The sequence below is a fragment of the Glycine max genome, chromosome 17 (genome assembly GCF_000004515.6).
Source record: "Glycine max cultivar Williams 82 chromosome 17, Glycine_max_v4.0, whole genome shotgun sequence".
NCBI lineage: Eukaryota > Viridiplantae > Streptophyta > Magnoliopsida > Fabales > Fabaceae > Glycine > Glycine max.
This window is the reverse complement of record NC_038253.2, coordinates 4,882,395-4,999,284: the sequence shown is the minus strand read 5'-3', so window position 1 is coordinate 4,999,284 and position 116,890 is coordinate 4,882,395. Positions and strand designations below refer to the sequence as shown.

At 32.2% G+C, this 116,890-nt stretch overlaps 11 protein-coding genes and 1 pseudogene across 16 annotated transcripts; 8 read left to right on the top strand and 4 right to left on the bottom strand.

The window, feature by feature from the left end:
- Positions 1-2,988: 2,988 nt before the first annotated feature.
- 4CL1 (4-coumarate:coenzyme A ligase) lies at positions 2,989-8,751 on the bottom strand. The gene is made up of 5 exons (NM_001250821.2): positions 7,717-8,751; positions 6,741-6,936; positions 4,331-4,544; positions 3,754-3,856; positions 2,989-3,381 (listed from the first exon to the last, which is right to left on the bottom strand). The coding sequence occupies exons 1-5, from the start codon at positions 8,716-8,718 to the stop codon at positions 3,256-3,258; spliced, it is 1,641 nt and encodes a 546-aa protein (NP_001237750.2). The 5' UTR covers positions 8,719-8,751; the 3' UTR covers positions 2,989-3,255.
- Positions 8,752-19,526: 10,775 nt separating this feature from the next.
- On the bottom strand, positions 19,527-22,789 carry LOC100780741 (4-coumarate--CoA ligase 2). The gene is made up of 5 exons (XM_003550612.5): positions 21,600-22,789; positions 21,091-21,289; positions 20,293-20,506; positions 20,097-20,199; positions 19,527-19,821 (listed from the first exon to the last, which is right to left on the bottom strand). The coding sequence occupies exons 1-5, from the start codon at positions 22,590-22,592 to the stop codon at positions 19,720-19,722; spliced, it is 1,611 nt and encodes a 536-aa protein (XP_003550660.1). The 5' UTR covers positions 22,593-22,789; the 3' UTR covers positions 19,527-19,719.
- An 11,315-nt stretch (positions 22,790-34,104) lies between these two features.
- LOC112999965 (4-coumarate--CoA ligase 1-like) lies at positions 34,105-37,409 on the bottom strand (annotated as a pseudogene).
- Positions 37,410-39,478: 2,069 nt separating this feature from the next.
- LOC100779668 (4-coumarate--CoA ligase 2) lies at positions 39,479-44,131 on the bottom strand. Its single transcript, XM_003550610.5, has 5 exons — positions 42,940-44,131; positions 41,335-41,533; positions 40,074-40,287; positions 39,879-39,981; positions 39,479-39,779 (listed from the first exon to the last, which is right to left on the bottom strand). Exons 1-5 carry the CDS (start codon positions 43,945-43,947, stop codon positions 39,660-39,662), a joined length of 1,644 nt encoding a protein of 547 aa, XP_003550658.1. The 5' UTR covers positions 43,948-44,131; the 3' UTR covers positions 39,479-39,659.
- A 4,649-nt stretch (positions 44,132-48,780) lies between these two features.
- LOC100798434 (uncharacterized) lies at positions 48,781-49,558 on the top strand. Its single transcript, XM_003549437.5, has one exon. It carries the CDS (start codon positions 48,810-48,812, stop codon positions 49,212-49,214), a length of 405 nt encoding a protein of 134 aa, XP_003549485.1. The 5' UTR covers positions 48,781-48,809; the 3' UTR covers positions 49,215-49,558.
- Positions 49,559-52,342: 2,784 nt separating this feature from the next.
- Positions 52,343-53,928, top strand: LOC100779142 (uncharacterized). Its single transcript, XM_041011383.1, has one exon. The coding sequence runs from the start codon at positions 52,430-52,432 to the stop codon at positions 53,426-53,428; it is 999 nt and encodes a 332-aa protein (XP_040867317.1). The 5' UTR covers positions 52,343-52,429; the 3' UTR covers positions 53,429-53,928.
- Positions 53,929-59,397: 5,469 nt separating this feature from the next.
- LOC100797369 (mitochondrial outer membrane protein porin of 36 kDa-like) lies at positions 59,398-65,770 on the top strand. 3 transcript variants are annotated; one of them, XM_006600133.4, is made up of 7 exons: positions 59,398-59,653; positions 60,585-60,661; positions 61,359-61,426; positions 62,386-62,496; positions 62,956-63,042; positions 63,706-63,914; positions 65,015-65,770. In XM_006600133.4, the coding sequence occupies exons 2-7, from the start codon at positions 60,613-60,615 to the stop codon at positions 65,322-65,324; spliced, it is 834 nt and encodes a 277-aa protein (XP_006600196.1). In that variant the 5' UTR covers positions 59,398-59,653; positions 60,585-60,612; the 3' UTR covers positions 65,325-65,770.
- An 870-nt stretch (positions 65,771-66,640) lies between these two features.
- Positions 66,641-70,806, top strand: LOC100796840 (protein YIP4a). Its single transcript, XM_003549434.5, has 3 exons — positions 66,641-67,275; positions 70,110-70,184; positions 70,338-70,806. The coding sequence occupies exons 1-3, from the start codon at positions 66,793-66,795 to the stop codon at positions 70,596-70,598; spliced, it is 819 nt and encodes a 272-aa protein (XP_003549482.1). The 5' UTR covers positions 66,641-66,792; the 3' UTR covers positions 70,599-70,806.
- Positions 70,807-81,687: 10,881 nt separating this feature from the next.
- LOC100794195 (AAA-ATPase At5g57480) lies at positions 81,688-83,783 on the top strand. The gene has a single exon (XM_003549430.5). The coding sequence runs from the start codon at positions 81,888-81,890 to the stop codon at positions 83,424-83,426; it is 1,539 nt and encodes a 512-aa protein (XP_003549478.1). The 5' UTR covers positions 81,688-81,887; the 3' UTR covers positions 83,427-83,783.
- A 9,790-nt stretch (positions 83,784-93,573) lies between these two features.
- On the top strand, positions 93,574-100,903 carry LOC100778605 (uncharacterized). Of its 3 annotated transcripts, none has more exons than XR_003265262.2 (13): positions 93,574-93,816; positions 94,239-94,318; positions 94,562-94,690; positions 94,940-95,240; positions 95,384-95,502; positions 95,944-96,076; positions 97,279-97,355; positions 98,552-98,749; positions 99,195-99,384; positions 99,522-99,700; positions 100,131-100,231; positions 100,320-100,590; positions 100,671-100,903. XR_003265262.2 is itself a non-coding variant. In XM_003550609.5 (12 exons), exons 2-12 carry the CDS (start codon positions 94,247-94,249, stop codon positions 100,468-100,470), a joined length of 1,650 nt encoding a protein of 549 aa, XP_003550657.1. In that variant the 5' UTR covers positions 93,574-93,816; positions 94,239-94,246; the 3' UTR covers positions 100,471-100,655. The 3 variants fall into 3 exon arrangements, 1 of the variants encoding a protein (XP_003550657.1); XR_003265261.2 differs by having other exon boundaries at positions 100,657-100,903; XM_003550609.5 differs by lacking the exon at positions 100,671-100,903 and having other exon boundaries at positions 100,320-100,655.
- Positions 100,904-102,743: 1,840 nt separating this feature from the next.
- On the top strand, positions 102,744-106,828 carry LOC100786246 (uncharacterized). 2 transcript variants are annotated; one of them, XM_003549417.4, is made up of 6 exons: positions 102,744-103,516; positions 103,953-104,067; positions 104,244-104,891; positions 104,971-105,088; positions 105,997-106,048; positions 106,546-106,828. In XM_003549417.4, the coding sequence occupies exons 1-5, from the start codon at positions 103,434-103,436 to the stop codon at positions 106,020-106,022; spliced, it is 990 nt and encodes a 329-aa protein (XP_003549465.1). In that variant the 5' UTR covers positions 102,744-103,433; the 3' UTR covers positions 106,023-106,048; positions 106,546-106,828. The 2 variants fall into 2 exon arrangements, with proteins under 2 accessions (XP_003549465.1, XP_040867316.1); XM_041011382.1 differs by lacking the exon at positions 102,744-103,516 and adding an exon at positions 103,726-103,859.
- A 1,578-nt stretch (positions 106,829-108,406) lies between these two features.
- On the top strand, positions 108,407-110,732 carry LOC100781636 (uncharacterized). Its single transcript, XM_003549408.4, has one exon. It carries the CDS (start codon positions 108,695-108,697, stop codon positions 110,585-110,587), a length of 1,893 nt encoding a protein of 630 aa, XP_003549456.1. The 5' UTR covers positions 108,407-108,694; the 3' UTR covers positions 110,588-110,732.
- Positions 110,733-116,890: the final 6,158 nt, after the last annotated feature.

The window sequence follows — 116,890 nt, the reverse complement described above, 5'->3', positions numbered from 1 at the left end:
TATCTATCAGTTTGTGCTAAGAGCTCTAGCTAGCTGTTAGACTAGGTAAGGTGGACGTGTAGGTAGTGGTTATGATAGAATTAAAAAAAAAAACATAAGGACTAACATGTGATGAAACTAGAGTCCCATATGCGGGTCGAATTGAAGATGGAAATATGGCTTTGTAAGTAAGATAATAATAGGTGGCAGACATAAGAGTGAAGCTAGTTGACCATAACAGACATAGCCATCTCATTTGATATTGGAAGATGAGGTGTTACCACTTAACCCTTGCCACTTTGTTGACCTATCTTCCCTAAGTTGGAAGTGGGTATCGGAAATTTATTTGGATTTATATGTATAAGGGGTTAATGGTGAAATTTATTAGGATTTATATGCTAGTCTTAATATCATTATCTTTTTATTGTCTTGAAAACTGTTATTTCGATATTTTAATTATTAAAAGATAAAGATCATATATTGTTGGTAAAAATTGAAAATCAAAGTTGTCAATGATGAAAATTAAAGATAAAGCTATTGACAATAGAGATCGAAGATTAAAATCATCAACAATAAAGATTAAAGATAAAATTATCAATGGGCGAGAATAAATACTAAAATCATTGACGATAAAGATTTAGTAGAAGTTTGTAATGGTTAGGAGAAGTATAATTTGTACTCTATACACATAGAGCTTGTATTTTGTAATAAAGGTTGAAATTTATAAACTCCCTTATATCTCAAGTCTTCGTGACACTTCCGATCGACGAGTTAATGCAATGTTCGCAATCATCTTCTTTTTCTTTAGTAGAATAAATCCTTTCAATGACAAAATCCTCTTTTTTCTATATCAGCTTATTCTTTTGGTATATCTTCTCTTCCTATACCACCTTCCTCATTTGATCTCCTTTTCTTCTTTCTCTAACATCTTTCATTTAATGCATTTTATTAGTTTGTTCAATTATACTTGCAAACATATATTTTAAATCAAACGAAACATTTAAAATTTAACACATTAGTTCATGGTAAGTGATCCATTGAGATGATAGCGGGCCTCTAAAGAAAGAATTATCAGCTTCCTCAAATTTTTATGGAATTATTTTTATTGACAGAAACTGGTGCAAAATTTGCGCCTCTTTTATTTACACTATTCAGTAAGTACTATTAGTGCAGTAATGATTGACCACTTAACCAATCACTATAACAGTAAGCCTTTGTTCTGAACCACATCCTTAACAGTATAGGCCCAATAAAACGTGAGCTGTAGCTATAATGAGCCCAACTATCAAGCCCTTAACACCCACACCTATATATACACATCGAAGATCCTTTCCTAATTTTGTTTTTTTGTGTGAAAGATCCTCTCCTAATTGGACATCATCTTCTATTAGGCTACTTCCTGCACTTTCTATTGCATACTCATACTTTGATGAACCATCCACCCACTTCGGTGTCGGAATGTTTACACTTATGACTTACTACCAACACCAACAACAGAGATTCTCAGCAACAACCAGTAGTCCAAGCACCCTGCACACTCGAACTTTATAATTCGAACGGGAAAAGATTTTAAAAAATTATTTGTCATATTTTCAAGTGTCTTTTTCTTTTTCTAACTGTATGCCATTTTTATGTTAAAAAATTAAGCCAATATTCATTATTATTTTATCAATTATATCCTTATTTTTTTATCTAATTTTCAATTATTTTGCACATTTATCATAAAACAAAAGAGAAATAAATACAATGAAGAATAATAAGTAAAGGGCAATTAATTAATCAAACAGATAACAAGTATAATAAAAATAATGATCAATAGGAGCATGCACTAGTGATAATGCAATCCAATCATTTATTAATTTTTAAAGTTTGCTCGGGGACAAACAAAATTCTAAATTTGGAATATTGACAAATTCATATTTGATTAAAATAAAAGAAAGACTACATAATTGTTCTAAGCCTGGAAAAAAATACAGAGATTAGTATGGATTTTATTTTACACCTAAAAATTGCAAATATTTAATTTTAATTGAATTTTATTGATTATATGAATTATATTTCTTCTTCTCTTGTGTACTAGCTATTATTTTCAGTTTTTTCGGAAAAAAAATATTCTTATCAATTTTCTAAAAAAGTTGAAACGAAAAATATCCCGAAATAGTTACTAGTTTTCGGTTTAATAACAATATTTATACAATATTTTTATATCCATCTTTCACTACTCTTTGGAGGATAAATAAGAAACAAAGTCTTATGTTTTATTTTCTAACAAAAAGTATAAAAATGATATAAATATTTTTATATGCAAATAACAAAATCTTTTGTATATTTTGTTTGAAGTTTTCTTTTGTAGTCCATGAAAAATGAAATGTTGGGCATGGGCTTTTTTGCCTAGAGACTATAGTATTGGGCTATGAAAAATAAAACAGATTAAAAAAATAGTATTGGACAAGTTGCTCCTATTAAAATTCAGAAATAATATTGAAACCTCCGGTTGACTGAAGAGTTGGGTTGATGATTTATCATCAAAGTCACACTATGGTTTATTCCAGTTCTAGAATTGCTTTTACATTTTCATGTTTGGCATGCGTACTATTGTATAGTGTATATATGTGTTGCTCAGCCTTTTGTCTCTGTTTGTTCTCCAGTCTATCCAGGGGTGTTTGTGATCAGTTTGGATTGATTTTGAGTCAAGAAACCATCAATCCAAAGATCAAAAGGACTTGTATTTCCATTCAGTTTGGATGCCTTTTTAAAATAATTCTGTATATCTAATCCAACTTGGTTTAGATTGGATTGGATGATTTTTACCATTAAATACCAACACACCCTTACATGTATCCCTGAAATCAAGCATAAGCATAAATTTCTCTAACGACCTTAGTAGTTGTAGAAATATGAAATTCTTCTTATATAGGTTAGACTAATTAAATTATAGGGTGTGTTATAATATTTTCTCCACAATATGCTGAATTTTAGTTGTAGAAATTTGCTGAATTATATGGAATATGAATTAAATTCTTTTTACTTTAGTACTAATTTAGTATACAGATCGTAACAACTTGCTGAATTTTAATGTGTTCATGCTGTAATTCAGAGTCTGGTCTCCAATATATACAACATTATAAGTTACACAAGAATAAATTCATGCAATACTTGCATATTATATATATATATTGATAACGAGATATAAAATTGGAACAAAAACCACAACAGGAAGGGCCTGTGGTACGGTAAGTAAAACAGCCACGATTTTCCTCTGTCACAATTATGGACCTAATTGGCCACCACCAAACCTTCGTTAAGTCTTGCAGTTAATACCTTTCGCAGAATTTTGCCTGAGGGTGCTTTAGGAATAGAGTCCGTGAAGAAAACTCTACCTATTCTCTTGTAAAAAACCACCTGCAAGAAACACATGCAAATTAGCCCCAATAAAATCAACTACAATCATATAAAATATTAAATGATAGTTCATTTACATGTTCATTAATATTCTATCTCCACTCAGCAATAAAATAAAATATTCTATCTCCTATTTTTAATTACAAGAGGCATATACACCATAAAGCGGGATCACTGAAGCTATTGCTACAATGATGTGAAACAAAAAAAGAAAGATAGATAATAGCTAAACATGTACTGGTGGGATTGTTTTTGCAGGGCATTAACATAAAAAAAATAATTATTAATTATAATGGAAATATTAAACTGATCCTTAAACTCCTCATTTGCCAATAAAAAAGAAAAGAAACCAATTGTGTTGGTAAAGTGAACCTGTTGTGAAATGTATTTCTTGATTTCATCCTCGGCGATCTCAGAACCATTTGACCTTACAACAAATGCAACTGGAATTTCCCCTGCAGCTTCATCTTTCATGCTGAAACCACCAACACCGGTTATATTAGTCATTTTCAGAGATTACTACTAACTATATATATGAAGAATGCAGGTAAAAGAGGATAGAAGACAGTTTCTTCTACCCAAAATTTTTACTGCAAATATTTATAATGAGACAATTAAACAAACAAAAAAGTAAGAAAAAAATAAAGGTTGTTGGGCCTTTTTTATAGAAAAAAAAATGAAGGTTGTTGGCCTTTTTATCATAGGAGGTTGCTTTTCCCCCAAAAAAACTTACTGAAAATATTTATATTTATATAATTAAACATAAAAGTCATAAAAAAATGAAGGTTGTTGGGCCTTCTTTTATAGAAGGTTTTTTCCCCAAAAAAATATTTACTGAAAATATCTATAATGAGACAATTAAACAAACATAAAAGTCAGAAGAAGAAGAAGAAAAAAATGAAAGTTGTTGGACGTTTTTTTATAGAAGGTTGTCAGGTAACGAACTTACCCTACAACGGCAGCATCAGAAATGTTTGGGTGGGCAATCAACAATGCTTCAAGCTCAGCAGGAGCCACTTGGAATCCTTTGTATTTGATCAATTCCTTTAACCGATCAACAATGAAGAGTTCATCATCATCATCAATGAAACCAATATCTCCTGTGTGTAACCATCCTTCTTTGTCTACAGTTCTCTCTGTAGCCTCTGGGTCATTTAGATATCCTGACCAACCACAAATTGAACATATCAAGAAAGTGTAATGGTATTTTTTGTAACATATTACCTTTGACAAGACTTAGTAGGCTAATTAAATTTAGGGTTATAGAGTTTTACATTTATTCTTTTAATCAATTATTACTACACATTTTATAGTCCAGTAATAGGCAGGTGGTCGCTGATCACCTACTTTATAGAACTATCTATTTTCATGCCAAAGTGAAAATGGTGTAACTCTTGGTAGCTGTGGAGCATATATAATGAGTGGCTTACACGTCCTGAATGATTAAATAATTGTATATTGGATCACGTGATGTCGTCATTGTGGGAAAAACAGGTAAATGAGTTAGGTGAGGATGTGGACTTGGTTGAGTGGTGAGCGAATACGACTAGAGACTTCCAAACAAAGCTGGCACAGACCTTCCATGTCAACTATTACTCATAAGTTTTCTCACCTACCAAACTCTTTGGGGAATTGAACCGCTAAGGGTTCATTCGTGGAGTGGAGGAACCAGAATAATCATATGGTCATGGGTGACTGTTACTCATTGCTACTTGTTAGTGCGCACGCGCAATACTTTTTTTGTGTAAGAATAAGAATAAAATCACACTTTTTAAAGATTCTATTCAACACTTTATTTTAATATTGAAACGTATATAAACTGAAAAAAAAACATATATATCTTAAACTAAGCATAACAAATAATTTAAGTAAAAAAAATTTAATAAATAATTTAAATTTGAAACCTAAAAAATTATTGTAATATAATTTAACAAATTAAATTCACTTATTTATATAGTATCATGCACATAATAATTAACCCTCTCTGCCTTTTAAAAAAAAAATAATTAACCCTCTCTAAAATCATTGTCTCCATGGTTTGGTGGCTGATTAAAGCTGCTTCACACATTTGAAGCGCTGAAACTTTGTTGGGTTCACACTTTGAATAACTGTAGCACACATATTTAGCGTCCCCACCACATCTAGAAGCCATATATAAATATCATAATAGTAATTTTTTTAAAAAAAATACTAGCAATGTTTTTAGAGAATTGATTAAGAAACTTAAAATATAAATATTTTTTATTGAAAGGCAAAAAATACGTTATTCATAATATTTTGTTTAATTTCTTAACTAATATCAGACACTAATTATCAACATCATAGGTTAATAACAATAATACTGCTCTAAACTAAAGCAACCAAATCCACGCAATCTTCTGCTCCACCGAGCTCACAATTCACAACAACTCCACTTAGACTTTTAAAAAAGTTAATACAAATTAAAATACTTAAGACTAATACAATCAATATACTTTACAAAGATTAACATAATTTTTGTACATATTATATATCAGTTATCAACTTTCTTGCGAATAAATTAAGAATAATATACTTTACAAAGATTAACATAATTTTTTTACAATATATATCAATTATCAACTTTCTTGCGAATAAATTTAAGAGTGCCCTCTCCTATAAAGATATTTGAATATGAAAATGATAATTATTTTAATTGAAAATTTAAAAAGAGGGAATGACCCTAAGTTCAAAACAAAGAAAGTCTTTTGGGCTCAAAAATTTAAAAATGATATTTGATTAAGATGTTTAAACTTAATACGTATTAAAGAAGACCTTTTGACCCGTAAAAGAACTATCACAATCGATTATTATGATTAATATTACTCGGGAGTCATAAAATGGTTTAGTGATCATAGGAAGAAGCATAAGTATTAGAGTTATAAGAAAATTATTGGTTCGAATCTTTCTATTAACATAACATGCTAACAATTAATATTTGTTGAGAAGAAAAATTAATATTTTTCTCAATTTATACGAAAGCATACATCACCACTAAATAAGAGTGAAAAAAAGTGTAAATTACATAAATTTCTATGAATTTAATGACTTTACCCTATCGGTATATAGCTTATTTCTTAATTCTTGCTGTTTATCCTCTTGTATGTTTCTTGTTTATAATTATTTCTTTGAATATTTCTTGCATAAATTTCAATCTCAAATTAGAAATAATATTGGCCAAATTAGAAATTCTAGATCTATCATATTAAGGCTAAACATAGCTATGAGACGCCACCCATATTGTTCTGTGATATTTAGGATATTCGTTAAAGTAACACAAAGGGTTATATAAGGGATAATAAATGTATGCAATAAACATGTATACGAATACGATGGTATACCTTTCATGACCTTTGTGCCTCTTATGCAAATTTCACCGTGTTTGTTTCTTGGAAGTGAATCACCCGTTTCTGTATCCACGATTTTCATCTCGGCGTTTCTCACAACGGTTCCGCATGCACCTGGTTTAATCTTAGAGGGTACTTTTGCAAATGCCATGCTAATGGCAAGTGGTCCTGCTTCTGTCATCCCATATCCCTGTACGTCAAAATTATAAGCTATCACATTTTATTTTCCCTTTCAGTTTATTAAAATCACAGGAGAACAAATTTGTTTTCATATAACTACTATGGTTTTATTTAAACGGGATAATAATAATAATAATGATCATTATAATAGCAATAATAATATGATATGATGATTACGACAACACGACGCTGATAAGTTTCAATGTTTTTTTCCGATTAAAAAGTTAAAAATTGCACTTTTTTTAGGTGTAAACTTTTACTTATAACTACTTTTTAAAACTAATATTTTTTATAATTATAATCAAGTAAAGAATAACTTTATTTTTCATAAAATCTCTAATTAAATTTTAAAAGGTCAGACGTATACGATAAAGTTTCTATGATATGATATCATGATGACGAACGCTAAAGTCAAAACTAAAACATAATAATAATAACTGATAAAGAAAAGTAATTAATAATATTTAAACTTAAAAAATGACAGATAAATAAATAAAAAAATCGACAATTAAAAAGAAACTGAGGAAACGGTTTATTTTCTTGTAGAGAAGATTCGCACTCCTGTAAATGCTATCCAGAAAGGAAATTTGTACGAAAAAGTTGTCTGGAATTAATAATACGAATGGTTATTATATAATGAATGAAGAAGCGTGTGAAGAAACTGTAGCTTACGTGGCCAAAATCTCACTTGTTATTAACCAATCAAAATTTGTAAAATTAGAAGTTCAATATTGAAAAATGAAAATATCCTTTTTATCAATAAATTTTTCAAAAGTAATGAAAATGAAACCTGTCCAAAAGTAGCGTGTGGTAGCCTAGCCTTAACGGCTTCTTGAAGTTCCCCTCCTAAGGGTGCCGCGCCGGTGACCACAGCGCGAATAGACGACAGGTCGTAGCGATGAGTCTCTCCGCTCTTAACCAACGCCAAAACGATGGGCGGCACAAACGACGCAACCGTCACCTTGTACTTCTCGATGAGCTCCAACAGAGTAGTGATCTCAAACTTCTGCAAAATAAGCACGGCCGCACCGGAACGAATCCCGCAGAGCAAAATGGAATTGAGCGCATAGATATGAAACATAGGCAACACACAGAGTAGCACATCCTCGCTGTGAGTGTATTGGTGCGGGTTTTCGCCGTCAACTAACTGCGCTATCGTGGTGACCAAGTTTTTATGCGATAACATAACGCCCTTGGGGAGCCCAGACGTGCCAGAAGAAAACGGAAGCGCAACGAGCTCGTCAGGGTTAATCTTAACGGCAGGGGCTTCCGTTTCGTCGGCGTTACTGAGCGTTGAGAAATGCAAAACGCCGTCGTTTTCATAAGAAAAATCATCATCAATGCACATCACCATGACATCGCTGCTGCTGTCCGCGAAACTCTTGATTTTCTCAACGTACGCGGATTGCGTTATGACGAGCCTGGTTTTCGTGGCCGTCGCTTGCTTCGCAAGCTCCGCCGGCGTGTAGAAGGGGTTGGCTGTGGTGACGACGGCGCCACGGTGGGTGGCGCCGAGGAAGGCGAGGGCGAACTGCGGGCAGTTGCGTAGGACGAGCATGATGACGTCACCCTGGCGGATGCCGATTTTGTGGAGGCCGGAGGCGATGCGGCGAGCAGCGAGGTCGACGTCGGCGTAGGTGAGGGTCTCGCCGGTGTCGCCGTCGATGAGGCATGGACGGTCATGGAACTTTGACAAGTTTTGGAAGCAGTAAGAGTACAATGGGAGATGTGTGGGGATGGGAATATCGGGGAGTGGGGATCGGAAGATGATTTCTTGTGGAGAAGGTGCCATTTTTGTTGGTGTAGGAGGAGAATTTGCGACTTTGCTTGAAGGTGGTGCTAGCATGTATGCATATATATGGGTGTGTTTGTAAGGCCTCTGGTTACATCAAGAGTTGGTGAGACAGGGACTGCCTGACAATGTTTGAATGGAAGTGTTTGTTGTATGCATGGATGTTTTGGTTTTTGCTTTCTATGGATCAAATATTATTATTGTGGTTTAGCTTGAAACAGTAGAGATATTTTTAATATTAAGGTTGAATTTTATTTGTGTTTACATAATAATTATCGTGTATAGTTTTTTTAAGAAAATTATTATTATTTTAAATTTATAATATAATATTAATTATCTTTTTTTCATGTATTCTTATAATATTAATAATAAAAGAGAGTAATTATTTTATAAAATTAATTTTATTATAATTTATTTTCATTTTTTTATTTCTATTATTAATATTATAAGAGATGTAAGTAAAAAAAATCATTAATGTTTGATTAATTTGGTATAATTCTTTTACACAAAAAAATATTATGGCAAAAAGCGAGAGGGAGTATATATCTAATTAAGTAATTATCCACATTTGACTTCCATTAGTTTGGCATTTATTAGGTAGAGGATTTGTTAACCTATATTCTCTCTCTTGTTTTAGAATGTGGATGTTAGTGACTTATATTCATGAATAACTTAAATATACATTTATTATATAACTTATTAGCATATTTTTTTCAAGAAAAATAAGTAGGCATGTATTGATAAATATTTGTGAGATTTGTTTATATATATATATATATATATATATATATATATATATATATATATATATATATATATATATATATATATTCACTTTTTGTAAAAGGAATATTTTAATATGTTATACTTGTAATATTGATTATCTTTAAATATACTTAATACTCAAATAAAAAATCACCCGATTTATAGTAATTTGCTAATTTACTTCTTTAAAAATTAAATAAGTTTACCGTACAAATCAACAAATCTCATTAAGTATATAATCTTTTTTACATAATTAATTATATAGTCTTAAAGAGAGCAAAACTTGTACGTGATAGCTTTGATGTACTTTTTTTGTCTAAAATAAGAACAGTAAGGAAACTTTGGACAATTTTTTTTTATTTATTTAATGAATTTTATCAAATAGCGGAACACTTAATAAAAAATGAGTTTTGAATGTATATTTGCATTTATTATTAGGTACTGAGAGAAGGATAATATGTATTTTAATGATATTATTAATGATTAATTAAATTTGCAAATTTATTTATTATATATTTATTTACTGATATTAATATGTAAATATGGTTTTATTTATCACATATGCAGTAATTATTTATGGTGTAGAAGTTTGACCGTGTTTAAAAAATTGTTAATATAATGTTTATCAACATTCCGTAGGAGATTGAAAAAAATGTCTTAACTCTTTCTGATGGGATCTAGTAGAAATTCTGGAAAAGGAATTCATTAGTTCAATTGGGATCGTCGTCTGCCAATGAAGAAAGACCATGGTGATATGTGAGCTTTCCATCATCTTTATGGCTTTAACTTAGTTTTAAAAAAAAGGTGAGGTTGGAAGTTTTTTTCTAAGATGCAATAGTATTAATAGTTTTCTAAAAAAAATTGGGAGAATTTGGAGAAACCCATTACATTGTCTTTGCACACTGCTAAAGATTCATGACTCAATGGAGGAACGTTCAACATTTTCTTATGTTCATCGTGTTTGACTGTTTGTCATTTGCCTGCAGTAAATTTAGATGGTCAAAAATTGGTGATCAAGTTTTGAAATGCAATGTTGATGCTAGCTAGGGATGACAATGAGAATAGCATTTGGATAAGATATTATAGTACTCAATCTCATACTTACTAGATACTTACATACTTATATTGGCACCCCTTATTTATACTTTATTTTTATATAAAATTAATAAAAATATTATTTTTAAATATTATTATCAATAAATTAAAAATCACTCTAATAATTCAGCCATAATGTTGAGTTATTCAAATTTAAGTCATAAGCTAAACAACATTATAAACACAATCATTTTTAAACTTAATACATTTGTTTAACAAAATTATTAGAAACTTCAACACCAAATGATGACAGTAGTCTCCGTCTCCGATAATAAACTTATCTTACAGAGATTAGTTAACATAATCATTCAATTTATCTTGTTATGCTATTAGTTAAGGTCAATTAACAAATTTATAATATTACCGATAGTGATATTGGTCGGATAAAACAGATTAGGAGTGTTCAAGGTATGGTTTGATGTGATTTTACTTTAAAATTATTTCAAAATCAAATAATAAAATTAAGTACGATTTGATTTGCTTCGATTTAAATTATTTATCAAATTCAAACCAAATTAAATTAAATCAATCTTTTGTAGTTAAGTTTGGTTTGATTTATTTTACTTCAACTTTTGTAATTTGAAAATTTTGTTAGTAAATATTAAAAAAATACTTAAAAAAATTATTATTTATTGAACAAAACTTTAATAATAATTAATTAAATGAGTGATATACACTCGCGGATGAATGTTGCTTGAATTGCCCCTACAAAGTAATTTTTTATTTAAATATTTGAAAAATTATTGTTTTTGCCCCATAAAAAATAGATATTGCCCATATAAAATAATTTTTCAAATAAAAGAATGTAAACATCAAAAGAAAAAATAAATTGATACTAATTTTACCTATTTTATCATTTTAAATTGTTGAAGTTTAAGCATTTTGGTTTTCTTTTGTATGATGAGATAGTGTGTTTTGTAAAAAAATTATAATATTTTTCGTCTATAAAAATATAAATTATTTCTTTGTCTCCAATGAAAAAATATCTTAAATCTATCATTAACGATATAAATGAACAAGAAAAGTTTCAACAACTGAACCTAAAATAAAATAATAATTATTTTCAAGTTAAATAAATCTTGAATAATATTCATTCAATTTTAAAATAAAAATAATACATAATACTAACTTATATAAAATAGTGAAACAATATTCATAATATTTGTTTTCAATCATGAAAATTTAAAAAGTAAATATTTAACAACAAATTTTTAGGGATGTTTGGAGTATGGTTTTTGCGTATCAAAACGTAAACTCAACAGAATTGCACGATTTAGAAAAGAAAAAAAAATCAAACGAATGTGAATCGATTTTTCGGTGATTTTTAATTTTTTTAATCAATTTTCGGTTTTACGAGTCAGTACAATAGTTGTCTTTTAAGTTTTTCAGACAAGTAAATACAAGAAAGTAAGCCACACTAAATTATGTTGGAACACACACTGTTCCTCACTCAATTGCAAGAGATGCAATTCACTCCCTCACACATTCACTCTTGTATCACTCACTGTTTTCTAAGCACAGAATTGCACAGAATTGCACACCTACTAGGAATAGCACTAGAGACTGAAAATGATAGAATGAAAAACAACACTTTATTAAGATGTATGATTGCCCTTTTATACAAGCAAAACAAAGTAACAACCCTTCACTCTTAGGCTAGCCCTTCTAACAGAATTTTAAAATTCTGTTACTCTCTCTTATATACAAAGCCAAAACAGAATTAAACTCTCACACCCTCCCTTAATTCTGATCTCCTAAGTCCATCAAGCCAATTTTGTCCCTTAACATTTTAAACCTCTCCCCTTTGAGGGGTTTGGTTAAAATATCAGCAAGTTGATCAAATGTGCAGCAGTACTCTACTTTCAATTTCTCTTTGTTCACTTGATCCCTAAGATAGTGAAACCTTGTTTCTATGTGTTTGCTTCTACCATGAGAGGTTGGATTCTTTGACAGGCTTATAGCTGACTTATTATCCACAAAAAGCTTCACTCCATCACCCTCCTTGATTTTTAATTCCTGTAGTAATGTGTCCAACCAGACAGCTTGACAAGCACTCATTGCAGCTGCAACATACTCAGCTTCACATGTTGATAGAGCCACTATGGATTGCTTCTTAGAACACCACGATATTGGTGCTGCACCATACATGAATATGTAACCTGTAGTACTCTTTCTGTCATCTCTGTCTCCTCCCCAATCTGCATCAGTATATCCCATCAATTCCTCTAAGTTGCTATTGTCTTTATTTGGAAATAAAATTCCAGCATTGATGGTCCCTTTTATGAACCTTAGAATCCTCTTGGCAGCTAGGAGATGAGGAATTCTGGGTCCTTTCATATATCTACTTACCAGTCCAACAGCAAATTCCAAATCAGGTCTTGAATGACACAAGTACCTAAGAGAACCAACAATCTGTTTGAACTCAGTTGCATCGACTTTGTCTTCCTTGCCCTCCTTTTCAAGTACAAGACTTGCCTCTGTTGGTGTTGCTGCTGAATTACATTCAACCATGTTGAATCTCTTCAATATTTCTGTTGCATACTTGCTCTGGTGCATCAAAATACCTCTCTCAGTCTTCTTGAATTCAAATCCAAGGAAATAGGATAGAACCCCCATATCAGTCATTTCAAACTCACTCATCAATTCCCTTTTCAGTTCTGCTATCTCACTTTCATTACCACCAGTGATCAACAAATCATCCACATAGAGGCATATAATAATGATATTACCTACTGATTTGGATCTTACATAGACTCCAAACTCACAACTACACTTATCAAAGCCAATTTTCATCATAAAACTGTCAATTTTCTTGTTCCAAGCTCTTGGGGCTTGCTTAAGTCCATAAAGAGCTTTTCTCAACCTGAGAACCTTTGACTCTTGGCCAGCTATAGAGAATCCAGGTGGCTGAGTCACATAGACCTCTTCATCAAGAGGACCATTTAAGAAAGCACACTTCACATCTAGTTGGTGCATTGTCCAATTCTTTAGGCTAGCAATTGCCACTACTGTTCTAATAGTCTCAATTCTAGCAACTGGTGCAAACACCTCTCTGTAGTCAATCCCAGCTTTCTGTAAAAATCCTCTAGCCACAAGTCTAGCTTTATACTTGACCACCTTGCCTTCTGGATTTGTCTTAATCTTATAGATCCACTTCACATCAATGGGCTTCTTCGATTTTGGTTGAGATACCAGCTCCCACACTTGATTTTTCTCAATAGATTTAAGCTCTTCTGTCATAGCTTCAACCCACCTTTGATCAGTCATAGCATCTTCAAAGTTTATTGGTTCTGCTTCAGAAAACAGAGCAAAATGTACAAGATTCACATCTGCACTTACATCAGCATCAGACAACATCTCAAAACCTTGAAATCTAGCTGGTTTGGGTGCATTTCTCTGGGGTCTCACTTCTCTTTGAGTGGTATTACCATTCCCTTCACTTGTTTCTTCCTCTTCTGACCTTATCATTATTAAAGGTCCCTTCATTTCAGTATTCTGCTCCCAGTTCCAGCTTCTAGATTCATCAAATACCACATCCCTACTGATTATTATATGCTTACTCTTCGGATCAAACAACTTATAGCCTCCAGTTGAGTGATATCCGAGTAAGATCATTTGTTCACCTTTATCATCTAGCTTCCTTCTTAACTGATCTGGGATATGCCTAAAACAAAGTGATCCAAAGATTCTGAAATGGCTCACATTTGGTTTAGCACCACTCCAAGCTTCTTCAGGTGTTATTCCTTCCAATCTCTTTGAAGGGCTCATATTCAGGATGAAGACAGCTGTAGACACTGCCTCTCCCCACAAGTACTTGGGCAGACTCTTGCCTTTCAACATGCTCCTTACCATATTCATTATGGTTCTGTTTTTTCTTTCTGCAGCTCCATTATGTTGAGGTGTGTAGGGAGGAGTCACTTCATGAATTATGCCTTCTTGATCACAAAATTCTTGAAATTCTGCAGAAACATATTCACCACCACCATTTGTTCTCAATATCTTGATCAATGAGCCACTTTGCCTTTCTGCCATATTTTTGAACTTCTCAAAGACTTCAAAGACATCACTCTTCCTTCTTATTAGGTAAACCCATACTTTCCTAGTCAATTCATCAATAAAGGATATGAAGTATCTGTTTCCACCCAGAGATTCAGTTTGCATAAGGCCACACACATCAGAGTAAATCACCTCAAGTTTCTCTTTTGCCCTGATTGGTACATTTTGTTTGAAAGTGCTTCTTGATTGCTTACACTGTAAACAGCCATCACATACTTCACTAGGAGGCTTGATCTGAGGCAAACCCAACACCATTTCTCTTGAGTTTAGCTTAATCAGATCTCTAAAATTTAAATGGCCAAATCTGTAATGCCATAACCACTCTTCACTATTTACTGTAGTAGTAAAACACTTCTGTTCTATCACATCAATCTCAATTTTAAATGTTCTATTTTTTGAAAGAGGGGAATTCAAAATGAGCTTGTGATTTCTGTCAAACACTCTCAACATCTTGTTTTCAAGCTTAGTCATAAAGCCCTTTTCTAATAATTGACCTAAGCTGAGTAGATTACTTTTCATACCTGGTACAAAGAGTACATCAGTGATGCAAGACTGACCTCCATCCTTTGTTTTGATAAGGACCTTCCCAATTCCTTCAGCAGTCAAGATTCTATCATCAGCAAATTTGACTTGGCTCTTCACAAATTGATCAAGGTTGAGAAACCACTCTCTTCTTCCTGTCATATGAGTGGAGCAACCTGTGTCTTGGTACCAACAATTATCACTTGCCCCTTCAATTTGAGTAGTTACCATTAGCAGTACCTGTTCAGTGTCATCATCTTCTTCCTGAGCCAATTTTGCATCATCACCTTTAGGTTCTCTTTTGTTATTGGGTTTGCTGTAACACTCATCAGCAAAATGCCCAAACTTTTGACAGTTAAAGCATTGAATACTTCTTTTGTCAAACTTCTTTCTATTTGAAGAGTTTTGGGAATTGGATCCCTCTCCTTTCTTGTGGTCTTTATCACTGTTCTGATTTCCCCTCCATTTATTGCTCTTCCCTTCAGTTTTGTCTTTCTTCCATCTATCACCATGCTTCTTTGGATTAGACCGTGCTTGCAAGGCTTGTTCACTTTTCTTCTCATTTATCCTTTCATTCATTCTCTGTTCATGAGATTCCAAAGATCCCTGCAATTCCTCTAGGCTAAGCTCTTCAAGATTTTTGGATTCCTCGATGGCTACCACAATATGGTCAAACTTGGGTGGCATGGTTCTAAGCACTTTCTCTACAACTGATTGCACAATTATCTTTTCTCCATAGCCCTTCATTGAATTCACCATTGTCTGCACTTTTGTGATGTACTCAGCAACTGATTCATTCTTTTCCATTTGTAGTAGTTCATATTGTCTCCTCAGAGTTTGCAGCTTGATCTTCTTGGTTTTTGTGGCTCCATCATGAGATTTCTGCAGAATGTCCCATGCTTCTTTGGAGGTTTGAGCCATTGCTATCTTTTCAAAGTTAGCAGCATCTACACTTTGGTGCAAAATGAAAAGTGCCTTGCAATCTTTCCTTTCTTTTTCTCTATCAGCAGCCTTTTGTTCCTCTGTTGCTCTCTCTCCCACAGGTATATAACTTTCTTCTACGAACTCCCAAACCCCTTGGAATCGCATCACCACCCTGATCTGAATCTTCCAATTTTCATAGTTCTTTCCTGTGAGAACTGGTAGATTTGCAGGAATTGACCCAGATACTGCAGCCATCAAAGAACTCCTTCAAGAACACCTCCAAGAACCTTTCTTTAGCGATTCTTGCCCCTTCTATCGAAACCAATGCTCTAGATACCAATTGTTGGAACACACATTGTTCCTCACTCAATTGCAAGAGATGCAATTCACTCCCTCACACATTGACTCTTGTATCACTCACTGTTTTTTAAGCACAGAATTGCACACCTACTAGGAATAGCACTAGAGACTGAAAATGATAGAATGAAAAACAACACTTTATTAAGATGTATGATTGCCCTTTTATACAAGCAAAACAAAGTAACAACCCTTCACTCTTAGGCTAGCACTTCTAACAGAATTTTAAAATTCTGTTACTCTCTCTTATATACAAAGCCAAAACAGAATTAAACTCTCACAAATTAATGGCTTAATAGCTAAAAAAATAAACTAAGAACAAAAATTGCGATGCATTAGCTGAATCATTCATGGGAGTGATTTATCAGGAAGCAGTGAATGTGTGCAAGCATATCATATTCTCGAACGTCAGAAAAATCAGTCTGTGGATATTTTCTCATTTTCTGTGATGTTATGGACTTATGGGTATGTTGCAATTTGCGTACGTGTTGCATGCAGCTTCAACTTCCATTTTAAATTTGTAGTGTATAAAATGTAACGTTCTTACCATGCCTGTATCTAGAATTTTTTGGGACATGACAAATTTTTTTGAGACATTCGATATAAATAGTACTATAAATTTCGATTCCTTTATTAATCTCTAAATTTTATGTACAACACAATTATTTATTAAAGTTTTATTATTTGTTGTATGTGCTTGTGTAGTGAATTTTATATCTACAAACAAAAATCATGTTAATTAACCTTTAAAATTATTTCCTCTATTTCGTTTTATTTGTCTATTTAAAAGTATAATACATAAATTAAAGGAATGTTATAAGCTCAGTTCCTCTTAAGTCAAAAGCAAAAATCCTTACACTTTGAGAAATGACTAGGGCTGTTGTTGCTACATTCGATTTTTTGGTTAATCTGTTTTGGTTCTTAAGCTGTTAAAACAATTTGGGATGGGTTTAATTCATGATACTGACCTCAGTAGTAAAATGTTTACTCTGTTTATGTTTTTTTTTCTTCTTATATGATATTTGACCGACAAAAATGCTTTGATCTATTTGTGCTATCATAATTGATTTCATTTCCTCGTTGTAAAAGTATTTCTCATATAGTTTTTATTTATTTTTCCCCATTGTAAAAAATGCTTGCTCTGAAAAATTGTTATTGTTCTGATAACATATAATTATTAAAATATAGATTTTATATTTATATTTTCTTTTTTAGTTTTTCCTCATTGTAAAATCATGTAATATTTTCAACGACAAAATTGGTTTTTTTATCATACAACAAAATAATTTTACTTGCCAAAACAATTATTCCGTGAATTTATAACCATAATGGTTCAAAATGAAAATGAATTAATAATTTAAATTGGTTAGATAATAAAGTATTTATGATATAATTTCTATCACGTACAAATTTTGGAGACATACCTATAAAAGAATATAGGTATGTATCACTCTATCAAATATTTAATATCAATCAAGTGAATGCTAAACACATTTTTAACAATTAAATTTTAAATCACATTTTTACTCAATTTAACATAGTCAAGCTTACTCACTTTATATATATTTTTTCTACAAAAATTAAATTGATCTTCTTTATATCTTATATAAAATAAGAAAAATGAACATAATTATATTTTTTTATTAATATAAATTCAAAAATTTATAATTATGACCACAAAATTTGATTTAAAAAAAATATATGACAGATTAATAAAATAACACTAATAATATTTAAGAAACTATATCTAAGTTTTATCTAAAAAATAATAACATGTTTGATAAATTAATTTAGATTTAACTAAAATAGTGTAAAACTTACGTTAAGAAAAAATATTTTGTTTGTGAGCATATTTTATTTTATTTATCTTTCTATCTTTTATAAGATATATGTTATAGATTGTAATTATTTTTTATTATAAAAATAACATTATTCTTTGTCTATCCCTTTCTCACCAAACTTATGTCTGTTGCTGTTGCCAAGTGATTAGTCGTTCTTTCCGTGAAACAGCCAATATGCATACGCTTGTTGAGACTTGAGAGTATTTTGGGGGAACCTTTTGGCTAAATTGATATAAAATAAGTGTACAATGAACATGTATTATGTAAAATATTTTATATTATCACATAATTGAAAATTTATATAAATTTTAATATATTTATTTTAAAGTTAATAAATTTTATTATATATAATAAATAATTATATAAAATCATTTTACACTATTTTACCTATTCTCATAAAATAAAGTCAAACACAAAAGGCAACTGTTACAGTCAGTCGCAATTTGTCGTTTCCAAGTCCACCTACCTTTGTGATCGTACATTTCAATCTTATAGCCACACTGGCGTCACTTCTTTCGTCACAAAGTTCTTTTTTTGGTATTGAAAGCGGGCTAGCATTATCCAGAGCTCTAGCACGGGCTTACAACTTTAAACATGGGATGCCTAGACTACAAGCCCAATCAATATAAAAGACATGCATGTTATTATTGACTAATGAATTCTCAATAACCAAGAAAAAACATGAAATATCTATAACTATTAATAATAAAAATTATCCGACTTGATGTATATATTTTCTAAACATTTTTACCCTACATGTATTTATTCTTTTTTTTAAAAGCTGTCCCACTACTTTTTAATTAGTTACTTCATTTTCTTACTCTCTTTTTTAAACTTCTAAACCTTTATTCTTTCTTTTATTTTATTTTTATTTTAAACATATAGAAAGGTACAAAGTGTCTTTCTTCTCCTAATATTTATGAAATTAAACATAGGCCCATAAGGTTTATCTTTTGTATATTAAAACATGGTCTCTCGTAATATTTTTTGTAAACATTATACACCTGTAAAAATTAAAATAGTGATATTATACAAAAATAATAAACTTGAATTTATTTATTTTTCGTATATGTAATTTTTTTATTTTCCTTCTATTAAGAAAAATGTTTTTGTTTAATCTTTTTTTTAAATAAGTATCCAAAACAGAAAATTATAAGACTAATACTCACTATATAAATATCACTAAATAAAATACTGAGATGTAATATGAAAAGATGTCCAGGTCAAACTCTTAAAAATGAGGCCTTTTATATTTTTTAACTTAAATATTTTTTTTTTCATTCCATCCAACCAAACCATCCCATGTAATGGATTTGAAAGTACACTTAACTTCATAAAGGAAGAATAAAATAACACAAAAAACAGGCCTTTGAATCTTTTTTAGTTTTACAAAAAAAATTCTTGGTTGTATTGGGCCCTATATTGACAACTAGGGAGGGCCTCAATACCTTGCCCTAAGGTCTTTCCGCAAGATCTTTCCAGAGGGGGCCTTTGGAATTGAGCCCACAAAGAAAACCCTACTGATTCTTTTGTAAAACACAACCTGCCACAAATAATAGCAAAATTAAAACATAACAAAACAAAAAGGAAAGGACATAAAAAGTAGGTTTGGTCAATTTTTTTAACTTCCATTTTGTCAGAATTTTCCAAGTCATTCCAGCTTAAGATTTTCTATAATTGCGTTTAGATATTAATGAAAAAAATTTGCTCGACCAAGTCCTTCTCGCATTAGGGGATTTTTCACCTTAAAAATTTGGTGCGTGAGAATAAATTTAATTTATTCATGTTTGTGTTGAAAGCCAACGAAAATTAAACTACCTGCTTTGAGATGTATCGCATGATTTCATCCTCGGTGACCTTAGAACCATTTGATCGTACAAGAAATGCAATAGGAACCTCTCCCGCAACTTCATCCTTCATGCTGAAATCAATGTGATATCATTAAAGTATATTCTAGAGAAAAATAACTAAACATGATATGATCAAAATATATTATGCTAACTAAAGAACTTACGACACAACAGCAGCATCAGAAATGCTTGGGTGAGCAATTAAAATGGCTTCGAGCTCAGCTGGAGCCACTTGAAATCCTTTGTATTTGATAAGATCCTTTAACCGATCAACTACGAAAAGCTCATCATCATCGTCAATGTATCCAATATCGCCGGTATGCAACCATCCTTCCTTGTCTATAGTTCTTTGTGTGGCCTCTTGATCATTTAGGTAACCTAACCGAACACGATACAACTTATGCATTTGTGGTACACCCTAAATTAATTTGTTATAATATTTTATAACTCTGCATAAAATTAAATTTTGTTTTTACGGTTTCCTGGAAAATATCTTCTTCTTTTTCGGTGTGTCTGTTTGGAACCATATATAAATTAATAAAATTAATTAGCAAATTCATGTCTGTTTGGAATCATATATAAACCAAACTTTTTTCACTCAACGCTTTATACTTTTGTTTTCTATATATTGATTTAATTATGATATTTTATAAGAGAAAAATGATTATGCATTAAAAGATTAATTTTTTTTACATAATTATTCAAATTTGATAAATTAACAATAATAAAAAGAGACAAAAATAATATAACAAAATGATGCTTTATGAATTTATTATATATGAATAATACAATTAAATAATTAAAATGACAGTTAGGTAATAATTAAAATAATTTCCTGAGTTATAGTTCAACCATAATCAGGTCAGTGTTTTTTAGCATTGTTCGATTTAGTTGAACACATTGCAGTTCAGTTCATTTTTTCTTAACAGTCCTGATGATGATGGGAAGACAAAAAAGTTTACCTTTCATGATCTGGTTGCCTCTGATGCAAATCTCACCAGCTTGATTTCTATGAAGCGAAGCACCAGTTCGAGGGTCAACGATCTTCATCTCCGCATTTCTTACGACAGTCCCGCAGGCACCTGATTTCACCTGCATTGGCTCCTTCGCAAACGCTAAGCACATTGATAGCACTGGCCCTGCCTCTGTCATCCCGTAACCCTGCAAGTACACCACGAAATCACGTTTCGTTAAATTCATTTACAGTACTTCTTTTTCATTCACTCTAAAACGTTAGTGAGTGTAATTTCATGAATGCGTAATGGACTTTACGAAACACGCCGAATTTATTGATGTCTACGGCTATTCATGCAATTATGACCTTATTCATTTTTTCTCTTTTCGGTGTTTAGTGAATAAAGCAAGCAAACATACGTGGGTGTATTTCAACCTCGTGCATTAACAGTTAAAAACAGTGAAAAGAAGGAAAAAAATGTGGTAAGACGGGTGGTGGAATACTAATAATAATTACCTGTCCGAGTATGGCGTTGGGAAGTTTGGCCCTGAGAGAATCCTCAAGTTCTTTGCCCATAGGTGCCGCACCCGACATAATCATTCGAATCGACGACAAGTCGTATCGCTCCAAATCGGGACTCTTTGCAACGGTCAATACGATGGGCGGCACAAACGGCGCGATGCTCACCTTGTGTTTCTGGATCAACTCCAGCAACGTAATGATCTCAAATTTCGGCACGATCAAAACGGAAGCCCCTACTCGAAGGGAACACAGCAAAACAGAGTTGAGAGCATAAATGTGGAAAAGTGGAAGCAAGCACAAAACCACATCGCTGCTCCGAAAATACAAATTAGGGTTCTCTCCGTCAACCTGTTGAGCCACGCTCGTAACGAGTCCCTTGTGCGTTAGCATCACTCCCTTCGGAAGCCCCGTCGTGCCAGACGAGTACGGCAGCGCAACCACGTCATCTTGAGATATTTTAACGGCGGGAATGTCTCCCTCGTCGGCCTCCGTTAACTCCGAGAAGGGAAGGTATCCTTCCGGCGCCGAGTCAACGCATATCACTTTGACGTCGTTTTCTCTCGCGAAATCCTTGACTTTATCCACGTAAGATGCTTGCGTTATGATGAGTTTGGAGTTGGACGCTGTGGCTTGTTTCGCTACCTCCGCCGGAGTGTAGAAGGGATTGGCGGTGGTGACAGTGGCACCGCGGTAGGAGGCGCCGAGGAATGCGAGGACGAATTGGGGGCAGTTCTGGAGGAGGAGGAGGATGACGTCGCCTTTTTGGATGCCGAGTTTGTTGAGACCGGAGGCGACTCTGCGGGCGGTGAGTTGGATGGCGTGGTAGGAGAAGGTCTCGCCGGTGGTCCCGTTGATGAGGCAGGGACGGTGTTTGAATTGGGAAAGGTTTTGGAAAATGTAGGTGTGGAGAGGGAGGTGCGATGGGATGTAAATGTCGGGGAGTTTGGAATGGAAAATGAAGTCGTGGTGAGCTTGTTGCTCTTCCATTTTGCTTGCGGGAGTCAAAGATGAGAGAGATAGCTAGGGACTTGGGAGGAAGACTTGTTGTCTGTTACATTACTTATAGTTCTCTCTCATGTCACAAAATATTTTACATTTTAAACATGAAAGGTTATAACTCTTTAAAAAGGTTCTTACCATAAAATGATGATGTGTCTCTATTATTATTTATATATTATATATATTCAACAAAAATATAATTATAACCCTTTTTTAATTATTTACCCTTATCAATTGCATAAATATTTTAATTTTTCACTCGCTGAACATTTTCTCTCTTATCTTCCTTTTATCTTTCTTGTTTTCTATTTATGTTTTTTCTCTTATAATTTTTTTTCCTTTTTACATCTTCTCTTTCTTTATATTTGTATGTTTTTTCTTTATAGTTTATATATTATATATTTTTATTTATTTATTATTATTACTATCTTTGTATAATTATCATAAAATGATATTATAGATATAATAATATTTTTACATTAATATATAATAAATATATTGAAAATAACTTATTAAACATATTTTTATCAAAAAATAACTTTAATTTATTTACTAAATAATATCACAAACTAAATTATTTTAAAAAGTACGATAGAAACCATAATTATTATTCACATAAGACAATCATGTTCAATATCATTTTCTTCAAATATTTGCATTATATTAATTTTTAATGTCTTTTATATATTTAAATTTATGTTTTTAATTTATATTAGCATATATAATCATAATAATAAAAACATATTGTGATTTTATCGACACTATATTTAATTTTTCTTGAATTATTCAATATAATAATATGTTGAGAATTATGTAAAATTGTTAAAGTATGTTATTATTATAGTAATTGAATAATATATTTATATACTTACTTCTTATTTTTTTAAAATAAATAACTAATAATTTAATTTTACTTTGAAATCTTATGAAATTATTTTTCCTTAAAGATAAAAATCATATAAATAAATTTAAATAATTTCATAAATAAATATTTTATTGATTAATCTTTATATTATAAGCTCGTTAGAAACACAAAGCTGGAGGGAGAAAAAGAAAGACATATGTCGTTCAAGTCATGAAAATGAAAAAATAAAAATAAAAAATAGAAACATGTTTAGGAGTTGGCTTAGACATTTTATTGAGGACAAGAAAAACTTATGAATTAAAAATTCACTTTCAAAAGTAATTATACATTAATAATAATGATTCAAATTCTTTCTCTTTTAATTATCAAATTAATCTTATAACTTCTACTTTTATTCTATTTATAATACTTGAACTGAAAATATTAATTAAGAAAATTCAAGCTTTTATTTTTGTAATTTAAATAACAGGCATAACTTAATCACTTATTTTACCAAAAATTAAATGATAAACCTTTTCAATCTTTTTTATATATAACTTAATCTGGTCATCATATATGCTTTTTTATATTTTAATTAACTCAAACAACATGGATGAGCTTTGTTCTCATCAAGTAATAAGTTGTTCTACACAAATTAACATCGATATATTCCATTGAAGTTCTTCTATGCATCATTCGAAAATTTGGGTTTTAAACAATAAAACAATACAACAAAGCAGGATTTCGGGTCTTTCAAGAATCAACTAAAGAAATTATTGATACTAAATGCCCTTTTTCTCTTGCTTGGTGGGGCACTAAATTACATTGAGTACAAAAGTGACTCAATTGGGTTGGCCCCTTATTCACAACGAACAACCTGCCACAAAAATGGCCTTGTGATAGAACATTTAATTAGCCTAAACGGGAAGACTAGCCACAGGCCTTGTCCTGAGGTCTTTCCGGAGGGTGCTTTAGGAATTGAGCCCACAAAGAATACCCTACTAATCTAAATCTATAGAGATATGAGTAAAAGAATAATGGGTCCAAGGTTTAAAATAGACATTCTATTTTGACCACACTTGGTATAAAAAGGGGTATTTGTGACATTTCCACAGCCCCTGTTAGTGTCGTGGCTTAATATTTTCGTCTTCTGCGAACAATTTTTAAGGGGTCATCAAGAACTGGGTTGTACCCTGAGTGAGTTCTCATGTAAGCCCGCCGCTTCTCTTCCCTTTCTCAACTCCTTTCAACTTTTTCATGCTTTTGTTTTTTCAATTTTTTTATATATTTTATTTTAGAGTGTTTTCCCTGGCTTATGATTAGTGGGGATAACTGCTGATCCTTACAGGGTGGCTGATACACCGTTTAGTGCATTGGTTTGTTTGCCAAGTTTTTTTTTTTTTTTGGTTATTATTTTATCTCAAATTGACGTAAAATGCGGGGGAAGTGATTTTCTTGATTTCATTTTTTTCCTTTTAATTTCTTAAGAAATTAAATATTTTTTTTGTTGGATAATTCAAAAATAATAAATAATTTATGTTAATAAAAAATGAAGTAAAAAATTAAATTTTAATTAGTATAAAATATTTCTAAATAACTTATTTTATTTAGAAACATATTCCCAGATTAGGGCTGTTCCAAAGTATTTCTCAGGGGTGCTTTTTTTGCACGTACCCAACATGGGATGCGCCAGTTCTGTTGGCGACTTCGTGCATGGCAGACACGTGTCGAACGGGTGAGGGACGCGCCAGTAGTTCTGGCGACTTCGTGCATGGCGGATAGGTGACTGGACGGACGCGCCAGCACTGCTGGCGATTTCAAGCAGGGACATGTCATTGCTGTCGGCGCTTTCTGCCAGTTCTGCTGTGAAGTCCCGTCAGCCAGTGCAAGTGCAGAGGCTACGTGCAGCAGCTAGGTGAGTGCAGACGAAACGTAACTCCCATTGGCGATTTGCGCCTGCTGAAGTCGCTGATGCCATTGGCGTTTTGGGCTGTTCTGCATTTATAAACTGGTTATGGCCTTCAATTGTTTGCCTGCATTCCTTCCTCTTGCTTTCGATTTTGTTTGTTATCCCAGAGAGTGAATCCTTGTGTGGAGAGAGAACTGCGTGCTTGGTGCTGTTCTTGTTGGTGCTCTTCCATTTTCCTAAAATCTTGTAAGTTATATATTAAATCTTTTGTATGTTTTTATTTATATACATATTTATATTCTGATAATAAAATGGTTTTAGGTAGTGTAAGATAATAATTTTGTATAGTTTAGTTTCAATTGTTAATGTTATAGGTTAGATTATGAATAGTTTTAGGTACCATAATTTAATAATTTAAGATTAGGAATAATTTTAGGTACCATAACTTATTAAGTTTAGATTAGCTTTAGTTTAAATTTTGTATATGGTAGATTACATTTAGGTTAAATATTTGATATCATAGATTAGGAATAATTTTATGTATTTTAAATTATTAATTTAAAAATAGGTTTGAATTAAATTTTTTATATTACGTTAATTTTAATTATTATTAGTTTCATATGTTATGTTTAAATTAGAATAGTTTTATGTATTTTAAATTATTGATTTTGTATGTTAAATTATTTTACTTGTAATTATTTGAAGTCATTAATTTTGTATATGGTAGATTACATTTAGTTTAAATAATTGTTATGATAGATTAAGAATAATTGTATGTAGTGTAAATTAGTAATTTTAAATTAGGTTAGAATTAAATTTTTTATATTACGTTAGTTTTAGTTATTATTATTTTCATATGTTATGTTTAAATTAGAATAGTTTTACGTATTTTAAATTATTGATTTTGTATGTTAAATTATTTTACGTGTAATTATTTGAAGTCATTAATTTATATATTTAAATTTATATTTGTTTGTAATTTAATTTGTTTATAGAATATATATGAATTATCTTATTTGTGTAATATATTTTTGTTATTGAAATTTAAAAAATATAAATTCTTATTTGGAGAGTATATTTTGAATTTATTTTAATTAATTCATTGTAAATATACTTAATTTGTGTATGTATAATTAATGTGTAAATTTTATCGTCAATTAATTGTATTATATTTTATTTTGTAGGATCAATGGCATCTTCGTCGTCATGTTCATCAAGTATACAAACGAGGTCTGGTCCAATTGAGGGTGACGTTTTGTGGATGCAATCCAAGCATGTTTCAGAACATGTTTGGAATGTGGAACCATACAGAAAACTACACATCAGACGAGCAGTGAAAATGTATCAAGGTGAAGAACAAATACCAGAAGAAATTGTTCCTCTGCTTCGGCAATGTGGGTTTTATTGGATAATTAAGATGGGATACCTAAAGATAAATGCGGCCTTAATTAGTGCGTTCATTGAAAGATGAAGGCCCAAAACCCACACGTTTCACCTGAGATGCGGAGAGGCTACCATTACTCTGCAAGATGTGTCAGTTTTGTTAGGTCTTCGTACTAACGGGTCACCACTAATTGGCTCAACAAATCTTGATTAGGCCAACTTATGTGAAGAATTATTAGGAGTCAGACCACAGGAAGGCAAACTTGAAGGCAGTGTTGTCAAATTAAGTTGGTTGGCTCACCATTTTTCTCACATAAATATTGATGAGGGTAACGTTGAATAATTACAAAGGTTTACCCGTGCGTGGATCCTTCGATTCATAGGAGGTGTCCTCTTTGTTAACAAAAGTAGTAGCAGAGTTTTCCTTAAGGTACCTACAATTTTTACGTGATTTTGAACAGTGCAGCACGTAGACGTGGGGACCTGTCGTGCTTTCGTATTTATATAGAGAGATGTGTAGCACCACCGATTACAAAGTTAAATCAATCGGAGGTATGTGCATCTTAATCCAAATGTGGGCATGGGAACGATGCACGACTTTAGCTCCAAAGAGGACGCCTCCCATCATAGATAATAAACCACTCGGACACAGGTTTGTCGTTTAAAAAATTACATTTGAATTAAAAATATTTAATGATGGAACGTGTTGACAATGATGATTTCATTTTTATCGTAGGTGGCTGCGACGAGGAAATCAGCATATTGGCAATGATGATCTTAGAGTTTTCCGTCGCAAATTGGATCTGATGAAACAACATGAGGTAAGAACATCATAATGTAGTACTTAAATGAGATTTTAATATGTTATGCTTGACTGATAATTGACAAGTGTGTTGTTATATGCAGTTTGTCTGGGAGCCATACACAGCAACTGTGATGGCAGCGTTGCCTCCAATTTGTGTGGTTGGAAGTGTAGCCTGGTTTGCGGTGGTGCCACTGATTTGTTTTCATGTTTTAAGTGGCACCAACCCGATAGAGTTTTACGACAATTTAGATTGCAACAACCTATTCCCGGGTTTCCTTCGCAACCGCAGAATCTCCATGGCATAACGCTCAAAGGCAAACAAGATGAGAATTGGTTCCACCTATTGGCCCCAATGATTAGTCAGTAGAACAATGCAGCTGAGTTTAGGGTCGACGTTTATCCTCGACAGGAGGGCCTATTGGGTTTTAACTCGGACTACATGGTGTGGTATAGGCGTAAAACAAAGATGTTTGTCGACCCAAAAAATGCAAACACAGCTGCATTGGTATTTATCTGTTTTTCAATGTTTAACTTCTAATTAATTTCTTAAGCATGAACATTAATTTCTTGACGCTAATAATTGCAGGGTGAAGTTGTGGAGACTTTACAATATATGGTGTCACCACAAGGGAGGAACACATGGACAGTTGATAATCTCGTGCCTTACGTGGATAAGTTAGCGATTATATCTGAAGAGCAAGAGAGAATCATTGAGCCAGTGTCACATGGTCCAGCATCAGAGCGTGAATTCCCAGCACAAGAGTTTCACATTCTTCAGTCAAGTGTTGAAACTCGGGGCATTGGCAGACGAAGGGAGCCTGTTGAAGCGAAATAATATTCCCAACAAATGATAGAGCGTGGTCATGGAATGTATTACACGCCAGTAGCATTTTCCGAATATCCTTCACAGATGTATCAGTATCCTTTTGCAAGTCATCATACTGATACTTTTGAGACCTCACATTCGTTCGGTGGTGTTGCGGAAACACAGCCTCATTTTTCATGGTCTACTATGACTCCTTCACAGTAGCACGATGCCCCCATGGCAACACCTAACGCCCCATTTGCTCCGCAATGGAATGTACCCGGAGCAATACCTGATATGGGCGACTTATTAGGTGTTGATTTGTGTCAGGAGTTTTCTGCAGAGACTGAGCAAGCAAAAGCGGGGAGACAACGCGGCGACAGAAGAAATCCTGATCGTCAAGCGCGAAGATGGGATCGACCATGTGGCACATCCTCACGACATCACGGACACCATAATGACTGATTTTCATGTATTTGTGTAATTTTGTTGTTGTTTGTAAGACATTTGATTTTGACAATTAATCTATCGCATCTCATTTATTATGCCTTACTAATGTATAGAGTTTATGTGGCGCATCAAACTATAATAATAAACTAAGTTTACAAATAAAACTAAAGTTGACAAACGAAAAATAAGTAGTTTCAGTAACTAAAGCCAAACACCAACGCGATATGCTCTCTTTACGGTTATGGGTTTAGAGATTAGAGATTAGGCTTAGGGGTTACAGTTTAAGGATTAGGGATGTGGCTTAGGGCTTGGGGTTAAGGTGTAGGTGTTTGGGGTTAGGGCTTAGGGTTAGGGTTATAGGTTAAGGTTAGGTTTAGGGGTTAGGTTTTATGGAATAGGGTTAGGTTTTATGGAATATGGGTAGTTTAGGGGTTAGGTTATATGTATCAGGGTTAGGTTTTATGGATTAGTGTTAGGTTTTAGGGTTAGGTTTTATGGAATAGGGTTAGGTTATATGTATTAGGGTTAGGTTTAGGGGTTAGGTTATATGGATTAGGGTTAGGTTTAGGGGTTAGGTTATATGGATTAGGGTTAGGTTTTATGGAGTATGGTAAGGTTTTAGGGTTAGGTTGGATGGTTAGGCTTTATGTATTATGGTTAGTGTGGCCTAGGGCTTGGGGTTATGGTTAGGGCTAAGGGGTTATGATTAGGGTTAGAGCTTATGGGTTTAGGGATTAGGGGTTGAGATTATGGGTTAGTGTTAGGATTAGGGTTTAGGGTTAGGGTTAGAGCTTAGGGGTTTAGGGATTAGGGGTTGAGATTAGGTGTTAGGATTAGGATTTGGGTTAGGGTTAGAGATTAGGGGTTTAGGGATTAGGGGTTAGTGTTAGGATTAGGATTAGGGTTAGAGCTTAGGGGTTTAGGGATTAGGGGTTAGTGTTAGGATTATGATTAGGGTTTAGGGTTAGGGTTACGACTTAGGGGTTTAAGGCCTAGGGTTTTGGATTAGGGGTTATGAGTAGGGTTTATGGTTATGTTTTTAACTAATGAATTCATGGAACCCCACAAATAGTTAATGTACACAAACCAAAATAAGTAATGTTTTTAACTAACAAATTGATTCAACCCCAAAAATTCAATACATTCAAGAGAACTTAAACAAATACGAGTCACTCGACTAACATACATAAATCAATGATTTGAACAACTCCCACGCTCAGATTGCATTGGACAGCGACGCCTGTTATGCCCTTCGGCTCCACATCTATTGCATTTTTGTCGGTGCTCAGATGGTTCGACCCAATTCATCTCATTCCTTATCCTTGTTGATTTTGGCCGACCTTTCGCACGAATTGTAGTTGGGTAAGGGATAAGTGTCCATGCGTCATTAGAAGGAGGAATAGTCGCTTCATTCCTAAGAGGCCACCATTGTGGGAATTAAGCTTTTAAGATGTGCTTATTTGTATAAACAACATCTATATATTGATAGTAGTTCAGCCTCACGTAACCACAAGCTGCAATAATATGTGAACATGGATAGTGAAGCGCAGAATACCTTCCGCATTGACAATAATGACCATTCAAGTTAACTGCCCACTTTTGTCTGCCACGTTGCGTAATAGGATTGAAGGTCTCCTCTACTTCAAACCTTGTGGAGTGGATGTCATACATGCGAACGATGTACGAACAAGTTTGTTCTTGATTTTTTCTAAGTTCTTTAACAAGCTTTGAACAATATACTTGCCCTTCATTTAACTGTCTCTAGGCTTGGCGGCCACGCTCAACAAAGTACTTTCGACACCTACTGTACGTTGATTTGACCAATGTTGTTATGGGAATGTTGCGACAATCCTTCAAAACCTTATTGATACATTCTGAGAGGTTGGTTGTCATGTGATCATATCCACGTCATTCTCTATCATAAGTCATCGTCCATTTTTCCTTTGAAATGCGATTAATTCATGTTACTATGGCTGGACTCAGTTCACGAAATTTTTCTAAATTTTGATCAAAAATGTGCTTGCAAGGAGTGTAGGCTGCATAAAATTAGTTATGAATAACAATTTTAAGTATATATGAAAGTTAAATAAACGTGACCATCAAATATGAAATCTTACCCAATTTCTTCAACATTTCTTTTTGTTTTGCATTATTGAATTTCCGATTGAAGTTGCTTGCTATGTGTCGCACGCAGTAGACATGATAATCGTGGGGAGGTTGCCAACCAAGAGCTTCGTTAGCGACAACGGATTTTATACTCGCGTGTCGATCATATATCAGACAAATCCCATTTTTATCTGTGACGTGTTCACGCAAGTGTGCCAAAAACCATGACCACGCTGTCAACGTCTCACCTTCAACAACCGCGAATGCTAGAGGAAGCACACCACCATTTCCATCTTGTGATGTGGCCATTAAGAGGGTCCCACGGTATTTTCCGTACAAATGTGTACCGTCAACTTGTATGATTGGCTTACAGTACTTGAAAGCCTCTTTACATTGCCCAAAAGTCCAAAAAACTCTATGAAACTAACGGTGTTCGCGACTAACCGTATTCCCAACGATAAAATCGTCATGTAGTACTTGAAAATATGATCCAGGAGAATGATTTTGCATGTGTGTTAGCCACGACGAAAGTTTCGCATATGACTCACCCCAATCGCCATATTCAATTGCAATGACTTTCTGTTTCGCCAACCACGCTTTTTTGTACGACACATTGTATGCAAATTCATTGTTAATCCTCTCTTGAATCAAAGATATTTTTATTGATAGATCTTCTCTGACCATGTATGTCAATAACATAACAAAATTTAAATGAGAATTAACAAAAAATGAACATAATATGAACATAAAATACGTACCTACTACACAAGTGGCAATTAAATCTCAATGAAGTTTCTCGTGATCTTGTGTCATGGTCATATTCAGACATGTGTGTGGTTTACCTCATTGTGTAACTTTCCACGTATCTGTTTTTTTGGATAAAATTGCCCTCATATAGAAAGGGCAAGGACACTCTGCACTTTTATTCAAGCAACAAACCACATACTTGTTCGATTTGCTTTCAAGAACTTTAAAACTTTGATGCACCTTCATAACATATTGTTTGACTGCATTTTTTACCGCATCTTTACTATCAAATTCCATGCCAACATATAATTCTTGGTCATCATTAAAGGTCGACGACATCTCCAAACCGCAAATGTCCTCCTCATCAGGATAACTCCAGTTGATATTATTATAATGTAAAGCATCATTCCAAAATGGATTTTCAATTCGTTGTGCACCTAACAATTCAAAATAAAAATTCAAATAATACTTATTTAGCATTAAATTCAATTGTCATCAAATAATAAATGTATTGTCTAATTTTTTAATTCAGCAAATTATCCCTTCTGCTGGATGAACAATTCTTATTGGTTGAGGGATGTCGGTGACTTCATCGTCTGTATCAGATATACCGTCAACACTGTCATCTTCGTCTAAAGACTCTTCAACGTATGAGTTAGACACAAAATAATCATCATCATTATCGTCTTCGTCAATATTTAAATTGCTCATATTTTTTTGCGGTTGTGTGTCATCATTAGATAAATAATTTCCACATGATGTAAGCGAATGTGCAGAATGAAACATTGAACCATCAGTCACATCCTTTTCTATGTACAATTCCAGAACTGACATTTGGTCTTGTTGTTTAAAACTTTCCAACATCGTTTCAACGTCTTCGTCATCACAAATTTGGAAGGCAATCTATTTTCCTGACACTAAAAATCTACAGCTGATAGCAGAAATAATTTCATTATTTTGTAACTTTATCTTATCTCCAATTTTTTTCTTCAAAGCATTGAAACTAATTCCACGTTTAATCTGAATCACTTTTTTACTGCCTTCAAATATGACACCATCATTGTCTTCGTATACCCTTCCATTGAAATACAACACTGTTATAATCGAATTTATCGTTTACCTACAAAAACAATATTTTAACACGTCAAATAAATTATAAAATGGGTATCACAAAAAGTCATTACTGGAACTTCAAAATAAAACTTTATTTTAAAATAAAATTTAACTTCAAATCAATTTCACATTAAGACACTTTAAAAAAATTTACGATTTCAATGTAGTAATTTTAAACTAATCAATATGTAATCAAAATTATTAAGTTTAAATAAATTTCACATCAACACACTTAAATAACACGAACCATTTTATAAAACTTTAAATCCAAACTAATAAAATGTAATCACAAAAGGTCCCTTTATTGGAACTTGACATTCAATTTTTCTTTTAAAAAAATTTAATTAACTTCAAATTAATTTCATGGGACACACTTAAAAAAAATATAATTTCAAGATAGTAATTTTAAAGACAAAATAAAATAATTCATGAACGAAGTTAGTAGTATAAACAATTAATCTTAACAATAATAAATTCAAAATGACAATAGCTAATTACAAAATTACTATAAATATAATAAAATAAATATGATACTAGAAACAACAAAGCATCATCAAATAATACTTTCAACTTGAACAGTTCTAAATTTTTAACACACCAACAAATGGACCTAATCTAATTAAAAAAATACTACACCTTCATATTAAAATTAATTTCGTACTCAAAATACTTCAAATAAATATGATCTACAAATTTTTTTAAATGAAAGATCAAACGTTCATCAATTATTAACACACTAATAAATCATCAATATCAACTTAATCTAATTAAAAAAGTACTACAAATTTCATATTCAAAATATTTTATTTTCAATCATAAAATTTTCTTCAAATAAATAACATTAAACACTTAATTTTTCTTTTATTTTATACATTTAAATACACACTAACAAATCTATGAAAAGTCTATGAAATATAAAACATACTTTAAAGAAATATTTCATACCACAGATATTTTTGATTGCCAAAACCAACAATGGAAAAGAACTTGCAGACGTAAAGTGAAGCCACAGATAATTTTGATTGCCAAAGCCAACAATGGAAAATAACTTGCAGACGTAAAGTGAAGCCACATATATTTTTGATTGCCAAAGCCAACAATGGAAAATAACTTGCAGACGTAAAGTGAAGCGCTGGAAAAATACTGAAAGAGGAGTGGTATTTGAATAGCCTAAAACGTCAAAGGGAGTGGCGTTTTTTTCCTCCTCTTAAAACGCCAAAGGAAGTGGCGTTTTCTTCCTTCTCCTAAATCACCAAAAGGAGTAGCGCCACCATCTGCAAAGGCACTGCACACACTTGCTGCAAAGCTGCCCTAGCTGCTGTAGAAAAGTTGCCTACCCTAGGCTGAATCGCCAAGAGCACTGGCGCTTCCATTGTGGCGCCAATTGGCGTTTCCCACTTCACGTGGGCTGAAATCGCCAGCAGTAATGACGCTTCCTTCCCCCCTTGACACGTGTCCGCCATGCACGAAGTCGCCAGCAGTACTGGCGCATCCCATGCTGGGGACATGCAAAAACAGCACCCCCTGAAAAATACTTTCGAAATAGCCCTAATCTGAGAATATGTTTGTAAAACAACTCCTCGTTGGGAAATTTGCCACAAATGCAACAGGAACCTCTCCTGCAACTTCATCCTTCATGCTGAAATTAATGTGATAATTAGAATCTTTGTTCGAAGAGAAAATTAAGTAGATAATATATATATATCTATATATATATATATATATATATATCGTTCCTGTTTTTTTTATCAGATTAAGAAAAATAATAAATAAATCAAAGAATATATTAACTTTACAATATTAATTTCATTATTATTTTCTTTTCAATATGCATAAAATAATTCTCTTAGTTTCTACCACCTACATCATATCACTCATTTATAGTCACTTAATTGATTCATTTTTAGCAGATTTAATCTTCTTTATTTTGTGGGAAAAAAAACACCTTATTTGCTCGAAACATGCAACACAATAGCATCATTCAAAAAAATATTATTAAGAGCATAAATGAAAAAAAGTACTACATGCATCCATGGTCTTATATGTTTTAAACAATTAATAGTGTTAAAAAAACGAAAATATCATATAATTTTTTTTTAAAAAAAAAACACAAGGAGTGTAAACTACTTATTTTCTACTGTTGACATGTGGAATGACAAAAAAGTTTAGAGTACCTTTCATGATCTGGTTGCCTCTTTGGTAGTGTCAGGGTCAATGATTTTCATCTCCGCATTTCTCACGACGGTCCACACGCACCTGATTTCACCTGCGCGCATTGCCTTCTTTGGCAAACGCTAAGCACATTGACAGCACTGGTCCTGCCTCTGTCATCCCGTAACCCTACTTGCATGTGTACGGTGTACCATACAATCATGCATTGTTTAGATATTTTTAGATAAGCGTCGATCCAATTAACTTAATTTTGAAATGACTTAATTTATATTTAGATATTTTTATTAAAGAATTAAGTTAAAAAAAATTAATATAAATTTTTTGATCCAAAATAAAAATTAACTCAAAATTGTTTCAACCTATAAATAATTTTAAACTTAAAATCAATTTTAAAATCTTTTATAGCATAAAATTAAATACGTAAAATTTAATCAATTTTAGATCCAGAATTAGTTCTCTAAGCCAAACACACTTTTCTTCACCTCTCGCGGACTGCATTATTGATGCTACTGGTGTTTATACTTCATACAATTCAAACATTTTTCCTTTTTCCTTTTTTGCATTTTTAGTTAAGAAAGTATAGTTGCGTCCAAAATGGAGCTGGAGCCTGCATGGAAAATATCAAGATTTTCTACCTTTTATTAAGATAAAAGCTATAAATCTTAACAAATACTTCTAAATTAAAATTAATAAAAAAAATAGAAAACAGAGATAATTTTGATTAAAAGCATGTTAAATTCGAAATAATTTTTTCTAATACTTATTTCCCCTCGTGAGAAGTAATGTCTTCTCTTGTGTTTGACTGTTTGCTGGTTCCGGAATACTATCCAACTGTCCTGCACACACAGTGCCAAAACCGGCCTGTCCTGCATCAAAAAGGCATAAATGAGGTATTGTGAAACTTGTAAAAGAGCTAAGAATATGTTCGATAACATGTTTGAATTAGTTTTTAATTTTTTTTATTAGTTCAAAAATTTATTTGATTATTTGATAAGTAAGTTTTCTTTAATAATTTTTAACATATTTTTTAAAATTCCACTTGATGTAATGTTTTTTAAACATTAAATTTTTTTCATTTTTATCTTTAATATTTATTTATTTTCTTTGTTATCTTTTTTAATTATATAATGATTTTATTATTTTTATTTTATTTTATATTTTTTAATTACTTTAATAGTTAATTTTATTAAGCACTTCTAATTTAATAAGTTTATTTTTCATCTAATTTTTTAGATAATTTTATTAAACATAACGTTGGTCAACGAACTAAAAAGAAGGTAAATTATTAAGATGCATAAAATAAAATTGTTAATATATGATATTTTTTTGCATTTTTTTATAATTTTTGTACTACATACTTTTTTCTCTAATTTTTTTAATTAATGTATTAAGAATACTTATTAATAACACTCATGATAAATTAATACCCACCAAGTCGGCGAAATGGCTCAGTGGTGTTTATCAGTTTGATGAACCCGATCAACTAAGGAATACAAATTCAACTAATTGAATTCGTTAAGATTTTTAGCTTGGTCAAATCTAGTAGTTGATATGAACCAAACCAATCAACGTTTTATGGTGATTAGTTATAGTATTGGATTTGTGATTTGTAAATTCGTTGAACTCAAACTAAATTAATATTAAAATAAAAATAAGAACACTTGTTTTTAGAGTATTGTATTAAAAATAATAATTAATAATAATAAAAATAAAACTTAATTATTCATTCATAGATGAAAAATAATAATTAATATTATATTAAAAACAAAAATAACACTTGTTTTTAGAGTTTTTATATAATACTTTTTTCATACTTAAATATAAATAAAAATAATTAATATCATCTAATTTTATTAATCTTAAATAAAATTAATAATATTTTCTAAAATATTCTTAGCTAAACTTGATATCAAAATAAAAAATCCTTGAAAAGAAAATTGTAATGAAATAAAAGACTTTTTACATTAGTTCTCTTATAATTTTTATGATAAATAATTTCTAGTTTTAATTTCTTAATCAATATTATAAGGAGACTTGTTAGGAAGATCATAAATACATTTATATTTAAATTTATTATACTTTTTTCTTGTATTGAGGAAGCAATTAAGTACTTGTTCATGGGATGGTTTGACTAGTAATCACTTGTCCGAGTGCACATAATCATCCGAATCGACGACAAGTCGTATCGCTCCATATCGGGACTATTTGCAATGGCCAAAAAGATGGGAGGCAAAAACGGTGCGACACTTACCTTGTGTTTCTGCACCAACTCCAGCAACGTAGCGATCTCAAACTTGTGCATGATCAAAATGGTAGCCCCAACTTAAAGGGAACAAAACAAAGTTGAGAGCATAAATGTGGAAAAGTGGGAGCAAGCACACAACCACGTCATCGCTGCGAAAATGCAAATTAGGGTTCTCTCCGTCAACTTGTTGTGCCACGCTCGTAACGAGTCCCTTATGCGTTAGCATCACTCCCTTCGGACGCCTCGTCGTCGTCGGGAGATTTTAACAGCGGGAATGTCTCCCTCTCTTTGGCTTTCGTTAACTACGAGAAGTGAAGGTATCTTTCCGGTGCCGCGTCAATGCACATCACTTTGACGTCGAAATAAGATATGTTGGGCTATGTCTAGGTTGCACCTATAAACAACGTGTTTGGACGGGGTCTTCGTGTACTGATTTAGGTAGGTTTTGTCTAATTTTAGAATATAACTCAACTAAATTTGATTGGTTTGATTTATTTTAATTTTTATAATTTTTTTAAAAAAATTTAATTTAATACAATTTATTTATGGAAGGTTATCCATTTAAATTTGATTTTTTTTTCTTAAAACTAAGATTTTATATCATAATTTATCAAAATATTTAATACAATTAACACAATATTATCAAAAATATTTGAAAGTAATTGATTCATTTAACATCATTAACATAATATTCTAACATAAACTAATACAAATTAAAATAAAATATTTTTCAAGGAGATTTAGTATAATAATCTAAATCATAATTATTTTTTACAAACTAATTCTTGCAATAAACTTTGTTATAATCAAATTTGTTGAAACAAATAAATAAAATATGATCCATTAATATTATAAACATGACAGAAAAAATAAATATGAAAAAAAGTGAAACAAATAATAATATACCTACAAATAATACCTTAAGAAGTTCTAACATTTGAAGTATCAATATTAGTCGTATTTAAAGTCAAACTAAACCACTTTAAAATTTTGAGAGGTTCCGTTCGATTTTGATTGGATAGATAAATCTAAACTTGTGACAAGACATGTGTATAAACGATTTTGATCGGTTCAATTTTATTTAGATCCAAATACATAAATGATCATATCCAAACTATTCTCGAATTGATTCGAGTTAATTCAGATTCACATGTGACCCATATCCATAAACATTCTCATGTTTAGACTTGTAAAAGATTTTAAAAATCACAAAGTTACGTATAAATATCTAGTCAAACGTCTTAAAAACGTAACATTAGTTAAAATTGTTATATCATTAATTATTGTTATATCATTAGTTAAAATTATTACATAAAAGAACTAAAAGAAAAAATGTTAAATTTTATCTAAATTAAAATAAACAAAAATAATAATGATCGTATTTTTTAGAGATTAAGAATATACTTAAATGATTAATTTATAACACCAATGACCATATTTACTAGCGCAATATTAATAATAATTGGCTAACCTTCCCCATTGTTTCTTTACACAATAAAGTCAACATATAGCAAGCTCATTATTTGTAATGTTAAGCCCATGACAATATGTCATGGCTCCTAAATTAATTTCAACCTACTACTTGTTGCAAAGTTTTCTATCATATTTTTGTGGATGCATGTACAACATGTTGTAGAACTTCTAAGATTTTTTTTTAATTTCAACAAAAGACACAAGTTAATCACTCGTTCACCCATCTTACTACAAAGATAAATGAGAGACCTTTCTAATGTCTCCCACCCTCTCTCTCAATATATATGTATATATCGATATACACCAAAATAACTTTAATAATTATTACATTATTTTTATAATTTAATATAAAATGTGATTATTATTGATACAACCATTAGAATATATCTATGTATTATTAAAATTATTTGTGTCAAATTTTATCAAAATTAAACAATAATAAGAATAATGATCCATATTTTATTATATTTTGAAATATTTATATTACGTTGATTTTAATTTATATAAAAGAAAAAATAAATGATTTTAGATTAATATGAAATTTTATATACTAATTTATATGAAAATAATTTTCAATCCAACGATTAATGTTAAAAAAATATTATTCAGTTAAAAATTATAAAATAATATAATAATTATAAAGTTACACTAATCGGTGATTATTGTGTTTTTTAATATTTTAACTCAAACAGCTTGGATGAACTTTGTTCTCGTCGTTTAATAACTTCTTCTACTTTTTACGAATTTACATAGATATATTCCATGGAAGTTCTATATATGCTTCATTTGAACATTTGGGTTTCAAACAAAAGAACAAAATAATACAACAAAAGCAGGATTTTTGGGTCTTTCAATTCAAAAAAACACATTAATAGTATGAAATGTCTTTTCTCTCCTGCTTAGCGGGGCACCATTTAGTACAAAAATGGTGACTTAGTTGGGTTGGGCCCTCATATTTACACCGAAGGTGGGTGACCTTATAATAAAACATTTAAATTAAAGCCTAAATAGCAAGATCGGTTGCAAGCCAGGCCCTGAGGTCTTTTCGAAAGATCTTTCCAGAGGGTGCCTTTGGAATTGAGCCCACAAAGAAAACTCTACTAATTCTTTTGTAAAATACAACCTGTCACAAAAATATTGAAATTTTCGTAGCACAATATAATTAAAATACAAGATGCCACAAACATTGTAACTAATGCTGAAAGCCAACAAAAATAATTACCTGCTTTGAGATGTATTGCTTTATTTCATCCTCAGAAATCATTGAACCATTTGATCGTACAACAAATGCAACTGGAACCTCTCCTGCAACTTCATCCTTCATTCTGAAATCAACGTGATCATTAAAATCTATGTTTGAAGAGAAAATAAACAAGAGAGGATCAAAATAAATTTATATGCTAACTATATAACTTACGATACAACGGCAGCATCAGAGATGTTAGGATGAGCAACTAGCATGGCTTCGAGCTCAGCTGGAGCCACTTGAAATCCTTTATATTTAATCAACTCCTTTAACCGGTCAACGATGAAGAGCTCATCATTATCATCTATGTATCCAATATCACCTGTGTGCAACCATCCTCCTTTGTCTATAGTTCTTTCTGTGGCCTCTTGATCATTTAGGTAACCTAACCAAACATGTCTTAACTAAGTACCACTTAAGCATTTGACATACTCTTTGAATTAACTAGCTTGTTATAGAAACACACACACATATATATATATAACAAAATTTGGTTAAATACACCACAAATTTATATATATGCGTATAACTTTGATTTAGTTTAAATTATATCAATTCCTAAAATTAAAGTTAAGAATTAATTTAATTCATTAACAAATATGTTTTTTTTCTTTTTTTATTCTTGGTTCATTTTTTTAGAAAAATTCACGACAATTTTTTTTTCAATTTATAATACTTCTAATTGTAATAATTTATTTTTGTCAATCATTTGCATCTTATTATTCAAATGTTTGAAACATATATATGAATATGAATATTAAAATATTAATTATTGTGTTCTTTAGAGCTTAGCAAATATTTGAAAAAAGATATACGAAAGCTACTGATTTAAAGTTTGGCGGCGTTTATGTTCAAATTCACTTTTTTTTTTCTCTCCTTTTCTTCCTATTTTATAGAGAAGACTGAAGTTAAGTGTTTCACTCTTTTTTTAATGTTTCCTTTCCCGTTTTTTCATATATATATTTTTTGGTATTCTTCCTTTCCCGCTTTCACTGATCAAAAGAAGACTGGATGATAAATTGAGTGTCTTTCCTTTCTCTCCCACTCTTTCTATCATACCAAATAAAGTAAAAAATAATAATTCCAAGGAACTCAATATGGCTAACCTACCTACCAGCGATGAAGACCACTTTTTAGTGTTCCGTGGCTCGTGGGTAAACTAATCAAATATAGAAGAAATAATAGTTTAACATTAACAGGTAATAAGATGATAGATCATGGGAAACATGTGACAAAAACATTCAATAGTTTGACAACATTAGCAAGAAATTAGACAATCAAATACTGCAACCACCCGCATGGTACCTATGTGTAGTAATTAGCTAATTGCGTTAAGAAAACAAAAAAAAAAAAATCATATAAAATTTGTCCAATACACCGATTTAAGTATTTATTTTCTTGGGTTATGGAAAGAGAGAAAAAGTTTAATTACCTTTCATGATCTGGTTGCCTCTAATGCAAATCTCACCAGCTTGATTCCTATGAAGCGAAGCGCCAGTATCAGGATCAATAATTTTCATCTCCGCATTTCTTACGACGGTCCCGCAGGCACCTGATTTGACCTGCATTGGCTCCTTCGCAAACGCTAAGCACATTGATAGCACTGGTCCTGCCTCCGTCATCCCATAACCCTGCAGCATGTATCATACAATCGTCGCAATGTTTACATTTCTTATGCTTCTTTCATTCTTTGTAATTGTCCTGCTGAGGTTTCTTTCCTAATGCTGCTCCTCATGAATGCGATAAGAACTTTACGAAAAATGCGCCGAACGAATTTATTCATGTCTAGTGCAGTAGTGCTGTTCATACAATTATGACATTATTCACTTTTCTCTTTTGGATTTTTAGTTAAAACTAGAAAAATAATAGTTGTGGAGCCTGGATGGAGCATATCCAATTATGCTGCGTTTCTCTTGGAAATTATTCATTCATACCGCTATTTTTTTTTTCATTAAGATTTTTTTACTTACCGTGCTAAGAAATACTTGTCGTCTAAATTATTGACTAATCTTTAACGAATACAACGAGTATATAAAGATAAATATTTATCTTATAATATAATTTATTTCATATATAAAATTATGATTTAAATCTTAGATCAAACATAAATTATTATATCAACTATTGTTGATACTCTTTTATGAATATATACCCTAATGACATGCTAATAATTACGTAGTACTTTTAAAATATAAGTATATCAAAAGAAATAAAATTATTCATTATATTAAAGTATTAAAGAGGCAGGAGTGTCTCTCATACTGTAGTAGACTATAGTAAAAATAAATGCTAATGACTGTTTTTAGTATTAGTTAAAAATAAAAAAACAACAATTTTTATTGAAAGCATTTTTGAATTAGAAATAAAAAAATTTCATACTTTTTTTTAAATATCAAAATACTGTATTATATACTAATGTATTTAAAAATCTTAACAGAGTCTTTAAAAAGTGTTACGATAGCATTACTTAAAATATATTTAATACACTCAACTTAAGACATTTAATTGCTTAATGATATAAAAAGATGTGGACTATTAAACAGCTTTTATACTTTTAGGTGCAATAAAATACTTTATTTTTCCTTCTTTTTGACGACAATAAATACGTTCTTTCAGGTAGAAATCGTTAACATTTGCACTTTTGAATCCTGGCTTAGCTATAGGGCCCTGACTCAAAACTAAACCATTGGACTGGGAATTAATGTATCCTTTGTTAAATGGTTTTGTACTATCCAAGTGTCAGGCTTAGCTATAGTATGCAGTATGCACCAAAACTTGAAAGAACTGACTCAAAAGTCAAAAGGCAAGACAAGAGTCGGTATGAATAATTTTTTTTCAAGAAATACTTTTAACAGATTGAAAAAAAAAATCATAGATTAAAAATTTTCATATAATTTTTTAAAAAAATATATATAAATTAATTAATATAAAACTTATTTTAACTTATGAAAAAAATGACTTTTTTTTTCCAAAAATACTTGCAAGGAAAACTTACTAAATAGACCCATCATGTCTTCTCCGTTTGAATCATAATTACCTGTCCAAGTGTGGCGTTGGGAAGCTTAGCCCTCACAGAATCCTCAAGTTCCTTTCCCATGGGTGCCGCGCCAGACATGATCATCCGAATCGACGACACGTCGTATCGCTCCACATCAGGACTCTTAGCAATGGCCAAAACGATTGGCGGCACAAACGGCGCGACGCTCACATTGTGTTTCTGCACCAACTCCAGCAACGCAACTATCTCAAACTTCGGAACGATCAAAACGGCAGCCCCAACTCGAAGCGAACACAGCAAAACAGAGTTGAGCGAATAAATGTGGAAAAGTGGCAGAACACACACTACCACATCGTCGCTGCGAAAGTACAAATTAGGGTTCTCTCCGTCAACCTGTTGAGCCACGCTCGTAACGAGTCCCTTGTGCGTTAGCATCACTCCCTTCGGAAGCCCCGTCGTGCCAGACGAGTACGGCAGCGCAACCACGTCATCTTGAGATATTTTAACGGCGGGAATGTCTCCCTCGTCGGCCTCCGTTAACACCGAGAAGTGAAGGTAACCATCCGGCGCCGAGTCAACGCATATCACTTTGACGTCGTTTTCTCTCGCAAAATCCTTTACTTTATCCACGTAAGATGCTTGCGTTATGATGAGTTTGGAGTTGGACGCTGTGGCTTGTTTCGCTACCTCCGCCGGAGTGTAGAAAGGATTGGCGGCGGTGACGGTGGCACCGCGGTAGGAGGCGCCGAGGAATGCGAAGACGAATTGGGGGCAGTTCTGGAGGAGAAGGAGGATGACGTCGCCTTTTTGGATGCCGAGTTTGTTGAAACCGGAGGCAACTTTGCGGGCGGTGAGTTCGACGGCGGCGTAGGTGAAAGTCTCGCCGGTGGCGGCATTGATGAGGCATGGAAGGTCTTTGAATTGTGAGAGGTTTTGGAAAAGGTAAGTGTGGAGAGGGAGGTGCGTTGGGATGTAAATGTCGGGGAGTTTGGAACGGAAAATGAAGTCGTGGTGAGGCTGAGGCTGTGTAGGTTGTTGCTTTTCCATTTTGGGGTGGTGGAGAAGGTGAGGGTCTCGTGGGAGATCGAGGAAAAGAAGGTGGGGAAGTTGTTGACGTATGCCTTTGCTGAATTAAATTGTAGTTTCTTGCGTGACGATGCCTTTGCTGCTTTTGTTGCAGATTTGGATCAGTTGGGTATGTAAACGCAGCAGGTAAGGAAGAAGGGGTAGTACAAATAGAGTTTATTTGCATTTATTGTTTTTTATATTTCTTATACTATTTAATTATTTTTATGTTTATATTTGTGTGAGATCTTCTCAAACGTTAAAAATTAAAGCAACAACTTAACTTCATTTTGTCATCAATGGAGCATTTCATTGTGGTTATCCATAATTTCTGGTGGATAAATAAATCATAATCAGTATCCTTAATTAGGATATTTTTAAAAAATTTAGAAGAAGAAATAATTTTATTTGAATAAGTAAAATTGTGCTGTTTATAACTTTTTTTTTAATTCTCACATATGTTTTACATAATAAATCATTTTTAATTAATACACTAATAATATTGATTAGTAAAATTTATTTTGTTGTACTTATTTATGACTATTTATGTTTGACATTAATAAGAAACTCTTCATTACTTTCTTTTTCTCTCTATATGTATCTTTCACAATTCTCATACTTTATAGTTTTATAATTTATGTTAATCATAACATATTATCAAATGATTATCTGTTTATGTATTGAGTTTGAAAATATGCTATTACATTAAATATTAAACATTATATAGAAAATTTTTGAAGTCCATTAGAATTTCATCCGGTTCGAATATAATTATTTATAGTGAAAAAAATGTGATCTAAAAAAACTTAATTATTATATTTGTTATTATTTATTATCTTTCTTAATTGTCCTCCACCTTGAGCAAAAACAATGCCTATGATTATAATTTAGGACTTCATTAAGATTTTCATCTATTTATGAAATGAACAATTTATGGTAAAGATTTTCTTCATAAGTTTATACCAAGTTGCAACCTGTACTTTATCTGTACACCGGTTTAAAAAAAAGCATGTTTTTTAATCATTGCACGGATGAAAAAAATAGGATAAAAAAGGAGAAAACTTTGAAAATAAGAAACATTAATAACTCAATCATTAATATCTTGAGTTAATTAAGTTTTTAATTCCTAACTTTTTTTTAAATTTAATTTTTAATTCATAAACTTTTGTTTGATTAGTCAAAGTTCTTTAATTTTTTTATTAAAATTTTTAGTTTCTAAATTTTTGTTTGACGGATCAAAATTTTTAAATTTTTAAAAATTTTTAATTTTTAATTCTTGAATAGAAGTTTGAACATATTATTTTTATTTATTTAATTATCACGTGAGCTTTTCATGGAATTTATTAAATTATGTAATTTATACTCATATAATAAAGTAATTAACATAAAATTTAGTAATTATCACGTTTATTCGAAGTTTTGCAACTAACTAGATTGATAAGGAACTCGAATCCGACTAGCATTGAATTATGCGGGCCCTTAAAACTTTTATTTTCCCTGAGCTAATGTTTGGAATATGGGCCAGCTTATTTAAATTAAAAAAAAATATCTTTAAAGGTAATTTTTTTAATACGTAAATAAGATTTACTTCTTTAAACAAAGACAAACATAAATTCAAGATTCTATTTTGGTGCTTTTAAGATTATGTTTTTTATTTTTATTGTTTATAAGTTCATATTTTAGAGACTACATAGAGTAAAATTAAAAATATGTATATAAAATCATAGAAATTAATTTTTTTTTAAAATATCAGAATCAAAATTAAAAAATCATGAATTTATAAAGACTAAATTGATATATTAATAAAGAATAAATTCGCCAAAATGTTTTATAAGACGTAAATGTCAGTGTCACGCTGTTTAGAAATAGGAACAAAACTATAGAAAATTAATTAATAGGATAATGCAGTGTCACCTACCGCTCGCGTCAAGCATATTCACATAAATGGTTTTGTTGTGCGTGGTGTCTCCATGGCCATGTATCAACATGTGATGAAAGCAACACACTGGTCCAATCAATGCATGCATGCAACCACGTTCCACAATTTTCGACCTCTATCCTTCTTTATTTGCTAAAAGGACAGAAATAAATAGATTTAAAAATGATGAAATATTTTTGTAAGAAAAACAAAATTGATGTTGTCGTAATTTAGTAATTAATTACTAAGCCATCATTTGATTCTGAGGAGAGAAAATAAAAGAATGAAAGAGAATAAGTGAAAGAAAATAAAAAATAAATAAGAAAGAAGATGAACATGAAAGTGATTTGATTGAAATAAAATAGAAAAGATAAATATTTAAATTAAATTGATTTGATAAATAAAAAATGATCATTTTAAAAAAAATATTATTTTATCATTGAACTGAGTTTTTCTTTCTTCTCAACACGACTTGCATGACTGTCCAGTGCATTCTTCCTTTCAAATCCCGACATTCTAGAAGGGATTAAATTTGGCATGGGTCCCACCACGAAAATTTGAATTATTACCTTTGGATGTATTGTATCAAACCACCCAAAATATCTATTTTATCATCTCTTCCCTCATCTTCTCTCCTCCGCTTATATTTGCTCTCAACCAAACGACCCCTAAAGCTAACTTTTTAAGTTTAGGTCCAATATAAAATTGAGCAAACCTTATGCTTGGGTTTTAATTAGTTTGAGTTAGGACTGAGTCGGAATTAGGTTGTTGTAGTTTGGTTTAATAATTTTGTGGATTTTCATATTTTTATCAAAATTTTCAATTAAGTTTTTTTTCCTTTTAATTGGTTCATTTTGTTTAATTGTTGTTATCAAAATCAAATACATACACCTAATTAGAGGTACATATGGTACTGGACTAATGTGTTTTTGAAGTGTGTTGTAAGCAATCTCACACCCAAGTTGAGATTTTTTTTTAGTTTCAACATTTGGAAGGTAAGTGTTATTTTAAAAGTCTTTCACAAATTTTTGAGACTTTGTAAAATGTTAAAACTCTCTCAAAACTGATTGTGTTTACAATACACTCTAAAACTATCATTTCACTTACTATATTTTTAATTAGGTGTTTGTGATTATTTTTTCATAATAACAATTAGATAGAATGACTCAATTAAAAAAATATGTATTTCTCCTTTGACCACAATAGTTATGTTGATATAAAATAGTAAAAGTATAAGAAAAAATAAGTTATATATTAACAATATAAATGTATTTTTATCTTATTATTTAATCATAAATCATTGTGTACACTAAATTTATTTACTCTTATAATAATTATCTTAAAATTCATATATTATGTATTATGTATATATAACTTTTTATTGATTAGCCATAATATGAAAAAATACATTGAAAAATACATAGTCATTAAACTTAAAGTATAATAACATATCACACCCCTTCTTAAAAAAACAAACATATCACATGCTTATAATTATTAGATAAAATGGAAAGAGCTAAACATTTTTTTTCTAAAATATTAAAATATTGTTTTCTTGATACCAAATTTAAAGTGAAAACATTGGAATATAATCATATCTTAGGCTACTACATCCTGAGGAGATGGCCATCTCTTTCTTGGCCCAGGTAACAATTAATAAACAATAGAACCATGGGACATGCTAGGTGCACCCAGCAACATTGCTGGTGCACCCAGCAATTAGGTGAATGGACAAAATTACTCTTGCGTTAAAAAAAATAATTTCTTATTTTGGAAGAAGGTTATTCCGAAAATCTTCCGGAACTTCTTCCGGAAACTTTCCGGAAGAACCTTCTTCCGGAAGAACAAATTGTGTTCTACTGGAAGAACCTTTTTTCGGAAGAACAAATTGTTGTTCTTGTTGTTCTTCCGGAAAGTTTCCAGAAGAAGTTTCTTCCGGTAGAACAATTTATTCTTCCGGAAGAAGGTTCTTCCGGTAAAACAAATTGTTCATCTGGAAGAACCTTCTTCCGGAAAAGTTACCGGAAGAACTTCTTCCAGTAACTTCTCCAGAAAAAGGTTCTTCTGATAAAATAAATTGTTCTACCGGAAGAACCTTATTCCGAAAGAAGGAATTATTTTTTTAATACAAGGGCAATTTTGCCCATTCACCTAATTGCTGGGTGCACCAGCAATGTTGTTGGGTGCACCTAGCATGTCCCTGGAACCATCCAACAAAAACATGTGCCCTATTGGGCCTGGGCCCGACAACATTGGCCCAACAGGGCCCGACAGGGTTAGATACAATAATTTACTGACTAAATTAAAACTTTGATTTTTTATTTTATTTTTTATCCATAATTTTGATTTTTATATTTTAAAAAAATAATAATTTATTTGATTTAATCCTTAATCTTATATAAATGGATCCTAGTTCTATACTTATTGGCCAATCGAGCACTGCATAATCTGAAATAAAGAAAAACTTGTGAATAAGTATATAAAAACTGTGACAAGCCTAAGAATTAAGACATATATGAAAATATGTTCATATTTTTTGAAAAAAAATCCAAAAGATAAATCATTAAACCCATTAGAAATTGCCTGTTTAGTGCTGATCACTATAGCAACCAAGGTGTAACCGGGTCTACCAACAAGCAAAGCTTGAATAGAAGTGAGAAAAAGTCATACTTTGATTTTGACCATACATAGATGTAACTAAACTAAGTTTTCAAGCTATAGCCGCCACGTGTCGCAACTCGCAAGCACCGTAGTCTATTTGTACACGAACTTTTCAGCACCCTTTTCCTTCCCCTGCAATCCACCATGTTCTCCTTCAATAATAATTTAAAATTCAAACTCCACGTCATTATCAACTTTCTATAAATATCCACCACCTACCATAACAAGTTAACATAAATCATTATCTGCCCTTGTAACGAACATTATGATCACGAACGAGAAGATGCAGAAAAAGTCGTTTCTATTGAGCCGCCTCAGGGTGGCGGTGAAGAAGATGAAGCTGCTACTAAGCGCCACCGTACTCAGCCATGCGTGGCATGCTGCAACCATTCTCCGCGGCGTTTCTATGAGCAAACGACAGATTAGTTTCAACGACCGACCAGGGTTGATGATGTGCACTGCTTCATCAGATGAAACTGATTCGGAGGGTTTGGTTTCTCCAGCGCATCATAGCCTTCAGAGGACCATAAGCTGTCCCTCTGATGATGATATCGATAAAAGAGCAGAGATGTTTATAAGTAATTTCAGACGGCAGCTTAACATGGAGAGGCAAATCTCGCTGCAGCTACGCTATTGCAGCCAAAATAGTTTTGAATTGGTGTCTCCCTGATTAATTGTTGAGGTTTTTTTGTTTATCTTCAAATGGAGGACTTTGTGTTTTTTCCAGGGAAGGACCTCCATTTTGCAGTCTGCGATGATCGCCAAGAGAACGTGGACAAAATTTGTGAAAAGGATTTTGGATTGATTTTGAAGGCTAAGGTTTTTTTTTTTTTTTTCATTTGTAAAGTTTTGGATTTTTGGTATAGTTTTATTCTTGTGTGATTTGCAGCGATTAGAAGGGCCTGGGAGCATATGCTGTTTTTGTTAGCTGCTCCTTTGCTCTCATGTATTTGTTTCTTTCTCATTGACCCTAGCTACACCTTACTATATAATAAAATTTGTCATTCTTGAAAAGAATATTCCTTCAAGGTCGAATCATTATGCTCGATAAAAAAAAAAGTCGAATCAATATGCTATTATAAATACTAGTATCGTATAGTTTAACCTTAAGGATAAAATATTAATCAAGTGCACAGAAAAAGCAAAAATTAGTATCCAATTCCTAGGTTAATGATACTTGCATGGGCACGAGTTGTGCTTGAGATTTTCTTTTGATTAATAAAATTTTATCTCTTACCTGTTTTTTTTTTTTTTTTTTTTGAAAAAAAGGTATCCAGTTCCTAGGAAAACAATAGTTGTTGCATATATGAATGAACATAATGCAATACTTCAAAACGTTTATTTTTTAAAATAAATAAAGTTTAGTTTTATTCTGTGATTTGATTTGCAAACAAATATATAGAGGGGTAATTAATCTCAAATTTAAAAGCAGACAAAAAACATGAATATACAAAGTACAAAAAACATCACTGTTGGATTAATTGCAATATTTTGACTGTAAATAATCAATAACCTCTTGTTTATTGTAAATTATATCGTTCTCCCTTAAAAAAAGAGTAAATTATATCGTTCTTTTTTATGATCTAGACGAGTCAGCCAGCTACCTCGTATTAGAAATCCTCATAATTTATGAAGCACGTAGTAAACATTTTAACATTTCTGGTATCCTCATAATTTGGTGTCCCTTGGGTCCCATGACACTACACTCTGCTGGTATCCCTTTACACTTTTGTAAAATCAGTTCTCACACTTTAAAAAAATAATATATATATATATATATACACACACACACACACACACGTTTTTAATGTAAAATTATAATTGAGATTTAATAATATAAACACATATGTTAATTATGTTCAATGATTTAAATTTAATTTCATTAAAATTATTTGTATTTAACTTTTAACAAACCAGACCCTGAATATGTTTTGATTTTCAAACTTATACACTTTACCCAGTCTTATTTTATTTTGACACGTTTAGTATATATACTTGGTTTAACTTATTTTGAAAAATAATCACTTGTTGTTTTCAATTTTTAATATTTTTAAAAACAAATAATTATTTCACTAAATTTAGCTCAACTAAACATTTTATTAATGATAGTAGTGTTTGCTGCATAGGAATGTATTTTTCTTCGTTTCACTTCGAACTTGTGGACTTCTAATGATTGGGTTGGGCTTGATGGGCTTTCAAGCCTGTCCTATAAGCAATGCTGCTACACAGTTCTTGTTCTTTTCCTCGCTTCCCTAATATGTACGAATAATTTGAAATCATTCTTTTTACATATATATTTTTTAATCTTTGCTACGTGTATTTGTTTGTCTTTAATTATTAAATGTTGTTTATTTTTTAAAAACATAAAATATTAAATAAATTTGTTTTCGTTTAATACATTTCTTTACAAATTATTAAGAAAATGTTACAGGAGGTGCCAATATCCACCTTTAATTATCCTATTTCTGGCGTAGATAGTGACAGAGTAACTTTAATTATTAACATCCTATTTCTGTACATGCATTTTCCTTTTAGACGTTTTAGTTATCCTTCATTCATGTGTTGCTTGCTCTAAGTAACTTTGAAAGTACTTGGAGTTAAAAAAATGAAATCAATGAAGGCCATCCCTCATTTTATTTGTTTATATTGTCTGGGATGTTTTATTCTCTGTGATTAATTATGGTATGAAACTATGAATTGATTGATCTGTCTTAGATTGTTGGCTGAAATTTGAATGCTTTAAAAATTTCTCCGGCCTCCAGGGGAAGTCCAATTGTTGAACATTCTGACTAGACTAAATTCTTGCTTTATTTTCTTCTGATATAATATCCCTTTGGTTTTTACTGGTTACCTCAGCCACTTTATGCGGTGTGCCTGTAGCAATTTTTTGGTAGAAAACAACATCAATCTAGAGTACAGTTTATTAAGGCAGAAAAACTGGTATTTCATGAATGTCACGCAGGTTAGCACGAGGGAAACAAAGCTTAAAGCTGGTGCTGGCAGAAAACAGTGTCTTCTAGTATAAACTTTTAATTATATTTTAAGGAATATATTATACATTTAACACTTTATTATGACAATATTTTTTTCTATTTATCTCTCCATTAATTTTTTTCTCTCTCCTCTAGTTATCTTAATTTCTTTTAATTATATAAAATTTATTGCATAAACACAGTTCCTAATATTTTAACTGAGGACCTTAAAGAATTGTTTCCTAGTCAATGGCGTTACTTGCATCATAATCAAGTATGGCGTGAACGATGCTGAAGCCACCTTTGTTCATGCAAATATACCTAATTACGAAAAGTTGACCAAACCACTATAGCAAGCAAGCGAGACACAACAAAGTGCACGCGGCCAACGTTCAGGCACAACTCCACCACCGCAATTGTTCCTTTCAATTTAATTAATATTTTTTGACTGAAGTTGCTCAATACTAGGCATATATTAGGGATATTTATCAAAAGACCAAAACATCCCTACTCTTGTAATCTTCCCCTGCGTAAGTGTAAGTTCCTTGAAAAGCCATCAAACTCGTCACATTCTCCTTGTAATTTTTTTAGTGAGAGAACACGGTTGTTTTTCAATTAATTAGTTCAAATCTTAGCTGTTACACATGATACAAATTAAATATAAATTATTTTTACTCGTGTGAATATAAGAAAAATTTGTATCATTGCATTAATCATTTGAGTTTTCATTACATCTAATTTATCTAACACACCATCTTTTTTCTTCTTAAATAAACAAAAAAGGTGTATGAATTTGTATTACTAAACAATTACTACTTTATAAGAGGAGAAGTCAAAAGGAAAAAGGAAATCCCAGTAGCACGAAAATGTTCACCTATGCGTTACCTCTAAGAAACTTAGAAATTTTATTAGTATGATGACGAAGCCAACCTACACTACAGAACATTTCATTTCCAAGATTAGCACAATGGCGGTGAAGTCCTCAAAGCCCAACCGGGGGCGTTTCATGCTCTCTTGTTTCGCATTCATCGTCTTCCTCTGCGTGTTCGCTTCAATAAACGAAGTCCGATTCAACAGCCTACTAAGGTTCGGTCGCTGTGCCCTGTCAAACGAATCTCTTCCCACAAACTCAGAAGACAACGACCTCCGAATCCTCATCTCTGTCCTGACCCTCCCCGACCAGTACCAACGGCGACACTTCCTCCGCCTCGTGTACGGCACCCAAACCATCATTGAGGGCGCCAAAGTGGACGTGAAGTTCGTGTTTTGCAACCTCACAAAACAAGACCAAAAAGTCCTCGTGGCACTGGAGATCATGCAATACAACGACATCATGATCCTCAACTGCACCGAGAACATGAACAAGGGGAAGACATCCACGTTCTTCTCGAGCCTGCCCGAGATCTTCAACAAGGAAACAACAACAAGCGGTATCGTTCCTTACCCTCCCTACCACTACGTGATGAAAGCAGACGATGACACTTACGTGAGAGTAAACAGTTTAGTGAGGTCTTTGAGGCCGTTGCCGAGGGAGGATTTATACTATGGGTTCGTGATACCGTGTGGAAGCATGGACCCTTTTAAGCACTACATGTCTGGGATGGGGTTTGTGGTGTCCTGGGACATAGTTGAGTGGATCCATGGTTCTGATATTCCTAAGAAACACGTGGAGGGCCCTGAGGATAAGGTGTTTGGAGATTGGATGCGTTGGGCTCGCCGTGGAAACAATAGGTTCAATGCTAAGTGGTCTATGTACAATTATCCCGATCCACCTTCTGTGTGTAGCCACGAGCTATGGAATGATACTATTGCGGTTCATTTGTTGAAGAATCAAGAAAAGTGGATTCGGACTCTCACCTATTTCAACCACACTGATTCTCTAAAGCCATCCAAGTTGTACCATATATCTTAACTTAATAGCTACTATTAGGTGATCTCAATTAACCTTTGTTCTTTACCATTTTGTTTATTTTATTTTATTTTGTTTTTTTATATGTGATGATAGTAACAATATTACCATATCATTTTGAGGGTCTTAATAAGTTGTTATCTTCTGTTGAGGAAGAGAAAAGAGGGAACAATTTAACTTGCAAGGTGCGAATTGGTGTTCGATTTGTGGGTTTTACGTACATGCAATTTTGTATCGTACATTATCTATAATTGTTGTGAAAACATGGGGATTTTTAAGTGAACTTGAGCTTTCAAATATATTACAACGAAACGACCCAACATAAGAAGGAAAACAGGGTAAACAGAGAAGGCAGGAAAGAGAAAACAAGTCATGCAATCACTACGCGAATTCTGTCATTGCAAAATAACATGTTAAGGATCTGTATTGTTCACTTGTTCAGAATTCATAAATCTTATTCTACTCTGCAAAGTAACACGTTAATGGATATGAGAACCTAAGGATAATTTACTAAAAATATTTTTCATTCTATGCAAAATAACATGGTGAATACATTCCATATTTACAAAAATCATAAGAGCTATAAAGTCATAAGAGTCAATTAAAAAAATGCTGAAGAGCAACATAAAGAACACATTGAATATGCATTGTTTGAAAAATAAATAATACATCAATTCAACATGTATGGAAATGGGACAAATAGGATCCACCATCTACGGATATCACTTTATATTATTTTGATTCATTGTGTCCAACATGCTTACTTAGATAGAAAGAGACTTTTTCATTCCTTTATTATAATTTTTAATTTTTTATTAGCTAAAAAATATGTTTTACTTCTTGATAAATAAATTCTTTTAGTAGCTTATAAGTTATAATGTTTTTATTATTTTGCTCCGAATCCATAAAATATAAGGATAGACCCTGGGATTGATTGAAGGAAATATTTCAACCCCAAGTCCTTACTGTTATTGAACACCACGCCAATGCAACAATGTTTCACAATTTTCTTATTAAAAAATTTGGAACTACAATTTGAACCAAACGTTAGAAAGGAAATCTTTCTCCCCTTGATTACCAATGCACGCCCATTTTTTCACTGAGGTTTTGAATCGGGTATGTGTGATGATTTTGTGTAAGTTCTTCGTGCCTTCGGGGACGATGTGCCAATCAGGGTGTTCAATTTTTATTTATTTTTTGAATGGATCTGTACGTGATGTCTAAGAATTCCAAGTGAAAAAGGCTTTTATGCCAAAACCTTATTTTCAATTTTTGTTAAATCTTCCGTACGTGAAGGGATTCTAATCATTAAAATTTATTATTAATTTTCACAAATTTGTTTTGCATGAATTTTTTCGTGTATCCATCCCATCGGATGACTGGGTCACAAGGGGTGGTTTTGGAGAAAACAAATTGATTTAAAAAAATATTATTTTTAATTTCTTAATCAATATCCTATTAATTTGTCATAAAATTATTACTAAATTTCAAATAATGAGATAACCAATGCAGAGACAGGGCTTTTCCTCCTTCTAGTTGTTTTGTGTTTTTGCTTTGCAAGATATCTTATCCTCTCCTTGGTAGAACATTATTTTACTAAGTGATTATCAATTGCCGTTGACCCATCTTTTTCTTTTTCAGGTAAATTTTATAATTTATTTTCCTATAACTCTGCCATCTACCAAGTTGAATTGCTCCAATTTTTGTATTCACAAAATAATTAACTTTGGTTCTATGCTGCAGAATGCATTCATTTCAACTAGCGTTTTTTTGCTTGGACCACAGTAAGTGCTCCAATTTTTATATTCTGAAAATAATTAATTAGCGCTCTATTACCGGTCCAACCTATCTATGTGCATGCTTGACAGATTCTGCTACTGCTACTACCTTTGTGTTGTGCGTTTATTTGCTGAGAGTATGCTGAGATAAGGTCTGCCACCATCTTTCTTGGTAATATACCCTTCAAAAGTCTCAACTTGCTTCCTTTTTTCTTTTTAAATATTTATCACTGAGCATTGGGTAGGTATTCCAGGAATTATCACAGATCTTTGAGCACAGTGATGCAAATACTATAAGACTCGTGTATTATTGTTTTATACATTGTATACTTGCATTTGAAAACTATATCATATTAATTTGTCTCGGTGATTACACTGCATCCCTCTGTACTGATCGAACTGCTTAAGCACTATTAGCCTAGTAAAAAGATTAAGTAAACTGCATTCCAAGAGTTTTTTTTTTTTTTTTTTTTTAATTTCAGGTTTGCAAAATGTTGCTGGTTTGATCGAGTAAACCCATGTCATGAATATGATAGTATTGTGCCACTGTTTGGCAAAGGAAGGTTATAAACTCAAAAAAGAAAAAGAAAAGAGAGAAACTGGGAATTGTATACTTTGTTACTGCCATGTATTTATCTATAAATGCAATTATTGGGGATTTAAATAGTTACATTATTTATGTATAAAAAAATAGTTACATTATTTGGATTTTAGAAACAATTTTTCTTAGTCTTGACTAACAAAATGTATATTTACTGCTATGTATTCATCTTTATCTTAACAAGTTTAAATATATCATGCGTTTAATTAAATATATCAGAGCTCGCTTGCAACTTTTATCTGAGGAATCCGTTGTGCCTCCTTCTGCAATTTTGGATTTATTCCTTTTAGATTTAGTTTTTAGCAAGTTTCTTTGTCTTTTCCTTATTGTACCAAAACAAAATACTGTTCTTCTTTATTTTATATAAATTTATCAATATTTTATAATTAAATACAAAATTAATATAAAAATTTCTAGAACAAGCTATAAATTTGTATGAATATTTTGATATCTTTAAACATTATGTTTTATTATATTTTAAATCTCAAGGTTTTGCGAAATTTCTTGTGGATTTTGATTTCATAAGATTTTTAAAAAAAATTCACAGAAAATTTACCTGTGAATTTTGATATGAATATCAATTCTCAAGAAACTTACCTCTTGATTTCAAATCCGCATGAAATTACCACTAAATTTTAAATTTGCAACAAATTTAAAAATTTATAGGAACATTTTTGCAGTTTTTTTAGGAAGTTTTGTTTTGTGGATTTTTAAATTCACAAGAAATTTTTTATTCACGAATGAATCACCCGCAAATAAAAATCCAATGGAAACATGTTTTTTTTTTAGATTTTATGCAAAAAAGATCCCCACATAATAGAAGAAAATTTAGTAGTGTAAGCATCTTGCATTTTTATACATTAATACATGTAATTATTATTATTTTTACATTAATACATGTAATTATAGAAAACTACTATAGTGAATGTATTTATAAAAAAGGCATCATTAAGAAATTTATACAAATACAACGCAATCCTAATGTACTAGGCTACCCCTCTGGCATGTCATTATATGTTGAGTGGATGGATCTCTTGAAAATATATGAGTAGAGAGAGATGCTTAATATCACGGTTATATAAGTGTGGTTGATGTAAATACATTTAATTTGTAAACCTGTTAATAAATTAAATGTCAATTTATTATAATTAACATTTTATTATAATATCTTATGTATCTATATCACTTATATACTAATATGGAAGACATATTTATGATTTCATGGATCCATAATTCATTCAAATTAAATATTGGGAATAAGATAATAGATGTTGAGATCTATTTGCAAAATAGGTTATATCTAGGCCAAAAATAGTATTATTTAGCACCTTATTTGCATTCGTAAGTTCTAATTTCCAAGTTATTTCAAATTATGTGTTATTTACAATTCTAATTCATAGTATTTATAGTTGTTCTAAAATGTACGAATCACTGGTATTTTTGTTCCAAGAATAATGCTGTGGTGTTATTGTGTTTATTATACAAGAAGCAAATCAACTAAGAAATGAGAAATATAGTTGAATCGTAAGCTTGTATTTTTAAAACATCTTATTCTCATGTATTTATAACTTAAAAACCTATCATGTAATTCACACAATTATTTATTTATTTTAGTGTCATGGGCGGATATCAAATGTTGATGGGTATACAATCAACAAATAAAAGAAAGCCTACATGAAATTATCCGTGTAAGTAGTTTTAAAATTCACAATCAATTAAAAATTAAATGTATTTATAGTGTTCTTGAGAATTGATATTCATATCAAAATTCTCAAGTTGAGTTTCACACCATGAATGAACATTAAATTTAAATATAAATAGTGACGATTGAAAACACTATAAATACATTATAAATTTAATTGTAATTATAATTTTAAAATTTTTAAAAATATTACTTATTACATTCTTAATAACGGAATAGTCCTAGGACTTGAGTATTGTATAACCCATAAACTTGGCATGAACTCATAAAACACAGGTAGTCGAGGACCATACGAAATTCTATTAGTCATCATGAATTCAAAGCTTGGCTAGCTTATGTACCATATGACCCATAAACTCGACACATAATGGTTCCAGTAACTCAATGTATCGTGCGGCCCATGAAGCCGACACATGATGGATCCCAACGACCTCCTATAAACTCGGCACGACACATAAAGGGGTGATTGGCCAACGTGACTTCAAGGATGGTGCAACTTCCTCAACATTGAATGTGTATATATAGACCCATAGAAGATACTGTCAAGTACATTTTACTCATCCTAATTATAAACACATAAACATCTTAGAGCATTATTGATTTATTTGTTGGAATCCTTTTTGCACGTAGCCTCCCCTTTAACATTGGACATCGAATATTCTACTTAGAATGAGAGGATCAAACAACTCCATCGGACCTCATTGAAATTTAATAAAAACATAAAGATTCTACCTTTAGTACTTTTAAAGCATACAAAAAATATCATTCTCGAGTTTGATATCTATTTTAAAAACAACATTACAAGACAATAATGTTTTTTAAAAACTTTTTTAGTTAGATTTTTCACAAAAACATTTGTGAGGGGTGAAAATCTATCCTTTTCAAGTTAAAGAAAGATTTATTGTGATAAAAATATCACATAACTTTTATTAGATTATTTAATATGACAAACAATTAAAATATTAGTTAAAAATATCATGTAACTCTTTTTATTTTAAATATTTTTAATAAATTTATATAAATATTTTTAAGATTTGTTATGATCAATCAGATTTTTGTCGTTTTTATTTTTCAGAATCATGATTCTCAAAATTTAAACTTATTAATATTATGATGTAAAATAATTGATTGAGAAAGAAATTAATGATAGAATGCAATTACTTTTTTTTAAACATATTTATGAATATACAGATAATTTGCCATACAGAACATTACTCTCATGGATGACAAGCTGGACAAGAATGTGTGAGCAGACGGCAACATATTAGAGCCAACCAAAATGGAACAAATTGAGATTCGGGCATTAGTAAAGACCGGCGTGACAAGCTTTTCTTTTTCTTGTAACCAAGTCAGGATTTATGAAGCTTAACCTAAGAGTATTCAAATGAGATCAAAGTGTAATTTATCTTCTTAACTCTATCGTGAGGATTCTTGTTGAAACAACTTCTCTCCACTACTTTAACGGTCACCTCTCCTCTTTATTGCTAATTAATCCATTATCATTCATTAAAAACGAGAGTGGGTTATGGGAATGTTGTAAAAGAGTTAAGAGTCCATAATGATTGACAACCGATCATTACCAAGCTTCAAATTCGTGGATGCTGCGACAACTAATATGAAGGGAAGTCACGGTCATCTTTCAGAAATGACATTGAATGAATCAATAGTTGGATATATTAATGATGTAAATAATTTAATAACAAATTAATTTTATAAATTTAATAATATGAGCTTACTACACATTCAAAGAATTAATTTATCACATTTGTGAAGGAAGTTGATTATTTACTTAAAGTAAACCGAGTCTAGAGTCTGTCTGAGCTAACTCTGCCCCCACCAACCAATGGGATATTTTTTATTTTTAATGAGAACAGGTCATTCATGTGTAGGTCTAGGTGTGAATAGGCCACGTCACCGTTTTGAGTCCGGTTGTGAGTCAGTTGCGAGTTGAGACCGGGCCTTTGCATTTTCTTGCGCAGCCCATACAGACTCTGCGCCCTGTGCTGCGTGTGTGTGTGTGCGAGAGAGAGAGACAACGACCCCAGACGCTTCCACTCTTTCTTTGGCGGCGGCGTCGTTTTCTCTACGCTTTACCCATTCATTCATTCATTCTCAGTAAGTCCCCTTTACTCCTTCTATCATCATTGGTAAGTCCCCTTTGCTTTTGATTGCGATCGTTTGTGCCCGTGAGAGTTTTTTTTTCTTTCTCATTTGGATATTTTGTCGAGCACCTGGTGCATGTAAAATCAAAAGGTGCGATGCGATGCGATGCACAGTAGTAGTTTAATAATGTAGTGTCTCTTAGAGAACTACTGGAGTGTATTGAGAAGCTGGTTAATCTTCTTTTTCTTCTCTAGTTTGACTTGCGCGTGAAAATAACGCATCTTTTCAGCTCAAATTCACAACTCCCCAGTTTTCTATCTCAAGTTCCTCTGAACCTATACTAATCGTGTTTGCTAATGTGAACATCAAAGATTGCTTTTTCAAATTGATTACATTAATTGGCCACAATTTTTGCAAATTAACTTAGTCAGCTTGAAATCATCATATTGAAAAAAATACCCCTTGGTTGCACTGAAGGATTGTGGTGTCTTGTTTTGAAAATAGTAATGGTCAGGGTTGGGGTAGCTTGAAGGAACATAAATGCTTTTCCTGTTGGGTAGAGTACAAAGTAAAATTCCTATGCATTAACGTCACTAATAAATTCCAGAGGCTTTAACTTTATTGTCCTATTGAGTCACTGGGTGTTGCTCAGAAGAGTCTGAACATTATCTTTTCGCGTATCAATTTACCATTTATATTTATGTGTTACACATGTATTGACATCATTACATGCATACAGTAGTGCAGTATTTGTGTAAAAACTCATTGTCCTACCTCTCTTCATCCTGTGACGTTCTGGTTACTAATCATTTGCTACATAGGAAATATTGCATTTGCACATATGCACACAAGCGCATGGTACTGTTATGTTTGGTATTGTACCTGGTTTTTGTCCTGTTTTTTTATTTATCGGTATTATTTCCTGAAATAGTGAAATTGACAATTAAAGTATAAAACAATAATTGTGTTTCGCAGGGTTCGGGGCATTTCATTCTGATTCACTATGGCCAATGGTCCAGCACCGTTTTCTGAGATTGGGAAAAGGGCAAAAGGTAAATTTGCATTTGGAATCATAATATATTATGTCATTGCTCCAAGATGCTTTTCATATGTACTTGAACACATCAATGGTTATCAACTGTTATAGACACATGAACAACATCCTGTTGCTGGTTTCTGGGTAATAGGTTCTCTTATAGCATAGAAATGACAAATAACATGTTGATTTGTGTATCACAATTGATTACTTGTTCACCCCTCACTTGTGTATACATCAGATATGTAGGACATGATATGGTAAACATCCACAACTGTAATGGCCTTCATGCCTAGCATTCTTCTTCAATAATTTGATTTTTCAGATCTCTATGTTCTGTTGCACAACTAATTTTGTTATCACTGTCCACTTTTGATTTACTTATCCGTTGATACTTCTAACCTAATCCAAATATCATGAGAAGTTCAATATAGATTCTCATTTTACAAGATCATTGACTTTCTCAATGCATCACCAGCATTGTACACCAAGCCTCTGAAAGCATGATCTGTTGTATACTTGTATGAAGATTATGTTAGCTAACAATTTATCTTTTAAATTTTCCTTCTTTCGAAACCCTTTCTGATCGTTACATGGCCTCTATGGCTGAAAATCTAGATTGTTGGCTTCTCTATATTTCATATCAAGTCACATCTAAATTTTGTAAAATATACCCGAGGCATTAAGTTGTGAATAATCTTGTTCCTATGCAGACCTTTTATACAAGGATTACAACTTCGATCACAAGTTTAGCCTCTCAATTCCAAACTCCACTGGATTGGTAATGCATAACCCACTATCTGCTATTATCTTTTTTTTTATTTTTAATTATTCATATTAGTTCACTGTTCAGTTTCTCATTGCAGTTGATGCCTAATAGATATAAAATCCTTTTGCTTGAATATGCCATGATCTTAATCACACATGCAGTCGCACACACATACTTAACGTCATATAATTTAAAAGGTACGAAGATAGTGATGATTGATTTTTTGACCAGCCATGAAACAGTAACATGATTCTTTAGAAAATCCGAGGATAAGGGCATTGCATCTGATTATTGCCTATTATACGAGGATACATGTTCATCACATCCATTTTTCATCATTCTTTGTTATTCAACTATTAAGTTAAAAAGGCAGAGCGAAAGAATGAATAGAATTAATATAGTAATTAATTTATTGATGTCATTAAGTAAATAAAATTGCATTCCTTAAATTATTAATATTTGAATCTAGTTATTTTTAATTTTTTATTGTTGTAGTCAAATATCATGGGTTGTGAGAAAAATTTAACTGCTGGACTCCTCTAGAAATATTATTTTTCATAAGGAATTGTGTTTTATCTATTTAAGGTAATTAACATATATACTAAACTCTGGAAGACATCATCAAAATCTCGAAATAACTAATTATGTGTACTTACAAATCATTTGCGTCATATTAACTTTCCCCCTCCCCCATGTGGAATTGTACTGCCAAATACAGTGCTGTTGGATTGGATGAATATTGCATGCTCCTTTCTTGAGCAAGTTGGGCTTATAAAGTTGGCAACACACATATCGTTCAATTCATGGGTTGTTTACACATTCCTATGACCGCTAAAGAGGATGAATACTCATGACAATTGGAAACTTGCATTAATTTCTGTGTTTTATCAAATAGTCTAAAATGATTGCAACCTTTAGTCTGTCCTTCTGTCCATTGTGCCTGATTTCAAATTCTAATTTCCATTTGGCAGGGGCTTATAGCAACAGGATTGAAGAAGGATAAACTTTTTGTTGGTGACATAAGTACACTCTACAAGAGTGGAAATACTACAGTGGATGTGAAAGTTGATACATACTCTAATGTAAGAAATAGAAGTCTACTTTTACTCAAATATGCTTCCTGTGATATATAGACAGTGTTGCTAAATGACTGATTGTAGCAAAAGTTCAAGCTTTCCAAAATTGCTTTAGTTATCTACGTCAGTGAAAGCAGTGGTTAGTATTCTTGAAATTATGGGGTTTTAGGTATAGTGGTAGGTAGAGAAATAAAAGAGAATATAGACTTTGAATAATATTCTATTGGCTACTGCAATGAATTACTGTCTTTATACTGGTTATAATCCTAACTAAATAGGAAACAAATCATGAATTTGGTAATCAATCTTGAGAGGTAATTATGAAATAGAGAAACTAATCCTAAAGGATAAAGATATTCAAAGATAGGATGGAATATTTTCATATTTTCTAACAAGTATGATGCTCCCTTGAAATTTTTACCATCTTTTATGTATGATGATGTTTTCTCTGATTTACCTCTTCAGATATATACAAAGGTGACTGTGAATGATATCTTGCATGGTACAAAAGCTGCTTTGAGCTTCAACATACCTGATCACAAGTCAGGAAAGGTGGGAAAATCTAGCTTTCCCAGTGTGAGACAATGTTAATGCATGATTATAACCTATAAGACTGAATTAAGTAAAGCATTGCTTTCATTTGCTCCTGAAAGTACTTTAATTCTTTAAATGTTACCTTTGATTCCATATCTATGAGAATTTCATTAATATAATGACTCTGTTGGAGCCTAGCTAATACAAGAAAAGGTATTGATGATAAAAGTTTGCCTCAAGTTATGCTGAAAAAAATAATTTGGTTGGCAATTGGAATATTGCTGATGATAGTTGATTCACTTGATCGAGATTGGTTGCAATCAGAAATCATGAGTTGATAAACTAGTGCACCAAATCATCTAGTTTTAAGGAAGAATGCATTCTGTTTTCTCTGTGTGGTAGAGGGTTTGGAATGGTAATAAGAGTAGTAACAACTATCAAGGATAAACTGATGTTGTTTGGGCAGTAGCTTAGTAAAACCTGGAAACAGCCTCTTTTCAGTCGTGATCATGGGGCTGTGGCTGCTTATGTTTGACCGTTTGACCATTCCAAACCCTGCAATGATGCGAGCCTCCTGGCTCCTGCACTGGGCCATCCTTTTTTTTTATGCTTAGCAATATGTAAGCAATGAATTTACTTTGGCATTCTTACAATGTATCTGACTATGCAATATTACCTCAGCTGGATGTGCAGTACCTTCATCCTCATGCAGCTGTTGATTCTAGTATTGGTTTGAATCCATCCCCTCTATTGGAGCTTTCAGCTGCAATTGGCAGCAAAGATCTTTGTCTGGGTGCTGAAGTTGGATTTAATACAACTTCTGCTTCGTTCACAAAATATAATGCTGGAGTTGCCTTCAATAAACCAGATTTCTCTGTGGCACTTATGCTGTAAGTGATGTTGGTACCATATTTTCTGTGTTCAGTTCCATGTCCTACTGTCTTCTTATTTATGTTTCAGTTACCTTATTTGTTTCTTTTTTATGTTTTCAATTAGTATCTTAGAAGACCTGTCAGAAAGGCTAGAAAAAAATTTGAATCTTGTAAGCATGTTTGTTATTTATTTTTGAAGAAAAGAAAAAGTAAGTTATCACCGAATTCTGAAGCCTAAAAACTAAAGCTCTGCGTATAGATATGGACTGAAATAAACGTGGTGGACTATCCAATGATATACAGTAGTTCTATTTCTATATTTTTTTAATTTATTTTTAGTTGATTGAAAAAATAAATAAACTCTTGCAAATTATGTGTATTTAAACTCAAATTTATCTTCTGCCTCCCAAGTTTCGTAGATAAGCAATTCTATGTTAAGGTGGACAATTGTAGTACGGTGTACTCGAAATTTTCTATGATCCTTGAGATATGTTTTCAATGGGTTTCTGGGAGGTCTATGATTTATGGGGAGAGGATACTCTACCAGCTAATACTTTGAAAATTGAGGTGGTGTCACTGTTTTTTAAAAGAAGTTATGTCTATTACGATCAACTTATACATCAATTTATACATAACACTTTGCTGACCAAAAATAAATAAAAATTTATACATAACACTTTTCTGTCTATCACGATCACTATCACATCACTCATAATGACCCATTACATCTCATGCTTCTCTCTTTCTCATTGCTGTGTAGTCATTGTAAAATTCATTGTACAGTGAACATTTCTTTTTTTAAAAGCATGAGTTGAGAATTAAAGTTATCTCTCCAAACTACATGATATTTTATTATAAACATTAGACTGTACACACTACACAGTATATAAAATTCTTTTATTAGTAACAAATTTAATTGAGTCTTTTTTGGAAACTCCTGATAGGATACTATAGAAGGTATATATGTTAATGAAATTAATGTAGGAGAGGGGGGTATTTCTTTTCAGGCTCTTTTGCTTAAGAGTTTGTGAAGATTTGTCTTTGTCTACAAAAGTTGCTGTGTTTATCTGCTTTGATTGGGTATATATTTTACATAGTGCCATTGACTCACTATGCAGGGCTGATAAAGGACAGACCCTGAAGGCATCTTACATTCATTATGTTGATCGCCCTGATGGATTTACGGTTGCTGCTGAAATCTCCCACAGGTTTTCTTCCTTAGAGAACAGATTTACTATTGGGAGCTCGCAGTCAATAGATCCAAAGACAGTTTTAAAGACTCGGTTCAGTGACGATGGCAAAGCTGCCTTCCAATGCCAACGAGCATGGAGGCCAAATTCACTTATAACCCTGTCTGCTGAATATGACTCCACGAAGATCTTTGGTTCATCCACCAAGTTCGGTCTTGCTCTAGCTCTCAAGCCTTAACTTGGCCTGCCTATTAAATCTTATTTGGCGACTTCAACTTTTACCATCATATCATTTTACATTGTTTCCAAAGCCCATGGTGGGTTGTGTTAAGCCCTATCATATCATAAGGTAAACCAAAGAAACTAGTAATATTTGTGAAATCTTCTAAAGCGGCACCGGGAAGGAGGACCCAGTTTTGAAATACTTGCATAATGGCTAGAGGGTTTTGTAGCTGGTTTATTATACCATCCAGGATCTAGCATATGATTTTGGGCCAAATTTTATTATTTGATACAGTGACTCATGATCAGGTGGATTTGTCGATGCCTGATGTCTCATTTCATATTTATTTTCTCCCTAATATCTTCTCATATGGCTCCAATTTTATCGTTCTATTTCTCCAGCTCCCTCGTCTCCACTGGGGAATAATACACCATGACAGTGTTCGGAGAACTTTCCTATGATTATCCTGAGCAGTTGAATAATTGCAAATTAGATTATATGTTTTATATTTCGGCACCTGGTTTGAATTGAGCAAGAGTAAGTGATATTTTTTTGAGGGGTTAAATAAAATGTTACCTGTTTATTTATTCTGTACTTACATTTGTGTTTTTAACCTTGCCAGTAGAAAACCACAATATGGAGAAAATGGATCTGATGTTCAACATGTAAGGAAATCAAATGAGAAAATGACACGGGGCCAACATACTTAAAATATTAATATTATTTAATTTTAAAGTAGACACAAGACTTGCTTATATTATTTCTTTCTGCCTTTTTTTTTAAAAAAAATGGTTCCATAAGATGTTTAACTTTAAATTTTCTAAATATTAATTATTATTTTTTTATATTGGCAAATAGAATCAATATGTGAAATATCAAAGTAATAACTAAAAAAAAAGTATATATTGGAAGTTTATAAATAATATTATAATACTATATCAATGAGGAGTTTAATTGATTTTTTATACCATGAGAACTTAACTTGGAATAAAAGAAATGAAAAAGAAAATGATATTTTTCGCTACAGATCCCGATCCAACTAGAACGAACAAAAGTAATAAATTGCGTGTTTACAAAAGAATGTTTGTTCAGTAAAAAAAAAGGATGTTTGTAAATATAGTTCATACATTAAAAAATACAATAATCTTTTAGTGATTCAATATACATTAAAAATATAATAACTCATTAATATAATGCAATATAATTCACAAGTTTTTAGTAACAATAAACTCTAAAATTAATCTTAATGACAAACTTACAAAAATTTATTATTTTCTGAGTTTGTAGTATTAGAATAAAATCTTTTACCATTAGATCTAAATACGCGTTAAATGCATGATTGCGTTCCTTGAAGTTAGTTTGCTTTCAATTTTATATGAATAATAACATAACATAAGAATAGTTTATATGAACACGCAAGGTAAGTTAAGGAGACCAAAGGAAGAAGAAGAAGTAGTGGAGTGATCCTGGTTGGGTGTGAAAAATGTCGCACAGCGATACCATACCCCTTCACCCATCTTCCCAATCCGACATTGACGAGATCGAGAACCTCATCAATGCCAGCGTTCACCAATCAGTCCCTTCGGCGAGACCTCCCAGTCCCCCACGCGCCTCCATCCCCGTCTCCGTCTCCGCCGCCCCTTCCCCCTTCATCTCCTCCAACCTCCCTCCACCGCCACCCCTCCCTAAATCCTCCGTCTCCGCCGTCCCTCCGCCCCCTCCCCCGCCGCGCGCCGACATCTCCTCCTCCGGGTTCGGCTCCGCCCCCAACACGCTCACTGAGCCCGTCTGGGACACCGTGAAGCGCGATCTCTCGAGAATCGTGAGCAATCTGAAGCTCGTTGTGTTCCCCAACCCTTTCCGCGAGGACCCCGGTAAGGCCCTCAGGGATTGGGATCTGTGGGGCCCTTTCTTCTTCATTGTCTTCCTCGGCCTCACCCTCTCTTGGTCTGCCTCTGTCAAAAAGGTATTTCCTAATTCATTATTAGGTTTTTCTATTCAGATCGAAAACCTTACTTTCCTGATCTGTTACGATTTGCTGATCTGCGTCTCTCAGCTGATCTACTGTTAGGTATTGACCTTGTTAGTGGCTACTTCAGCTCAAATTTCTCTGTCTGTCAAAAATCCTAGGTTAGGAACTTCAAATTCACTTAGGGGTTTGACAGTGTGCTTGCTCTTTATCGTTACTTATTGTGAATGTGTGCAACGATCGCTTGGTCTTTCCTTTCTGCGGTCCGTGATTGCATATGTATGGTAGAAACATAAAATGAAATTAGTGAGTGAATGTATATATGTACAATGCCTAAATGCTGTTTCTGATCTGTCCTGGCTGGTTTCTTCGCTGTACTTTGCTTGTTTCTTTTTGTTACATTATTTCTGCATTACATTACAGAATTCGATGGTGGTTTATCCTTTCAAAATTAAGTTGATGGTTCTGATTCTGCCTGCTAGGATTCATGGTGCCATTGGTTTGACATTTTTCTAACCAGAGTTTGTGTCCGTTGGTTTGCTGCACATGTACAACTTATGTTGTCTGGAGCACCATTTCTAGAAAGTGTTTTCCTAAATCGTTCTGCTTCAAGTTTCCAAATTATATATTGTTAATCATGGTTGTAGATTTGGGATTCTAATCATGAATCTGTAGGCCTATTTTCTGAATCGCAAATTGAATTGTATAGTGAATCATCAGATTCATGATCTATAATTAAGAAACATAACTCTAGGAACATTTTAACATAAAGAAAAATATGAAAAATCTATACATATATAAGCTTCAAAATAGTTTTATTTTATTTCCAAAATATTTTGATTAGAAAATATCTTTAGCTAAATTTGATTAGAAAATAAAACTTGATTATAATAAAAATGGATTTGACTATTATTTTTTTCTATACATTGATTAAGAGATTAGAGTCACGTATGAATAAAATGATCCAATAACTGATGGTGAGATGGTCTTTGTCTAAGTTGCTAAAGTGAAAAAAAGAGTACTCTGTTGTTTAGGGTTAGGGTTATGAATTCCGTCATCTCTTCTCTGATCCACTAACAGCAAGTGCAGCCATGAGTGGAACAGAAGGTGTAGAACTGCAGTGTGACGTGCTTTGCCTTCTCTGGCCGCATTTCCTGTGATTTTTGGCCACAAAAAGCACCACTCCAACCACGACGGCCAGGTGTGATGTGACGGCCATTGGATGGCAAGGTTCTGCAACCTGCTGCAGAAGAATCGCAAGATTTGTGTGCAACATGCGATTAACATGATTCATTGTGATTCGTGCAATTCATGTGCGATTCAAGCACAAAATCGATTCAATCTACAATTCGTATTGCCAAGCTGAAGAATCATAACGTATTGTATTGCGAATCATACGATACTGATAACCATGTTGTTAGTTATCCTCAGTTTCATCTCATCACATATAGAATTGAATTTCTTGCTGGGATTGGTCTTAAATTTGTGTTTTGGCATTTAGTTCTTCATATATTGTCAGCCCTTAATATATATTGATTATTTATCCATGTGTGTTTATACCATAGGGATTGGAATATTGGAACATATTGATTTTTAAAATAGAGAAGTTAAAGCCTTGTCTTCTTTTTTATCATCTGCTTATGTATTAATTTTAGTTTAGATTTCTAGAAGATTTGTTTTTCTTATCTTTTATAAAACTTTGTCTTACTTTAAATTCCTTCAAGTTTGCAAACTTATTTGAACTTTGCATTTTTCAATCTTTTGCAAAGATACAAGTTATCTAAGTGGATGCCATTTCTTTTACTATTTTTTCATAAACAATCAACTGCAAGTACTCTGAGTGAGAGTTTTCATTTGAAATTCCCTGAAGAGCTGAGGTACTCATAGCTTTGGGTTACTGAGCTTGCCAGGGAGCAAATGGCATGGAAGCTAGCAGTTAACTTTGTATCAGGGGTTCAAATGTTTTAGTCCACTCCCTTGGTCCTTTTTTGTACTATGTTCTACTCCTAATTGCATCTTTCAACAGAATCTATCTCTCTTCTGCATGTCATAGTAATCAATAGGGTGCTACAGCAGGATAGCAGAGCATCCTTGTGCCACTATGGAATTAATAGCTGAGCGGTTTTCATTAGTGGCCAAAATAGTGCCTTTTTGTGTGCTATAATGCCACTACCATGATATAGGCTTCAAAAACCGATATTTACCCTGGAAAATCATTGTTTGGGCTTTTTTGGGTAAATTATTTCTCAAAAACTTCTGTTTTGATCTCTATTCCTTCACACATTATTGGACTATTTTTTATCCTGTGTTGCATTCTTTCTTCTTCCTTTAGACTTCACATTCTACTATTTTTTTTTATTATCTAATTTATTATGTTCTTTTTCTATTAATTTCACCATCATCTTTTTTTTTTTTTGGCTTCATTACTATATTATTATTGCTCCTAGATTGATGGTTATTGTGTGTGTAAACTAAATATTATCAGGGGTTCAAATTTCTTAGTCCACTACTTGGTCCTTTGTACTATGTTCTACTCACTTTGGTGGCTCTCTAGTCTATACTTTTCTTTTTGCCTGCGTTGTAGTTTGCATGATGAGAGTGAGTCTTGGCGCAATGGTAAGGTTGCTGCCTTGTGACCTAGATAGGTTATTATGGGTTTGGATCCCCTAGAAATAGACTCGGAAATAAGGTTGTGTACATCTACCTTCCCCAAACCTCATTAGGTGGGAACCTTGTGCACTGGATTTTGTAGTTTGCATGTGTTGTATAACTAAGTGATTTGGTGAATGCCATATTTTTTTCTAACATCTTTCTATCTGATTGTGTCTCAGTCTGAGGTTTTTGCTGTTGCATTTGCTTTACTTGCTGCTGGCGCTGTAATTTTGACATTGAACGTACTTCTTCTGGTAATAGCCTCTTTCTCTCTCTTCATCTAGTCATATTTTGAGCGTCAAACTGTTTGTGTGATGCTGAAGGGTGGTGTACCTAACCATTCTCAACAGTATACTTTGATGAATGAGGGCAAATATTTGACTGTCTTCATCTCTTCAAAATTTCAGGGTGGACACATTATTTTCTTTCAGAGTCTGAGTCTGTTGGGTTATTGCTTGTTCCCTCTGGACGTCGGTGCATTAATTTGTATGTTGAAGGACAATGTCATAGTGAAAGTGGTTGTTGTGTGTGTGACATTGGCTTGGAGCTCTTGGGCTGCATATCCTTTCATGAGTTCTGCAGTCAACCCCAGGAGAAAAGCTCTTGCACTCTACCCAGTTTTTCTCATGTATGTATCTGTTGGTTTTCTCATCATTGCCATTGACTAAATGCATCAATGCTTCTGATTTCTTTATTACGATAACCACCTGGAATCTGCTTCTAAATAGGAATTTTTGTTTGATGATCAACCATTTTTTTTTAATTCTTTTCTGCCCCTCCTTTTTTCTGTTTAAAATTTGGTTAGATATATTTGAAGACAAACAGTTGTATAATATTACGTGGAAAGTATATGGTGGGATCAAACTTGCTACATAAGTATTGTTTCTCTTTCTATTATGTATTATTTAATGTGTGAATGGGAATACTGATAGGATTGAAGGATCCAAAGAAAGAAAGAAATTGAACAAATGGATTATTTTATTTTGGGGAAAAAATTACACTGATACCCCTTATGTTAGGTCTAATGAGCGTACACTTGACATATCTCCTTTTTTTTTTTTTTTAATATTACTTTGATCTCCCTTGATTTATATAACCACATAAGAACACAAGAGAGGTCGCCTAGTAAAAAAAGGAACACAAGAGAGGTTTCTGTTAACGGAAAATATATATGGTGTTGTGTTGTAGTATAAATTAAGGGAGGTTTGTGCAGGAAAAAAAAAGGGAGGGATATTGAGTTGAATTTTATTAAACCTAGGGATGAGTGTAATATGCGCTTTTATTTTTATTTTTATTTTTAGCGTCATGCTGATAACTTTGCAAAATATGTCAATACTCCTATAAAACATATCACCTCACGTTTTAATAGGTTTCATTTTATTATATTTGGCTTCATTTGTTTTCTACACTTGTTCTTTGACTCTGCCACCTAAAAAGACACGTGAGTTGTAAGGCATTAATGATGCGTATGAAGGATTTTTGAACTTTTCGGATACTGTTTACTTCCGTGGGTTTACAATTTAATATTTCTGTTGCATGGACTGCACGGATGTCTGACTGCTAATTCTCTTAATAACGTTTCCAAACTTGACTAGTGACCAAACTCTGTGCTGGAGTTAAGTGCATATTAAATTCAATTTTTATTTTTTCTTTCTTTTGAGGAGGGGTAAAACACCCCAATTACACACCAACAGAAAGGGGCAAAGATATCCCTCCAACATCTTCAGCTAGCAGTAGCCTACACTCGGCCGGAGGGTGATCAACAATATGAATACCTACCTCATAATTATGGGCTTCATTTGCAAGATAATCAGCAACCGAATTCATCTCGCTATAGTCAACAGAATTGTTTTGATCACTCTGTGGAATATGATTCAGTGTCATCTCGGACACACACACAAGATGATCAGCCGTTTAGGATTTCCATTTTGAGGGATCCCATAACTTTTAAAAAATCTAAAAAAAAATTATTAACTTCATTTTGATTAACTTTTTAATATATTAGAATTTTGTGTATTATTTTTTTTATGATTGAATTTATAAATTTATGAAATTTTTTGTTGATGAATTATTTATGAAATTGGTTGTTTAGGGTTTTCTTTCTTAGTTTTTACTTTTGGTCCCAAAAATGTGAGACTACACTGATGATTGAGTAACACTTCTGTTGGTGTCGCAGAAATAAAGAGAGAAAATAGGTGAGAAAAGGAAAAGTGTTTAGTAGTCAGAAAAAAAAGGAGAAAAATAAACAAATAACTGTGGCTTTTTGCATTTTTTTTGTTTCTCTGCAAACACTGGTAATGAACAATGATCGGCAAAGTGAGTGATATTTTGTGGCGTTTTTTAAGCATTAAAAACTTTAATTTTGTGGTGGTTGTAAACAAACCGCAAACAATTGGTTTTCATAGTAAAATTGATTAATTAATACAGCAAAAACAGTGGGTTTTTTTAATATAGAAAAACAATGTACTTTTGAGTATGATAATTGATTGTCAGACAATTTTTTTTTCTTATTTCTCTCTTTGATATTTCTTTCTTATTTCTCTAAAATTAAACGCGCATTTTCACGTTATTTCTATTCTATTCATTTATTTATTTTCTTCTCTATCCTTTTCCATCTTTTTTTTTAAAAAAAAAATTCCCTTCATATCAAATACACCATAAGTGCTCTACCTGTGTCAATCCTGCTCCGTACTGTGTTCTGCTGAAGCCTGAAGGAGAGAAGGGGATTTAGGCAGAGTCTGAGTAGACCAAAACGTGAAAATTAAGGGTGAACAAATTTTTACGTGTGACTTTATAAATAATTCATTTTTTACCTCATAAAACTAATGGAATCATTGATGGGATGGCAACATCAGTAGTTTTATTTCACTGGGTAAGGTTATTTGCATGAATCACATCATATTCGGTTAAAAAACCAAAATTTCAATGATGTTATTTCATACGAATTACGAGATTTTTTTTTTAATTCCCATTTGATGTTCTTTGTCTCTTTTTAGCCCTTCACAATACTAAGAGTTTAGCATGTGATAGTATTCTCTTCAACCTCTCTCCATTGATAAGAAAAAGAGGAAAAAAATGATAATTACTTTTTTATAGGATTTATTTTAATAAATTAAATAATAAATAATGACATCAAAAGTGTGATGCTTTAGTTCTATTTATTATTAATTTTTAGTCTAAATGTAAGAACACACTTTTACTTGAATATTTTAAACTCGTTCTTTTAAGAACTTTTTTTGTTAGTTTACCTAGAATGAATGACGGCATCCTCCTACATTGGTCTTATCCACAATGCTCCAGAGTGCAGCTCTTTTGTGACAACTGGGCCTTTCAATTATTGATTAACGTAAAAGAATCCACGTGAGACACTTGGACATATATCTATTTAAGTAACCGTAGCAAGTATATGTGTATTAAAATAGTGGTGTACATAATATTACTCTGTTAACAATGACTTGGCAACTCACATTCCCAAAGTAAATAGGTGAGTCCATTGATTAGGCCAATCATGATAGGTTTGTTGCTGGGCCAACAAATTGTTACATGGTTCGTGTTGCTTCTTTCTTGATCTAGCTGTGTTTTCTTTAAAATGAAAACCCATTTGCAATGCAATTCGTTAGTCACGTCCAATCCGACAATAATCATATAAATGTTGGAATCTCGTAACCGAAAAAACTCAGAAAAGCTTAAATAATTAGGTTTAGTAGGTTAAGATTGAGACATTAGAGCATTCATTGTTTCCCTATATATAGATTGGTGGCGGCGTTGTTAGTGTGTGGACTAGTTGCCCTATCCTTTCAACAGTTACTGCTAATATTTACTCATTTCACTTTTGATTGAAACTTAGAAAAAAGTGGAGAGGGACGCCAACAAATCATTGTAAAGCTGTAGCCAGCAAATTTCCTTTCAGAGTAGTTTTCAATTTTTCATCTTTGTCGCATATGATTATGAATAAATTTAAGAGATGATAGTGGGTTAATGCTGAGACACTTTGGTTCATAATGGACGTAAAAAGATGGTACGGACCGCGCGTGGATGTAATACGAGGGATCAAATCAAATAACACTAGTAAATAGAATCCTTGTTTTAGTACGGTAGTTAGAGAAATATGAAAAAAGAAAAAAGTCGGAAAAAAGTTATAGATTTAAATTTTTTAACTGATATTTTTAGTAAAATTAATTAACTAATATTTATGGATTAAAAAAACATCACCATCAATTATCTCTATTTTTTTTACATAGATGGATGTTCCAATTTCTAGTCTCATCTATACGTGCATGGTCGTGGATAGAAATTGAACACGCCATCAATCCAAATTTTTACGATAAGCCTTCCATCCTATATAAGTTCGTATGTAGGGTCAAATAATATATATTTAGTTGGCATGCTGTATAGATTCTTCTTACGGTATCATCATTTCACTTTCTTAACCTAGCTAAGTAGCTATACGCAGTTTGATAAGACTGAATTTCAACGGATATATATTAAAGGGAGAAAAACTAGTGAGCTTAATTACTTTGAATCATAAAGGGGCTCAGAGAGACGTATATTTACCAAAAGGGTACTATATGCCTAAAAAAATTAATTTGCATGGATCAGACTCATATCTCAAATATAAGAATGTTATTGGTGAACAATTTATAGTATCTGTATTGGGTCATGGTGAATTCCAGCACAAATACCACAACTTCCTTTGATGAAAAAAATAAAAACCTCAAAAGGATACGTACATGCTATTACTGTTTTTTCTTACTAACTAAATTTCTCATTTATTTAACCAGTAAGAATAGTAACAAGGGATAGGGTGGTCCAACCTCGAACTTATCATAAAAAAGTCTAGATTGACAAATCTTCTAGATGATTACTTGTTTTCTTTTAAAGTTTAATATCTTTACGAAAATGTACAAGGAAAGAACCAAATTAGCATAATGATAGTTTGGAATTAAGTTTTTGGCAACATTCCGTAAAGTCGTACATTCAAATATTCAAGTTTGTATATCTTTCATTGCCTTTTCCTTCGGTGTTAAAAGTTTTTAAAAAAAGTTAATTTGGAATGAAGTGTATGTTATTCAGAAGAAAAATATATCAGTTGAAATTTCATACAGAAGTTTATTCCTTTCATTTTCGGTTAATGGAAAGAAATAAAGCATCTCTAAAGTAAGAGAGAATGGAAGGTGGCTACAATTCTTGGTGACTATTCTTCAATAAAAATAAAATAAAAGGAAGAAACAAGTAAGTTATTCTTACAATCTTATCCCGTCTTATTATTCGTCAATAGTGAAAGGCAATGAAAAACACGGAACTGAAAATTTCTAAGTTTGGTTTAAAAAGGTGTATTTCGCTATGTCTATTTTAAAGTGTGTGTGTGTATATATATATATATATATATATATGTATGTATATATAACATATTTTTCAGTCAAAAAAATATATAAACATATTTTTAAGAGGATTAAAACAAGTTATAAGTAGAAGTAAACTGGCACACATAAGATCGGGTCATGTGAGTTGCAGTGTAAATTGTCTGGTTTCAACTCCTTGCATTTTCAATAATGGAAAATCGGAAATTTTGGATAAAGGCATATTTCCTTTCACGTGTGTTAAAACAACAAGCACTAAAGACTTTTTATGTTGTCAATTTAAGTTTTCTTGTCATGGAGATGCCTCTAATGGCAACACACTTTTAAAGAGACCAATTAAGCTGCGAAAACCTTAGTCAAACACGGTTTAGTTCATTTTTCCTACAAGCATGATATAGGTTCAATTGTGTTCCTATTCCTACATGGCTTCTAGTTTTGACTAAATATTCTGGTTCTAATCTCTAAATGTGAAAAAAAAAGAATAAATACTTATTTTGATTGGACATTATGTTTAGTTAATTGAAGAATAAAAGATATTGTAATGGAGGGAGACAAGTGATTTTTTTTATTTGACTCACAAAGAGAGGAAAGATATTTTTTTTGTAAATTACTTTTATATCCTAATAATTTGTAATTTCAAAATATAAGCAGACATATTTTGTTCATTTCAATTGAAATGTTTTAAGTCATATTCCTCTTCCTCTCCCCTCCAGGTCTCCAATATTAGAGGAGAGCAAAGATAGATGAAGATGAATTTTGCCCCCTTCCATTTTCCTTTCATCATTTCCTAAAATTTGAATCAGTTTTAAAAAAAAAATCCCATCCCTTCCGTAGAACCAAACAATATGTAAAAGTCACACATTTTATGAATGAATTATGATTGATTAACAATATACAAAACTTCACACTATCAATGTATAGCAATTAAGCTTAATTTAATTAAATCATTTATTGTCGCTTTGTTAAACAAAAATCTTGTAAAGTTGTACCTTCTAACCTTTCTTTATAATTTTTAAACTTTATTACACATTTTACTATCTAAATATCATGATTTTACGGATTTTAACACCTAAGTTTTTTTTTTACGAATTTTACTACAAAAGTATTTTAATTTTCACTTCAATTTTTTAATTTTTATACATTTTACTACCATGATGGTTAGGAAACGATATCTTTTAATTTTTTACTAAAAAAATAAAAAAATTTGTTTGTTTTTTATTTTTTTTTAGGAATAAGTTAACATTGATAAAAATGTATAAAATAAAAAATTTAGATGAATGAATTGTGATTTATTAACAATATAAAAAATTAACTATCAATATATATAGCAATTAAACTCAATTTTTTTTTCTCAGCCAATTAAACTCAATTTAATCGAACCATTTATTGTTACTCTGTCAGACAAACAAAACTTGTAAAGTTGTACCTTCTAACCTTTCATTATATATATATTTTTTTTACTTTATTACACATTTTACCATCTATATATCATCTTGCTAATTTTAATACCTGTTTTTTTTTTTAATTTTGCTACACATGTTTTTAATTTTCACTTCAGTTTTTTAAATTTTTTTGGACATTTTACTGTCATGATGGTTATAAAATGATGTTGTTTCAATTTTTTAAATAAAATAAAATAATTTTTTTGTTTTTCGTTAAATTTTTTACTGATTCGTTAACATCAGGAAAATGCACAAAAACTAAAAATTTAGACGATAAAACTAATGGAAAAGTTTGGATGATAAAATTTGTAAAATAATAATACTTAGGTGATAAAATATACAAATAAATATTTTTTATATGTAATCTTCCTTGGTTGTCCATGATTAAAATATTTTTTTTTATCGTTTTTATTCGTAAGAATTGAATAAAATATATTTAATTAACTGAGTTTGAACATATTGATAATATTTGTTTCTTATAAAAAAAAATTAAGCAAAATGAAACTTACTAATTGAGTAAACAGATCACAAGTAGTGCCTCATTTGCTTAAAAAAATACAAGATGATAATAAGTCACTAAAGTTATATCTTAATCATGTATTTATTATGCTTTATTTTTCCCTTATTGCAATTACTTATGAAATTTATCAGCAAGAGAAATTATTAAAATCGATAGCAGATTTGGTAGAGATTAGAGAAATATATTTTTATCATATTGATATATAATAGTTTTATTAGTGATGACGATTAATTTTCGTTAAAAAATATAATAACACATAAAATATGTATTCTTTTTCAATAATATTTATTACATATCCATCCAAGACCAATTAAATTTAAAACTTAAATGATTTCATTAAAAAATACAAATCCTTAATACTTATATTAATTATTAACTTATGTTCATATACTATTAGAGAAATAGGGACAACAAGGTTCCATTCAATGTATCGTCGGTATTAATCATAAAACTGTTTGATTTTGCATAGGAATGAACAAATTGTACGGTGGACAGAACTGATGAGACGCAGGCACTCATGACTGCGTGACTGTGGTCTCTGTTCTGTAACCATCTTCTGGTTTTACGTGATGGTGAAATTTGTACGGCAACAAGAGCTGTGACATAGAGAGAGTTTGCTTTACGTAATGGGAGACCTTTTAACTTTACTTGCAACCTGTACTTGCAAACTATCCATGTTCATGTCAATTTGGCATCTTATTATGACTGTAGAGTAACGTACCAATTGCCAATTTACCATTCAACGATGGGTCAGAGCCTATCAGATAAACAAACCCCAAAAATGATTCTGATCTCCACAATCTTCAACATTAAACTAATTTACGTATTAGATACAGTATTTATCAGTAGTAACAATTAACAGCATTAACTAGTCGCTTGGGACTCCGCGATTCAGAGTGGTCAGTTCACTTCTCTGCAAAACCTAAATAAAATTAGACAACTGATTATTGATCCTTAATTGTACCTTCCGATAAGTTTTGTTAACTGTTGATTTATGATACATTTCTCAAAAAATTACTATATTTTTAGAAAAAGACTAGTTACTGTATATTTTCTCAAGGTGTTTAGTTTTTAAAATAGTATTTTATTGTCATGCAGTTTTTAAACGCATTTTTAATTAAATATGATTTTAAATCCCATATAAAATAACAAATGAGAGAAAATTGCTCTCTCAATTATGACTTTGGTTTTCTCACAACTAAACTCTCTAATGAGATAACTGGTTTTATAGTTAGTTTGATTAGAATACGGACACTCATTAACTATTAAGTGAGCAATACAATCTATCATGATCATCACATGTAGAGTCCAATAATAGATACCTATGTTATCAATTTATCATAATTAAAATGACAATATTAATTTCTACTGTTAATATTATTTAATTTCACCTACTCAATATTCAAATACTTGACTAAATATTATCATATCTAAAATGCCATAATAATTAATTACAGATGTGATGATAAAAGTAAATTAATAGATATATCATAAAAATAGAAAATTTAGTTTCACCAGCCCAGTATTCAAAGACTTGATTAAATATAGGCGTGACAGTATCGAAAAAAAATATAAATAAATAGTTAAAAGGCAACATAACTCGTTTGATTCAATTTATAGGAGCGATATTCTACTTAATGCAACCAAATACTGAAAGACAACGTAACGCGATCAATTCAATTTATAGGAATAATATCTATTTAATGCAGCTAGCAAGTTGGCCATTTTTTACTCTGCCTTTCCTTCTACATATCTATCCAGAAAAAAATATTGTATAATCCAGAATTATGTCATCCTAATCAATCTTATCTCTATCTAACACATAAATTAATAAATATAATTATATATCTCATAAAAATTATAGTTGAAATCACATAATCTTATAAGTTATACCAAACATTAATTTCTCCGGCGCTGGCTGTTACGGCCAAAGTCAACAACAATCAGTGAGCCATTGTTTCCCTGGTTAATCCCTAGCCCCACAGCCTGCAGATAACTAGATTCCAATGGATGATTGGGTATAACTTTCTACATCCTTTGAATGGAAATTAAGTGCATTGTGAATTCTTGTACGTTTTTGGATAAGCCAAGTGAGAAACTAGAGTACAACAGGATTATGGACTGTAAGATTCAATAAAGTATACTCGATTGTTCTCCCTACCCCATGAGACCAAGTACAAAATAATGGAATTGATCAAACGCACACAACCCTTTATCTTAATATTATCAATCCAAATCACGCCTTTTGCCCACGCTCCTGCCATAACTTTTTAACTTGTTTATCCATATTATTTATCACTATCTCTACCTCTAAATGCAGGATTTTGATCATTATTGTAGCTATCTCTACCTCTAAATTCAGGATTTTGATCATTATTGTTGCTTCAAAGTGCATTGTTTCAAATGAAAACCATGCTTTTTGGTTGTACTCTTCTTTGGTCTGACCTTCTCATAACCAATTCATAGTGTGTTTGAGTACATGCAAAATCGTGGCGAGTGATTAGAAATCATGTAAAAAAACGTGGTTTTTCCATAGCAATAAAGAGTAGCTTTATATTCATTCTGAAATTAAAATTGATTTTTCCTCAACTCACTGCCATCTAGAACATACATTTTTTTGGTTCTTAAATGCGTCTTGGATGGTGAAAATTTATTTGGTGTAACATTTAATAATACAAAGTAGGCAAATACTAACAAGTATTTTGAAGACACTAGTTAAGAAATTAAGAGTAGAATTTTTTTTATTGGAGGAATAAAATTGTGTCTTCCATAATTTCTTTTGTGTTTTTCTATGATTTAAACATTAAAAACTATAAAGTAAAATATTTTTTTTCTTCTTATAAAATTGTTATGTGAAAGTGAAGTATCCTGAAATTTATCTTAACTAAAGGAATTGAGATATAAGAAAATTATTAGTCAAAATCAATTTCATTTTTTTTATGAATGATAATCTGATGAAAAAATCAATAAATTATAACTCGACACTATTAGTGACTTTTGTGTTTTTGTTTTTTGTTTTTTAAAAAAGAGGTCTAGAAAGAGAAGCAAGGAAGTGTTTTAATGCTAGGAATGAGGTTGGCAGTTTGGACCCATTGTGGATTGGACACTTGTAATAACATGAGATTAAACAAACCCCAGTTTTATGCTCCCAAAATGGCCTCGAATCCAGGCTGATACGGAGTATTTGATTGTAGGAGAGCTGGCCACCGAATCCCTCCATGTTGATCCCCTCAATTAACTACTTCCCCAATCTTTTTCTCAACTGACAAGCAACCACAATAATTTGAAGTAGTAGTAGTAGTAATAGTGAGAGCAAAATCTCAATGAAAAGATAATACAAAGAAATGTTTCAGAAAAGTAGAATTAGAAAATTGTGTTTACATGTGAGCAAGAGTGTGGTGGGGTCATATTACCTTCCAAATTTCAATCAATTCTTCGGCTTTATAGGGGCACCTATATTCCTATGCGTCTCCGTTCCTCCTTTGTTTAGAGTGGCAATGATAACATTTCACACAGATAGATGGATTAACTGGTTGAACAAAGTGAAATATAATCCCACACTCCCAATGTGCTGCATCAATGTGAACCCCCTTTTCCACTGAGGCACAATAATTAAAGTGCAAGCCTCCGCGAATTTGCTAAAGGACGTTACTTATTATACCCCGAATCCAATGGTACATTATTTTCTCGGTTTTACTACTAATTAATTCCTGCAAAACTCACATGCACATATGACATATCCCTATCAGCATCAGGTACGTAGGTAAGACTTAAGTTTTGAAATAATAATAATAATAATAACAACAACAACAATCTTCTCTTTTCTGGTTTCTAATTATGTGATTTTTTTTTAACCCACACTATTTATAGTGATGTTTATTTATTTACATCCCTGCAAAACAGCTGTAAAACCTTCCCTTTCCAACTTAGTTGTTCCTTGTCCAATTGCAAAGATATTGAAACGAGGCATTCTGATACCATTTCAGAATCATCGTCAGCCATCCATCCATCCATCTGTGGCAATAGCAGCAAAGTTGAAAAATAAAATTTCCACATTAGTGTAAAGGAAAAAAAAAAGAAAGAATCCTTTGAAAAGGTGTGTAGTGTAGCGTAAACACACACACACACTACACTGGCTGGCTCTCAAGTCCAGCTCCGAACCCAATGGATTAGGCCCCATCTCTGATTTGTGATTTCTTCCCAAGCCAAAAATTCCAAATCCTTTTGTTTGTTTCTTCCACCCTCTGTGTTCTTATTTGAGTTGTAATCCACTTGGCCCACCCACTCACTCTATTCACATATCAATCCACCTTTGCCTTCCTTTATTCCCCCAAAAATGTTACGATTACATCTATTGAATTATTTAACCCTCAGATAGAGAAAATAAAATATAAATTTAATAGTATTTATGATATGATAAGAGAAATATAAAAAAATAAGAAATATTATTTGTATACCATTAGTCTTTATTCGGCTTCCCTCGCTTGAATCTCTTCCCCTTCCAAAGCCCCTTCACTCTCTATAAATACAGCCAACCCCCTTCCCATTAAATTACAACAACATTTCCAAGCACCATATCTCTCTCTCTTTTCTTGTCTTTCTCAAACCAAAACCACTTAAAAAAAAAACAAAAGAATGAGAGAATATTGGACCTCGTTGGCTTCAGTTTTGGGTGTGTTTGCCTTCTGCCAAACCATCCTCCAAGCAGTGTTCCCACCGGAGCTGCGCTTCGCTTCCGTGAAGCTCTTCCACCGGGTCTTCCACTGCTTCTCCACCTACTGCTACTTCGACATAACGGAGATCGACGGTGTGAACACCAACGAGCTCTACAACGCCGTCCAGCTGTACCTGAGCTCCTCCGTCTCCATCACCGGCAACCGGCTGAGCCTCACACGCGCCGTGAACTCGTCCGGGTTCACCTTCGGCCTCGCGAACAATGACAGCATCGTGGACACCTTCAACGGCGTGAACGTGCTGTGGGAGCACGTGGTGACCCAGCGGCAGGCCCAGACCTTCTCGTGGCGGCCACTCCCCGACGAGAAGCGTGGTTTCACGCTCCGCATAAAAAAAAAGGACAAGTCCTTCATACTAAACTCCTACTTGGATTACATTATGGAGAAAGCCAGCGACATTCGGAGGAAGAATCAGGATCGGCTCCTCTACACCAATTCCAGGGGTGGCTCCCTGGACTCGCGGGGCCACCCTTGGGAATCTGTGCCTTTCAAGCACCCAAGCACGTTTGACACATTGGCCATGGACCCTCACAAGAAGAAGCAGATCATGGAGGATCTTCAGGACTTCGCCAATGGGCAATCTTTTTACCATAAAACCGGTAGGGCTTGGAAGAGAGGCTACCTTCTCTATGGCCCTCCAGGTACTGGTAAATCAAGCATGATTGCCGCTATGGCCAATTTTCTCGGCTATGATATTTACGATTTGGAGTTGACTGAGGTTCATAACAACTCTGAACTCAGGAAGCTTCTCATGAAAACCAGCTCCAAATCGATTATTGTTATTGAAGACATTGACTGCTCTATCAATCTCACCAACAGAAAGAACAATAACAGCTCGAGTTCCGTTTCTGCTTCGACAGGTTACTATGATTCGGAGATACGCGGTGGCGGCGGTGGTTGTGCTGAGGAGGGTGGTAACAATATTACTCTTTCTGGGTTGTTGAATTTTACTGATGGATTGTGGTCTTGTTGTGGAAGTGAGAGGATTTTTGTGTTTACTACCAACCACATTGAGAAGCTTGACCCTGCTCTGCTGCGGAGTGGGAGAATGGATATGCATATCTTCATGAGTTACTGTTCTTTCCCCGCGCTGAAGATTCTGCTGAAGAATTACTTGGGGTGTGAAGAGTGTGAGCTTGAGGAGCCGATTTTGAAGCGGCTGGAGGAGGTTGTCGACGTGGCCCGGATGACTCCGGCGGATATAAGCGAGGTTTTGATCAAGAACAGACGCAAGAGAGAGAAGGCGGTGGAGGAGTTGTTGGAGACTTTGAAGCTGCGAGCGGAGATGAATGAAAAAAATGGAGTTCTGAGGGTGACTAATGGGGTTGAAGAGGAGGAAGAGCAAGAGAAGAGGGCTTTAGACAGTGAGAGTCCTAAGCAGGAGTCAGAGATTGAGGACAATTGCAAGGAGGAGGAGGAAGAAGAAGAGAAGATCAAGTAATATATAGTGACGAATGATAATAATGTTGTTTAAGACATGTTTGTTTGTTCTGTTCCCCGGTCCAGTGAAGAAAGAACAGGGAGAATAGAATAGAATGAGAATGGAGAAATACATACAGTGTAATATCCTATGCAAGTGTAGTTGTACTCGATCATCATCAACAAATTTTTTTACGGGGGGATATTTTATGACTTGTGAGATACAGGGGAAGAAGATGCTAGGGGCCTCTAATTTTAAAAACATGTCACATACTTGTGTCTCTTTTAGTTTTGAATAATGGACTCCTTTATTGTTTGATATGTAGGGAAAGTTATTTGCATCGTGATTATATATATAGTTTAAGATTTGTTCCCTTTAGTACATTTTGTTTTTGACTCTAGGTAGGGCTTTACACCCTGACATGCTTGGGGAGCCAGCTGAGATGTTGGTGAACACCTGGGTGCACATGGCATGGGAAAGGTTGGTGACTTGATGGGTCGTGTAGGGAATATCGGTAATTAGTAGGGTAGTAAGACTATTACCTAATACCAATTTGAATCATACAGTATTCGGGTTGTGGTTTCATATTATCCTTGTTCTAAGCGATTTGTGACGATGCCTATTTTTACATTCAAATTATAAACTTGTTTTTGAATTGGTTATAATCATCATGGCAATGTTATGACTTATGATATAAATTGGTTATGATAGATTGATGATGACACAAATTGCAGACAGAAAAATTGGGATTAATTTAGTAATAATGTTTTGTTGAACACTGAATGTTGGTGTGTGTTTGCTTTAATGTTTAAAACGCCTGTGTATCAATATTTTGACATTACACATGTTAAAATAACGCATAAGTTACTTCTATAGGCTTCAGGACTTCAACTAAGTACATGTTTAGATGGTTGTTAGGATTGGGGAAGCAATCGATGATTATGAAGTGACTTTGGGCTTCGTGCTGCAAATCCACCATAAGTTACTTTAATAGAGAGCTTGATAGACTGAAATAAAAATGAATTAACATGAAAAAATTTAAAGTGTAAATTGTTTTCTTTTTTCAATTCTCTTTCACCCCAAATAAATGGGGACTAAAACAAACACCCACTTAAGCTATGTTTGGTTAACTTTTCCTGGATGTTGAATATACCTTGCTCAAAGCAACTCTTTTGTAAATTGTAATAATTTGGAAGGTGCCGAACAGGTTTCTAAATATGCATGTAGTATATGTTTGGATGTTAGTGAGAAAGCTCAATTTTGTTTTGAAAATAACAATTTTTTTTTTCATTTATGTGCTTTGAAATTTGGGATTGCGCATTGTATTTTTTATGATAACCTGATATGATGAAATAGGAGAGAAAAAGAGGTCAAATGTATTACAATTTACAATATTGGAATCATTCATGAAAATCATTTTTTAGATGATTTTTTAAATATAAAATACTTATTTGAAACTCAATATTACTTAAAATTACTTTCATAGATTAAATTTATAAATACTCACTCAAACACAAATTAGAAACTATGTAGGTAAGATAACGTGAAGAAATGTCATGCCCAACGAAAATTCATCTGTATAGTTTAAGCTATGAAGACAGTTGATATCTCTCTAGAGTCTAGTCGCACGGCAAAGGGAAAAAAAGAAAGAAACCAACGCATACACAAAAGTGCAAAGAATGGACCTGTAACGTTTTCACTAGCAGAAAACTTGTGTTTTTTATTGGTCTGAACTTGCCGTTTAAAATTGTAGTGACTGAGATGAGATTCGTAATTGTTGTCTAGACGTCTAGTGCAAAAGTGATATTTTTTTTTACTAATAATTACTTATAAAATAGACAAAACTGGGATTACTGGCAAGAGAAATGTTAGCTGTACGTTAAGATTGTATAATATTTTATATAGGATGGAGAAATAAGAAACTAAAAAATATTTTATAAATGAGTATATAACTAAGGAAAAAAAACAGTACAGATTTACAGAAGATATTGTAAAAAATTATTACATATATAAATAATACATATTTCTACTAATAACATGCGCTCGTCGTGTACTGTGATTGATAGAATGCTCGTAAAAGCTCATTTATTTATTTTTAATTCGAGTTTGGCATACGTGTCAGTGTTTGATTGGATTGATACCGTTAACCTTTTATTAAAAATTGGAATACTTAAAATAACTGTGCGGGTGGATAGGATTAGATTTAGAGGGGGTGTTTTGGGAACTATGGGGTGGAAAACAAAACAAGTGATGAAGACCCAGATTTTGTGTTCGTAAAAGGAAGGTAGAGAGGCACAAAAGCAACTAGAAAGTCTTCTCATGCAATGAGAAAAAGTTGACAATATTTGGTTGTTGATTTTGATATTGAGTTGTAAAGGCTATCAGGTTGTCAAGCTAAGAGTAGTGCTGTGTACTTTAAGAAAAAGGGAATGTACCAAAAACAAAAGGCTATAGAGAAGGGTTTGGCTCAAGGGAAAGTGGTAAGTGCCGACAAGTGACAAACAAGTACCTTTAAAATTATTATTAGAAAAATATTAGAATCACAATTTCAAACACTCCAAATTAATAAAAAAATACAATAAATTTATTTCAGATCCAACTTTTTCTTCATTTATGTTATGTTTAAATTAGGAGTAAAATAGAAAAAATATAAATAATAATGTTTTTTAATGGTACAAATCTAATATTCCATTCTTACATACAATTAATGGAAAATTTATAATTTTTTAAAAAAAATATTCATCATTTATTAGATTTAATATTTTCCTTTTAATAAGTAATTAGTTTTTTTTAAAATAAGATTTTGATCTTGTGAAAATATGTTTAACATTTTAGAATAAAAAATTCTTTCTTATCTTTTATTTATGCAAATGAAATAAAAACGCGTATCAATAGATACAATTTCATAAAAAAAAGATGAAGTAATTTTAAATTAATAAAATAATTTATTAGAATAATTAAAACTTTGTAAGACGAGGAAAATTGCAAATAACATTTGGCATGAGTTTTTTAGATATTAAAAATTACTTTTAAGTTACAGCTAAAAATAAGATTTAAATTTAATGTAAATTAGTTTTTACTTTTTTTAATGTAATTTATAGAAAACACTCCTTTTTTATCTTTCTTGTATAAAAATATTATTATTTATGTAGTTTCTGCTTAGAACACGTTAAATGCTTCAATAATCAATAGATTTTCAGAGTCACACCTCAGAATGAATTTCCTCCTTTACTTGACTCATTCTTTTTAGTTTTTACCTTCTTGAACCTTTATATAGCACGTGCTGGCATTCTCTACATTGGGCTCTTTTCGAGCGTTTTAGGCATACGATAAGAAAATGATTTTGAAAATTTATCAAAATATGTAGAATTTCAAAAAGTTGGATGAAAAAAATATGAAAAATTCATAATTTGGTAGCATTTCAAAATATGAATAGTTACCGTTCTTGAGTGTATTTGGTAATTAGTAGTCTATACTTTATAAGTTACTTTTAATTAACTTAAAAGTTAAAAGTTGGTTTGACAAAAATCTAAAGTAGTATTAAAAGGTAAACAAAAAGTGAAAAAAGAATCCATTTGGAGTTATACTACTGAAGATAATATATATTTTTATAAAAGGATTGTTTTGTTATTTTTTAATTAAGTTATTGGTAACAGATATTTATTAACAATCATTTTTAGTGAAATTTTATTCTTACAATCATGTTTTTTTTTTCTTTTACAAGGCTAAAATTTAAGATGGGACCGAGTACCACTCAAACCAAAGTGTTATCATTTTTTATTACTCTCGTTAATTCTAAAAATAATGCATCACTTTTTTAAATAAAAAACTGTATTCACTTTGGTTTAATATAAATAAATCTCTTATCGATAGTTAACAAACATTATTGAACCTCTTGGAAACATTTGTAATATTTCTAGAACTGTGTTACTAACAATTAATTTTAAATAATATATTATTAATTTTAGGACTTTTGAAGATGAAATAGAATTTAAGCACGTATTTTATTAACTTTAGAATTCCACTCAAATTCTTTATTCATCTTCTAAAATCCCAAAGTTGATAGTAATAATTTAAAATTGTCTGTCAATAATTTGAAAATGAATTAAAGCTGTAGATAAACCATTGAAAAACGCATTTACATTAAAATGAATTATAGCATAATGCGTATTAATTTTAAGTAAAGACAAGTATAAATTTAAAAATTTCAGTAAAAAAAAAACGGAAAACTTATTATTTTCTTAATCAACATAAAGCTCTTGAGAAAACTTTGATTTCGTGGGTTTAATAAAAAAAATAAACAACAGTTTTCTCGTATATTTAATTCATCATTCGATTTATTTTATGAACAGATAAGTTAACACCAATTATTTTTATATATACAAGTTTAATCGCTACATATTTATGCGTAATGCGTGTAAATTATTTTAAAAATATACAAACGAAATTGTTTTTATTGGGAAGAAGGAACCTTTCTAACCATCGTCACAACTCACAAATCTATGGTGTATGTGGCGGCGAATTTTCTTCAACCTAACAACATACAATATTCTTTACTTAGCGGGCATGAATAAATTGACTCAAGGAGAACAATTCAAAACGGTAGAATGTTCATATTTTACTTTCATTTTCAACTTTCAAAGATGAAAAAGCTCGATCAGATTGTCCAGATTCATCGTCAAAGATTGATATCTTATATACTAAAAGTGTTTTAGATAATAAGTTATTATATATGATAAGAATATTAATTTTACAATAATTATTTTAAAAACAGTGTTTAGATTAATTCCTAATTGAGCTACAAGGTAGAAATTTTCATATTAAAAGTGTATGAAAAAATATATTCATCCCAAAAGACCTTAACCTCTTCTTGTTCCTCCTCAATTTCATTTTATTTTCTAAATTTTAAAACAGAAAAAGTTGTGCCAGATATATAGAAATACACAAGGAAAAACAATGACATTTATGCCTGTTTCTGCGGCCTGAATTTTTCCTAGTAATTGGAATTAATTATTGAGTGCAACTGATCATTGGTCTTCCTTTGAATACAAAATTACATCACTACAAAGTACTTTAAAAACAGCAATAACACGTGCAACACTTTTCACGTACGGTGAAGAAAACACGTTCACACGTATACAAGTAAAACACACACATTATATAGAGAGAGGCTGCACAATATTACTTTTGTTGCTGTCGATTGCTAATGAAATGAAATAACATTACAAACAAAATAAGGACGCTGCGCTGCGCTAACAAGTCCTTTTTGCATTTACTCTCTATCTTTCTCAGCGTCTTTGTGTCATTTTCTTGCTTGGAGATCAATGCAAAGATTTTTATTCTAATGGTTCCCCATTGAGCCATATAAGATGCCCCACCAAAACCAAGTAGAATGGATGTGATGTGGTTTTGGCTTTTTTTGCTAACCCAACAAAATTGTCCTACCATTTTGCCGTACCTTTCTTCCCTTCAATACAAAAAGTCCGAATAATTTCAACGGAGCCAACTTATTTACATACAACAACAATGTCAATGTTACTTTCAGATAGGATTAAGATTAAGATTTTAGCTGAATCTTGGACCAAATAATGCAATCCGTGAATTTTGAATAATCTGTTACAATGTTGAATTATCGAATTACTTTATTCTGTTCTCCTACAAGATTAAGAAATGATGATCCTTATTCTTCATGTAACTCGTTTAAACCGGAATATGCTACATTCTTCTTCTATTTATTTGCCTTAAAAGAAATGGTAGCCACTAACTCTATATATGTAGAAAACCAAATCAAGTGACTAGAATCAAAATACTTGATTCCATAAAACTCCACAGAATCAGAACAGGTGAGGGTCCTTACTTGCTTGTTTTACTATCGCACACCGTACATTAAGGGTGGAATTTGTTTTTCATTGCAACCGTTGGATGGATTTATCGCTTTCAATTCGTTCCTAGTACAAAGAATCAGATACCCATAATCTACTTTTGGGAGCAATGCATGAATTGAATGGTGAACATTTTGTCCAATGATAAAAGTATAAAATGAAAATTTGAATGGAAAAAAGATATATACGGAAAATGAACGATGCATGGCTGGCATTTACAAATAATGGCAAGCTGCCAAAAGAAAGGATTCATCAGCTAAAAGGACTGGAAGTTTTGGCGTGTAATGTAGTTTGCCATATGACTTCTGAAAATAATCTATAATGCGAGTGTTTGTGCCTTTGTGGTTTGCTTTGAATCGTTTTTTAGACAAAATATTATCTGACATATTATTTATATAAAACAAAGGTTGAAATTGATTTGAATATAACATTGATCTTAATTTAATCTTATTAAAATTATTTGATATTTACATCTTTATTTTTGAACAACTTTGATTAATTAAAAATAATAATAAATGTTATTTTATTATTACTTTAACACTTCGTTAACTAAAATCTTTTTTAATATAGAGAGTAATAAGGTGATCGGTGGTTGGGTGAGGGATACAAGGATCGGAGTGATAAAGAGGTGATGAATTTCGATTTATATTTTTTATCTGTGTGAGTTGAACTTAAAATCAGAAAGTTTATAATATTTATGCATATTATTCAATCAACTGTATTAAATTTTCTAATTAAATTTCAATCACTTTATTAGCCTGATTACTGATATTTATCTATAAAAAACTTTTTAATATAAAAAATAAGCGATACAATAATGAATTTAGAGGATTGTAACAATGCTATATAAATTGATGATATTTATTGCTTATTATAATTATTTTTATTTGAAGATTTTCTATTGCACGAGATCTCCTTCACATATAATAAAAATTATTGAAATTTCTTCAATTATTGACAAACTTAAGAACTTCTCCATTAGTGTATTCTCTCATGTGTAAAGTTTCTAATCTAAAATATTATATCCATTTTTTAGCCAAGAAGCCCTCCTCCAAGGGGTCCCAAGATTTGGGAAAAGGGAGCCGTATATATGGATTCAACAATATATAGAACCTTTGAACGATGGAAACACAATTTCTTTTGTTCTATGTCTACCTTGACCCGAGGAAAATAAAGACCAAGAATAAAATGCAACATTGTAACGAGCTTGGTTGCTCACGAAGCATATTCCACATGCATGTTGTATAATTTTTGAAGTTGAATCCGATATAACTTCTCATTTGATTCCTATATACAGAGGCGACGTGTAACACATGGCCGGTCCAAAATTGATTCAAGCTTAAGACGAATTTCAAAGTGGGACTTTTTAAAATTAATAAAAAAAAGTTATCTTATTTTAAATTTATCTTTGTTTAGAATATGATTTTTTTTATTAAATTCATGTAATTAATTTTGTTTAATATATATGAAACTATATTTTTAACTGATAATAAACTAATTAATTTATTTGTTCTTTATATATATAATTATTGATCTTAGATGTGATTTTATTAATTTTATAGTTTCAAAAAACTTATTTACACTAAAGAATTATTAGTATTATTTTTTAACATGTTATAAATGTAAAGTATCTAATGATTTTATTGATAACTTTTTTTATAAAAAAAGTCTAAAAGACCATTTTTAGTTGGACATCTCATTGTTAATTTTATTCTATAGAATATATGTATTTCAACAGAAAAAAAAATTGATATAACTATTTGAATGGAACTAGTTTTGTGTGAAAATTTCGAATAAGTTTAATTTTGCATGAAAAAAATGAACCAACAAAAAAAATTGATTTTCACAAAAACATCTTCAAATACTTTATTTCTAACCTACTCTTATCATATTAGGTTAAATGTATGTGGATTTCACTGAAAACATATACCCATTGTTTTCTTACTAGAAAGATTATTTAATAATAAAGTTACTATTTCTCTACACACAATCAATGCAAAACAAACTTGGACCTCTCGATCATAAGAAACAATTTTATTAAGATAGCATGTGATTAAGTTTTTTTAACTTCTTCTAAAAAAAGTTTTTTTTTTAATTTCTTTTTCTTTCCTTAAAATGTGAAGTTAGACAAAAAATACTTTGTGCTAAAGCAAACTAAAATAGAGAGGCTTTCCTTCTTCTATTTTAAATTTTTTTAAAAGCTACGATGTTATTATGTCAAAAAATGAGGTATAAAGTAAAATTGAGAATTTTTTTATTGAAAAAAAGTGATATGTGACAATTTTTTTCTTCAACGTGTGTGATCTTTTTTATTTTAAAAGTTAGGCTTAATGGTAAATTTTACCACTTTATTTTCATCATTTTGTAAATTTTATCACTTAAATTTTTTTTGGTGGATTTTATCACTTAATTTTCATTTTTTTTTTCAAATTTTACTATCAAATTTTTTCGTAAATTTTACCATTCAACTTTTAATATTTCACCAATTTTAGCATTAAATTTTTTCATTTTTGCATATTTGACCATTATATTGGTAACAAATGACATTGTTTTGTTTTTTTCTTTAACTTTCTTTTTATAATCGTCAACTGTGATAAAAATACACAAAAATTAAAAACTTAGATAATAAGGTTAAAAAAACAAACTTAAATAATAAAATTTACAAAATAATAAAAATTGAGTAATAAAATTTATAATTAACCCTAAAAACTAATAACAAGTGTTGATAAACATAAAAGTCAAATTTTAGTTATTTTATTGTTTACCGACCCTTTGAGATAACCATTTTTGGGTCTACTTTTGCATCTTGAACGTCTCGACCATGAAACTGTTGCACTGAACACATGCACACGGTGTGAACTCCTCCACCACTAGAATTAGTGAATTACCATCAGTTCATCACCCCATGTAGAGAACAGCTCCAGAAGTTACAAAGTGACAAAGGTGGTGGTGGTGGCGCCCAGAGAAAAGAGCATAGAGGTGCTTGTTTTCATCTTTGAGGTCTTCGTACTTGATTTCTAGTACTAGTATTATATTAATTCTAAATTGAAAACAACTAAAAATGATCAAAATGAACAAGATGTAACCTAAATAAAAAAACGCAAAGAAACGAGACAAAGGCAACAAAGTTCAAAGGCATAATGATGTTGTGATGTGTGGATCAGAGACAAAACTCTAAATAAAATTCTAAATATTTGTTTGGCTCGTGAAATTCACCATGAAATTAAAGTTATACAAGAATCACAGTTAGACTCATTCACTTTAATTTCAATATTTTAAAGTCATATAGTTAAAATATTTGTTATATAACTATAATCAAATGTGTATTAATTTGTTGATAACTAATATTTATAGGAGAACATGAATAATGACATTTAGTAAGTCTCCCATTAAGTAAGGGTGATTCCAATTTTATTTTATTTTGTTTATAATATTTAAATCCAAAATTTTATATAAAAAATTTAAAATTAGTTTCACTCTGACTAATGTTCATATATTACCTAGAATTACATTAATAATTTAATCGTAAAACTACAAAATAACTTATTGAAGTCCATTCAAATTAACAATCAACATCTTAAAAATTATTAACTCCCTAGAAGAAAAAAGAAATGTTTCTGTAAAACCATAGGGACACGTTCTAAAAGCAAGAGGGTTCGATCCGCATGAAAAAAAAGACATGTCCCTACAGCTTCTTCAAAAGACATTTATCAGCTCATGTTATAATCTGTCTCTTCATCTTTGTCATAAAAACGCTCATCTTAACTTGTCTCTATTTTTAATCCTGATCAGTTGCTCTATTGTAACTAATGCAATTTTCATCCTATTTGTATAAGAACGAAAATTAATGATCGAATTGCGTGTATTTATTTAAATATTGTAATTTTGTCATTATTATAATAATTTCTATCTTCACTTCCATAATTTAATTCCAGAAAATTAGTTTTACATTCTGGAGTGAAAATTTCAATTTTTTTTAAAGTAATATTCAAACATTTAATTTTTATATTATATTAAAATTTAAAAAAAAATAGTGGTGCAACAAAAATATAATAGTGCAACAAGTGCCTCCTCAAAATGACCCAGCAAAAGGTGGGCTACTAGACAGGCCCATCAGCCCGTGAACATAACGGATCATCGTTGAGGAGTTTTATTCTGGTGCTATGTCCCTATCTTAAACTACTGTGATCTCACTGATCCAACGATCCGTATTGAAAAGGTATGACAGCAATACCGTTGGATCAAACAATTTTTGAAGACGCGAGGGCAAATCTTCGAACCGAACTGGCTACATTTTGCGCCTCACTACACTAGCTCTTTCTCTTTTTTTGCCGCTCAAATTCCCTCTTACTCGTTTCGTTGGGAGAGAACGACGATGTGAACCTCGCACTGTTCTCCGAAGCAATCGCAGTTTCTTTTGGAGCATATCGTGCTGTGATAATTTCTAGCCTGGATTCTAATTTAAACCTGTGCTTGTTTCGTTGCTGAGATTTTGCAAGTGATCGAAGAAATTTCGCAGTCATTATTTGGTACGATTCGAACGAGTGCATTACTAGCAAAGTTTCTGACATTCATTTTTATCTTCGCTTCTCGCAGATATGAATAAGAATGTGATATTTTAATTCTTTTGTTCTCATTCTATTGCTTTTTTCTTTCATATTTTAGTATTTTTTTCCTACTATTATTTCAGTTAATCAGGCTTATATTGAAATGTTAATGAATCTAAAGTATATAAACGAGGAGAAAAGTAACTATAGAAGAATATGTTGGATTGCAAATTAGGTAGAAAGCGTAAGTGATTAAGTTCTGGATTTCGTGTTCTAGCGTTTCAATGATAAATAGTGACTGATTTATAAGTGTCCATGAGGAATTTCTGGTTAGGTTTCCAATAATTATTGCCATTATATATTTTACTCGTGATTAGTGTTTGACTTCAAACTATTCACTGCAGCTGCAGTCATGGATACTGATGAGGAGTGTTCAATTGTTCTTGAATTATCTGAAAGAGATCCTTTCTTTGACAAAAAGAAGGTAAAATAAGACAATCAAGGTCTTAAGTGTTAAGTTTTACTTTTTTGTTTTTCGTTGAGGAGTTTCAAATATGACAAAAATTAGGTGACAAGCTGCAGCAAACTACTCCCTTTTATGTTATCATAATATGTAAATTTTAAGTAATTGCACAATGATTAAGCTATGCTAATATCTGCCTGTGGTTTATCTTTTCTGAGTCCTAAGCCATTTCTACTTACTGACTGTTCTGCATCATTTTATCAGAAATTACTACAAAGTAAGGGCTTTAGTCCCAAAGAACGGATATACCTCAAGAGCTCTTCAAAACCTGGCTGGATGAATGCTACTGTGGAGGTCTTACTTCAGATTGCACGAATCGTACAATTAAATGAGGTTACTTCCTGTTTTACTCTCTGTATTCTGTAATGTATACTGAGTTACTCACTATCAATCTAAGGACAGATTAGAGTTAAGGGATTGTCATAGTCTTGGGATTTCTCACACATCTTTACATAATCTGGTTATCTTCTAGATCTATTTAATGAGAAAAACGGAAATGCATTACACCGTATTTTTTTTGTCTTTTTCTACTCCCCTTTTTCACTTTTGGGATGCTAACTTCACTTATTTACTGAGCTGCAGCTGGAACTTTATTTTGCTGAAGATGATGTATGCACGTCAATGGAGTCTTACAGTCCCAGGAATGAGCTGGAGGCTCTCAATTCAATTGTTTTGCTCACTGACATATCACTTTCTACTTGTACACATCTGCATACAAATATCTTGCAAGGGTTACGCCAAACAATTCTTGATTTAATTTCTGATTTTGGGGACAAAAACAGTGTGAAGGGAGTAGTTGAAAAAAACCACAGTTGTGACCAAGAAGAACGCCTGCTAGAATGGGGTGAAAGCAATGGTTTAATGACACAGTTAAAAATAGCTTGTAAGTTTCACCGTGATTTTCTTTGTGTTTTAGTTGCTTTCTGATTCAGTGGTTTCTACAGGATGATTTTCTTTCTTTTGCACAGGTATTAGCTTTCTTTTAATACACATAATACAAATTTCTTTCCCCCTTAATCTACACAGATATTGAAGGAGCCAGTCGGGGTGCAATAGCAAGGAAAGATCTAAAAGTTGGAGACATTGCTTTGGAAATTCCCGTGTCCATTATCATTTCCGAAGAGCTTGTGCATGAAACCGATATGGTATATTTCCTTGTTGAAAAAAGTAAAGATAGTTTATTTAAAAACTTCTTTAAGAAACCTATGATAGACTAATTGCCATTGGTTGCAAACCACCATTGAACAATAATAAATTATCCTTTGCATTCAAAATGGTACCATATTATCTCAGAGTTGAATATAAATACATATTTTATGCCTGCATTTTATCTCCTTTGCAAAAAAAGTTCATGTAGGATGTTAGTTATCGTGACCATCCTTAATGGGAGCACTCTCTCTCTCTCTCTCTCTCACTGTTGGGAAGGCTTACAATATAGTTGTTCATGGATCCCTCTTATTTGATAAGGATATGCACATCCATTGTAGGTGACATTATTTCTTAAAATAAACAGAAAGGGAGAAATGTCATATGTTCACCAAACCATTATGTTCTTCATAACTGATAAGTGCTTTTATCCAATACAGTATGGTGTCTTAAAAGAGATTGATGGCATATCATCTGAGACAATATTGCTATTATGGAGTATGAAAGAAAAGTACAACTGTGATTCAAAATTCAAAATTTACTTTGACACACTCCCAGAAAAATTTAATACAGGTAATCTTACTTTACCATGACATGCTTTATACACATACATAGATATAAATTTTGTACAGATCCCGTAAATTGCAAGTCATTGTTATTATGCTTAAAACACTTACAGGTGCTTTTCTATGGCTTTGAACAGTACCTGTAAACAAGTAACTCTAACAATTCAATGGATGTCCAGTTATATAAGTTTTATAGGGTGTCTACTGACTACTCAGTTTTTATCTTGAATTTATCTATTGTCAGATTTGGTATCAACCATATGGAAGTTTTGAGTAATAACTTTTTAAGAGTGAGATACCTTTATGAGTAGGTGTCCCTTCTATTTTTTTTTTTTCATGAGGCATAGACTCCTTTAGCTCTAGGTCTGTTACTTTTGTCCCTTTTTTATTGATCTCTATTTTTAATAGCTGCTTACCTATTTAACCTCTTCAAAACCCCATCGGAGTCCAGCTCTACAGGTGCTTGGCTATTTATTGGTATCAAGAGGGAAACACTTCCTAGTTTTCTTATCCTTTTAGCTTGTTTATGTCGAAAGGGCTAATATGGTGGTTTTACTTTTGCTTGCTTTATTTGATAGAGGAAAAAGTTCACATAGATGATAATCAATTACGTTACAATGTCGTTATTGAAACTCTGTTAAGATTAAAAGCATCATGGATTCATGGTTAATAGTATAGAAAGCTCAGTTGGGTGATGAAATGCTAACTTCATTATAAGGTGAAGGAAGTTTTAACCAGCAAAGATATACAAATTATATTCAACATTTGCGGGTAAAAGTTAAAGGGCATAATGAGATTGAGATTTGTATTAGATGATATGCTATCTATTGACTAGCTGGTCTTTCTTCTAGAGATCTGATTGTTTGGCATGTTCTTCGAGTTAATATTCTTACATTGGAAATATAGTTATTGATAGGCTTCAATCACATTAAATGAATTTGATGAACAGTTTGTTAATTACTTTTCCTTTTTGGGCTCTATTGTGGGGTTTTGTTAAAATTGTGAGATTGTTTTGCAACCACTGAATGCGCTAAATGATACGATGAAAAGCAAGGTTGTAATCAGATACCTAGGCTAATTCTAGGTAAATAAAGATGTAAGTTGTAACATTAATATTATAGCATATTTGTATGAATATCATTATCCACTGCAAATTTTATAATTTCTTTCCCCAGTTTTTCCTTATAGCTATGATATTGTACTTTGCAGGTTTGAGTTTCAGCATTCAAGCAATTACAATGTTAGATGGAACCTTGCTGTTGGAAGAGATAATGCAAGCAAGACAGGTAATCAATTGTTCCAAGGTTATGACCTCTTTATTGATCAGCTTGTTTTTAGATTGAAGGTTTTTCCCTCCTTTGAGGTGTATTGAAACTACTGAACTACACTTATTAGTTTATTCAGGATTTAAGTTGTTGATCACATTAATGTTAAGGATGATATTAAATTCAAATTAATATGAGCCATAATTGGAACTTACCCAGATAATATAGCTTGTTAAAATGAGGGATCATTTAGGTTATATTTGGGGGTTAAGTTTTGGAGGGAAAGGGAAGGGAGGACAAAATTTTATTTTCTAATAAATATTCTCTAATTCATTTTATATAAATGAAAGCAATAAAATGATTAATTAACATAAACTTAATTTCCTAATCTTTTGTTTACTTTTATAAAATATCAAATAATTCTCAATATAAAAAAAAAACTTGCCCTCCTTTTATTTTCCCTCTATAATTGTAGTCGTAAACATCCTTTTAAGTGATTAACCTACTACTACTTGTATTACTGGTAGTATATTGCTTTGCATGCAAAATAACTTTGAATAGTTGTGGAACTAGAAAAAGATGAAATAAAAATTTGAACACTCTTACTATCAGTTTTGGGGCTTCATCCTTGATCTTCATTTCATCTTCTAAAATTTCAAAGTCAACAGTGAAGCTTCAAACTAGCTGCCGTTGATGCCAAGAATCACAAAGAGAGAAAAACTGTTCTTAAGAGGCTTGTTCACATCAAAATTGACCAAGTGTAGCACATATTAATTGCTCAAGTGATGAGTGTAATTTTTCAAAATAGAGGGATGGGTAATGCCATTTAAGGGTATGTTGGAGAGTGTGTTTTGAAGGGGAAAAAGGGGGAGGACAATTTTATTTTATTTTAACTGAAGAGAGTTAAATAAAAATTAAAGATTAGGGCATTAAATTTATGCAAATCTATCATTTTCTTTTTTATTTTAAAAATAAAAATTTGTCCTCTCTTTCCTTCCCTCATTTTCGCACATATCTTGAGGGAATGCAATTTACCCTAAAATCAGATCTAGCAGCCTTTTTATCCTTTATTCTTTCATGAAATTTTAATCACTATGAAATGAAATGATATTATTCTCTTCTTGGTGCACATGTTTATTTCTTGTTAACTATATACTGTTGAAAGTTGCCCGCATGAAAAGATTGACAATTTTCTTTGTTCTTTCTTTTTGTGGCAGCACTTGCATGCTCAATATGATGAGTTGTTCCCTGCTCTGTGCAATAATTTTCCTGATATATTTCCACCAGAGCTGTACACATGGGAGAAATTTTTATGGGCTTGTGAACTTTGGTACTCTAATAGCATGAAGATCATGTATTCTGATGGAAAGCTAAGAACATGCTTGATCCCTCTTGCTGGCTTTCTCAATCATTCAGTATGTATATTCTCCCTTTCTCAAATTTTCTCTCGCTTCTCCCTTCCCTTTTGCATATTTAGATAGCAGTTTATGATCTTCAAATATTATGCATTGATCACTGAATTCAATAAGGAAACTAAAGGTAATGGAATTTGAAAATACAAGGGCTGTAAATTACGTTATTGAGAATAGCATATTCTTCTGGAACATGGTTGAAACTTCTTGTAGATTTTAGATTATAACTGCAAGTTGATGATACCCATGATTGGTGAGCTCTACAATACAATGTTATTTTCTACCTGGCAGTTTTGTGATATCTGATGTTTGACAATTATTTACTTCGGTTCATAACATGTATTGATTACACGCAATTCACTTTTGTAATTTAAGAAATACCCAGATTTTGCATAGCAGCGTTTGACACGTACTAATTTTTTATTTCTCTTTTGGACCCTGACAACAGCTATGCCCACATGTTATGCACTATGGCAAAGTGGATCCCGCAACAAATTCCCTGAAATTTTGTCTATCAAGACCATGCAGATCTGGAGAAGAATGCTGCTTAAGCTACGGGAACTTCTCCAGCTCTCATCTAATTACCTTTTATGGTTTCTTACCACAAGGAGACAACTCGTATGATGTTATTCCGTTAGGTAATGTATCACTCCATTCCCTCCTGTCCATACACGTCTAGAGTAACACCCTTATGAATTTATTGCGCCTTTTGTTGCAAGTTTGCTGAGCTAGTCCTGTCTGTCAGATTGATATTCTAACTAATTGTCTTTTGCAGACATTGACGGTTCTGACGTTGATTCTAATGAGGATATACCTGTGTCCAACTGGACGACTCACATGGTGCGTGGTACTTGGCTCTCCAAGGATCACAGGATATTCAATTATGGCCTTCCCTCTCCATTATTGGACCATCTTAGGAGATCTCGAAGTCCCATGCTAAGAACAAAGACTTTTGTACTGTTCTTTCTCCTTCCCATCCTATCCTGTTCCCAAAACTTAATTTTACTAGAAGTATTTTATGCAATGTATAGTTTGACCTCAGAGAGAACGAAAACATTACATATCCCTTTACTCCTTACTAGAGTCAATATTCCTGCAAGATTAATTTTAAATATTCCTATAACACATTTTTCCTAAACTTTGTACTAGTTAAATATAGAAAATATTGAAAACCCATTTTACATTTTAAAACATAGAGTGTATTTATTTTTTCATTTAATATTTTATTTGTAAAGAATAAAAAGATTTGTAAAAAGATAATAAAAAGTAGAAAGTTTAATAAGAAACATGCACCCAATACATTATTCTTCCTATAATATAGTTTACATATTGCGTTGTTCGTCAGTGATTCACCTTTTTAATATATAGAATCTTTCTTTTACAGTTGCAAGGAAGCTTGGAAAATGAGCTGGAAGTTCTTGAAAATCTCAAAGATATCTTTGATGATATGATGGAAAATATGGGCAAGATCGATCTTGACGACAGGTGAAGGCCTTAATTAGTTACTAGTATTTCTGTATTTGCGGAAAGAAATCATGAAGTTTCTTTTGATGACATTATTTTTTGTCCTCAGAGAAAACTGCAGTTGGGATGAAAAATTGGCTATGGATTTTAAAGATCTACAAAGACGAATTGCCTGTTCTGTTTCCACTTCGTGTCACACAGGCATGGACATGTTGAAGAACGAACTATGCAAGTGCATGGCTGAGGACATCCTAGGCTAATTTTGAGCATCTTGGATCATTGTGCCGCTAGGAAGACGGTCTTTTGGACCTTGTAGTGTAACGGTCATTTTGTATTATTAAAATACGTCAAGCTTTGCTGTCATTGGCTATGTGAACGAGGTTGGTTGCAGAGTCACAGACAGCACATAATTTCTTTTTAGGTGAAATGAATGGTTCCCCTTCCAGATTTTTTTTTTCAGGGAGAAGAAAGCAGTTGCATGCGTAACTATTGGCGCCACGTGTTCTTTTGATAGTGCTAACTAATTCAAAACCCACCATCCAAAATGCTTTAGAGGAAGATTCGCCTAAATAAAGGTATGGTATGTGCACTTGCATTCCCTTTAAAATATGCGGTCAAGAAAGTGCTGATAACTATTATAATGAAATTCATCGTCATGCATATTTAGCATATATTTATTTTAAATTGACTTTATTGTCATATTATGAGTTGACACATTGATATTTATTATTTTATATTAGTTATTAAATAATAAGGTCATAAGAAAATATATTTAGATATTAACATGTTAATATAAAATGTTATACTAATAATTTATATTAAAATTATTTAATAACTAATATAATATAATAGAGTAAATTTTTAGGTATCATTTTAGTGGTGGTCTGACCTTAAGCACTATCATTTTTATTATTATTTTGCAGAAGCCCTATCAAGGTTAGTGTTGAAAAGTTAATTGAAACTCAATTTACACCGTAAATTGACATTATAGTGCCCAACCTAAAGAACAATCACACTTTGAAAAATTAATTAAAACTCAATTTACGTTGAAAATCGGCATTATAATGTCCAACTAAAAAACAATTACACTTTTTTTTACAGAAAAAAAAACAAAGATTCATGCGCATCTATCTCCATTTCAGAAAGTAATATAGAAAAAATATATCGTGCGCATCTCACTCGTAATTTCACACAAATGCGTTGACTTTTTATCTGAATCATACCATGTGATTCATGCATTGCTATATAAGTTCTATTGGCTTCAGCATCGGATGTCACCGACAAAGATTGGAGAAAATGTTATTTTAAGCATTAAAATATTACTTTAATATTTATTTAAACAACCCAAATGCATGTTTATATTATTTGTCTTGGAAAATATATTTTTCTGTCATCGAGATACAGCAAATAATGTTTAAACTATTGTTAAATGACTAGTAAATGGTCACTTCAGATAATACATAGTATTTTTTTGGCACATAGACAATACATATTATTTCTCTTAAGATTTGACTTTTATGCGAAACAAAATCCATTAACAGTTATTTCTATCATATAGTAAATATTTTCAATCAGAATTATTTTTGTTTAAGGTACTTATACGAGTTTTTACTTATTAAAAAAATGCTTCAAAATAAAAGTTAAAAAATAGAGAAAAAAAAAACAGAAAATCATTGTTGTTGTTTTTTTCTCCACTGAATTTTTGAGTTATCCAAACTATTATATGACTTATTCTTAATTTAACTAACCAAACCTCACGGTTGATTTGATTCTAAAAACTTTCCTTTATTTTTTTATCATAATAAATGTATAAAATATTTATCGATAATCTCAGTCAAAAAATCTGATTAATTATTTTTATTGAGGTCTTTTCTAGTTACGTTTTTTTATCCATACTTAATTAAGAAATCCGAACTCTATTTTATTAAGACCAATGCCATGTTAATATATCATTTACTTCTTGTAATATGCAATACACTCAATAATCAATAAATACGCTTTTTTTAAGGAATAATTGAAATGCATTGGTAATATTTTTTTACGGTGTATTGGTAACATTAAATATTGCATGTATGAATAATTACATTGATTTTATAAAAGAAATTTAAAAAATTGACCACTAAAATAGGATTAAAAGAAGTGTGTCAAAAAATGAGTTAGTAACACACTAACACCTTTCTTTTTATTATTTTCATTCAATGCTGCTTGTAATTTTCTCTCTTTTAAATAGGATAACATATCCACTTTTCAAAAGTCCCAATACAAACAATCTTTTATTAAATGAGTTTTTATTTTTTAAAATTGAAAAAAAAAAAAAGCCCGAAACAAATTCTTGTTTCTGACCACCAAAAAACTGAAACAAAAGAACAAGTTTGGTAAGTGAAGTGTGACTAGGATGCATTTTAGGTACGAACTCTATTCTATCCTCTTTTACATTTTGTCCCAAGGGGAAAAGGAAAACAGTTTCTTTTATCACTAGTGACATAATTAATGGCATTATTAAACCAGCCAAATGATCAGCCCAAAGTGACCAATGGAAAGAATATTTTCCATATCACAGACTTTAGAAAATAAAATAATATAAAAACATAGCAGTAATTAAAAGATGGGCCCCAAGAAAAGAATAGAAAGAAATGGCTGGGTAAACCAATGAGGATGAGGCAACAGCCATAAACGCACTGGCCTAGTATTTGTCCTTTTCTTTCTCTAACCGCCGACACCTCTCTCCTCCTCCTCCTCTGCCATCATTCTTCCTCCATCCCTCTATGGACTTCCATAGAAACCCCCAAAACACCATCCAATAAAAACCCTCCACGTCACACTCCAGCTTTGCCACGTGTGAGAGTGGCACACGTGGCGGATAACCTTTAGTGGAAAGCATAAAAGCATTGTAGAAGTTGCAACACCTGACCATAACCAAACCGAAAAAAGAGAAACTGGTTGAGCCCGGAAAAAACAATAACAAAACAAAACGTGGAGGATAAAAAAGAGAGAAGGATCGCTTAAACGTCTCTCTCTTTCTTTGAAGGCTTCTTTCCCTCTCTTCGTCCCTTGCTCTGTGTCGCCGTAACACAAAAAGGGAAGAGAGAGAAAGAACCACCCCACCCAACAACAGCTTTTGTTCTTCACAAGACATAGCTTCGTGTGTGTGTTTCTTTTCTTCCTTCCAGCTTGGAAAGACTGAAGTCTCTGTCTTTTTCAGGTTTTGGGGGTGTTGTTGAAGATGTTGGTAGCTAATAGCTTTGATCTATGGCGAAAGGACGGTTTTTTCTCTGCGGCAGAAGAGGTGCAGGAATCAGCTGATATGTACGTTCCCCGTTTCGTCTCTTTGATTCACGGTTCCTGTTTTGGACCCCTTTCAGTTGTTCTTGATTGGTTTAATTTAATCACAAGATTAGGTGAATTTCATGTTAAAGTATGCATCTTGGGGATTGGGGTGATGCTGGGTATGTGTCGATTGTTTTGGTTCTGGTGTGTTGCTTTTCCTATTGCTAAGTTAACATTTTATTTGATCTTATTATGCATGTAAATGATATGCATGCCAACTTACAGTAGACTGCCATCTTATATCTGGGTTCAAAATGAATGAAGCTATTTGGATGATCTGTGCACTGCCATGTCCTTTGTTGAGTTATTCCTGATTTAGGAGGTAGCTTGGTCATGTATTGAATGCACTATAGTGTATAAGTATATTGGGCTGTCGTATCTGTCTTACATACGTTTCATGTTTCTTTTTATCCAGAATGGAATCTGCATACAGGGCATGGTTGAGAGAGAAGAGAGAAAGGTCAACTCCTGAGGAATTAAATGAACTATGCAGAGAGCTGCAAACTGCTTTAGGTACCGCAAAATGGCAGGTATGTCAATATATTGCTTTTCTTATAAGCTAATATCAAATTCCTCTTCCTCTCTATCCTCCATATATATATATATATATATATATATATATATATATATATATATATATGCAACAAAAATCTTAAGTTTTCAAAGATAAAATGTTCCTTAGTGTGTTTTGAACATGCTGAAACAGTTGGAAGAATTTGATAAAGCCGTCAGGCTAAGCTACCGACATCACGGTGATGACAATACATCCACTAGGCATAGGCAGTTTATTTCTGCCATTGAAAGCCAAATTACCCAGGTTGAAGCAGCACTGAGGGAATCTTACATTGAGGAAGGTAAGCAACCACTTCGGTGGGTAAACCTTGATGAAGAAGAGCGAGATGATCTGGCTGCCTTTCTATCTGGAACTTGTCAGACCACACAAAGCACTAACGATGACTGCATGGAGGTGAAACAAGCCAAGAAAGAAGATAAGATTGTAGATATAAACACTTTCCGCAACCGGGATATATCTGCTAGTGAAAAGTCTTCTAAGGATGTCATTTCTGTTAACAAGGATACAGATTATGTGATAGAAATAAAAGCAGATGCTGTTTCTAGAAGTAATGATGATGTAGTTTCTCAAACAGATCGAACAACTAGTACAAGGAAAACATGGAGTCCACCTAATTATGGTGCTTTAAAAATTGTAATTGCTGATGAAGATGAGCAGAGAGATAAACCTACACGGACTGTTGATGCCACCCCTAAAGAAAAAGGATTCAGAAATCTATTTTGGAAACAAAAGTTTGAAGAGTATCCTCAGGCCATGCGAGTAGTTCATATGTTCAATCAGGTTAGATGAATAAATTCATAAGGTAGGAACTTTTTCTCCTATTTTTCTTTGCTTACAATCAGTTTTTTGTACTCTGCAGCGTTTTGGGCGCATAGGTATATGCCAGAGCCAGAGGCAGTTTCAAAGTCCCTTGCACTTGCGATATGGCTGTTCTGTTCAAGTTACACTTGCTCTAATGTTGACCATTTTTCTCATTGGTAAGCTTTCAATTTCCTGCTGCTAAAGGATTCTTCCCACTGGGAATTCTGTCTATTTATTTTGTCTCCAATTTCTGCTTATTTAAGTTATACTACTTGTCTACTTCCATATGTTCCTGTTAACAAAGTTAATTTAATGGATGGGCATTTTTTCTAACTGGGTTGTGACTTGTGAGTAACATATTGGTTCAAAGATCTTGAAACTTGTTAGTTGTTTTCGTCTTTTTGATATGATGATTAATGAAAGATGCACAGATTTTGTTCAATAGTGAACAATTATTAATTTTTGTTAAAAATCATTGGTTGAGATTAAGATTGTTATTTTTCTATTTGTATGATTAATTTATTGGGGAAGAAAGAAACAGAATGAGGACTGAGGGTAATCACTATTCAGATAGAAAGCATGCCAAAATCTAGGGAAAGATCAAGCTAGTTATTAGTTTTCAGATCATGATGATGGTTCTCATAACTAGGAACTGTCAATAATTTGTTGCTGATTAGCTATCCTTCTCCCTTAGAAATCTGGTGAGGCACCCTCTTCTGCAAGTATCTTTTATGCACAATATCGAAATTACCAAATGTTTTTCATTATCTTGTTGACCATGCCGAAAAAAATTACAATAAATTATACCCTTACATTTTTGTTTTTTGGTTCAATGAGATTGTTGGGGTGTCACTTTGGCTTTGCTTTGAATTTTACTAATTGTATTTGGTGTAGTACAGTGAAACAAATTATTATTCTGTAAACTGTAACTCGATCATATCTTTAGATGTCTGGACAATTTTTGTTTCAACACAAGCTAGACTTTTGAATTTTATCTTTCAACATTTTAGTCTTTATCTGTTTTAGACCTTTCTGCCAGATAGAGCATTGCTAATTAAGGATATTTTCTTGCCTTTCTCTGTAGTTCCCTTTGTACTTTATTCAACTTGAGTTAAACGGCTGCTTCACGCAAAGAGGTATTTCTACAGCCTTATAACTTACGTTTTTGTATTCTGTAATGATTAAAATAATAAAACTGGAAATGTTGCAATTGCAAGTATTTTTGGGGTCTAAGTTAACAAGATGTTTCCTTTCTCCTTAAAACATGGTTCAAACAATGAAAGATTGCATTCTCTTTTTCTGCAGATGGTTTGTGGTGGTTTGTTTGGTTTTCTTGCTAGATAGTTTATTCACGAGTAGATTTGTCCACACGCAACTCATTGCAGATGCAAATAGTTTTCATCATCCCAAACATAGAATTCTTTTAATTCAAATCAAAATTTGACATGAATATTATTTTTAGCTGCTTATGGTCTGTGTACGTATCTGATTATTTATGTCTTCTTAGTTGAGATTTCTACTGAGTTAAAATTTTCAAGACTTTGGCTTTTCTTTGGAGGCATTAAATATATATTAATGTTATCTTTAATTGGCTGGTAGCAATATTATATCAATCAATGTTTGGCTTTTATAGGGCTTTACTTGTCTTGGTGTATCGACAAGGTCACTGATCATTTGAGATCTCAGCCACTGCCTTCAAGAATTGGTGGGAGAAGTTATAGCTAAAGGCACAGTGAGTGCCACCTTCTATTTTGTCGTTGTTGAGATTAAGATGAATTTACCTATGTGAGTGTGGATACAGATAGGATAACCAACCTCTTCGTCCTACAGGACACCTGTCTATTTTAGTTTCTCAGCTATTAAAATGTACATACATTCATCCAATATTTAATGCAAGTTCCGCTTTATTTGGTTGCCACACTATCTCTATCTGAATGTTACCTTTAGTTCAAAGTTAAATATGACAAGGTGGAGTGAGTGTATTATCTATCATGAACAAACACGTTTCTAACTTCTGGGTAAATTGTACTAGTTTTTTTATTTATATAATAGTAATAGGTTTCTAACTTCTGAAGGAACCAAGGCGTAAAGACAAAATAACTGTCGACGTTTGTTTATGATGACATTAATTTGTCAAAATGGAAACAGAAGAGTATTATTGGTTTGGTTTCACGGGATTGTTTGAGCTAATGCTTTTGAACACATATTAATTATCGTTTAACGAGTTTTGGACACTGGAATTAAACCAATGAAGAATATGAACATGAAATGTGTTCGTTCATAGACAAATAAAACATCATTCAAGAATAAACACAAGCACCTACTGAAAATGTAACCTACAGAGCAGGGTCGTATATTTCCCAACTGAAAATCTAGTCTGTCAAAATAAAATAAAAAAATATAGACTATATGGTGCTGAAACAAAAGCATTTTAGTTGGCAAAAAACTTGAGATAAGTTACATTAGTCTTCAAAAGATGAAAATTATCATTTTGTTTTTGTTTTTGAAAAATGAAAATATGGAAAAAAGGATTAAATTGATAAACATTTTTTAGAAAAAATAATATCTATCTTTCAAAGATTATGTGAATACTCCAAATCTTTTAGAAATCAAAATAACGTTTTAATGGAAACAAAACATATAGGGTTGGCATCCCCCACTTGAAAATCTTAGTACCTTTGGATAGAGAATTTTAACTGAGTAAAGTAATTTATCAGAGAGTTTTGATAGAGAATTTTAACTGAGTAAAATAATTTATCAGAAAATTTGACTTTCTGTAATTTAGAATTCATTGTTTGGATGCTTTTTATGAAGAATTTAAAATTTGGGAATTTTAAAACAGAATTTTAAACAACTAAAAATCTTTCAAGAAACACCATCCGAGCCCCTAAAAATCTTTCAAGAAACACCATCCGAGCCCCTAAAATATCGATCGAGTGTGAACATAGAGGAACACGTATAACTAGTACACCAATCATATCTTCTGTTTTTTTATTCATTTTTTTTTCATCCTCATAATTTTAATTTTTTTTATCCAAACACAAAATTTTGAAAATAAAAGAATTTCAATTAAATTACTTGAAATTCTTAAAATTTAAAATTTATGAGAATTTTAAATTTATTCGTCCAAACACACTGAAGTCAATTATCTTCCTTATTTATCAAATTCTCAACGCAATTGAAGAGCATGCCATTGCGCACTATTCGATAATGGATTCTCATATGCATATCTTTGACACCAATGATGTGATGTCAAATCATTTTTTTGAAAAGTAAGTAATGATATTTTTTATAAAATTAAAATTAAATAATTGAGGAAAAAACTAGATTAGAAAAATACGAAAATTAAGCATGATCAAGGTGAACAGATTCAAAATAAAACTTGCCAATACTATTATTTTCATTTTTTCACTGAAGCTGAAGCTAATTAGCTAACCTGTTATGGGCTCAGTCTCTGAAATGTTCGGCCCAATATAAAGGTTCGACCAAAAACCAAAAAAAAAAAGAGAACAAGGGAAAAAGAGGGAGAGGGAAAGGGGAGCATCGATGGCAGATTAAAGATTCCTGTAGCGAGTTCAATAATAAGTCCTCCACCACACTCAGATCTGCGAGTCTCTGTATTGTGTATACTGCTGCAAATTCGATGTTCAATTCCCAATTTCTATTTTCAAATTCTCAGAATTTCAACGGTTTAATTTTAAGTGTATGAGATCTGAGCAGAAATCATAATTTTCCATCGCACCGGAAGCCGGAACCCTAACCGAACCTGATCCCAATCTCCGATGTCTTGTTTAGCGCTTTCTCTGCAACCCGCAAATGGATCCGACATTCTCCTCCAGACGCGCGAGTGGTTCCCTCCCTCACGCGCCCTCGGCGCCCTCTCCGCCTTCCGCCACACGCGCCGCGCCTTCGCCTCCAACAAGCACTCGGCCCCTGACGACGCCTACGCCGCGGAATCCATCGGCGACGACCCCCTCGCTGCGTCCAGCGGCCAGGTCATCGTCGGCGTCGAGAGCCGCTACCGCGTCGTGTACCGCCTCGTGAACGGCATCTACGTCCTCGGCATCACCGTCGCCGACCACGACAACTCCGTGAACGTGTTCGAGTGCATCCACATCGTCAACCAGGCCGTGAGCGTTGTCGTCACGGCGTGCCGCGGCGTCGACGTCACGCCGGAGAAGCTCAGCCGCAAGTACGCAGAGATCTACATGGCCCTCGACATCGTCCTCCGCGGCGTTAGCAACATCCGCCTCGCCGCCATGCTCGCCACCATGCACGGCGAGAGCATCGCCAAGATGGTCCACTCTGCCATCGACACCGAGAACAAGATCCGCGGCGCCGAAACATGGCCCTCCGCGGAGGTGCATTCCCTCGAACACCAGGCCGGCATCGACGCCTTCACCACCGCGACCTTCGAATTGCCGCCGGAGACGCTCAAGGCCGGGGACGAGGTCGCCGCCAGCCTCGCCCCCGCTGCGCCGGAGCCTCAGGAGGAGCCGCAGCAGAAGCAGGATGAATCTCAGGTGGAAAAGGATCCTTTTGCCGCGAGTGATGCAATTAACAAACCACAAGAGCTTGTTGAAGGGTTCAAGAAAACAAAGGATCCTTCTAGTACTGATTTAACCTCAGCTTTGGAGGGGCTTGATGTGACCACATTGCCCCCTCCTGAGGCTACTCAATCCACGCAAATAAATGTGGAGGGTTTTGAAGGGAACTACGGCGGAGTTGAGTTTGGGCATGAACAAGCTTCTATTGGAGAAGCTTTTGAAGGTTTCAATGATGCTTGGGGTGGTGGACTTGATCCTTCTGAGTTTGTGGGTCCAACCAAGCCTAATAAGCCGCAAGGACTTGGTGGGGTTGAATTGTTGCAGACTGGGCCTGATGCTGCTCCTAAAGCAGCGGCTGAAAGTGGTGCCGGAACTCCGCTGGAGAATTTGTTGGTGAAGAAAACTGAGATGAGGGGTCCTGAGATGTATATCTCGGAGGAGATTAGTGCCGAGTTTAGAGAATCGTTGCTTACCAGGGTGGGATTGATGGGTGTTGTTTACCTCAGAACTTTGCCACCCAAAACTGCTGGTGATAAGGAAACTGAATTTTCGTTCCGAATTGAGGGAACAGAAGCTGTTAAAAGATTTGTTATACAAAGTTCGCGTGTTAGTAGCCTTGGTAATGGGATGTTTCATGTGAGGACTGCAGCCTCTGAGGAGCCGATACCCATTATGAAGTATAGTTTGGTTCCTAGTCTGACGCCTTTGCCTTTGAGGGTTCGACTTACAAAACGACATACTGGGAGTTTGCTTTCTGTGATGATACAATATGCTTCAAACCCTGATTTGCTAGTTCCCCTGCATGATATTACATTCACTCTGAAACTGCCTGTTGACCCTACACTGTTGAAGGTTTCTCCAAAAGCTGTGTTAAATAGGACTGAAAGAGAAATTAAATGGGTTGTGCCAGAGATTCCATTGAAGGGCTCTCCTGGCAGGTTGAGAGTACGGATGCCGGTAGATTCTAACGAAGATGATGAAGAAATTGAGGTGGTTGGTTATGTGAAATTTTCTGAGCGAGTAACTCAGTCATTGTCTGGAGTTTCTATACGACCTGCTTCAGATGGTAAGACAGACTTCTACGAGGTTAGTCACAGACTTGAGAGTGGGGTATACATGTGCGATTGATTTTGTAATCATAGTTGATTAATAGGGGTTGTACTTTTTCATTTTTTGGTCATGAGATTTATGGTTTGGTTGTGTTTATAGCATTCTTGGATATGGATCATGTACCTTGAACTCTGGAATTATCTGAAAATCTTTGTTTCTCTGTTGTTATGGCTGTGAATTTACATCAATGGATTGTATTTGGTCTTCACAAATCACAATACATTACTTGAAAGTACTTATTAATGCCTTATGAAGATATTAACAATAACTAGGAATTATGGATCCTTGAAAAGCTCGTTTGAAGTACTGTTGTTATTTGCTAGTATTAATCCGTGCTGCATTTAAATAGTTCTTTTGAATCAGTAATTCAGTATTCATGAGTATATACGGAAGACACAAATTAATGCTTTAATATGTAGTTGGATCAGGAAAAAAAATGTAGATTGGATCAGAGAAGTCTCAACTTTTTTATTCTGTGTCATTTTAGGTGAACACTAGGCAATAGATTACTAGAAAGTACTTGCTTCTCTATTTTCTTTCCTCTCATCCAAACATATCATGAAGTAAAATTTTCTATTAAAGGGAGCAAAGGCATTTTCCCCCTTGAATATTAGAAGGTTGAAGGTTAAGATCACTGAGTATTTTAAATTTAAATCATGGGTAAATATGCCTTACTTGCTCACTTTAGAGACAAGTTCACTTTAACAGAGTCTGGCCCATTAAATTTATTAGATGCCACAGTTGGTATGTTGTAGAACTAACTTAAAAATCAACTAGTTTTCTATTTATATTACTCATCCATGTCATTTTAGTCTCTAGAGCTCCTCAAGTCATGAGAATTGGAAGCTAACAATAATAGAGCATTATTTCCTATCATTTACATTTATAACGTGCTGCAAAGTAATATAGTGCTTCCTAATCTTTCTTTGTCCTGCATTACCTATCTCATTACTCATACAATGGTGTTCATATATGGTAGAAGTTGAAAGAGTTGTCAATAGCATGCTATAGTGGGGCGTAGCAGCCCCTGGCCACTATTTGCATTGCATAGTATTGCACTTCACTGTAGCACACAGCCAAAATAGTAGCATTTCATGGTGCTATCTATAGCACCACTATGCTGATGGTCTCCAAAATCCTGAGAATGACCTTCTATATTAATGTCGGAGGGGCATTTTATGGAGGTGATTGTTCATGTCTCATTCTCAGGGTTTTTTTTCAGTTTTCTCTTGTAAACTTGTTCTCTTATTGTCATCAATCTCTTTTTTCTGGGTTTTTGTCTCTCCACTCTTCATTTTTTTCTCTGTTTTCTGTTGTTGTTACTCTTCAGTGTTCTCTTTGTTCCATCAGTTTATGTTCTCTGTTTATTGTTTCTTTTGTCTTGAGTCGCCGAGGTCTTTTTCTTTGGCCGTCTATCTCCCAAAAACCCAAATCCTTTCACCCTTTTTTGTCTATCTCTTTGGTTAGTCATGGCATCCTTTGTTACTACTATTTACTTGTATGTTTGCATAGGAGCTACGACCTATAACTGTTTATTGTTAATTATGAAATGGCACCTTTTATATGTATTTGGTGTGAATTATATAAGCTTTATAAAAAAAATTCAAAATTAGCAATCGTCCTATCATAACATTTTTGGGGTTAGTCGCTCCGTGCCATTATCCTGGATTGATTACTATAACTGAATTACTGAAGAATATTTTTCCAAGTAGTATATATCTAATATCTATGGTTAGTTAGAATTACTCATTATTTTCAGAACTTGTGCATGTTTTCTGGCACCTCGGTTTTTGAAAATGTCAACCTGAGTTGGAACAAACCCTTTTCCCAAGTCTGTTCAATCAATGTATTAATCCTAATGTGTCTAAGCTCAAATTGTCATGTCTTCCTCAAATGAGGTTTCCATAGTATCATGCCCCATGTTGTTGGACGATCGATCTCCACACTTGGAAAAGATGGTGTTTTCAAAATAGCGTTTTATCAATATACTTTCCGTGGGTCCGTTATACGGAAGAAATGGAGGTCATAATGATCCTTTTTCAACAGCAGGAATTCTTACCTGCCAATATGTCATCAGTTGTGTTGTGATATTTGGTTGCTGTCGGAAAAGTAGAAGTTCCACTCCTATTAACATATTAATAGGAACTGGAAATGGAATAAAAGGTATGATCCATGAATATTGATGTGTATATTCCATACAATAAACAAAAAAATTATGATTCTAATGAATTTTGTTTCTTATTTGTCAGTTTTTATTTTATCTTTTTTGTAAAGAAGGGGTTCGGCCTATAGCTTTTCAAGAAATATCCGCAATTATGGGAATAAAAAGGTATTTTGAAGGGTAATATTAGATATACAAATACATGAAATTTTTCAAACAAAAAAATTTACATTGCCATTGAAAATGAATCAAAAGATAACTTTAGAAATTGAAACCTTTAAACTACTGAAAATTTTGAAAGACTTGTTTGGAACTACACATGATGCTTAAGCTGCAAGTAGTGTGATTTCATTTCATTATGCATTAGAGGCCAAAGTAATGAGACGGGAGGGAAAGAATGGAGAGTGTAGTTGGGCGAGGAGTTGAATAACATAAAGTGTATGGGGAAAAGGGTATCGAAGAAAAACATGTATGAAGCTAAGCACATTGCTCTGCTGTAAGGGGAAACCTTTGGAGGAGAATAGTCTCCTTGATTCTGTAATAACAGTGGCAACTTCTTTATCCGTGCTTTCTTTCTCTCTAAACCTGTCATCATTCCTTTTGCATTTGAGTTTCTATCAGTAAACGAGAGGTATGTCAAGTCTGCTTAGGAACATGTACAAATCAGATGTTCCAAACTAGGGGATCCAATGGATCAAAGATGCAAGATAACTTGGACAGAGTTTTTTTATTTTTTATTTTTGGCTTACATATGTTATTTTAGTCCTTGTGATATACACTTTTTTTTTTTATTTTAGTCCTTTTAAAATTATTTTTTAAAAGTCCTCTTGACGGAGGATGTGAAATGGATGATGATAATTAATAATGAAGTGTTAATAATCTTTACCCCAAAAGCCTTATTCCTCATTGACCAATCAAAAAGAAAATTTACTCGAGCTCCGAATCCCATACCAATCTCATACGTATTCTGCAAATATTATTTTCTTGTTTGCGAATATGAAAATTTTATAAGAAAAAATTCAACCACAAAATTTATTAGTAGTTGTAAACATGGGCAATCATACTATATTTTAAGAGTAAAACCTCCTCATATTTTAATCTCTATATCGCAAGCATCAATTACTGTAGTTCTTGATTTTGCAAATAGTAATTTACTTTAATTCTCTTTTGTGTAAAACAACAGTAAAAATACAATAAAAAAGAAAAACTAAAATAAATTACTCTTCAATTTAGAAAACAATATATATATATATATATATATATATATATATATATATATATATATATATATATATATATAATATTTTAAAGTGACCGAGTCTTAGAATATCAAGAACTAAAATAGAAGACTACTCTACACTTTATATTTCAGGTCCAAAAGGAATAATTGCTCAAAGAAGGTGCCAATTATCATCTGTTCAAATTTCTATTTATAACTTGGTTTACACTAAGCTAGCGGAACATTGATTATGTATCAATTATTCTGAGGTTGATTAACTTCAATTCATTTCAAACACTATTGTGATTAGTGTAACTCGAAAAAGAAAAATCAAGCGACGGAAATAATAGTATAGGAAAAAGATATTTAAGAAGAGTATTGATTTTGCCACTTTATAGAGGCACAGACGCTATCCACTCCAAGTGCAGTGCAGAATTAGATAGAAATTAGCGAACTTTCTGTCTTTCTTTTCCTGCTCTGACCATTAAGAAAGCAATCGGTGTGCATTTCCTTTCTTTGTAGACACTATAATATTGGTTGTATTATAGTGTTCGTTGAGTGAAAATCATTACATGATTTACATCTGAAGACCCCGAAAGTTATGATAATTTAGCTTTTATCATGTTCATTGTTCAAGAAGCCAATCCTCAATGAACTCGCAGTTAAAATGATTACTATATGCTCATCAACATTCAACATAATTGTGTTAGCGTTTGGTATTTCACTTACTCTTATCTTTCTTACTTCAGGGGTAAGGCTCTCTTTACTCTAGTCCAAGGAATATTAGTCCCCTAATTATGATGGAAATTGAATTAGAGAATCTAATTATGCGGATAACTCCTCTCAAATGATTCTTTTTTTTTTTACTAGACTTTTCTCACTTTAACACAAACCATATATTGTTGTAAAAAAAACATAAACCTTATAGAGTATGTACTATTATTCAAAGGGGATTTGCATCTTCGGTCTTCAATTTTTATTTTTAGTTTAAGAGAAAATATAAATTATAAATATTAAATATATAAGCATAGAATCCTACATGTTCAGATATTCATTTAAAAAATTAGAAGATAACTATAACAAAATGAAATTGCAAATAGCGTAATAATTTAATATAAATTAAATTTTCCTATACTATTATTTCAGTCGCTTGATTTTTCTTTTTCGAGTTACACTAATCGCAATAGTGTTTGAAATGAATTGAAGTTAATCAACCTCAGAATAATTGATACATAATCAATGTTCCGCTAGCTTGAAATGAAATTTAATATAAATTAAATTTTCGAAGTAATAATTATTTAATTAAAACAGAACTATAAATAAGAAAACAAGATTATTCCTTCTTATTGATTATAGCGTTGGACAAAAATCAGGTTCTTCTTTTTCCACTAGGAGCTGGGTGGCCTAGTCTTGAAAACTTTGTAATGCTTAAGCAATTGGCTCATAATTTAATGGAGAATGTGAAAAAAGTGTTTTTAGAGAAATACTTAGGGAAAAAATAAGGCGATATTAGTATTTTAGCCTTTAAACTTTATTTATTTCAGTTTAGTTCTTTAATATTTTTATTTAAACTTTTTTAATTTGTTTATTTTGTTACATTATTGATTTTAGTAACAGTAAAAAATGTTGTAATTATGTAGTCGTAAACCACTACTATGTCAATCGACAAAAAAAAAAACTAAACAGGAAAAAAATAAAATATTTGATATATTAAGTTTAAATCTAATAAAAACTATTATACTATAAGAAAGGACTAATTTAATAATTTTTAACAATTAAAATATTTAATGTAAAGTTTATTTGCGTCAACAAGGAATGTTCATTGTGTACCCAATAATTAAATCATCTATGTTAAGTAGAAGGGGAGACAAAATGACAAGTAGAACGATGAATGAATTATATAATTAATAATTTGTGGATAATTAAAAAAACGGGGAGATTGACATTGGAGGGTGAAAAAAGGCCCTTAAAATTAGTAACACCGTTTGGTTAATCCAATAATATTTAGGATTGTTTGTTTCACATACAATTTTATTATTTCTCATAATACAAGATTGAAAAAATTATCTCACAAAAATTAATTACAGGTATATTTTATTTCTAAAGAAGACATCATCTCACATTCTATTAATATTAATATTTAGTTTCAACAGAAAGAAGGGAGGAAAAATTATTACCATGAAATACAAATACTTCTTCATGAGTAAAAATCAATATATGTCTCTTACTAGTCATTATTTTACTACTCTCTCATTGTTCTTTCATGATATGTTTAAAATTTTTCTTGTCCAATTAATGTTTTTGCAATTTGATTTGTTGTCAATTTCATTCCTACATTTTACGTTAATTTTTTCCTTTCCCTCCAATGCTCCTTTTTAATAGGTAATTTTTACTCCTCATTCAATAATCCTAATCGTCAAACACACAACGAGGAGACGAGGGGTGTAACAAGGGTTTTGTAATAAAGATTTTAATAATAATATATATTCTTTGGAAAAAAATAACTCAATTAAGCACATGCTTTAATCATTCATGAGAGTATAAAAAATAATTCCAACCAATTAAAATAATTAACTAAGGGAGGTGGATTAGGATTTCAAAGAATTTTAAAATAATTTTTTTCTAAAAAAAGAAAAGTCTTAAAGTATTCGGTCAAGATTTTTAAATAATATAAATTAGTCTTGTGGTATTCAATAAAGTCTATTAAAATTTTTTAAGTAATTCAATAAAATTCGTTGATATTCAATTAATTTTTTTTACTACTTAAAAATGTATTCTAATATTTAAAAGTATATAAATTCCGATGAATTTTTTTTAAGATGAATTTTAATGGATTTCATGAGATTTTTAGTAAAAAATATACATTAAAACAATCTAATCCAAACCTTTGAGATTTCATGAAACTTTATTTCTTTCTTTTTTTTCCCTTGGTAATTGACAT

Excerpts from the sequence above, each read along its gene's own strand:
- 4CL1 (NM_001250821.2), bottom strand. The coding sequence starts at position 8,718 with ATGGCACCTTCTCCACAAGAAATCATCTTCCGATCCCCACTCCCCGAT. Across the intron at positions 6,937-7,716 it reads CACACGCTACTTTTGGACAG|GGATATGGGATGACAGAAGC; the intron begins GTTTCATTTTCA and ends TTTGACGTACAG. Across the intron at positions 4,545-6,740 it reads AGGCACAAAGGTCATGAAAG|GATATCTAAATGACCCAGAG; the intron begins GTATACCATCGT and ends GTGGTTGGTCAG.
- LOC100780741 (XM_003550612.5), bottom strand. The coding sequence starts at position 22,592 with ATGGAAGAGCAACAAGCTCACCACGACTTCATTTTCCATTCCAAACTC. Across the intron at positions 21,290-21,599 it reads CCAACGCCATACTCGGACAG|GGTTACGGGATGACAGAGGC; the intron begins GTAATTATTATT and ends GTGTACTTGCAG. Across the intron at positions 20,507-21,090 it reads AGGCAACCAGATCATGAAAG|GTTACCTAAATGATCAAGAG; the intron begins GTAAACTTTTTT and ends GTGTTCGGTTAG.
- LOC100779668 (XM_003550610.5), bottom strand. The coding sequence starts at position 43,947 with ATGGAAAAGCAACAACCTACACAGCCTCAGCCTCACCACGACTTCATT. Across the intron at positions 39,982-40,073 it reads TCTGATGCTGCCGTTGTATC|AATGAAGGATGAAGTTGCAG; the intron begins GTAAGTTATATA and ends CGTTGATTTCAG. Across the intron at positions 39,780-39,878 it reads AGCAATACATCTCAAAGCAG|GTTGTATTTTACAAAAGAAT; the intron begins GTAATTATTTTT and ends TTTTTGTGACAG.
- LOC100798434 (XM_003549437.5), top strand. The coding sequence starts at position 48,810 with ATGATCACGAACGAGAAGATGCAGAAAAAGTCGTTTCTATTGAGCCGC.
- LOC100779142 (XM_041011383.1), top strand. The coding sequence starts at position 52,430 with ATGATGACGAAGCCAACCTACACTACAGAACATTTCATTTCCAAGATT.
- LOC100797369 (XM_006600133.4), top strand. The coding sequence starts at position 60,613 with ATGGCCAATGGTCCAGCACCGTTTTCTGAGATTGGGAAAAGGGCAAAA. Across the intron at positions 62,497-62,955 it reads AAGTTGATACATACTCTAAT|ATATATACAAAGGTGACTGT; the intron begins GTAAGAAATAGA and ends TTACCTCTTCAG. Across the intron at positions 63,043-63,705 it reads CTGATCACAAGTCAGGAAAG|CTGGATGTGCAGTACCTTCA; the intron begins GTGGGAAAATCT and ends ATATTACCTCAG.
- LOC100796840 (XM_003549434.5), top strand. The coding sequence starts at position 66,793 with ATGTCGCACAGCGATACCATACCCCTTCACCCATCTTCCCAATCCGAC. Across the intron at positions 67,276-70,109 it reads GGTCTGCCTCTGTCAAAAAG|TCTGAGGTTTTTGCTGTTGC; the intron begins GTATTTCCTAAT and ends ATTGTGTCTCAG. Across the intron at positions 70,185-70,337 it reads CATTGAACGTACTTCTTCTG|GGTGGACACATTATTTTCTT; the intron begins GTAATAGCCTCT and ends TCAAAATTTCAG.
- LOC100794195 (XM_003549430.5), top strand. The coding sequence starts at position 81,888 with ATGAGAGAATATTGGACCTCGTTGGCTTCAGTTTTGGGTGTGTTTGCC.
- LOC100778605 (XM_003550609.5), top strand. The coding sequence starts at position 94,247 with ATGGATACTGATGAGGAGTGTTCAATTGTTCTTGAATTATCTGAAAGA. Across the intron at positions 94,691-94,939 it reads GAATCGTACAATTAAATGAG|CTGGAACTTTATTTTGCTGA; the intron begins GTTACTTCCTGT and ends ACTGAGCTGCAG. Across the intron at positions 99,701-100,130 it reads TGCTAAGAACAAAGACTTTT|TTGCAAGGAAGCTTGGAAAA; the intron begins GTACTGTTCTTT and ends TTTCTTTTACAG.
- LOC100786246 (XM_003549417.4), top strand. The coding sequence starts at position 103,434 with ATGTTGGTAGCTAATAGCTTTGATCTATGGCGAAAGGACGGTTTTTTC. Across the intron at positions 104,068-104,243 it reads TAGGTACCGCAAAATGGCAG|TTGGAAGAATTTGATAAAGC; the intron begins GTATGTCAATAT and ends ATGCTGAAACAG. Across the intron at positions 105,089-105,996 it reads GTTGACCATTTTTCTCATTG|TTCCCTTTGTACTTTATTCA; the intron begins GTAAGCTTTCAA and ends CTTTCTCTGTAG.
- LOC100781636 (XM_003549408.4), top strand. The coding sequence starts at position 108,695 with ATGTCTTGTTTAGCGCTTTCTCTGCAACCCGCAAATGGATCCGACATT.